Below are 121896 nucleotides of genomic sequence, written 5' to 3'. Positions count from 1 at the left end.
CTTTCAGGAAAATGTTCTTCTAAAAATATATAAACATACAAATATAGAAAATGAAAGAAAAGACCCTCTGCTTTCAAACAAACACACAAACAAAACGGGAAAAACGTTTCATCCTATCTATATTTTTTTCCGCTGCTTATAAACTCTTAAATATACCGAGCCCCTACGGTGACATTGGAGTAAAAAAAATCAAAAGTTTCATTTCATGTGCTCACAAGTTTAGTTTCGCGTGGTCATGTGAAACTTTCGCGTGCACACGTGAAAGCGATGGTTTCACGTGCGCATGCAAACTAAACTTTATTTAATTTTTGCTCCCCCATTAGGGGCTCCGTATAAATATGGGTATTTTTCTTTAAAAAAAATTAGCAAAGCTGAAATAATTGCATTTTTTTGTGACGAAATTTTGTTAAAGATCAGATTCAGAATGACTATCAAAACATAGACAGAGTTAAAAATTAGTAAATACATTTTTCGCTTCAGTTTTTTTATAAATTGGGTAAGTGCGCCTAGTGGATAATTCGGTATTACAGATTAACATAAAATCTCATCAGGAACACGTTTTTAATGCGGGAAAAGAGTTAAAGTCCCCAACACAGTCTGTAGTCCCATGTGGCAACTTGTTAGCAACCACCCTTTAAAGACACGTTAATGCTTTAAAAAGTCACGAATTAGAGTATTACTGGTGTGTTTTATGTCATAAAATAAATATATATTGGGCTTATGTTAACCCAAGATCTTAATTAAGGAGTTTAACCGAAACCTCATTCAAAAACCCATTGACTTTGGGACGATGAAACCGGAAGTGATCAAATGCTAAATCGTTTCCGCTTACAGTTTTGCCTACAAAAATACGTCATCCCTGCGGCACTCTATATGGGGTGCGTTGCATTGTCACTTAATAGCAGTGCTCAATCATGCTACGTCCAATATCATTAAACAAGTTCTTTTGGGGAGTGTTCACATTGGAATCAAATCTCTTTTAAGTTTAAATCTTTAAGTGAAATTGAATATTATATTAGGTATATTTAAAAAGTTATATACTTCACACACAGTCAGTCGAAAATAGTAGAAGTAAGCGTAGCAGACAACAGAACCGAGCACAGCGCATGTTGACTATAAATGTACTGAATTAAACCTGAGCCTTTTTGGCTATAAGGGCCATATTGTGATATTGATTTTTTTATTTCAATTAATTGTGCAGCCCTAATACTAGAGTATCTGCCTTTCACCTTTATCTGGCTCATTTCAAATGTGTCCCTCTAGCACTTCTGATTCTTCCAGCTTCTGTTCCACAGCAGCGTCTGCAAAGTAAACCCCAACCTGCCTAATCCAACCCGCACAGTTTAAATACTCGAGCGATATGCTTTAAACATACTCGTCCATCAAATCTACCACATGGACTTTCAGGCCAAAATTTTAGATTGGGGTTCAGATGGGCCGGGCTGTCTAGAAAATTAAAAATGAATTAAACATTTTAGCCGCGGTGACTCAGGTGATTTGATTTTCTTCCCTTCCAGTCGGACAACCGATCAGTGGTTGTTATAGCGGGCCAAAGGATGTGTTGGATTAAAACGGTGGGCTATATGCAGACCGCTGCCAAAAATTCCTCTTATTTGAGATGATGGTTGCAGATTCAAGCAAAATCAGATTCACTAGTGCTGATATACTCCATGCTTTGTTGTAGCGTTTGGTGCATTTAACCTTTAATGAGACTTTATAACCTTGGCTCCAACAATAGATGCTAAAAGGAGAGATATGGTGCTGGACGGGTTCCTGATATGCCTCTGTGATGCGAGGCATCGGATCGATATAAATGACATTAGTTTTGTCTAATTGTTTATATCAATAGCTTCTGCATCCTGCATGACATTTGCAAGAAAAGTAAATTGCCGTTTGCTCTCGGGTAGCGAATGAAATCTGGATTTGTGCCAATCTGCAGCCATCAGCCTCATTACGTACTTCAGAAATCTCTTTTTGCTGTTATCCTGCTCTCGTTGTTGGTGTTGTATTGTGAGTGTTTGAAAAGTAGCTGAATCCCTTCACACTTGCATGACGACCTTCACCGGGTTTAGAAACTGGTGACCTGTTACACTGCTAAATACTTACATTTCAAATTAACCCTTTTTCATTATTTAATGTGTGTCTATAAAATCTGTAACTTTTTCTGGTGTCAGCGTGTCACTGGGGGTGCAAATGTGGTTATTTTAAGCATCGTACTTGTTGTAAATCCATTTTTATGTAACCTAAGCTGAGAACACATCACACACACTGAGACGAACTACTTACAAAACCTCACTGTTCACATCTAAAAGAAAAAAGCTTGGTTAGGCGGTCCATTTGTATTGGCTCTTCGGTCACCATGCACTTCCTGAACACGCTCAGTTTATCACACGTGATTATTTATCCAAACCTGTAACCATTTCTTTCTCCCAATGTTTGTCCTGTCCTCTCTTTCCTCCTCCCCTGCCCTCCTCCTGGTCGACCCCTCAGTGGTGCGGTGCCCGGGGGCCAGAAAGGAGCGTCAGGGGGTGGATTTGGGGACGGAGGGGGGTCTTCGTGTAGTGATAGCCTGAAGAACGCGGTGACGGGGGGCGTTAAAGCTGGCAGGTGGCAGACAGTGCAGAGCCGTCTGCATTCCGGAGACTTCAAAAACGGCAAGTGAGTCAAACCCTTCGGGAAAACGAAAGATAGATAGAGAAAGCTGTGTGTGTGTGTGAGGTTTAAGAAAGTTAAAAATGCCTTTGTGTGGGTCTGTGCTTTGCTGAGATTCCAGGCCGCCCTGCAGTCTAATAATAGTCGAACCACTGCCTCACACACGTAGAAACACCGAGATATGGCAATAGCTCAATTTAGTCCATTATAAAACATAACAGGCAAAGCGGCGACTCAAAAAGCAGAATAGCTGGTGATATCATGCACCTGATTCATCCTGTAAATGCGATACATGAGAGACAATAACGTTAAAGCCAGAAGAGAACCAGAGAGGTCTTGCATCGCCCTGGAGGGGGTTATTTTTTTCAGTAATGACTGGCTGACTGTACATTATCCAGCGTATTATGCGGCTACTTACCAAATAAAAGAGACCAAATGGATATGAAATATTGATTTGAGCTCAATGTCGACATGAAATGAAAATCGGCCCTATTTACTTTAATACGTATTGCTGGTCTTTTTGCAGACGGTTCAGTTTGGATAAACCTTTTTTTATGCAAAAAAGCTCATCTTCATAATCCTTTAATTATTTTCTGTGAGGAAAAGGCAATGAAGGAAATTGGGTTCACATCAACCGATAATATTACAAGTTATTCCAGAGAGCCGTGTGATGATAACAAATGTCCCGGGTGACTTTTCAGACCGTATTTTTCACGGTTCAAGCTAATCTTATGAATTCTGAGCACCAGATTTTTGAAAAGCGTTAGCGTGCAGTAAAATTTTAATAGAAGTAATTTTAAGAACATGACTGATGGTGGAGGGACATTAAACGTGAATGACCACCAGCACAAAATATCAATACTGAATGTCCTTAAATATTTATAACAATTCAGCAAATCGTAATGTAATACCTCAGTAGTGTAAGATAGGCAGAATATCCTAATAAAGAAGCAAGTGTTAGTGTCTGGTAAATAAGTTGGGTGAGTTATAAGAAGTCCAATGTGGTACAATGACTAACTGGACATGACAGCTAGCGATGCACCGATATATCGACCATGAAGCCAACACGGAAGTGACTTAAACTGCAATTCATCAACTGGCCACTAGAGGCTGGCTTCAAAAGGGAGTCAATCCCCATAGACCCCCATGTGAAAATGCCCAACTTTACAGCAGAAATAAATATATTTTAAGTGTTTTAGGTCTATATAGCTATCATGACAACAGTAAGTGGGGTGAATTTTTTTTGTAACTCATCCGTTTAAATTATATTAAGACTTAAAGCATAATAAGGGCATGGCCACTTGAGTGACAGGTGAACTGTTGCTGCTCTCACTACTATCGAGCTAGGCATGCGTGGTTTCAGCAAACAGGCACCTCAGCTCCACCTACGTCCCCCCGCTTAGCCCATTTTCGGTTACACGCAAGTGATTCTCTGCCAAGATAGCGATGGCAGGCTCCCCAAACTTTGGGCTTCAAAGTGCTCTTCGGAAACTCACGGATGACGTCATGGACACTACATCCATGTTTTATACCGTCTACGGTATTGACAGATTAAAGCATTCTTCCCCACATATCGCATATCTGAAATGACAACAGAATTGCAGTTCTCATGCTCTGCACTAGGATTTCACGACATAATACTTTTTTTTATATCGGTATTGGCATAGACACAAACATTTTGTATCGGTGCATCCCTAGTGACATCATAATAAGTTGTTGACCTGATGCATAAAGATATAAGCTTGATTGACTGTTTGATACATCAGTGATTTGACTATAGGATGCAATTTAAAAGTATATTAAGATTTTGGTTCCAAAACACGATAAATGCCATTTAAAAAAATGAGTTAACACCAAAATCAGTATTTGGTCAGTATTAACTCTTTCACCGCCATTGACGAGATATCTCGTCAATTAAGAGAAAATGCTTCCCCGCCAATGACGAGATTTTCCGTCTTTCCGCAATACTGCTATTATCTGCTTAACTTTTTAAACCCGGAAGTATTGCCCTATGGCAAGCGGCTGCCTGTCCGTGTCTGTTTTAAAGATCGCTCTGAATGGGATCTCTATGAAAAGTCCTTCACAAAAATTGAATTATCTCTGCTTTTTGCTCAAAATGTGGTGTTTTTGCAGAAACCTACCCATATTCAAAAGCTGATTACAAAAGAACCACTGAAGGTTGGATTTTTTTGAAAGCAGAGGGTCTGTTCTTTCATTTGGTATATTGTATGTTTATATATTTAAAGAAGAAAATTTTCTGGAAGGCATTAAACTTTGGTGAAAATCATGAAAAACGCTGGCGCTGGCTGGCAACTTTTTAAAAAAATGCTGGCGGTGAAAGAGTTAAAAAACAAATTCTTAATTTTACGCAAAATCCGATATCCGGCGTGTTATTCTGTTATCTTTTCTTCCTTTTTTTCCAAACCGCGACAAACGCCAGTCCTCCTTCTCTGCAGAATGCATTAAATCCGCTCAACCAATCACAGTGCTGCATTATAAAGAAAAATGGCGGCGCATTAAATACACATGGAATCCTAGTTTTCCTCATCTACTTTGTACTTCGTGATCAACAAACAAACAAAAACAAAATAATAATTTTGATGACATTGAGAAACCTGTGGTGGTTTTCTGTGGCGGGGAAGAAACGAAAGCCATCAACGTCTAATAATTTATGTGAGAGGCACTCGGGCGAAGGAAAAATGTCAGCTGTTGCTTGTTCTCCCGACAGCATCAAGCTTCTGTCATGTTATCACATTGACCCCAGGGGATCGTATGAAAAACTTTCCATTTTGTTTTACTCAAAGTTAACGAAAATCATAAAAACATTTTACAGCTGATCGCTGTCAAAAAAGTTCAGCGACGATGTCCCAAGAATGACAGCAGCAATGACAGTGTTCTTAATATTTAGTCAACTAAATGAATATAACATGCCAAAGATGAATTCACATTTGATTCAACAGATTTATAGCATTTTGAAAAAAACTTGTGGATTTATTGCATTTTTTAGAATTTTTCCGAAATTAGTCAAAATGGATTCATTATGTTTTGGAACCAAACTCTTTACTGTATATAGTTTAGGTTTGACGTTGACAGAGAATACAAGGGATCTTTATACAGTGACTTAATGACCTAATTAACAAGTTTCACAGTCAGGAAAGGAACAAAGACATGACATCAAGAAGAAACCAAACCAAAAGCATCCGAAAACAGAAGAGAAAAGCATTACAGCCTAGTGCGTTAAACTGAATGACATTCACAAACTGCGGGTGTTGCACACACATACACACGAGGGGCTCGGTTAAAGTTTTCTTCACACCCTTAGCTAACACCTTCTTTTCTTTTACCATTTCACAAATTCTGTCTCTGTCTCACATCTCTCTTCTAACACTCCTTCCATACCACCGGTCCTCGATCTTCTCGTTTTCTCTCTCAGCACGCCCTCCGTTTTTCTCCGTCGGTAATTGGATTCTATTTTAAGGCAGCTATATGTGTCTGTCTCTTGTGTTTGTGTCTCACATCCCTTTTTTTCTGTCTCTCTCTCTCTCTGCATCCAACATTCACCCACTCTTGTTTTTCCTACAAGTTTTTGTTGCCCTTTTCCAGTTAAGCAGCACTTTAAACTCAACAAGGAATCAAATTTGACCCCATTGGTAATGGGTGATTCATCAATGCATGGTATTTCCGAAAAACAAATGTTTTTATAATCTCTCATTAAATTTAATAACGTCCTCCAGGGCCTTTGAGGGCTTGTGGTTAATTTTACTTTTACGCATTTGGCAGATGCTTTTGTCCAAAGTGACTTATAGTGCATTACTGCAGTATACACAGTTCGAACCCACTACCTTTTGGGCTGCTAATGCAATGCTCCACTACTGATCTATATGGGAGCACAATATAGTGCTTAAATTCCTGATCCCATAACCTTTCCTTTGCATTCGGCTTCCGGAGTCCCTCCAAAATGCTTCGCTATTAAATGGCTTCTTAACAATGTTTACAGACACCAGGCTGCTTAGATCAGACCAGCTGAAAAGGTGAGGAACATCAGGGACATGTTTAAGGGTGTGAAGAATGAGTCATGCTAGCAGCTCAGGTGAAAATCAAGCTTCAAGTTCCAGAAGTGAATTTGACACAGTTTTGAAATTGCGATGTGTGAAACAGGGTTAATCATGAGGGGAGCGGAAAAGAGGACAAAAGAGTGACGAATAAAGACGTCGTAGTTGGTTGGCTGTTAAGGGGACACAGGGGGCCGTGGTATTACTTAAAACCAGTGTCGCATGAAACGATGAGCGAGTTAAGACGCAACAGAGAGAAGAGAGATGTGTGTGGACTTGGGAAATAGACAAGTGTAGAATTGAGGGACCGAGATGGGAGGCTCTCAAAAGACCAAAAAACAGTCTCCTGGAAGAACGGGTGGCGGGCGACTGACACCACACACACCGCGGCAGGCACATGGGCGATCCGGACACACATCGCGATTGTGTCAGTCACGCGCAACATTAGGACGTAAACAGTCCTCGCAGATGCACATGCATGCTCACCGTTCGCCGTCCACTCAAGGGAGTCTCGTTCGAGCAACAAACGGACATACGCAGAGTCACACGCACGTAGACCAGGGCGGCTGCGGTCTCTTCTGCTACTTGTGCTACGGTGGTTACTGTCTCTGTTTGATTCTTCTGTCCTTTTTTCTTCTCGTCCTCCTTTCCCCGCCCACATCTCACCCTACGTCTCCTCCTGCTTCTCCTCCTCGTTCACCCTCTATGCCTGATGACACCTCGTTTGATGACTTCTTTTCGCTATCTTTCTCACCTCTGGCTGTTCCCTTCTGCCCCCATCCTTCTCTGAACTTCTCCTCCTCTTCCATGTCTCTCCTGTCCCCCACCAACTCCATCGGTCTCCTGCATCTGGATTCCGACCTTTCCTTCAACCTTTCATCTTCATGCCCCTCTCCATCTCCTACCTCTACTCAAACCCCATCCAAATCCACCCCCAAACGTTCTCCTTCTACCTCGCCCCGCCCTTTTGTTCTCGTCCCACCTTCTCTCCTCCTACTTCCTCCCCCCTCCATCTGTCGTTCTCGCTCGTCCTCCTCTCGCTCCTTGCCCACCTTCTTGCTCTGCCCCCACAGTTTGGCCGACCACGGCCTCTCTTCAGCCACGACCTTGGACCACATTCCCGCGGGAGCGACGCCTCGTCCCCGTACGCTGTTGCGGCAACAGAGCCTCCAGCAACCGTTGATTCAGGTTCCGGCCCCGAGTTTGGCCAGCAGGTCGCCCATTTCCCAGAGTCTGGGTCATTTGCACACCCAGCCGGGCAATGGTGCGGGTGGGGGCGCGGGACCTGGGGGAGGGGGCGAACCTGGAGGTGGGGCTCAACGAGGTGGGCCTGGCACACGAGCGGGTGGCGGAGCTTCACGCTATAGGTCGGGAGGTGCCGGGGGGCGAGCCAATCGTGGGAATCCTGGCAGCCTGGATCACATGATGGGGCAGATAAAGACTCGAGGCCTGGATGTTAAATCTTTCCTGTAAGTCACTTAATGTGTGGGGTCTGTTGTGTGATTTGTGCATGCCTGTATTTTCCTGTATTGTTTTTTTCCAAGTCAACTGTAGCATTTAGCACAGCTTAAAGGTTTTAAAAATGAAAAAGCTGTTTAAGAACAAACAAGCTCTCATCATTTATTTACCTTCTTGTTGTTTAAAACAACAGCTTTTTACAATAAATATTACGGTAAAGACGCAAGGAAAACAGAAAAAAGCTTTCACTAATATGTTTTGTCAACACTAACCCAGCTGTTTCAGTCTTAAGCTCTTACAACTGTGTAAATCTGTCAAAGTTAGGCTGAAAATGATCTTCATGCCTCTTCATGCTCTGTGCTCGTCTCTTTTCCCAGACCTCTGTCTTTTTCATCACTCGTCTCTTTCTTTCTCTCTAACCATTGTCAGACTTGTTCACTCTGTCACACTATATTGCTGCCCAGCAGCAGGATATCACCCCCCTCCCTCAGCGTTCTGCACTGATCTGCTGGTTTCTGACGTGCCGGTTTATATGGGTTTCGAATATTGCCTCTTGTGCTGCCTGTCTCAGCTGGTTTAAATGTGTCAGACTTTGGGACCTCAGGGGACCGCTGGAGATATGGTACCAGGATGTAAATTATGTGTGTGTGTCACCATATGCGTGCATGTTTGGGCATGTGTTTGGAAGGGTGTGTGTATGGTTATTAATATTTTTACAGCCCAATGGCTGTAATTTCATGCCTTTTTGACAAAACGCTAAATTAAAAATAATCCAGCATTTCTTAGAGTGTGCATTTTAGTCTGGGAATAGGCTTGAAACCGCGCCTGCATGTCCCGGTCAAATAAGTGCTGCCCAGTGTCACAAGCATCCAGTCGGACACGCGGTGTGTCATGTTTGGATATGCATACCTTTATAAGACTTCAAATTATTTAACGGTGCTTTTTGAAGCCTTGGGTCACCGTATGCTTTTTTATATGGAACACAACACCATGAACGTCCTTAAAATATCTGCTTTGTGAAAAAGCAGCGATAGTCTGGAATAGCGTGACAGCAAGTTACATTTTTGTGTGAACTATGGCTTTAATCTTTGTTTACTATGTGTGTTTCCACACTTATGTTTAGCCTTTCATTTTTAAAGGGGTCATTTATTCGGCGAAGCGGCTAAACGCATCGCCCCAGAGCTCAGTGAATAGCCGTGACTTATTGAGCGCACAGGATTGTGGACTATCAGCGGAGCGCCGCACATAACGACAGGATGACAGAGGCCACAGGTCTTCAATAGAAGCTCTGGCTGGTTTTATATAATAGCGTTTAACTCCTCTCTGTAAATCTCTCGGCTTGCTACCGCTGACCTGCAGAGGAAGGCGGCCAGGTCTCGGCTCAAATGACAAACAATTAACGCGACTGAACATCATCTAATTTCCTAAGATTATCCACGTGCGTACCCGCGGCAAATCGCGTGATTGATGGATTTCATGGCTCTCAAGTGATGTAACACGGTTGAATTTATAGGGCTGCCTCTGTTCTGCGTATGCGACATTTGACTCTGTTGTGACGTATTTAATTGAATTATAATAAATGCTTTCCTGTACGAGGTCTGCGAGAGAGAAGAGCTGTAATTTTCACATTTAAACAGCAATTTTTAGGTGTGTTCGCGTCTGACAGGTCAACAGCGAGGCGGCTGAAAATTTGACAGGATCCCATAATGGGAGTCCTGTCGGTGCCATTTAAACACATTTCTTAGGAAGTCGTTCTTCCTGCGATTTGCTTTTGATTATATTTTTATTATTTCTAGTTAAAGCAATACTTGTTATTTATAAGCCTCGTGTTGTTTCAAACCTGTGGGACTTTCTTACTTTTAAACAAAACAATAAAGTCAAGTCAAATCATAATTATTTGTATAGTGCTTGTTTACAATGACAAAGCTATTTCTTTGCTTCTAATCAGCCTACAAAGATGAAAAAGGGGGGAAATTGTTAAATATATACAATAGTATATATGTAACTCTGGACCACAAAACCAGTCATGAGTTGCACAAGTATATTTGTAGCAATAGCCAAAAATACATATACACTGTATATGTCAAAATTATGCCAAAAATTATTAGGATATTAAGTAAAGATCATCTTCCATGAAGATATTTTGTACATTATATAAAAAAATATTAATTGTTAATAATATGTGATGCTGAAGACTTCATTTGGACAACTTTAAAGGCGATTTTCGAGACTGTCCTCCAAAAAATAACGACCTCATAGGTCGTTTGTGCAAGCACCTTATTACGACGTAAAGAGACGTATTAAGGGATTAGTGTTCTTTAGCGGCAGTAGCTTATACAACCTGTTGTTACGTTTTAAGGTTTTTGCCTTATACATCAGATTAGACACATTTAATTTGATGAATTTGTAAATGTAGAATCGGTTTCATAAACATTTATGGTTTTAAAGATATTTTGGAGCATCTAACCCCACCGTCACCCTTACCCTAAACCCAACCACTTCTCAACCATATAAAACACAACACGCAAGTAAAAGCACAGTCAGGTATTTATTGCATAAAACAGAATAAAAGTATTATAAACCATTTGCATTGCAAACCTTGCGAACTGAAGCCATACGATTACTTTATATGAACTCTGTGATCAAAACGCACAGTCAGATCTCATTAAAACATAAACCAGCATGACGTAGTCGGTCAAAAGCCAATAGCGCTTCACATTTTTAGCTGACATAATGATACGACCAGTCACGAGACACACAAGAGCCAATGCCTTTTCACAATCATAGATGACGTAACATCGCTTCTTCTGGTGGCAGTTTTTGAATCAGCGTACACCGATCTGATATTTACAGCGGATTGTCATCACTTTTACATCTTTTCTTCAAATAAATCGATCGCTTGACCTCGGTACACTTGAAATATTTTAAGTTAATTTTTAAAAAGTTGTGACTGGTTTTGTACGCTGTGTTTATATTATATAATAAATAAATGGGTTATTTGCCCTAAATGCCTGTATAGTGTAATGTGTAATAAAATACAATGAATCCTGTCGGTTTAAATTAAGTACTAACCATCATAGCAAAAATTATACCCCAAAATATAATTTTATACCCTAATATATTAAGTTTCACCTGCTGACGGTAAAGGCACTAATTGAGTAAATGCATCTATTGATCGTATTTGGTGAAATGGACAAACGACTAAAGCAATCGTATGAGTTTGAGGATATGTTGGAATTTTCTCAATATTTTGATTTTTTTGCACCCTCAGGCTTTTCAAATAGTTGTGTCTCGGCCAAATATTGTCATATCCTAACAAATCATACATCAATGAAAAGCTTATTTTTCGGTTTAATGTTATGCATAAATCTGTGTGACCCTTATGACTGGTTTTGTGGTCCAGGGTCACAATAAAAAAGTTAAAACCACTTGTTTTATAAAAACAAGTTAAAAATGTTTAACTTTATTTGTTAAGTTAAAGTAACATAAAAATATATGTTGATTTGACATAAATGATGCATTTTTACAATGTATCACTAAGTGCACCATATGCCTACAAAATGTTTTAAGGCAAAATATATGTTCATGCTGTTTTTATTTGTCATACAACAAAACCATACTGTGCTCACCTCCAATACTACAAAAGAAAACACCATGAACCTTAAATTCATGCATAGATTAAAGGAAAGTCATACCCGTTTGAAACAACATGACGATGAATAAACAATCCCAGAATTTTATTTGATATAATTTTATTCATTGAATTCTTATGTTTGCGTATGTGTGTCTATTAAAGTGTGTGTTTGTGTTTTAGACAGTGTGTGTACAGTGGCAGGTGTTATGTTTAGACTTCAGCTACCCTAAAGCATTGATTACCTGTCCTCTGAATCATTACTTTCAAAATGGATTGTTACCACAGGACAGAAGAGGAGAGAGAACGAAAGAAATAAACTTGGGTTATATTTAGAATAGGATATAGCACTCGGCTTACAGCGTCCTACCTTATAATTCGTAAAACTGTGCATATGTAGTTCAGGTCACAGCAATGCATCGTGGGATACATTATCTCACACACTTTGCACATTTTGACACATGCTGTATTTTTATCCAGAAAATTAGCATATTGCAAAAACAGTACTACTGTAGGATGTTAGTATAACAATCTGAGAAGAGTAAATGCTGCTTAAAGATGTCGTTGACATACATACATGGCCTTGGGTTTGACAAAAACAGAATATGAACGTAGAAAGAGCGAGAAGAAAAAGAGGGAGGGATGTGGAATGGTGTAATTTAGGGTTGTTGGCGTGTTATTGCCGGTCAGCGACAGTCTTGAGATCATCACTGAACATTTCTCCATTCGGCTCTCACCGGAAAAGTGTCTCTTTTTATTGCTTTATTGCTTTGACAATAACAATTCCTGTTGTGCGTGCATGTGTAGTAGCAGAAGCTAGGAGCTATTTTTTGCAGCCATTAAATTTTGAAAGGTAAAAATAGCAAGAGTGTGCCAACATGGAGGAAAGCCCTAGAGAATATGAAGAAACGGATGGATTTGCAGCGAGAGAGAGAGAGAGAGAGAGAGAGTCTGGGTGGAAAAATTGAGAATGGAGTGCTGGTTGAAGAGTATTATTGCGACTTTAGAAAGAGGAAGAGTGTGAAGAAAAATAAATTAGGAGTGAGAGATTATAATACCATACCATATGATATGTGTGAAGTAGAGATTAGGATTTGAAGGAATAGTTCACCTATAAATAAAAATCTTGAATTTATTCACCCTCATGTTTTTATAAACCTACACTGTAAAAAATACTTTGCTGCCTTAAAAATTTCTGTTAAATCAACTTAGATTTACAAGTCATGTCAACAGAAATGAGTTGTCACAACTTATAAAATATAGTTGAGAAAAGTCAACTTAATTTTATCAGTTATAACAACTCACCTGTAGTTATAACAACTCATCTCTAGTCAAGATAAATAATAGTAAGTTGAAATGACTTATAAATCCAAGTTGATTCAACAAAAAATTTTAAGGCAGCAAAGTATTTTTTACAGTGTATATGCTGTTGGTTTTTTATAGGGGACAGAGAATGAAAAAACATTTTTACCTTGTCTTTGTTGAATAATGGTAGTCTACCCGCATTCACGAACATACAAAAAAGTGCTAGACATGCTAAACATCTCAGTCTCATAGAAATTCCTCTTTTAGAAATGTCAGCCAGAAAACGGCCCAATCTGAAAAACTGATGCTTATGACATCACAGGCATCTCACTGCCCCTCCACTTTAAAATTATTGGTTACATTTTTTGAGTGGCAGCAAAGTCAGCCAATCAGTAATGAGATTGCAAGATAAGCCAGTAGGGGGAGCCAAATAGGTGCAAAACCACTTGTTTAAAATCCCCCACCCTAATAGAGCTATCTGAGAGAGGTTTTTAGGAAGCTTCTAAGGCATTACAGACCCCCCCAAAAAAAATGTGTCTACATGTCACATCACAGAACAAGGATAAAATAAATAAAAGCTATTTTAGTCCACTTTCAATACATTTATACATTATTATCTAAGTCTGAGGCTCCCAAAACTAAACATCATTGGTTGTTGTGCCGTAACTGAATATGACATTTTTTATGTTTTATCCAAAGCGTCTTACAGAGGTATAGCAAGTATAAATTTGATCAGTTTGTGTGTTCCTGGGATCGAACCCAGAACCTTTTGCAGTGCTAACGCAATGCATATATGATGCAAGTAATTTAAATATACTACTGCATGTTACATACTGTACAGTATGCAATCTCTGCACTCTCCAATCAAATCAAAAGCTCTAATATTCATACTTTTCATTTATCGGTGAACTATTTCTTTAAGACGGGCACTGAGGACAACAGGAGATGTACTGTACGCTTTTAAAAGCTGTTTAAGAGGTGAGAATAGCAGGATATTAGAGGGGTGTAGGCTCAGAGATGAGGGGGATTTGTAAGGAGAAAGCGAAATGAAGAATGTAAGGAGAGGAGGCTGTGCAGTGACCCAGAAAGCAGCCGCTCTGTCCTGACACCTCACACATACTCCACTCTCAAATAGAAACAATTAGTCCAGATCTCTCCAACGGGCAACAATTAAAGGTGAAGAGAGAGAGAGAGAGAGAGAGAGAGAGAGAGAGAGAGAGAGAGAGAAGAGAGAGAGATGAAAACACCATTGAAAACATATAGGGAGTGAGGCAGGTGGCAGCAAGAGGAGTCAGACAACGTATCGATTGAAAAAGACAGTAAATCAATGTTTGTGTGTGACTGAGTTTAGTGTGTGTATATCTGTGTGTGTAAGAGAGCTTGATTTGTGATTTGTGTTTGTATATGTGAGACTGAGTTTGTGCGTGTGCGCGCATGCGTGTGCGCATCTGTGAGTTTTTGTGTGACTGAGTTTGTGTGTGTGTGCGCTTGTAAATGTGTGTGCTTGTATGTGCATTGTGTGTGACTGAGTTTTATGTGTGTTGACTGTGTGTAAGTGTGAGAACTTATGTGTGAACACCCTGCTATTTTGCAAGTTCTCCCACTTTGAAATCATGGAGGGGTCTGAAATTGTCATCTTAGGTGCATGTCCAAGTTGTCCACCAGGTTTGCACACACTGCAGGAAGGATTTTGTCCCACTCCTCCACACAGATCTTCTCTAGATCAGTCAGGTTTTGTGGCCTGTCGCTAAGAAACACAGAGGGCCCTATTTTAACGATCTAAGCGCATTGTCTAAAGCGCACAGCGCAACGTCTAAATGGGCGTGTCCGAATCCACTTTTGCTAATTTAACGACGGGAAAAATGTTTTTTGCGCCGAGCGCATGGTCGAAAAGGGTAGGTCCTATTGTAATGGGAGTATTTTGGGCGTAACGTGCAGTAAACCAATGAGAGTCACAGCTCTCATCCCCTTTAAAAGCCAGTTGCGCTGGCGTTATGTCTAATCCCTATTTAGATGACGGACTTTGTAAACTGAAAAACTAAGCGTAGGAAGAAGATCCCCAGTTTAAGATTAATGTTAAATATTTGTGTTGTTTTTCACTTGTATTGAAATTGTTATTTTTTTATTAAAACCTTTAAAACCCGTTTTCTTTTAGTCATGGAAGTAAAAAGCAGGCTTGTAATTGCTTTAAATGTATGGCTATCCAATATCATCAAAAAATAATTTACAAGTATGTAAGATAAGGTTTGTACTCTAAAAATACTTTATTTGTAACAAACAGGAGATAAAGAATTTACAAACGGCTCTCCTCACGTTTCAGCACTTTGGACAGCGGTTTTTTTAGCAAAGAGTTTTTTTAAGCATTACTTAAAAATGTTTCTCATCTCACCATATCCACAGGTACAGAGTCATCATATACAATAAATCCGTGAGGTAGCATTAAAAAAAACATTTAAAAACAGACGCATTTGTTCAAAGCAAAGCATTACCAGGCTGCAGGTGAAGCAGCTCTTTGCGCCTTCTAACATCTCATAATTAGTCCTCATTTATGTCCAAGAGACTCAATAATAATCTTTTACATTCAATCCTTTAATCGTTCATATTTAAAAGCATTTTTGTGCTGCTGCGCATTCATGTACCTTGTGATAAGCAAACCCGCGTTGTCCTCCCGTGTATAGGCGCATTTTACTAATGCGCTCTTTAAATAACATAAAACACATTGCGCCATTGACTTTAGACTTTAGACCAGGTTTTTGTTGGTCAATGGCGTAGTCTATTTTAGTTGCCTCAAAATAGCAACGCGCCAACAATGCGCCTGAACACACCTCGTTTTCAGACCAGAACGCCCATGGGCGCAAAAGGGGGCGCAAATGCATTTGCTATTTAAACAACGTGGCGCTAAACGTGAAAATTAGGGTGGAAACTAGCGAAAGACACTTGCGTCGTGCATTGCGCTGCATTGCGCCGGGTGTAAGATAGAGCCCAGAGTTTGAGCTCCCTCCAAAGATTCTTTATTGGGTTTAGGTCTGGAGACTGGCTAGGCCACGCCATGATTCTTACAGAGCCACTCCTTGGTTATCCTGGCTGTGTGCTTCGTGTCATTGTCATGTTGGAAGACCCTTCAATGCTCTAACTGAGGGAAGGAGGTTGTTCCCCAAAATCTCGCAATACATGGCCCCGGTCATCCTCACCTTAATACAGTGTAGTCGCCCTGTCCCATGTGCAGAAAAACACCCCCAAAGCATGATGCTACCACCCCCATGCTTCACAGTAGGGATGGTGTTCTTGGGATGGTACTCATCATTCTTCTTCCTCCAAACACGTTGAGTGGAATTATGACCAAAAAGTTCTATTTTTGTCTTATCTGACCACATGACTTTCTCCCATGACTCCTCTGGATCATCCAAATGGTCATTGGCAAACTTAAGACGGGCCTGGACATGTGCTGGTTTAAGAAGGGGAACCTTCCATGCCATGCATGATTTCAAACCATGACGTCTTAGCGTATTACCAACATTAACCTTGGAAACGGTGGTCCCAACTCTTTTCAGGTCATTGACCAGCTCCTCCCATGTAGTTCTGGGCTGATTTCTGACCTTTCTTAGGATCATTGAGACCCCACGAGGTGAGATCTTGCATGGAGCCCCAGTCCGAGGGAGATTGACAGTCATGTTTAGCTTCTTCCATTTTCTAATGATTGCGCCAACAGTGGACCTTTTTTCACCAAGCTGCTTGGCAATTTCCCCGTAGCCCTTTCCAGCCTTGTGGAGGTGTATAATTTTGTCTCTAGTGTCTTTGGACAGCTCTTTGGTCTTGGCCATGTTAGTAGTTGGATTCTTACTGGTTGTATGGGGTGGACAGGTGTCTTTATGCAGCTAACGACCTCAAACAGGTGCATCTAATTTAGGATAATAAATGGAGTGGAGGTGGACATTTTAAAAGCAGACTAACAGATCTTTGAGGGTCAGAATTTTAGCTGATAGACAGGTGTTCAAATACTTTTTGCAGCTGTATCATACAAATAAATAGTTAAAAAAAAATCATATATTGTTATTTCTGGATTTTTTTTAGATTATGTCTCCCACAGTGGACATGCACCTACGGTGACAATTTCAGACCCCTCCATGATTTCTAAGTGGGAGAACTTGCAAAATAGCAGGGTGTTCAAATACTTAATTTCCTCACTGTATGTTGATTTGACAAAAATGCTGCATTTTTTTCCAGTGTATGTTTATGTGTAAATTTGTGTGTGTTGTAAGTCTGATTTTTATAGTCTGTGAATCACAAGTAAATATTTGCCTCAACACTGAGCATGACATCTGAAGTCAACTTTGCATACCTGAATGCACATGAGATGTGCAGTAGAGTCTGAGGTACAGGGGTGATATTCTAACTCGACATGTGACTAATAATGTCAGCTGCCTACTAACAGTCTTATCTCTCTGTTTGTTCCCTCTTATTCTCTTATTCCCCTTCCTCTCTGCGCTTCACTGCTCTCTGTCTGACGTTTGTGTGTTTTCATGGTGAAGGGAAGGGAAAATGGTGGTTCTCTCTCTTGCGATCGGATTGGCTGAGCAGGATGACTTTGCCAGTCTGCCAGACCTACAGGAAGTTCCGCCCAATCAAGAAACTACCCCTGATAAGAGGTATCTGTCCGTAAGAGTGTTTGTGTGTATGTTTGTGTATACGTGTGGGATTAACTACTGTATGGGAGTTACGCCCAGTAGCCATGTTGTCAAGTGTGTGTTTGTTGATGGAGAGATAGATTATATGTTTGACCAACCCACAGCAAGCGACCGAGCACGACATAGCCCTCTGTACCAGCAAACACAGAATCGTGTGTAATACCCAGCCTTATGTGGATTTACCGCTGCTTTGGGGCATCTGATCCCTCTTTCAAGTCGTAATGAGAGACCTTGCTGTCTCTACTGCCATAGGCAGCCACTGTAAGACAGCGTCTTAACTCAAATAGAATCTCATATGTGAGTGATCGAGAACACTCTCCATATGCAGTAACTCTGCACGCCATCACGACACACATAATAGTGCTACTTATGAACTTGCAGGAGATACGCAACTCTCTAAGCTAACAATTTAATGCTTTAATAAGCTTTAAAATACACAGGAAATGCAAATATAGAGTAAAATAGTCATTTATGTATTGGATTTAGTAACTATTTATTCTATTGAAACTTCTTAGTACTGAATAAAATACTTTTATAATATATGCGATGCTGTGTTAGATTTTGGTAAAAACAAAGCATTGTGAAAGGCGGCTTTATTCTTCCTAACTTGAATTTTTCCTTTTTAGCACTGAATAAGTACTTAGTACTAAGGAAAATACTTTTAGAATATTCAATGTTGCATTAGATTTTGGTCAAAACAAAGCATTATAAAGGCTTCTCAATTTTTCCTAATTTGAATTTTCTCTACTTAGTACAAAATAAGTACAGCATACCGAATAAGTACCCAGCACAGATAAAGTACAGAGCACCAAATAAGCAACACATAGCCAATAAGTACACAGCAGCGAAAAAGTACTCAGCATAGAATAAGTATTGAGTACCGAATAAGTACTGCATACCGAATAAGTACCCAGCACCAAATAAGCAACACATAGCCAATAAGTACACAGCACCGAATAAGTACTCAGCGCAGAATAAGTATTGCATACCGTATAAGCGCTTAACACCGAATAAGTAATGTATACTGAAATAAGTACTGCATACCGAATAAGTACTTAGTACTGAATAAAATATCTTTCGGATATATGCATTGCTGCATTAGATTTTGTTTAAAACAAAGCATTGTAAAAGGCTTCTTAATTGTTCCCAATTTGAATAAGTATTGTGCACCGAATGAGCAATGCATAACGAATAAGTACTGCATACCGAATAAGTACCCAACACCGATTAAGTACCATTCACAGAATACGCAACACATACAGAATTAGTACTACACACCGAATAAGTACTCAGCACAGAATAAGTATCGAGTACTGAATAAGTAATGCATACCGTATAAGTACTGAGTACCGAATAAGTACTTAGTACTGAATAAAATATATTTCGGATATTATGTGTTGCTGCATTAGATTTTGTTTAAACAAAGCATTGTAAAAGGCTTCTTAATTTTTTCCTAATTTAAGTACTGAGCACCAAATAAGTACTGCATATTCAGTGCTCAGTACTGATTAAGTACCAAGCAATACATACCAAATAAGTCCTTAGCGCCAAATAAGTACTGCATACTGAACAAGCACTCAGCACCAAATAAGTACGAGCACCGATTAAGTACCGCACACTGAACAAGCGCCCAACACCGAATAAGTACTGCATACTGAATAAGTACTTTGTACCGAATATGTACTGAGTACTGAATAAGTACTTAGTACTGAATGAATTATCTTTTGGATATATGTGTTGCTGCATTAGATTTTGTTTAAACAAAGCATCATTAAAGACTTCTTAATTTATCCTCATTTGAATTTACCAAATGAGTACTGAGTACTGAATAAGTACTTCATACCAAATAAATACTTAGTACTGAATAAAATATTTATAAGATATATGCATTTCTTCATTAAATTTTGTTTAAAACAAAGCATCGTAAAAGGCTGCTAAATCTTTCCTAATTTGAATTTGAATAAGTACTGAGTGCTGAATAAGTACTTAGTACTGAATAAGTACTGAGTACCAAATAAGTACTGAGTACTAAAGAAAATATTTTTTGAATAAATGTGATTTTAATTTAGTTTTTGTAAAAAGCATCTTAAAAACTGCTAAATTCCTTATTCTATCCAAATTTTCCTAACTTTTCAAATAGCGTCATGACTTCATATTGTAAGCAATGATGTCTTAAGGTGCTCTTTAGGTGGCAGCTCCATATGGTTTGGTCAGAGCCGATCCAAGGCAAGTAAACATGCTCTACATTCGGGTGAATGTCAGTAACAGATATTGAAGTCATTAATCATGCTAATGAGATCCTCACCTGAGGCTGACTGAGTGTTGAAATGGTATTGGAGGCTTTGCGGGCCTGGGCCTTGCAGCTGAAGTGTCTTATTTTACACTGCACATACTCTGTTCGCCTTGTGCATTTCAGTTTTGGGCATTTTTATCTCTTTGTTCTTTCTTAATGGCCTGGCATTAGAATCAAATGTTTATTTCTCCTCTCCCTGAACGTGTCTTGTGCATTTACTCACTATCTCTTATGCTTAATGTCAGTCTTTATTTATCATTTGTCAAGTCGGGCCCATTGCATTGTGGGATAGTTTTTCAGCATGTGTTGCAATCCACACACTGCACACAGTATACACATTGAGTACTGCATAAAAGCCGTATTGTGTGTCATTCTGAATAAACCTTCAGTATTTAAATTTGTGTAGACAGATTCACAAGGGTTTTCACCGTTCATGACTGTCACTTACCTAAACAGTAATTTATTTAAAAAAAAATACCATTCCTCCATAGACGCCAGCACACACTCTGTCTAGATCTCAAGGGAAATCCTCTCTGGGTAAACAGCGATCATAGTAAATGTTTTTGCGCTGGATAATGGTGGTGAGTCACAAGCTGAATGAGTTTTTGATCATGTGGAGGGCCAACAAGTGGCCGGAGCTAAATTAGAGAATGCAGATGAGAGTCGTCTCTCTCGCCTTCTCACAAACAGACTCGGCGTTGCTTTAGGTTTGTGATTTACTTGAGTCTGGTGCCGTGCCAAGAGCAGCGTATTCATGTGGTTAGTGGAGGTAATTTACAGACCTCCGACTGAAGTGGTCCGACTCTCCTGAGACCGAAGCTGAGTCACGAGCAGATGACTCTTTAAACAGGCAGGGATCGCACCGATTAAGGTTAATATTAAATGTACTGATGCTGGACTGAACCTGAATGCAGTAGGATAGCAATTATGAGGCTCACTCGCCATACGTCTGTTTACATTTCTAAATTACCTGAAATACGTTTCTCCAGTACATATCGATGCATCTTTTGATGAAATGTCAACTAGAGGTGTTTGGTTTTTGTTAGTTTAATGCAGAATTGTTTAAAGTTACAAAGCAGACACAAATGTACTCTTGCGGTTGCCAGCGGCAGTGGCAGCATTTTTATGATTTTCACAGAAGTTTAATATCTTCTGGAAAATTTTCTTTTTTAAAATATATAAACACACAATATTTCAAATGAAAGAACAGTTCATTTGCTTTTAAACAACAACAAAAACAATTAATCTTATCTTCATTTGTTCTCTTTTTATCACCTCTCAAATATAGGTAGGTTTTTTGAATATAAATACCAAATTTTGAGCAAATAGCTCAGATAATTGCATTTTTGTAAAGTACTTTTGTTAGAGATCAGTTTAGAAAAATGATCAAAAGATACACAGTTATACTGTTTTTGAATAAGTAGATGCTTCAGTGTTTTTTTTTAAGTTGGGTAAGAGTGCCACCTAGTGGATAATATCAGAATTATAGATTACCGTAAAAACTTGTCAGAAAAGCGTCATTGGAAGCGTTTCTCTTAAAGCTGCCGTCGACAACTTATTTTATCATATTTTTTGATCATATTCACTGAAACCAACACTATGCTCCGATAGAACAACATCAACTAGACTGTTTAAGAAAAAAACCTGCGCTTCTAGCTCCACCTGGAGCCTGTTATTTGTTTTGCAAAAATCCACCGCTCCCGGTTCATTTGGTCCAATCAGCGCAGGCTGGTTCATTTGGTCCAATCAGCGCAGGGCTGTGTAAAATCTGCCTGTCAATCACAGTACCTGCACGCGCCACAGATCCCCATCCCCCTCGCGCGCGTTACAATATCACGTGCATCCGCCTGAATTCATAGTTGTTTTGGTTTGAATGCAGCGTGATGGCGGAGAGAACTTTCAGTAACAAACTTCCGATTTCTCGGTTAACAACTAGAGCTAGGAAAACAACCAATGAAAAGAAGGAAACAAAGATAGAAAGCGACTGTGACCGTATTAAAACTAGGATCAATATCGGACCGGCATTTGAAAGGAATCTACGAGATTTCAAGCTGGATGCAGAGCTTGCCACATTTCTTCTCGACAGGTAATTGTGCTTTATCAACCATTGATTGTATTTCGGAGTGTTATGTAAGTAATCTAAGTATTCTTGCTAAGTATGCGTTCACAATAATACTTTTGCACACGCGCTGACGAGAACGTGCTCTGAGGGAGGTTGCTCGGAGGTAGTGGGGGAGGAACATGAAATTGTAAACATTTGGAAACTGCTCAATCCTCCAGAGTTGCCGACGGCAGCTTTAATTGACGGGATAACTAGTCAATGGCGGGGAAAGAGTTAAGTAGATTTGTGCCTTTTGTTACTTATTTGTAGTCATATGCGTGCATGGCATGCCTAGCGACTTATGCTGTTCTTATCTCAATCCCTGCCAGCCATTTGTTTGAAAAGTTGCCCGCCAGCATCTTTTGTGATTTTTACAAAAATTTACGAAAATTTTCTTTTAAAAATATATAAACGTATAAATATATCAACTGAAAGAACAGACCCTCTGCTTTAAAACAAACAATAAACAAACAAACAAAACAGGGAAAAAACTTTCATCCTATATTTTTTCTCTGCTTATAAACTCTTAAATATGGGTATTTTCTTTAAAAACACAATATTTTTAGCAAAAAGCTAAGATAATTAACGATTATCAAAACATACACAGAGTTTAAAAATAGTAAATGTATTATTTACCAAAATTAGTAAATAACTTTTTTGCTTCAGTTTTTTATCTAGTGGATAATCGCGGTATTGCAGATTGATATAAAAATTAATCAGGAACACTTTTTTTATGCAAATGTTTTTTCTTAATTGACAAGATAACTCTTCAATGGCGGGTAAAGAGTTACGGTTTCATTTGAATAAAATGCAGTTGACTAAGAGCCTGTCAACACGAAGATGCGTTTAGCTGTATACGTACACATTTTTTATCGAATTAACATTTCGTCCATACGAATCCAGCATTTTGGAATCCTGAATCCTCTATTTTTTTTTAAATCGGGTGCAAGAGTTGATTAATCTGAAACTGACACCCTTGTTTCTTCGTGTGTACAGCCAATCCGTATTTGAGCCCTTTTCTTACACAGATTATTGACAATACACGGAAAGATGTGTACGTTTGCTAATTATCCGTTCTTTCTCCATGGAGAAATCCCCATTTATTTTTTGATCTGATCATGAACTTGCACATGACGTGCGCTGTTTCATTAAACTGGTGATCGATCTCAGTTTCAACACGGATAGTGAAGGAGCTCCCTGATCTCTGCATTATTCCAGTTTGCACATATTTCTTGTCATAAACGTTGAAACCTTCATATCAAAGAGCTGTACACATTTTTTGGGACGACTGAAGAAATGTTCGGATTAGGGGAAGAACTGGCTTTGTGTTCAGCTTTTCTTTAAACTCCACTTGAGTTGATTTATATTTCGTGGACGTACTGCAGTTTTAAAACACTTTTTCGTCTTTTCCCCTGGTTAATTAGAGTAAAATCCAGTGTCCACCGAATACACACACATGCAATTAACTCAGCCAGGAAAAACTACTAGACTAATAAGAAGAGGACAGTGAGAAACAGAGAGAGATTGTGTTTCAATGGGCAAGCCTTCGAGCTGTTGGCAGAATCTTCTGGCTCATTTACCGCTGCGTTCAGGGTTTGTGATTACCCACAATGGCCAGGGAATGGGAATCAAACAGGAAGTGCTCGGCTAGGGAGAACGAGTGTTACGGCGGGCAAATGCTTAAAACAGTTGGAAATATGATGTGGTAATGTTACTTTACCTCTGAGATCGAACGAGAGGATGATAATGTACGCACACACACTCACAAACACTCAAACAGAAGCTTTGAAGTCATATCTGATGGTTATATCTGTATGGAAAGCTTAGCTGGATTACAGCCAATAAAACAGAGAGCTTTAATGCATATGTAAGTAAATGGCATACAGATATGTCTAGGTCAGGATAAAACGTTTTTTTGACCGCTAAGATTATTTACATTATTTAATGACAGTTGCAGATGAAGCAAGTAACTTCTTTGGCTTTCATGGCATCAAATGAAAATGCAAAGTGAGTTTTTTTCTTATAAATCTTTTAAAAAACTTTTATCATCTTCCTATTGGTCGAAACTACAGATGTGCATATTATGCTGGAGTATTTTAACAATCTTTCTCATTATAATAAGCAAAAAATGAGTACATCAAAAACCACTATGATGAACTCTTACTACTGTTGCACTTTAAATTGCAAATTATTTTTTAGTAATAAGAATTGTCAAAATTAGTGTCACAATGCAAAAACGCCTACCTAACTTTTAAAAATAAAGGTGCTTGAAAGTTTTTTTACAAGCATGCCATAGAAAAAAATATTTCCCCATAAAGAAGCATTGAGTCAAGGGTTGAACCATTGAGTCGAAGAAGATACTTTAAAGTTTATCACAGAAGTGTCTGGAGTTTTTTATATAAATACCAAATTTTGAGAAAATTGCTCAGATAATTGCATTTTTGTAAAGTACTTTTGTTAGATATCAGTTTAGAAAAATGATCAAAAGAAACAGAGTTTTACTGTTTTTGAATAAGTAGATGCTTTACACACATGATGTTTACATTTATTGTTATAAATAAAAATAATGCAATAAACAATAAACTTATCACAAAAAATGAGATTTGTGTTACACTTTTAGTGGTTTTACCAACAACGGCCACTAGGTGTCAGTGGTTTGCTGCATACTCTTGTCACAAATTAATAAATTACTGTCACTGCATTATTATATTACCAGTGTCGGCCGGCGACTTCTTTTTTCACGGCGCTCGATGCGAAGTTCGTCACAATATGTATATAGCCCATCATGTGTGTGGTTCGTACTTTAAAAATATGTGTTCTGCGCATCGAGTGATCCTATTGGCATCACGTGTCTTGTCAAAATAAGTGCCTGCTGCAGATGCATCTAAATGGTTTATGATAAAAGAGACGCTCGTGTTTGCTCGTGATACTCACATAATCTCATGTGTAATCAGATTTTAGTGTTAAGGGAGTGTCTTGCATGTATTTTATGAACATGAGTGTCTCTTTTATCATAAACGGTTTTGATGCATGTGCAGCAGGCACTTATTTTGACAAAACACGTGATGCACAGACGCAACAAACACATATTTTGAAAACACGAGCAACACACACGACACTCCGAACACTTTTTCCGAATATGCACCCCTCGGATAAGCAGTCACAAGCCGGCACTGATTATTACTGCTAAATATTTAAATGTAAAAACTAAATTTCATTGGACCTTTCCATCCAATGATCTAAAGTTTTTTTGTGAAAGATAAAAATTTAACCGGAAAAATATTGAAGTATTAAAGTAGACAGCTCAGGTAAAGAACCATTTGTTTTCTTCCATGGCATTGTGAAGCACTTTTATTTTTAAAAGTATGGTCTTAGAAATAGACTTTCGGGATGAAATTTGAACAGATGGTCTTTACAGTTTTTCATGAAAGTATCCCATGTGCTGGTTGGGCAAGAGACGGATTCATATCATCCTGTTTGTCACATAAATACTCGTCACAGACACACAAGCAGGCACGCAAACACACAGTTTTTCTCTGCCATTTTGCTGTTGATTCAAGCGTGTGGCACCTCCATAGAGAGGCTTTGCTTTGGATTTGGGCTGAGGCTCCCACTGTGATCATGGCATTTAGAATGAATGGATGCAGGCGAGCTCACACGCGCGCACCTATATAGAGTATAAACGCCTCGCTGTAAAACTCATGACTCTGTTATGTAAGAGAGAAGATCGGTTTGATTTCAGCTAAGCCTTAAGGTCTCTCTCTCTTTCACTCACTCACTCACACTCTCTCTCTCTTTCTCTCTATGTTATTAAAAGTGAATGAAACTTATTCCAAGATTAAACTGAGATAAAAGTAGAAAAGCATCCATAAAACAAAAACTTTAAACTATTGCTCAGAATAGAAAATAACTACTGTAGGGAAACACCGATACAACATTTCTGATATTTGATTGCTTAGAATTTACTGATACCAATAGATATCGATAGGTTTGCTTTTTAACTTCTTGTTTTAAATTATTATGTCCTAAAATCCTAGAAGTGCAAGTGTACAAATTATAACTCTGTTGATCCAATTCAAAATAATCACACAGTATGAGCTCTAATGCGTTTTTACGGCCCATTCGATTGCCAGGATCTGCCCTGATCATCACCTGTTTTTAACTCTTTCCCCAACATTGACAAGTTATCTAATCAATTAAGAGAAAACATTTCCCTGACAATGACGCTTTCCTGACAAGTTTTTACTGTAATCTATAATTCCGCTATTATCCACTAGATGGCGCTCTATCCAATTTATAACAAACTAAAGCAAAAAAGTATTTAATTAATTTTAAACTCTGTTTATGCTTTCATAATCATTTTGAATCTGATCGAAATTAATTTACAAAAATGCAGTTATTTCAGCTTTTTGCTAAAAATTTGGTATTTTTGAAGAAACCCATATTTGATAAATGAAGATAGGATGAAATTTTTTTCTCGTTTGTTTGAAAGACAAAAGATTTAATTTAAATAATCACAACACTAGTGAAAATTATTTCATAAACAAAGAGAAAATGTATGAGAATTAAATGTCAAAGCAATAAAACAGACAATTAATCGCCATAATCGACGCAATTTATTAGGCAATTAACCGTAAGCCAAATTTCATAATCTGGACAGTCCTATTCTTTCATTTGATATATTTATATGTTTATATATTTTTAGAAGAACATTTTCCTGGAAGGCATTTTGTGGAATTTTTGTTTAAATCACAAAAATGCTGGACGGCAATTTAAAAAAAAGGCTGGCGGGGAATGAGTTAAACAATCATGCGAAGTCCAATAGTGGAAAAACTTGCTTTTTTCTCCCAATAATGATTATAGGGCGATATGCATTCCTAATAAAAACTAAACTGAAATGCACAGTAAATTTATATTAAAGTCTTAAAATAAAGTAAAATAACCTTGACTTTTATACCCTGCAGTAGATTTTGACAATGGCTATGTTCATATTAGAAAAACAGCCTATTACCAATGTGCTCCTGTATCTTATTACATTGTATGGTGATCGTGTGCTTTCCAGTATAATCTCATAACATTTTTAAGCATTTTTCTATCCTGTTTTGTCGTGTTTTAGGTTTGAAGTACTGTATGGATTGGACTTTAAATTGATCTCCATTAAAACCCACAAACACACACTACACAGCTTCATGTTGTTCTGGATTCTAGTATCCACAATTAATTAAAAGCTTGTTTCTTTATTGCATGTGTTTTAATGTCCACACTTAAAGAACAACACACGCAGTGGGTGGATGTGATAGGTGTTCACACAAGCCTCTGGGTGTCAGCATTATGTTGAAAGCTGGATGCTGTGGTTTGTATCTTCAAATGCACATATTGTTGCAGACATGCATTTGCATATAATTTAAATGATTACATAATGAGGATTTTTACTCAACCCTGTCTGTACCCACACATATTTGAATATAATACTTTTACTTTTCAATGAAGAATACCATACAATACAATTCGAAATCTTGTGCTTGATTATTATGTCATTCACAGACAAACAAACAAACAGGTCTTAAAGGGCACATGTCATAAATTTGCATTTTCTTAACTCTTACTCCTAAGCAGATTAAGCAGGTTCTTTTTAATACTGTATATAATATGTAAGGGATAATGTTTACATGAGGAAGCGTATTGCATGGCTATTTATATCATAAGTAAGGTAATGGACATTAAATATTGATTTAAAATATTTTATTTGCTCTGTTTTAACGAATGCTGTTTACGTTCGGTTTTAAGATAAGGCTATTTGGTTTAACTCATTCCCCAGCAGCTATTTTTTTTTAAGTTGCCCGCCAGCATTTTATGTGATTTTTACAAAAGTTTCACAAAATGCCTTCCAGGAAAATTTTCTTCTGAAAATATATAAACATACAAATACATCAAATGAAAGAACAGAAATTCTGCTTTCAAATTCTGCTATCTATATTTTTTCTCTGCTTATAAACTCTTAAATATGTTTTTCTTTAAAAATACATATTTTTAGCAAAAAGCTGAAATAATTTCATTTTTGTAAAGGAATTTTGTTAAAGATCAGATTCAGAACGATTAACATAACACGTTTAAAAGTAGTATACAGTATAACGTTTTGGCTTCAGTTTTTTTCATAAATTGGGTAAGTGTGCCATCTAGTGGATAATCACGGTATTACAGATTAACATAAAAGTGCATTAGGGACACTTTTTTAATGCAAATGTTTTCTCTTAATTGACTAAATAATTCGTCAATGGCGGGGAAAGAGTTAATCATTTGAAAATATAATGTCATATATTTTATTAAAAGACATATTTATATTTAATGTTTGTGTAATATTAAACTGTACCTGTCAAAATGATTTGCAGCAGTATGTTATTAGTTTCAGGCGGTTGTTATCTCAGAATAACATACCTTGGAAATAACATAGCATGAAAACATACTCTAGTATACTAAAGCAATAAGCCCTGCAAGGCAGTGGGTTACCAGTGCATTTTATAACAGCTAAGCGGCATTATTAGGCCTAAAACCCCTAGCCTGACGTTGCCATACTCAATTCTAGTCAGAATTTGAGTCTGATACCGCTCCATTGAGCTATAATTATGAGGCGTGTCTCAACCGAAAAATGCCTCTGCACTCAATTGGATAGACCTATGACCAATCAGAGCAACGGAGTGTGACGTATGTTGAAATTACGTCTTTGCAGCCTGACCGAACTTCTAGTTATTTCGCTACAATGACACTAACATTGTGATTATACTGAGTTAGCGAATGTACATCAACACCTATTATGTTTACAACATTTCGTTTATATCACAACATGAAGTATTTACTAAGTCAAGGAGTAAGACTATCTCTTACCATTTGTACGTTAGGTGCACTTCATCCACGACGATACCCATTACGTTGGCTTGAAAATATTAGAGCCTAGCATGTCCCTCCACTTATTCAGCAACTACGATTCCGAGCTTCTGAAAAGAAGCTGGCAACGATTGCTAATAATATCCATCTCGTCGTGCACGCTGAGTTGCATTGCCGTGATAACGTTACCCATTTCAGTTGCGACCAACTTTTGTAGAATAGGGAGGACGGCAAAAAACATCAACAAATGCCCTGCTCGCGTTTCTCTGTTCCTTTTTTAAAATCAATGCTCTGTCGATATCTTTTAGAACAGACTCAATGTCAGAATCCACACATCTGAACTCTACAGCGGCAGCCATTCAACACACGCGCTCTTTGGTGACGTGGTTCATTACGTTACTGTTGATTATCTGTCCATCATCGTATAAAGCCCGCCCTGACAATTTGATTGGTTCGAACAACATTTGGTCTAGCATAGTAGCTCCTCAACGGAAAAACGCCAGACCGATCTTCCCGTTTTCAAAATCTTGTGGGCGGGGCTAAGATCGGCTGGCACCCAGGCTATAAAACCCCCTCAGCTGTTATAAAATGCACTGTAACCCCACTGCTTTGCGGGGCTTATTGCTTTTATAAAACGGTTACTTCAAATGCATAGCAGGATTTCATAAAATAAAACACAAATAAGTTGTAATTATATTCATACAAATATTAACTTAATTCATTTTAAACTCCATGTATGTTTTGATGATCACTTTGAATCTGATCTCTAATAAAAGTCCTTTACAAAAATTGAATTATTTTAGCTTTTTGCTCAAAATTTTGTATTTTTGAAGAAAGCTACCCAGATTTAAGAGGTTACAAAAAGAAAACAAATGAAGATGGGATTAAACCTTTTTTTCCCCGTTGTATTTGTTTGTTTGAAAGCAGATGGTCTGTTCTTTCATTTTATATATTTGCATTTTCTTATATTATTATATATAGGAGAACATTTTCTGGAAGGCATTTTGTAAAAATCACAAAAAATGCTGTCAGCAACTTTTTAAAAAAAGGAGTTTATTAATTTACTAAAGTTAATACTACAAAAATAATCTAGTTAGCATAAACAAAGTGATTGTAGTAATTACAAATATTAAACGTATACTACAGTATTTTTTCATGATAGCAATTTAAGATAAACAACGCAACAGGAATTAGTTTAATTGATAGCACCTGACTAAAGACGATGCCAGAGTTAAACGCAGCATAACTTCATGCAAAGGCGCAGTGATGCTATGCATCGACTGCTAATGGGAATCTAGCCAGCGTAGCTCACGTGTGTTGCCTTTCAATGCAGTCAGATGCCGCTGTCAAGACGACACAACTACTTGTGACAAAGAATACATGTGGACCTACCATGATTCAGTGACTGTCGGTTTGAATGCCCTTGAGTCGTGAGCCGTGAGCCCCGTTGAGCCGCGGGTCCGGACTCATAAAATGAATAATGGAGCTGTCCGTGGTGCTGAAACACTGTGTTGGGTTATACGGCTTGTTTAGTCGAGTAGATAATCTCTTGTAATTAGCTGTAGATAAAAAGAAAGCACAGTGTGTGTTCAAAAACAGGTGTTAGGTGGGAAAGAAATGATGGGAAAAGAACAGGATTAGTGGTTTTGGACGTGGCAGGCTTACAGAGATGATTTGAAAGAGTACATACCGTTCTGTGCAACCCATGGTGTCTTTTTCTATTTTCTCCTGAAAATTGCAGCTGTACGGAAAACTTAAAAAAATCTGTGTGTCTTTTTGTTGTTCATTCAAATACCGATCTACGAATTGTTTAGTTTTCTAATTGTCACACATTAAGGTTTATGCTGTGTGGCGGTGCGTGTAAATGAAGGATTTTGATGGGAAACTTTGTCTAGGGGATGTCTGTCGTGCCCAGGAGCATCGGATTTTAATTGAGCTGTTCTGCTGTGCACGAGCGCAGATTAGATCTGGGATGGAGTGTGGTGTGTGTTTTAATGCATGCTTTGTGCCTGTGTCTATTCTGTTTGCACGTTCAGTGCTGTCTAAGAAATTTCAACATGCTTTTAATGAAATGAATGAGCTAACAGCAATGTTGCTGTGTGTGTGTTTGCTGTACTGGACAGGCTTTGACTTTTGTCTCAAAAGGCCTGGCGTATCTTAAACGCAGTTCAAGAAATAATGAGTAATTGGCAGAAACACACGCGAGCTCATGGCGCTTTGCAGAGTGGGTTGGTTATGTAATGATCTCTAGTACGTTCTCTGTGGTGTGGTTGGAGAGTGGATTTAAAAAATGAGTATTGGTGTCAGTGTTGGAGTGTTTGTTTGTGTGTGTGTGTGTGTGTGTGTGTGTGTGTGTGTTTGATATCTACTGCATGATTTTGTGTGCTGATGGGAATATATATGGGGAGGGTGGGGTGTATGGATCTGTGTTTGGCGTCTCTCTCCAGCCTGGACTCGTGGCGTTAACCTCGGAGAGAGAAAGAGAAAGGTGCGTGCATTGGTCCAGGTAAACGCAGGATAGTATAACAGGTCATGGTGAACCCCAAAAACGGCCCGCCTCTGACTGTGTGTGTGTGTGTGTGTGTGTTTGTAGATGTATAGATGTGTGTTAGTGAGGCGCTCACCTGTACCTGTCATATATCCTTCTTCTCGTCAGCTGTGATTGCACCGTGGTCTCCTGTTTGCTGCCCCCCAATCCCTCACACACACACACTCACACGTCCGTGCCCACCACCCCTTGGTTGCTATGCCAACAGCCCACTTTCGAGGTGAGAGCGCTTGGAAGAACAGATTCCAGATGTCGGGGGAATTTGGGCTCCTTCTGCCCCCTACTGGTGACTCCACACACCTGCAGGCTGCTGACTGCAGCTCCTCATGCGAGCCGTTTATATCTGCAGATCTATAAACGAGCCTCATTGCAGTATATACTCTAGGCCTACTTATATGATATATGTGTATATAATGCATACATCATACGCAAAAAAGGAAACATTACATTTTTGTGAGTTGTTTATATTTTTGTTTCCATAACAGTTGCCTCATATCACGTTATACATTTATCATAATTTTGTCATCCTAATCTCATTGCAGCTTTTCAACTTTGTAAACCTTAAGTACCGTAAACCGTAAATTATTTAACATGTCCTGAAGCTGCAACAGAAATATGATAAAACAAAAAATGAAGTTTGATATAAGGCTATGTGAATAATTAAGTTACATAATTAAGTTTAACCAAGTAAACAGTTTAGTTCTGATTTATGGTGGCGAGTTTAACAACGTCATTTTCCTTATGCAAAGCAGATTTGTGTCCATTTATGACGGCGAGAGAGATTACGTTCATATTTATTTTGATATGCACGATGACATCTCAGTAAAAAAGCGTTTTACTTAAGTTATCAGGCAAACTTATCAATAATCTGCATGAGTTATTCAGCTCTCAGATACGCTACTGCGCGCGCCCTTTGTCTGCCATAACGGCAAAGCCAGACAGAGAGATACAGAAAGAGAGATGATCAAGTTCTTTGTCCTTATTTCACCTGTTTGACCACTAAGGTAGCATGCACACCAAAGTTTTCAGTCGTTTCCAATGGAAGCGCCGCACTTTTCAAAAATGCCAGCAGCTGGTGGGTTTTTTTGCGTTGAGAGCAGAGAGTTGGAAAAGCTCGGCTCGTCAATGTCACTTCTCACTCTGCCGTACAATCACAATGGAGAAGGGGCGGGACAAATATCACAACAACCAACCAGTGAGTCGGACAATGACTGATAAACAAAGCAGAAGTATCATAGCAACTAATGCGCTCAGCTGAAAAAAGCTAGCAAGCGCCTACATTTGGCGTCCGCCTGCCGTTTAAAACGCTTTGGTGTGCACGCCCTCTTATAGTTCATCTCACTCTCTCCGGTACACAATTTGTGGCGCTCGAGTATAATTTTCAGTCTTTGGATGCAAACTACTCAGCAATTTTCACAGTATAGTCGATGTTGTGTAATATTTTTGTACGTAAAATATTTTCTAATAGTTATTTTCGGGACGAGGTTTGTTGAGGTTCTTCTTGCAAGCCATTGACTTGGTTGCTGCCTCGTGTGCGGTTACATAAACGTCGGCGATCTTTTTAAACAGAACTTTAGCGTTTCTGTGACTTAAACATTACTTGTAATCTCGACTAGTAAATCTATAATGAAGTTTTGTCCAGCCGTTGGTCGTTGCTATGGGTAACGCAACACCCATATATAGAGCGAAAAATATATATTCTTTAAATATTATTTTAAATATATTTCAAATATAAAAATTGGCCAAAAATATATGTGACATTACTGAAATATATTTTGAAATATTTTCGAAAATGTATTTTTCACCAATATATATTTTTGGACATTTTTTATATTTTGAAATATAAAAAGAATTATGAATAATTAAAAATAAATATATTGTAAAAATAAATATATTTTTAAGCATTTATATTTACGTCTTATTTGAATGAAAATTTTGTATGTTACAAACCTGTAAACATAACTATTAAATATTAATATTAAAATTTAATATATTTTGAAACGCAAAAATATACTTATTCTTATACATTCTTATACATTTTATATTTACATTTTATACAAACTTTTATTTTTTGGCCAGCAAACATATATTTTTAACCGTATGCTGTATTTGTTGACCCTGAAATACATTTTGAAATGTTTGTTAATATATTAAGGTTAAAACAAAATATATTTTTGAATTTGAAAATATATTCTAAATAAGCTTTACTTTCTTCAAAATGTATTTAGCATATATTTAAAACATATTTTTGGCCAAAGCAATGTATTTTTTGACGTACTGGGTGTTAATAAAGGTTACAGTGTAAACAAAAGTGATACATATCTGATTATTAACTAAAAATCTAAATATGATACCAAAAGCTGTTGGTTTTGTGCTATGGACTTGCTGTACTTGTATCTCAATAACATATTGTACCTTTGGGGTCATTCAAACGTTTGAAAAAGCTGTTTAAGTGTTTCTTGTGTGATATGTTCAAATTTTTTTAGGGTGAATTGACACCCTATTTGTTTTACATTTTCATCTCTCCACCTGTCCTTTATTTCTTCAACTTTCACTTCATCTCAGTGGCAGCTAAATGTGTGTGGGTTAAATAAAATGTAACCAGACCAAAAACAGATTTAGCCAATCAGTGATGCATTTTCCAATTAACCAATTACTGACTGACTTATTTAAACAGATGATGAATATTCATCAAGCTATTTATGTGAAGATTTTAAACCCTTCCTCTCTCCCCTCCCTTTGAAACACTCATAACTAGCTATAGTATGCGTCTATATTTGTCTATCTGTCTGTCCTGCTTTGCCTGCTTTGTTTTTTGTGTACAGTCGACAATGTCTGTGTGTCTTCAACATTGAAGCTGTGTTTCCACCATCAGTTCGGTACAATTTGAAAAAGTGGCAACATCGAGAGAATGTTTTTCCGAAACAGATGTGTTGACAGACAGACACTTTATGGTTTGTGAGTAAACCTCCCCGCCCGAGCTAGTTATGTCCTCCTGGACCACTTCCGCTCTCCTTAGACTGGTGGGGATCCATCTGTGGTTGGTTATTCATTTAAAGGCACAGTTTACCCAAAATAGACATTTGGTTATCTGTTTTTTCTGCATGTGGGCATGAAAAGGAGGGGTTTAGCAGAATATCAAAATGGATTTAATACTTTTATAGTTTTTACTATTCAATTGCAGTTGAAATTGGTATGTTTAAAGGATTAGTCCATTTTCTTAAAAAAAATCCAGATAATTTACTCACCACCATGTCATCCAAATGTTGATGTCTTTCTTTGTTCAGTCAAGAAGAAATTATGTTTTTTTGAGGAAAACATTCCAGGATTTTTCTCATTTTAATGGACCCCAACACTTAACAGTTTTAATGCAGTTTAAAATTACAGTTTCAAAGGACTCTAAACGATCTCAAACGAGGCATTAGGGTCTTAGCGAAACGATTGTCATTTTTGGCATGAAAAGTAAAAAATATGCACTTTTACCACATATATGCACCACAACTTCTCGCCTTCCTCCAGTCCTGTGTTAGGTTGGATAACGTATCAAAACTACGCTTCAGTGTTTACAATTGTGGAGAAAGAGGACTGTTCTGACGTTGTTGTATGTCGAATGATACTAATTAATGTCTTTGTGTCAGTTTATTGTTTAAAATGGTCCGCAAATGTGCGTTTCATATATGTAACACGTCACCTTTCAACGTCATTACGCAATTACGTGAGGTCACGCTGGCGTGTCACAGGACAGGACGAAGACGTGAAGTTGTGGTTTAAAAGTGCATTTTTTTTTTTCTTGACAAAAATGCAAATCTTTTCGCTAGATAAGACCCTTATGCCTCGTTTGAGATTGTTTAGAGTCCTATGAAACTGCAATTTTAAACTTCATTAAAACTTTTAAGTGTTGGGGTCCATTAAAGTCCATTTAAACATAATTTCTTCTCAACTGAACAAACAAAGACATCAACATTTTGGATTTCATGGTGGTGAGTAAATTATCTGGATTTTTTAAGACAATGTACTAATCCTTTAAGATATGGATATGAACATAATTTTACTTAAAAGTTTTACTGTTGGTAAATATAAATAAATTAATCATATTGCGATTGTACCGTATGATATAAAAACTTTTAATGGAGCACACTTTTTGTTCTCTTGGCATTGTGGTCACCATCCACTGTCATTGTATGAAAAATTGGATCTGGGATGGAGATCTAATGGGCTGGATATTTTGCCAAATAACTGCTTTTATGTTTCACAGAAGTAAATAAATTTCTATTTATTTTATTCGATCGATGAATGAAAAATGACTTGATTTTTTTGGGTAAGCTATACCTTTAATGCAAAAAAGACTTTTATTGGGATTATATTTCCCTGCCAGTCTAAAGACAGAAAGTTTGACTTTCCTCCGTGTCTCTCTTTCCCTTCCTGTTCTCTGTGTTTTACTGTTTGTGCCATTACTGTGTTCCTCTACACTATTTGTTTACTCGTTCTCTATTTTCTCTTTTTCCAGCTTTCATTTTCTCTCTCTCTTTAAAGCTTCACTTCTCTCTGGATAAACACACTTTCTCCTGGTCTGTTTGTCTTTTTTGTGTTTCCTTTCTTTGTATAACTAATCTTACTCTGTGTGTGCTTTTGTTTAACTTTCGTTTCTCTCTTTCTCTCCTATTGACCAAACTCAAGAGTTTCTTGTCTTTCCAGGCCTCTTTCTCTTTTCTCAGCTGTGCTGGTTTGGTTGACGTCTCTCATGGTTTTGTTTGACTCTCCAGTCATGCGAATAACCTTCTGCCTTTGTATCGCAGACAAACGTCTCTCCTCCGCCTTTCAGCTGTGACTGTCTCAGTTGTTGTCTGTTTTTGTCTGTCGCCTTCATCGCTTTTTTATGTTCGTACAGTGTCTCACTTTCTCTGTATGTATCTGTATATAACTGATCATCTGTTTTCTTTCAATTGTGTCTAATCACCAAGTGTCACTTAGACTGTCAGCGTCTGTCTTTCTTGTTTTCACCCTCTTTGTCTGTCTCTCTTTCTTTCTTTCCTTCTCTATACTTTTGGCCCCTTACTCTGCTCCTATTAACTAGTTCAGTAGATTAGTCAAACAATAAAGGAATGTCACAGGAAGTTCAGCATTCGTGGTATAATGTCGAAGAAAATAACTCAAATAAAACATCATGATTACAGTAATGCACTTGTTGCTTATGTAAAATCACCCACCTTTTGTAATACCGTATATTAAACAGACTGATCTCACGGAAAGTCTTGTTATAGTCATGCAAAATGTGATTAATTTACTTGTGTTAATACCACGAAATTCAGGTTTTTTTTCATGCGTTAAGCACAAATGTCTTTGTTGTGTCACTCAATTTCTGTAAATAGTTTTCTGTGTTTGTTACACGACTTACTTTTTCGTTTCATTTTATGTATTGTTTTCTTATAGTTTTTTCCTATTTTCTTTTCATTGTCGTTTGGGAATGGGGTTAGAATCACTTTCTGTTATATATTTAGACATCCTAACCCAAACCCCAATTCTAACCCCAACTCCAGGCGAGAAAAGTTTTAAAAGCGGAAGAAAAACATGTAGAAACCAATACATAAAAGTTCAATCCAACCCAAACCCCAAATCTAATCCCAACCCCAAGCGACAATGATTTAAAAATAAGAAAACAAATTGAGAAAACAATACATAAAATGACATGAAAAAGAAAGTCGTGCCACTGACACGAAAAACTTTTTATAGAAATGTGACACGACAAAGATATTATGCTCAAGGCACAAAAAGAAGCTGAATTTCGTGCCATGGACATGAATAAATTAATAAAAAAAATTGTGACTATAACACGGCATTCTATGAGATCATGTTGATATTAAACGCTATAATTTAGGGCTGTTAAAAGATTAATCGCGATACGAAATAAAAGTTTGTTTTTGCATAATATGTGTGTGTTCACTGAGTGTTATTATTTAATTATTTATAAATGCATTTATGGGTGTGGTCCTGGTCAAGCCAATCTCCTGAACTCCAAACTGAATGTTAGAATGGGAAAGAAAGGTGATTTAAGCAATTTTGAGCGTGGCATGGTTGTTGGTGCCAGACGGGTCGGTCTGAGTATTTCACAATCTGCTCAGTTACTGGGATTTTCACGCAACCATTTCTAGGGTTTATAAAGAATGGTGTGAAAAGATAAAAACATCCAGTATGTGGCAGTCCTGTGGGTGAAAATGTCTTGTTGATGCTAGAGGTCAGAGGAGAATGGGCCGACTAATTCAAGCTGATAGAAGAGCAACTTTGACTGAAATAACCACTCGTTACAACCGAGGTATGCAGCAAAGCATTTGTGAAGCCACAACACGCACAACCTTAAGGCGGATGGGCTACAACAGTAGAAGACCCCACCAGGTACCACTCATCTCCACTACAAATAAGAAAAAAAGGCTACAATTTGCACGAGGTCACAAAAATTGGACAGTTGAAGACTGGAAAATGTTGCCTGGTCTGATGAGTCTCGATTTCTGTTGAGACATTCAGATGGTAGAGTCAGAATTTGGTGTAAACAGAATGAGAACATGGATCCATCATGCCTTGTTACCACTGTGCCATCTGCTGGTGGTGGTGTAATGGTGTGGGGGATGTTTTCTTGGCACACCTCAGTCCCAATGCCACGGCCTACCTGAGCATTGTTTCTGACCATGTCCATCCTTTTATATCCACCATGTACCCCTCCTCTGAAGGCTACTTCCAGCAGGATAATGGACCATGCCACAAAAAAAAAATTTTTTTAACATGACGATGAGTTCACTGTACTAAAATTGCCCCCACAGTCACCAGATCTCAACCCAATAGAGCATCTTTGGGATGTGGTGGAACGGGAGCTTTGTGCCCTGCATGTGCATCTCACAAATCTCCATCAACTGCAAGATGCTATCCTATCAATTTGTGCCAACATTTCTTAAATACATACATGCATGTATACAAAATAATTACACACAGTGCACTCACATATATTATGCAAAAACAAACTTTTATTTTGTATCCGATTAATCGCGATTAATCTTTTGTCAGCCCTAGTATAATTCAAACTTGTATAATACAAACTCTACAATTTTAAACTCGCTGACACTACATTTATTGTAAGTGTCTTACTGTAACCTTTGGTTGAAATGATTTACTGTAGTAAAAGACATTATGCCACACTGAGTTGATTAAATACCTAGAACTACTGAACCCAGTACATTCCTTTAAATAGATTCTTTACTCCAGCAATCCCAATCTCACTTCAGACGCCGACCCTGGAAAATGAAACGGATCGGTCTATAACGTGATGGCTTGTCATGATGGCTTCATGCGTTTGCTGAGAGCTGAATATTTTTGCCAGCTTACTGTTTGACACTTCATTTGTTTGTGTTCAGTTTTTCGGGTCTGTTATGCACTGACGTAACATTTTGTCCCAAAATGTGTTTTTTTTTATGTGTAACAGGAAATGAATAAAAGCTTTAAACTGTGTTTTTGTTTTATTTTTTATTCGTTATGGCTTTTTTGTTCCAACAATCAACAGTAATAAAAGTCTTCATATCTCTGTCCATTTGTGCTGTGAATTTTCTGATCAAGTTTGTCTGAGCCGATACTCGCAGCTCGCCCGGGTCACTTGGGTTTGATTTGTTGGATTTAGTGACCAGATGCTAGATAAACGCATTGAAAGAGAGCCACATAAAACATTACAGGTGGTTAAAGTAATCTCTCTCTCTCACTTTTTCTCTCTCTCTGCTTTCTTCCCTGCAGTAGGAATATGGGGAATAAGCCAGTAAACAGTCCTAAGGGTCACCCACCAGACGCAGATGGTCATTCTTCAGTATCTGACCTTGCAAATTCCCTAACTGGAGACATGGTGATGGTAGGACAGTGTTTTTGTGTTGTATGGTCCTGGTCTGCGATTTACATTGCTGTTTATTTTTGTCATGAACCTCCTTTTTAGGCTTAGCTTTCACCTCAAATTTTGAAAAATCACTTGCAATTATTTAAACTCGATTAAACTTTTCTGAATCTATAGTGATTACAAAGCTTGATTTTAAAGTGGACATTTCACAAAACTTTTTTAAGATGTCAAATAAATCTCTGGTGTCCCCAGAGTATAGATGTGCCATATAGATGTGCCATTTTGGGGTGTGTCCTTTAAAATGCAAATGAGATGATGTCTGCACTAAATGGCAGTGCCGTGGTTGGATAGTGGAGATTAAGGGGTGGTATTATCCAGTGGGGAACCTTCAGGGCCTTCTACGCCTTCAGAGAAGGCCTAAAATAATTAATAAAAAGATTTTTTATTATAATAATTCAAATAAATAATATTCAATAAAAATATGTTTTTACATTTTTAAATTTCTATTTAATTCAATTTAATACAATACATGTAATATATTTTCTCTCATCTATGTTCTAACGTTAAGCTTACTGTCAGGTTCATGTCATGAAAACATCTAATCCAATCAGAATCGTCTGTCTCTATTAAGGCCCGGTTATCTGGCTCATTCATTGGTTAGGACTTCATGAATCCCAGGGAAGGCCAAGCTATGTGTTTTGGTGTGGAGAGTGACGGGCAAATCGACCAATCACGTTTTGATTTCAAGTGGGCGGGCAAAAAACAATACATTGTAAGCCTTCATGAAGTCCTAATCATGCAACAAACTGGATGCAAGCTGCCGTAAAACACCAAAGACAAAGATCATAGACCGTTAATATTAATACAGTCTAATGGCCCGAATCTCTGCGGTGAGAGTGGTTGAGGTAAATGGCGGAAAACGTGATTGACGTTGTGGCTAGCTTGATAGGGCTGAGGTAAAAACGAAATTACTTAAGCGCGTACTCGTGAAGAGCACAGATGGGAGAAGCGCGCGCAGAGGAGCCTGTGCATATGACGCGAACACGAGAAAAATAATGGGTTTAATTATACTTTTACTTCCTGACAGTTTCACTTGTTACGTGAGGATAGTAATGACTGACAGACGACGCCGAATTACATACAATATAATTTCCTAACTAAATCTGAGAGAATGCGAAAACATTCAAATATTTTTTACCTCGCTATACCCGATGGGCAGGGCGGAGATACATTTTGGTAGCCCGACAAGAAGCCCCGGGACCTCGGGGCTCGGGCTAGAGATTTTGCGAGCCCTGGATATATTATAACAACAGTTATAAGCCACAAGGAGGTGCACTGAGAACGCAGGGTGCTATATTTACCCTTATGAAAAAGATTAACAAGGTATCCTACAGCTAAATATATATTTCCAAAAAAATAAAAAATAAATTAAAGAACATAATTTAAGCTTGTTAAATGCAAATTTAAAGAGCCCCTGTCATTACAGAGCAGCTTAGTCTGTATTTGTGTTTATCAGTTAAAGTCATTTTAAACTTTAAAACTGCATTTAAAGGCAGACAATGCCCATTCTGTAATTTAACTTTGCGTGCTCAGAATTTTTACACGTTCACTGTATGATTTAACGAAATACGAATAGCCTAGAATTATGGATGGAGAGGCATTTGCACTTCATTGCATATTTTGAAGGCCCAGCTGAAGTACCCACGGTTCGCCACTGGTATTATCCCCTTTTGACATCACAAGGGGAGCCAAATTTCAATGAGCTATTTTTTCAAATGCTTGCAGAGAATGGTTCACCAAAACTAAGTTACCGGGTTGATCTTTTTCACATTTTCTAGGTTGATAGAAGCACTGGGGACCCAATTATAGCACTTAAATGTGGAAAGAGTCAGATTTTTGTGATATGTCCCTTTAAGTCTGTATGCCCTAATTTTAAATCTGTAAAGTATGCGTGTGAGTGTTTGGTGTCTACGATGAATAAAAGTTAGTTTTTATTATAATGTTCTCCTAAACTTTTCACAGTTGTCTCCAGGGTCAGAAGACGATGATCATGAAGGACATATTAGCGAGAAACTAGGTCGGATTCAGTTCAGTTTGGGCTACAGTTTTCAGGACACGACTCTCACAGTAAAAATCCTCAAAGGTCAGGACCTGCCTGCTAAAGACTTCTCCGGGACCTCCGATCCCTTCGTTAAAATCTACCTGCTTCCTGACAGAAAGCACAAACTCGAGACCAAAGTCAAGAGAAAGAACCTCAACCCTCACTGGAACGAAACCTTTCTATTTGAAGGTATGTAATGTGTTTATTTAATACAGTAAATAATAAATAACTGTAGATAAAATGTAAACATTATAAAACAACATAATAAAATGCTAATTTATAGTACATACTATATAAAAGATATATTCCCACATGGAAAAAAGCCACACATGTAGATGCTCCAAATATATAAAAAATTATCGGGAGATAATTGTTCTGTTTCACACCCCGCAGGGTTTCCATATGAGAAGGTGCGGGAACGAACGCTCTATCTTCAGGTGTTGGACTATGACCGGTTCAGCCGTAATGACCCAATTGGGGAGGTATCCATCCCACTGAATAAAGTAGAGCTTGGACAGCTGAAGACATTCTGGAAGGATCTGAAACCCTGCAGTGATGGCAGCGTGAGTCACTTGATGCTTCTTCTTTTCTGAATTTTCCGGAGGAGTTAATGGAGAGGAAGTGTCACTCCTACATAGAGAATAAACCTGCTATCGTTCATTTCAGAACTTCATCCACCCATTCTAAAAATCATTTATCCATCAAATCAAAATTTCCTTAGTGTCGTGACTTTCCGAATCTGCATCTTGGAACATCATTTTGCAAAATGTCTAAAATGCTCTTTTCATGTCATGATAATATAAATAGGGACTGGAAGTTAAGTTTTTGGTATTGAAGATACAATGTCCGCCCTGGTTTCACAGACAATGCTTAAGGCTAGTCCTAGACTAAAACATATGTTAAAATATGCAGCCCAGTGCCATTGATTTTTTTTTAAGATACACACCAGTACATGTATTTTTCTAAGGCATGTTTATAAAATGCTTAAACGTTTTAATTTAACTAAGGCCTAGTCGTGGCTTTAGCTAAGTCTTCTCTGTGAAACCAGGCCTATGTCACATCGTTTAACTTATGCTTTTTAGTTGTGAAAGTTAATGTATATACGCAGTTTAACTCTACAGTCAAGGGGATCTGTGAAAACATTGAAACCAAAACAAGTATGGGGTCCAGAACAGACCCTTGATGCACCCCTTATAGTTCTTGATGACAGAACACAGCATTTCTGTTCACAAATGCAGTTCATACTTATTGAGTAATTTATGGTTCGTAATGCCTGTTGTCTGTTGTCTGTGTTGTAGGGAAGTCGTGGAGATCTGCTGCTTTCTCTATGTTATAACCCCACTGCCAACACCATCACTGTTAACATAATCAAAGGACGTAATCTCAAAGCCATGGACATCGGGGGCACCTCAGGTATACAGAGACAGACAGAAACAATGAAGAAATACAAAGATGCATATAAATGCATACAGAATGAAATATCACTCTCAATGTAGTTGCCCATGTATTGAATTGTTGCATGTCATGTTTTTCTCTGATTGGCTGCAGACCCCTATGTGAAAGTGTGGCTAATGCACAAAGACAAGCGTGTAGAGAAGAAGAAGACAGTGACCATTAAACGCTGCCTGAACCCTGTTTTTAACGAATCATTTCCCTTTGACGTGCCCGCACACGTTCTCCGAGAGACCACCATCATCATCACCGTCATGGATAAGGATCGACTAAGCCGCAATGATGTAATCGGAAAAGTAAGAAAACACTTCTTATGCTCGCTCTTTTACCTGTTTCACTCTAGATAACTAAAGAAAAGCAAATATGAATTTATGTCGTTTATTTTCACAATACAGCGTGTAAAAATTATTGTATTGTCTTGAATAGATAATACGTTGTTTTTTATAAATGACTATGTCGATACAAAAGAAGATTTAAAATGCATCCCAGAGACTTTGCAAATTCACTTAAATGAATCAATGAATCTTCTTTTATTGAAATGAACTAATGAACTGTCTGAATGAACTAATGTTACTGGGAAAGATAGAGCTAAAATTGAATTAAGTTGCTTTTAGTTTGTTACTGCTGAAAACTCAACCCATTGTTTTTTTTACAAAACTCCTTTTTCAGATCTACTTGTCATGGAAGAGCGGACCAGCCGAGGTCAAACACTGGAAGGACATGTTGAGCCGGCCGCGTACTAATGTGGCACAGTGGCACGCCCTCAAAGCATAATTCGCCCCTCAACATTTCCCATTTTCCCCAACCCCATTTGACCCGAACCCCGTCCTTATGCACAAGACTAACTTGCTGCCAGACGGCACAACACGGGTACTTTTAGCCATCCGCTCTTGTAACCTTTAACCTTCTGTCTCCGGTGTTTTTCCTTTCCCGAGGTCTGCCTCATTTTTACTTCCTCATCTGGTAACATGTAGTCTAAAAGCCCGCCTATCATCCAGACATTAGTCGTCTCTGTGACACGGTAACAAATCATTTTTACTACCATAGACAAACAGTTCTTTATTTTTTTGCATTCAGGTTTGGGACCTGATTAACAAAGCTAAACAAAGCCATTTGAAAAAGCACTTGAACCGTAACTACACGTTACCAGGATGTTTTTCCTTCCTCTTTTTGTTTGTCTACCCACAATTCCCTTGCGTCCCTGATCTGTGCTCACATCTGAGTGAGACTATCCCTCATGTCATCCAGCGCAATCGACCACCTCGTCTAGACCCCGGAGCTCACGGGAGCTCATTTGCCAGCTTTTAAATTGGCCACTGCTGAACCGGATCAAGTCGCAGGAACTCTGGGAGTTGTATTTTTCCAGGTCTCAGACGTCCCGTGCGAGTGTATCGGCCTCGGAGGGCCCTTGTAATTAAAGCCATGAGGGAAATGACGGGCCCTCTTTCCATTAACAGTCTCTTGTTTTTTATTTACGTCTCCATTTATACTTGTTTTTATTAAAATCCCAGTCCTCTACGAGTTTTTTCCACATCTTTCCCACTTGACTGGATTTTCCGTTTTTTTTTTTTGTTGCATTTTCCCCACTTCACTTCAGTCTCCGCCTCTTTTGATCTCTTCCCTCGCTTTTTTCTACGTAAACGTTCCGCTTGGTTCATTTTACCCAATCCAGAGACTTACTGTACGAGACGGCGAATGGACTGCATCGTATTCTCTATTTTCCTTTTTATCTGTGGTTTCTCTTTATCTCTGGCACAATTGTAGTGAAATCCCTCTTTTTCCCGGGATCCCTCGTTGTTCGTGTGCTGTGAGTGACGTGTAGTAGATCCCACAGAAATAGAGTTAAACTTTTATCACCAGGGCGGAGAAGTGAAAAAGGATCGTTCCAGGTCTTCTGGGATTTTTGGGAAGTTCAGATGGAAGGAAAAAAATAACAGCGTTTTTTATAATGAAAGACGTTTGAAGAAACCAATCAAAAATGTTCTTCCAGACCTGCTGTGAAAATAAAGCAAAAAGTTGATTTTTCGCGCCGTGTGCACCATATAGTTCCCGCCACACTTTGCTCTAGTGATGTGTATTTGTGTGTGTATGCGCGCTGATAGCAAATATCGTCTTTGGACGAAATCCTTCAGAAACACCTGCCTTTATTCATGTGTGTGTGTGTGTGTGACTGTGTCGACAGTGCTGTGCAAGCCGAATTTCATCCCAAAATCGAAAAATATGAGATGATATTTTAAATAAAATCGTTTTTCGCATTGTTAGATTATTGTCATGTCAGTTAAGCCTCTTTATTTTAAAGTAAGTTTATCATAACGGTACAGGCAGTATACGAAATACTAAATTTCGCAAATTAAAATAATTATTACGACAATTGGGGTCAAAAAGTGCTTCTTATGATATAATATTGCAATGTTGAAAACGTATCTAAAATATAATATTTTTATTAATTCATTGATTTTGGGTGGGAATATGACACAGACGGGTGTTGCGAGATTCTTCCGTGTGTATTACGGCATTAATGTGTATCTTCATTGATGTGAAAAAAACTCCAAGTGTGTGAATATCCGGTTCAATTTTCCCATGGCCTACTTTTGTCTTATTCTGAGACTTTCATGACTTTCTCCTGTGTAAAAAGGGGATTAAAGTGATCTGCACTTTTTAATGGTGTAACACTGAGAAATATGGTAGTAATTGTTTATACAATAATAAATAGTTTTTGTATTTTAAGGGAGGAGCGTTTTAAAGAAGAAGCAGCGAATACTGGGGGCTGGACTGGTCTCTCTTTTTCTCTTTCTCTCTCTCTGTTTATATATGTAAGTGTGTATACATCTGCTCGTGGCATTATGAGATGTGTTAGCATAAGGTTTGGCATTTCCATTGAGAGTGATGTTGCCATGGGGTCACTATGGGGACGTAGTGACTTTGCATTTGGTTAGACAGTCTCAGTCTATTGAAAGCTTTTCTAGCTGTTTGCCTGTGGCGGTAGCAGGACACAAAAGCCAAATGTGTACAGTCATTTCCAACCAGAGCTGTCAAATAAACAGATTTAGGAAACTTTCCCAGAAAGCAATTTTGCATTTAAAAGATGTCTAATAGCCGTCCAATTACAGGCCAGACGTTGAGGCAAAATTTAAGCTGTCAGGGAAAATTTTATAGACGCCCAAAAATACATTCAAAAATAAAAAATAACTAAATGAAAGCAAACATCTTGTAATCACTGTTGCTTTGCTTACATGATGCAATATCATCTCGCAAGTAATTTTGGCAAAAACCATGTGTAACCAAATTAAAGTTTATTTTAGAGGTGGGTTATTCATTGCTGGATTATAGTTAACCTAGATGGGAAATTAATGGTTATTGCTTGCTATGGTTGTATCTGGAGTCTTCGTGTGATCCATAAGCGCTTGTTCAGAAGTTTAGTTGGTTTTTATTAGACGCTACACTTCAGAATTAAATGAGTTGCTTCAGTTGCTTTGTAAAAAAGTGTTTTGACTGCTAAACTCACAATGAATACAAAGACATTAAAAACAGTTCAGTAATGACTCGGACTGGGACGCCGCGCTTTTGTTAGACAGTATTTAAGGCTTCGCAGTACTTCTGCTTTGAGCCGAAAGCCATCTCAGATCACTGGAGCGTTTAATAAAGCACTTTCAGACGCTCAATGTTATCAGATAATAATACAGTTTAAATTTTGTGTTTGTGTTCTCCATAGCTTAGCCTTTAGCCAACACGAATAGTGTGTATGACGCAACATCTGCCGAGTTTGTGTGCATGTGCGTATGTTTCTGCACGTGTGTGTGTGTTTGTGCAAGTACGTGTAATAAGGCTCTATTGAGGTCACCTTGCTCTTATTCTGTTGCTGTATGTTTGTGTTCACTGCAAAAAATTACTTTCTTAGTATTTTTGTCTTGTTTTCAGTACAAATATTAAAAAAATTCTTAAATTAAGATGCATTTTTTTGATGAGCAAAATGACCTAAGAAAATAAGTCTAGTTTTTAAACAAAAAAAAGGTCAAATTTAAGTGAATTGTGCTTAAAAAAAAAAAAAAAAAGCTGCCAATGGGGTAAGCAAAAAATCGTGAACTTTTTTCTTAAACACTTAATGTTCTTACCCTATTGGCAGATTTTTTTGCTTGTTTTAAGTTTTTTGTCTAAAGTTTTAAATAAGGAAAAATATCGAAATATTTTTTAGCGCGATGCTAATGGTCTAATCAGATTTAATGGATTGTGCTAAGCTATGCTAAAAGTATTAGTGCCAGACCCGGAGATCGGCTGAATGGATTCCAAAATTAATTATTTGTACTTTTAAAATTAATTGTACTTTTAAATTGATAAAAAATGTTTTTTTAAGAAACATCATACTTTTACATTTTTTAAGTGGGCTTAAAGGGAGACTCCACTTTTTTGAAAATATACTCATTTTCCAGCTACCCCAAAAGTTAAATATTTGAGTTAAAATATTAAAAGTTTAAATATTTTTACCGTTTTGGAATACATTCAGCCGATCTCCGGGTCTGGCTCTAATACTTTTAGCATAGCTTAGCACAATCCATTGATTCTGATTAGACCGTGCTAAAAAATAACCAAAGAGTTTCGATATTTTTCCTATTTAAAACTTGACTCTTCTGTAGTTACATTGTGTACTAAGAAAGTTGTGATTTTCCAGGCAGATATGGCTAGGAACTACACTGCAAAAAAGGACTTTCAAGAAAAAAATTCTTAGTATTTTTCTTGATGATCAAAAAGACCCAAGAAAATAAGTCTAGTTTTAACACAAAAATATTAAATTTAAGTCATTTTGTGCATAAAACAAGCAAAAAAATCTGACAATGGGGTACGCAATTTTTTTTATTTTCTTGAATTTAGTGTTTAAGAAAAATGTTCAAGAATTTTTTGCTTACCCACATTTTCAAAACAAGTGGAGTGTCAAGTGAATTGGTTACCATTCACAACATGTAATATTCTAGTTATTTCCATTTTTATTTTTAATTAAAAACAAAATGAGTGAAATGCATTGTATCTAGAATAAATCAGGTTAACGTATCTGGACAGTTTTGTTGAGTTGGCACTACTAAGCTTGCCGAGTATTTTTTCATAGAAAAGTCCAGTCAGCAATAGATCTGAAGTGCGTGTGTGTGTGTGTGGGTGTGTGTGTGTGTGTGTGTGTGTGTGTGTGTGTGTGTGTGTGTGTGTGTGTGTGTGTGTGTGTGTGTGTGTGTGTGTGCGTGTTATGACCACTGACTTCTTAGCTGACCAGTATCTTTTGCTTCATTCACTTTGTGTGTTTGCACGTGTGTGTGTGCGCGTGTGTGTGTGTGTGTGTGTGTGTGTATTTTATAGATATGAGTGTTGTGCCTGTTACCGTCACTCCCGATTATTTTCTGCATGATCCTTTTGGGTCATTTTGTATAGAAAACACAAGCTAAATTTACACACAGCGGTCCAAAACAACACTAACCTTTTGACAGATGCACTCCAGTTGGTTTTGGCGAGACAATAAAATGGAGTTTTAATCCCCAGATGGCCAGTATTAGGAAATGTAATAACACACGGTTGCAGTTGAGTTGATAAAGAAATAATGTATTTTCTAACAATCTGTCACAACTCACGTGTCTTTTAAGAAAGGGCACCTCAGTGGAACATTAAGCATCATTATCTATGACGCCTAAAGTTTTATCTAAAATAAAAATGTTTATTTCTCGCATTGAGGCACCACAACAAATGTCTGAATGTTTTGTACGGTTTGAAAGTGTGACGCAAAGCATCTCATCTTGATATTTGTTTATCATAAATATGCAGGGAAAACAATTAATAATGTCATTGCCTTAGGGACAGAATGATACAAAACAGTTTCGTGGCCAGGAAGGAATATTTATGGCCTGAAAGTTCTTACTTTTCCCATCATCGGCAGGTGTGGCAAAAAATTAATTTTTCACCCTGCAGACAAAGATACAAATACACACAGCGAGTACTCGTACAGAGGATCGCTCAATCACATGCATTAGTTTAACAGCTCATTAAACAGCAACAATCATTTAACATTTTTACGACCAAATTATTGTTTTAAGAAAGCAATTTTTCCCCGTCCATGAATATGTCATGGATCTCCCACACTCATTGCCATATGCACACCTACACACACACACACACACACACACTGAAAAAAGCATCACTGCCGTCCAATTATCTGTTCTTCAGAGAAGAGAGAACGAGAGAGACTGAGAGAGAGAGAGAGAGAGGCGGTTAAGCGGAGTTTCTCTAGATGTTTTGCAGTTGGTTGCATCATGCAGGCATTGGTTAGAGTCACGGGTGTTTGTTTCAACAGCTGTTATAATGTTGCAGACGTTTTTCTCCCATAGCTTAAGAGACCTTGTTTTTCTGTTTAGTTCAACTTAAGGTACCTGGTTGCCTTAAAAATTTGAGGTAATTCAACTTAAAAATATTAGTTAACTCAAAAAACTTGTGTAAAAATTGTTGTCAACTAATATTTATAGGTTGAATTAATTACAAAATTTAAGGCAACCACACTGTAAAAAATGCAGCATGAAGTGGTTTTGCAAGTCTATTATTTTAAGTTCTTACTTAAAAAAGTTGACATAACTTATAAAAACAAGTTGAAATTGTTTAAATTAATTTGTTAAACCGTCACTCCACTTATTTAAAAAATATGCAATTTTCCAGCTCCCCTTGAGTTAAACATTTGAGTTTTACCGTTTTGGAATCCATTCAGCTGATCTCCGGTCTGGCGGTAGCACTTTAAGCATAGCTTAGCATAATCCATTGAATCTGATTAGACCAGGGGTGTCAAACATGAATACAGCCCGCAAAGGTGTCCAATCCGGCCCGCATGATGATTTATACAGTTTTATTAAATATTAAATACATATTTAAAAAACCCTTTTAGGCGGGTGTCTAGTTCGTTTTTAATATGAGAGACTTGCGGAAAGCAGCAAAACGCGGAACATAGAGTAAACACGGTGCCCAAAAATCTTGCTGTTTTATTGTTACCGCTCCGCTAAAGATCTTTGAGAAGTTCGTTGCATTAACAGGTAGATTCATTACATTATATCAGCTGTTAAACCGCAGAATTAGTAATTTGTAAGTATGTTTATGTATTTCTTCCGGTAATGATTTGTTGTCAGTGTTCTAAAAGTGCTAACAACTTAGCAAGCAAACAACAACAACAAAATACACATTCTTATTAACGTTACAATGCTTGTCTAATCGATTTAATCTTCCCGATCAGATCTAAGTTAATATAAACACTAAATTTGCTGTTGTTGGCACACTTTGTAGACAAAAAATACAAAAAACACCAATGCCTTCACAAAATAACGACAGAGAACGGAAAGAGAGGCTTTTAGCAGCAGTTCAACATTGCAAACATGGATTCAAAGCTCCATCAAGCCAGCAGGTAAATCAAATTGAATATTTAGCATTTAATTCTTATTATATTTCCCATTATAATCACTTGTCTAAGTTAATGCTAGTAATATAACACATAATATTTATAATACTTTATTAAAACCATAATAATAGTACCACCCCCCATAGTGCCATTTTTGGTTTGGGCCACTGCCCCATCTAGCAGAAAAGTGAATGGTTTATAAATAATTTTGGCATTAAGGCAAATGGAGTTAAATTAAAGCTTTTCAACCTATAAGGCCAGTGGGTTTTGTTCAGATGTAAATTTGTGTGTATAATATACAGTATGAGTGTGACCTTATGAAATCTAGTTTTCACAGAGCTGTGTGTTTCTCTGGTTTTCTTGCTAAACAAACTAATTAATTGGTTTGTATAGTTAATTTTAACACAATTATCAGCACACTAAGGTTTAAAAAAATTATCCGGCCCGCACTTCATGGCGTTATTTACCATCCGGCCCTCAGCCTAAAATGAGTTTGACACCCCTGGATTAGACCATTAGCATCGCGCTCAAAAAAGGGTTTCAATATTTTTCCTATTCAAAACTTGACTCTATTGTAGTAGCATTGTGCAATAAGGTAGACGAAAAATGTAAAGTTGCGATTTTTTTTTAGGACGATATGGCTAGGAACTATACTCTTATTCCAGCGTAATAATCAATGACTTTGCTGCCGTACCATTGGTGCAGCAAGCGCAATGATATTGCACAGCTCCTGAAAATAGTCCCACAGAAATGTGCTGTTCAGACACGCAGTGACGTTCTGTCTTTTTACCAGTAAGACATCATTCACACATCAGTATCAAAATACCGGTAAACTCGGAGAGAAAGCGTAAGTTACCTGTTGTTTGCGGCGAGCTCAGTGTTGTATTTGTAAACAATGTTGGGTTATGACTTCATATCCACTGTCTGTATTTTGTAGTTTTTACATCTGTGGCAAACGCGGGCACTCGCAAAGTTGCTCGTGACCAAACAATATAGCATTAGGCGACGTCAAACGAAACCTGCGTCTTAAACAACAGCGCTGTTTGCAAATCAGGCTTCACGGAGGATGTGCGAAGCACGTCAGCAATTCGGCAAATAGATGGTAAGCTGTTTTAAACAACTTTGGTAAAGAAATGTGCTCGACTTTTAAGCAGCGTGTGTGGAAACATCTGTAAACAGAGCGGGGGTACATGCGTCATCTGTATCAAAACGTTATGATTGGGCCAAAGCTGTCAGCGCAGTCTGACGTTGTCCGTTCTAAATGCCGGTAATCTTTATTTTTTGTTCACACATAGCCGGTAAATTACTAGTAATCTTACAACCTCTCTTACTGGTAAATTGACACCACTGATTTACCAGGAAGGTTTTGTTCACACATGACCTGTTAACTGCAATTTACCAGTAAAGACCCATGTAAAGGACCCATGTAAGTTACCGAGCTGGGGACTTTTTTCGAGCACTGCGTAATATCAATGCGCCTGCTGCACCCATGGTACGTCAGCAAAGTCCTTGATTATTACGCCGGAATGAGAGTATAGTTCCTAGAAAATCACAATTTAGATGTGAAACTCAGATGTTTAACTGTAGGAAAGCTGGAAAATTAGCCAAAAAGTGGAGTGTGCCTTTAAGTTAAAGTAACATAAAAACATATGTTAATTTAACAAAAATGCTGCATTGTTTTTTTACAGTGTAGGTAACTTAAAAATGTAAGTTAAGTTTAATTTGAAATCCAAAGATATCAAGGTTGTATTTTCACAGAATGGTCTTTACAGATAACACTAAGGCTATGTTTACACAGAAATGATCTGAAGAAAGTGTCGTTGCGTTATCACTTTTTATTCCGCGATTTTTTTTACAAGCTTTTTGGGGGGAAATCTGTGTGCATATGGTGACGCAAAAGTGTGTGATATTCGATGTAGTATGCACTCCAGGCGGCTAGGTGGTAATGTGAAGCACTGACACACAACAACACCAAGTCCACGTGCCTATGTACAACCTTCTTCCTTGTTTTTCCCAGGTCTCATCCAAAGCCGTCTGGTTTGCCTTAGACGAATTGGCGCAATTAGACAATTTGATTTGGTAATTAATGCACTTTCTCTTATCAGTAATACTAGCTGTGAATATTTCCTACAACTGCTGGGAAGACCTTGTTTGTTGTTATTTTCCTGAACTGGCGCATGCCTGTGACGTAAAAGCGTACGCGACGAGAGCCACCGACTTTTGCTTTTTTACCCTTTAGACGGGAACGTGACGGTAGAGCATTTTTAAGATTTCCACTCTGGAGGGTGGTTTCACTTTTTTGCGTTTTTAAGCCCCAAACATGCAGTCGCCATGTAAACGAAAGGCACATCCGATAAAATATTTGTACGTTTTTACCCTTGAGCGTTCTTGTGTAAACAGGGCCTAAGTCACAAAAAATTACCTTAGCTGGGTTTTCACATATATTTGCCCTTAATCTCTTTATGTATTGGTCCGTTACTGTAACGTGTTGAAACCGTGTACCTGTGTGAATCCAACAAACATTTTTTGCCTTTCCTAGTGTCTGGTCAGAGATTTGAGATGGTTTGAATTCAGGGAGGTGGCTAAAAATGACTCAACCTTAATAATTTAAATAATGAGGATGTTCATGCTATATGTCATATCAGATGTTATCATATATTTGGTGCTTTCTCTCTTAAATCACAGTTGGCCTCTTCATTGAATGTAGTGGTTGTGTAAAGTCCTCAGCTTGGATTTATTTGTCCTGTTGTCAGTCAGGTAAACAATCTAATGGGGGACATATAGTCAATACTACACAAACCTTTCTCTTATTGATGGATGACAGATGTAGTTTGCTCTCTCTCTCTCTCTCTCTATCTTCTTTCTCTCTCAGAGTTTAGTTCTGTTGTACCAGCTCCAGCTTCCTGTCCGCGCTTCTCTTTATCGGTTTAAAGAGCTGTCCGTCAGGCTGGCTTGACTCCTCCCTGTCAGGGTTTTAGTGTATTTACTCTGAATGAAGGTAAACAACGCTACAAAGTAATAATTCTTCTGTTAATGTTCGACTCTGTGTGCGTCCGTATGTGCGTGCTTGGTGTTTTCTTTATCATAAATGTGATAAATGGGAGACGTCTCCCGATTTCATGTTTTGAACAACTTATTTTGTAAATAACCGAGCAAAAATGAAAGAAAATATTGTACATGTTTTCGTTTGTCACTTGTAAGCAGATGCTCTTGACTAACAGTGTGTTGATGACGATTTTGATCATAATATCCGCCCTTCTTGAACGAGGGATTTTGATGTCTGTTGTATTTCCGCAGAGGGGGGAATGAGGTCGAAGGGGAACGAGCAAGAAAATTAAACGAGAAACTGCCAATCGTCTGTGACATCACACTGCCGAACCCATCTCATTAATTACCCACAATTCCAGAAGATGCCCCCTAGACCGTGTCCTAACCAGATGTAACACCACCGAGATCCAAGTCATTTTTTTCATACTTACTGACAAAATAGTCGTAACAGCTGTGGGAAGCATCAATTTCATCCAGATTTCACGGTGTGCACAAAACAACAGAAAATAGAAAGCGAGAAATGATCTAAAAAATAATTCAGCTCCTGTATAGCTCAATATTGCATGAGCAGCGCAAAAGGTCATAGGATCCAATCCAAGGAACACACATGCTGATAAAAATCACTTTTGATAAAAGCGTCTGCCTTGTAGGATCAAACATGTCAGCCGTAAGAGAAGGATAATACGGCTCTGTTTTTGTTTGCTTAAGTTGTATTTAACCCCAAACATTCGAACGGACGAGAAAAGATTTATCACTAGATCTCATTGCACCTGGTCGGGACACGGTGTCCAGACGCTGATGCATATCGCCCCAGACAAACACGCACGGGTACAAGAACGCCTTTAAATAGATCAGGCACAGGCACACATATACAATAGGTGTCGAGCTGGCGTAATGAGAGCAAGTTTCTGCTTTGATACAGGTTACAGCTGTTTTGGGATATTAGCACAGCCATCGCTCCAAACATCCCGACTGCAGCCAGATGACACAGATGCACACTTGCTTTAGTCCAGCGTGTGGAGAACACAAACCCTGTCTGCGATCCATATGCCGCTGCCTGCTGTGCTTGGCGGGGTTTATCGAAATCTTCCCCCCTCTGGCTCTCTTTCTCTTTCCAGAAAATTACAGCCAAAGCCCCAATAACCGAACCCTACAGGCTTTAGATCCAGATAGGGTTCATACTCGGGTGTTGGCTTTTCATACCGGTGCTTTCTAAAGCAAGCAACACTTTTATTGTTGCTTACCATGGGTTCACACCAGCCTAGATTGAGGCGTCAAATTCGCGTCTAGTTTGCCGCTTGCACATTTTGAGTTTACTTGCTTCATTCGCACGTGAAATTCTAGTCATCGAGACATTCACACGGAAATCCGCGTCATGGGAGGGGCTTCTGCGACTCTGCTCACTTCCTGTAATCACGTCACTATTAGAGCAAGCTCCTGATTGGTTAACGCGGTGCGTTTTTCCGCCCAAGTTCAAATTTTTCAACTCGCGCGTTTACCGGGGCAACGCTCAATTCGCACCATTTGCGCAAACTACACACGCGAATGATGCGGAATCGCGCCTGCCGCGCTAAACACCTTATTCGCGTCGCGAGACCTCCAACATGTCTTTACATTGACTTAACATTAAAATCACTCGCACTTGACGCCTCTACCGTGGCTGGTCTGAACGCAGCATTAGACAGATCGATTGTTGAGAACACATTGCAAAGCAATTATCATGAATAGTATTTAATCATGTAAAAATATTTTGGCAGCTTGCTTATTTCGGCAACTTTGGGCAGTGTGCAGTGGCCTTGTGTTATAATTTCGTAAACTTGTAAAGTCATTGAAATAAAGTGTTGACTTTTTAATGAGAAAGCACCATTCACCAATTTTTTTTGGAAATCTAGTTAGACTATAATTTATGGACAATAATATCTGTTTTACTTCAGCCAGCACTTTTGAGTTTAACATGCATCATCGCCCTTGAAGCCACTTATGAAATACAAACAGATTTTAAATTTACATTTATGCATTTGGCAGATGCTTTTATCCAAAGCGACTTACTGTGCATTACAAGGTATTCATTTTTATTTATATGTGTGTGTTCCCTGGGTTCGAACCTATCACCTTTTGCATTGCTAAAGTAATGCTCTGGCACTGGGTTATACAGAAACGGATTGAGATGGAAAATGGATATGTTTTAACATTTGTTTTAAATAGAATATGAATAATGAAATCATGACCTCATCGTTTGGGGGCGTGTCAAATTTCGTTTTTTTTACTTGCTCTTTCTCGTTCTCGTTCTCCTTGATCCTCATCTCTGCGTCTCGACACACGCTTGATGTGTACAATCTGACTAAATGTATTTATTCATGTATTTTTTTGCCAACTTTGTACAGTGTAAAAAAAATATAAATCTATGAAAAATAACAGTACTGTATAGATTTAGCTGCCTGTGAAAGATTCACAGAATAGTGTTGATAGAGGTTAACAGCATAGACGCGAGCTGAAGCAAGTTAAACATGCTTTCCGTAAAACCCGAAGGATGCCACGTTTTTATATTCTCGCTTTCTTTACTGGTTGTCGTTTTGTTTTTCTTTAAACGTTTTTGTAGTGGCATCGTGCAATGTGTGTTGTTCTTGTTTGTTTGTCTGTTGTTGAACACAGCGAGGTTCAGGCGCCCGGGAGAGCGCTTGGGAACGCAGATCGGAAATGGCGAAAGATTTGCATGCGTCTTTACCGTGATCCTGTTCGTGTGCCGTAACTTCGGCACTTACCGTAATGTCAATATGTGCTTCCCGTGTTGTACGTCTGGATGTAGTGTAAGACAAAATACTTTCCAGAGTTTCGTTATTTTTCCGTTTTGCTTCTTGTTTCTCATCAGGAAGCACAGGTGGAGATGCCATCAGTTGGTGGATCACTATTCATACACTAGATGTCATCTAAACAGAGGCAATGCTAACGAAATTTGATTAGCAGATGGCGAGCAATCTGTCCTGTTTGTTTTTAAAAGTATAAAGATATTCTTAGAGAGCCCTCATGGCCTCAGGCTGTCAAAGTTTATTTATAATGCAATGTTTTGCAGAAAAGTGCTGTACACACATGAAGAATAAAATTATCAATGATACAAACAATCAACACCACGAAAAAATACCAAGACACAAAAAAACAATAGAAGAAAACAGCTCTCGCATGTAGCGTCAAATGCCAGGCTAAAAATAAGTTTATAGTAAATAAGTTTAGGTTGTGCACATATCGGTTTATTTATAAGTGTATGTTTTTCCTTGAAATAATGTGTATGTGATAAAGTGTTGAAGTTGGGTGAGCGATCCAGACGCCTCGCTCTTCCCGAAATTCCCCCGATTTCTCATACTTCTCAAAAAAACTTCAAACATTCCATGAACGCTAGGATGAAAAGCCAACGTTAGTGTCTTGCGTAAAATGTTTTTTTAATGTACAATAGCAATGAATAGATAAACATTGATGTTTTGTGTCCGTAACAGGGTATAAAATAAATTTTTTCTCATCATGAACTATGTGGTGTTTTCCAGCTACTAATCGGAGTTGGTGAATGTTTGGGATTTTGTTTCTCTAGGGGGCAGTAGAGAGTTTATTGTTTTTGGGGGGGTGCGGCTCGAGTTGAAGGCGTCTGAGATCGTTGCCCGGCCGCAGGACGGTAAAGCGTTCCCAGTTTTTAAGCCTCTCCTGTTTTTTTGGCCGAGCGGACTGTGATCTTACTGTTTGATTTTTCTTTGTTTGTTTGTTTGTTTGTTTCGTTTTCCAGCCCACACCCTTCCATATGATTGGATGTGAGGGTGGACGGACCTAAGGAGCACAGTTCTTACTATGTTCCATAATAAAATAGACTTATTTGTAAAAATGCTGGTGTGGAGACTTTTATTCACTATAGTATTGTATGTATACATATTTACAAGTGAAGAGCTCAGATGCAAAACCCTCTAATGGCGCTTTTCCATTGCATAGTACCTCATGGGTCAGGTTGGGTCAGCTCACCTTTGGTTCGGTTAGCTTTTCCATTAAGTTTAGTAACACTTCAGAGTGGGAGGGATTATAGGCGTGTCGTTATATTTGCCCTGCCTACAGCTGTGACATCATACTGGGACTGGGAGCCTCATTGGAATGCAGTGTTTCCCATACATTCATTTATTTACCAGTCTGCCATAAAATCAAAATTTACCACCACAAACAGATGTTTGCACATTGTGATGTCACTATACCTCTGTCTCACATGACAGTTTCAGTACAAACACACGCGGCGTCAGTCGATGCGCTCTGCTAAGTTGCAAAAATGCTGTGCATACATGCGGACGTACGCTTCGCGGATGTACCGCCCCAAACTGCAAGGAAAACACTGGTATGGTGTTCCTGATTCTTAGCCTCTGGATGTTTTTCACCACTAAAAGGGATTTTGGGAACTTACAACAAAGCACGTTTGTTCGAGACAGCGCAAGCACAAAGGTAAAGCTAATAGACGCTGGTAGTGACGATTCTCTCAGACCAATCAGTGATCTACACTGTTTTTATGTCACGTTTTAGTATCAGCTCTTGGAACCCCAACCAAGGTGGTACTAAAAAAAGGTATTGGGTACTACGTACTGTACCCAGTGTAAAAGCCCCTAAATGTAAGCTGACGTGACCCAACCCATGGGGTACTATCCAATGGAAAGTCATAAGTGCGCCTGACATGTTTTCTTGTAAACCTTTTTTTATCTCTTATGTTTAGGTTCAGTAATTTCAATTTAATGGTAATGAAAAGGTTATTAGTTAGTAATTTAAATGTCTTATTTTCATAAATGTCACTTTAGTCATTTCATTGATAATAAACAAATTTGACTCTGTCTTTTGCTGCAAAACCCTCTAAGTGCACAAAAAATCTCCACTTCAAAAAAAAGTCTCCAGTCACTCTTCAGTGTCCTTTCTGAATAAAGGTAAAAAGCACAGAAATGCTCAAAATCCTAATATATATTCAGTAAAACTTGCAGCTCCAGAATTAAAATCTTGACGTCATTCATCCAATTTTTCTTCCATGTATTTAGAGGACTTTGCTAAAAAAGCGTTTCTGCCAACAAAGCAGTATTTCTGAATGGCCATAGGCAAGGATTAAGCAGATTTGAAGCAAAAGTATTTGATGAATGTATAACACATGCCAAAATCGTTCAGTTCATCTAGTTTTTGAAGGTGGTGGCGTTTAGCTGCTTTTGCATCTGAGCTTTTCAAGTATTTGATGTGGTTCTGTAATCGTAATGGTATAATTGTCAATGTGAAATGCACCAATGAATTACTTGAAATAATAATGAATTTATTACCATGCAAGGTAATCCACTTGAAATTGCTTGCATGCTCAAGTAATATTAAGATTGATTGTGTTATTAATTTTAACGTTGCATATTCATTTGCCATGGTTTGCCAGTGACTGTGTGTTAGAGAGACTCAAATAAACAAATACCTTTAAAGCATTTTATCCTAAGATTGGGAATTTTAAGGAATTTTAAAGTTCTGATTCTAGTTAAATGTAACTATCCTGCCTCTGGAGTCTACCCAATCTCAAGGTGGTCTAGTCACAAAATATTTTATTTATTTATTTGTTTTTATGGACACGATTTTACCCTTTTAACGTGTCAATGAGCAGAAGTTTCTATTCTTCTGTGTGTAATTTTATGTATTGGTTTATCTTTTTTTCTAGTCGCTGGGGTTGGGGTTAGAATAACTTTGTTACATTTCAGACATCCCAACCCAAATCCCAAATTTAACCCCAAGCAGCAACAGTTTAAAAATTAGAAAAAAATGAGAAACCAATAAAATACCATCTAAACTCCAAATCTAACCCCAAGGGACAATGGTTTAAAAATAGAAAAAATTGCATCAAATGACACGAAAAAGAAAGTTGTGGTTGGGGACACGAAAAAAAAAAGGAATTTTGTCTGAGTGACACGAAAAAGACATTTGTGTTCATTGACATTAAAAAATGTTTGTGACTAAACCAGGAAATGACTTGAGATAGTGTTGCTGTAGTACTTTTGAGGAAGGGAAATGTACAATGTTTGGTAAACAAAATGTTTTTAAACAAAATTCAGCTATGATAATTGTTGCTTAATACGAATGCCTTTTTATAACGTATATTTTATTACACCGTTGTGTGCACATCAAAAAATGAATGCAGGAACCGTTAATGGAACCAAATATAAAAATAGAAACTAAATCCCAACCATGTTGGCCACCATCAATAGGAGGGTGAATGTGTTTGTCACGCGATGGACAGCATGCCGGTGGGTTGTGACATTTTCAAGCTGAGATGTGTCCAAATGGCTGAATGACATGCTGCATAGAAAAAGGATGAGTAAAGAGGAGGATGCAAAATTGTGGAGAATTGTGCAGAAGTAAATAAAACGAAAAAGAAGGCATCATGCAGTGAATAAGGCACATTGTGTTCCAGGTTCCTGCAGACTAGATGCCAAGTTCTCACCCCCTTCTGAATCATAGCGCACGTCCAAATCCAGCCGGCACGGCAGGAGCTACGCTGTGACATCACTGAGGACTAATATTAGACGCACTTCATCCACACCTTCATCCACACCTCGCTCTCTCCGTCTGTCTCTCCCGTTCCCTTTGCTTTCTGCCAACTGTTTTTCATTGACTGCATTTTTGATTGCAGCAAAATACAAAGTCAGTTCTTTTTGGAGTGCTAAATGTGTTCATATGTAAACCATACATTTTTAAAAACAAAGGTGGTAGATGTTCCTGTAGTGATGCCATAGAAAAACTGTTGTTGGTTCAGAAACATTAATCTAGTGTAGCACAAGCTAAAAAAGCTATTAAAAAAAGTTATACAGTGTTTGCACAATGTCAAGAGAGACCTACAACTGAATTTACTTTGGTTCCGCTCACATTAACTGTTTTCAATTCACTTCTCTCTGCTGAAGTGTGCACAGGGCACATTCGGATTCATTGACGTGTAACCTCGGCCTCTCCATGCCTATGCTTGAAAACTTTCTTTCTGTGGCACCTGAATAGAAACGTGTAAGCCAAAGTCTTTTCTCTTTCTGGCCTTTCTGTTTTCTCTGTCTCACTCTCCACATTTACACTTTATGTTAGGAAAGAGACAAGCATTATCTGTTTTGACAAGACATTTTTTGATAACGTGTCCAGACACCGCAGCAGCCACCAGGACAGATGGAGAGAGGAATAAAGAGACAGGCTGAGAAAGTAAGACAGGATGGGAAATGAGTGTGAAAATGCAAACGTGCAGAGAAGAGAAGAGCTGCTGAAATCATTGTACACACCCAGAGATGATGAAAGATATTAAAGAGGAACGAAATAAATGATAGATTTGAGTCATTGATAAATAAATGTGTATGTTTATATGTTATAGTGAATTTTAGGGTTCCTTTTTGTGTTTTGTTTAAAATTATGGATTAGCTAACATGAACAAACAATGAAAAATATACTTCTACAGCATTAGTTGTTCGTACCCATACAGCAGAAGACTCCGGGCCGGAACCGCACCTAAGCTGCTAACTTAGGCGCCGATTCGGCCCGGAGTCGTCTGCCCTCTGTGTAGCTATATTAAAAAGCAACTATGGTCTGATTCACGATTTTGCATTTCCTTTGATGTGTAAGTGTGTATTAGTAAATGTTAACGATATGCAAAAGGTACAAACCCCAAAGTAAATGATGACGCGAGTTATCGTCTCCAATGTAAATCTCTTTTCTTGGACTACAACAAACACACGAATTGTAAGCAACAGTTTACTTCCTGGGCCGGTTGACGTGGAAAGACCGACATTATCATAATTCCTCCCGCTTTGGACTCACAGCCTGTAAGTTAACTCCTGTTAGCATTGCATTGTGAGCGAATCTTTCAAACATGGTAAGGAGCGTCACATTTCCTGCTGACGTCAACGGTATTCAGATCAATCACAACGTATAAATCACAGACCAATGACACAGCACTTTTCAAATCGATGAATTTTGTACAAAATCGGATATCTGAAGCTACAAAAATGTACTGTATGTGGAAAATAATGTGTTTTTTGAACCATAAACTACGCAAACACAAAATAAAGATTTTAGCAATGAAAATGCTTTAACAAAACTTATTGTAACATTTTATAAAATGTGTTTAATAAGTTTTCTCGGTCACACTTTATTTTACGGCATTGTTACAGTGTAATTAATCATTAACAACATGTACTTACTTCAGGGTTGGGGTTAGGATTAGGGTTTGGTTTAGGGTTAGTTGCATGTAATTATGCATAATTAACTGTTATTATATAATAATTACATGTAGCATGTGTAACAAAGACACCGTAAAATAAAGTGTTACCGTTTTCTCTATAGTTTTCCTGAAGTTCACCCAAAAATTTACATGCTTAAATATGTACTGTAGATGTTACTGCTTGACATTTCATACCAGCAAGCTAAATGGTGCCAATGTGATAAGAAATGTATAAGAAGAAAATGGAGGCGGTTTGAAAGGAGAGAAAGAAACTGTTTCTGTCAAAGCCCCAAGCAAAACAAACACACAAGAATGATTGATCTACCAGAACAGAGCTGAGTTTAAACTGGAGATTACAATCACACACAACACAACACACTAAGAAGTTTAAAAATATCAAAGCACATTTATTCCAAAGGTTATGGAAAATATTGTTTTTAGGCCATCATCTTTTATTACATCGTTTATTTTTTCTATATCTCATGGTTTTGCCTGCAACATACAAAGTCTCTGCTTTAGTTTCTCAAACATGTTTACAGTATATGGTAGTGTTGCAGTCAAGACCACCTAAACCGAGAACAAGTCATGACCAAGACCAAGACAGGCCGAGACCGAGAAAAGACCAAGACCAGTGCAAGTCACTGTATTAAAACACTTATGATAAAATGTGGAATATGATTAGGCACCTCTTACAAAAAAATACAAGGTATTTTTGCATCTGATTGAGAAAATACTAAGATTCACGCGTTAACATGCATACTTTTCTCCTGATGATCGAATCACAGATCGGACTACACCACCCCTTTAAATACGATCAAAATTTGCATCCGATCGACCTCAATCGTTAATTAAGTTGTTTCCATAAAAGCTTTCAATCTGATTAAGCCATCAATACAGTTACAAACGGATTATTTTGTTGGACACCAAATGTACTTGCAATTATCTAATCACTCATTTATGTCTAGAATAAGCATTTTTCTTCTGCTACAGATGCTCCAGTTCATCCTGCTTATATTGCATTTCTTTGTGCACGTAGCTGAAGCGAAATGTAGTTCCTTTAGACGTTTCTATGATGACTGGTGTCAATTTCAGCTTTTTTCAAAAGACAGTTTCATTACAGAGATGCATCTTCTGACTCAACTGTCATATCTGATCATGACAGCAAAGCACAGCGTGTCATTTGTGGTTGAAGTTGGAAAATAAAAAAGAGATTTTGGCACTCTGTCAGGCTTTGGGATGGAAAATATAATCATAGCCCTTCCGAGGCCTTCGCTTCATACACTAAAAGTCATTTTTGCTATTAGTTGAAGAAGGCAGATATAAATGGTTGCCGTTGTCATTTGTGGCAGTTGTCAATCACTGGTGACGGTCTTTACTAAAGAGATCAGCCATGCCAAAATAAAACTAAATGGCTTCTGGGTGAGTGATTGGAACACAGTGTTCCCGTCCCGAGTGTGACTGTCTGTCTGCAGTCGAGATGTTATCAAATATGACTGACAGACGAATGCATGAGGTAGCATCGCTGGCCCTTATTACTGAATGCAGTGTAGTTGACATTGTAGCTCAATTCAGGGTTCCCACACTTTAGTTAACTTCAAATTCAAGAACTTTCCAGGACTTTCCAGGTCCAATACCCTCGAATTCAAGGACTAAATGTGGGGACACATTTCAAGTGAGAGCAAGGTTACATCGTGTTACCTATTAAGATACATTTTTACAGTTCTCTTTCGAGGGAACTTGCGCTGCGTCACTGCAGTGACACTTTGGGGACGCCTCCAGGGGTAAGTGCATCTGAATGTGTGTATCAAATTCAACCAATGGTGAGGCTTAACGACAAAGACAGGGTGACGCGGGAGTCAGGAAGTATATCGCTATCTGAAATATTGCCAAAGACGGCGTTACAGGGATGCAGGAAGAATGGCAAGGGAGACGCAGCGTCTCGTTCCCTTCTCAGAGAACAACTGTTTCATACGATTACTTGGTGACTTTAAAAACATGCATTTATTTAAGTAAGTGTTGCAACCCGAGACGTTTTCATGTGTCAAACACAACTATGCAAAAAAGCATTTTGGTATGAATCAACATTCGCATACAGAAGAAATAAGACATCATTTATATGATATTATCCTAAACTACACGGTCAGGGAATAATATGGATATTTTTCCAGAAAACTTCTTGCATTAAATAGATTCAAGCACTTTCAATGATCTGTATCTATGTATGTATATTTTCAAAAACTGCCCAGGGCCTTGCATTTTTTTCCTCAGATTCACAAACTTTTTTAAGGACCCGTGGGCTTCATAGGTTTCATTCCCAGGAATAAGCGTCTGCCAAATGCATAAATGTAATTTTTCAGGTTAACACATGAGCCTTGACAACAAGCAATGATTATTTTGGAAGCTGGGTTTTTTGGGCAGGTAAAGGGACAAGGTAAAGATCACAAAAACAACAATAATTTGCGATTCTCACTCTTAAAATGTAATTTCTACTAGGACTCCCCAGCCACAAAGCTTAATCTGATTCATCATTGTCTGGAAGAGAGAGCTTTGAGGTCATGGACACATCACTGAGGCGTTTGGGTGAATGCACCGGCGGTGTCGTTATTCGCCAGGTCAGCCATGCTTACACGCGCCGCTCAATAAGTTACAGACGGCAGTGACAGGTCGCCCTACAGCAGGGATGTTTCACATTTATTCAATGGGATGTAGGAGAGCAAACGCCCTGTCAGTGAAGGTGATCGAGAAATAATGGGAAAGTGAGGTGAACCGGGGGGTTCGGTGATGGCCGTTGTTATGATGGATTTGACTTTATCTTTTCAAGCCTGAAAATGATGCTAGCATCATAATGCATTATTGCTTCTCTCGTGGCAGGGGTCATGGAGATTTCGAACAGTGTGTGGAGTTTATTAAATGTGCCTGGGATCTAATAGTGTTGCACATACAGATTTTCACAGGATCATCATGGGACACAGAACATCATGTTGATGTGACAGTGCAAGTAGTATAAAGGGTTTAACAGATCAACAGCGCCACCCTGTGGTCGAATGCATGCGTGTCACCTGATAGAGCTGCCGAATTCTCCGTGTACATGACGTCAGAGGATAACACATGATGACGTCCAACATCTCCGATAAATTCCTAAAAGCCAGAAAAAAGATTAATGAAGTTATGAAATAAAGCGAGAGCAGATGGAGTATATTAAAACACACAGGCTTATAAGATTTTTACCGTATTATGTTTTTATTAAAACACAGATGAGATTATTAGCTTTAATTCTTGTGTTTTGTGAGCTATCCATCCAAAATGTAGGCCTATTCAAGCATATATCACATGCAATTTGCTAAATCAATACGTTTTTGTCATTCATCTATAACACATCTGTCTGTTTGTCGTGTTGTTTTATCATCCATAATTCATCTATTTATCTGTCTGTCTATACAGCTAGCCAGCTAGCTAGCTAAGCTAATTTCCATCATTATTATGAAAATCACATTTACATCTTGTACATCTTGTGAGAAAGTCGTCACCTCACTCCTCGTGTCACACGATACTTTTCACAATGTCACATGATGACCCCCCTCTGCGGTTGTTGTCATGGTAAATGGTGCGTTCCAGGCAGGTTTTTAAACCCGTGAGTTACGACTTCAAAACCACGACTCACGACCTTATGCGTTCCAGGCAGCCCGTAACTCGTGTTTTTACAACCTTCTACCGGTGAAAGTGCACTGGAACGGCAGTCAAACCCGTGACTTCCCACCCGTGAACTCGTACTAGATCGATGTACTCCCAGTTCAGAGTCGTGAGGCGTGGTTTTGAACTCGTGAGTTACGGGTTACGGGTTGCCTGGAACGCAGCAAAAGACCGACAGAAGAAAGCGCGGGGGTGTGGTTTGGCACGGGCACGCGCGGAGGGACGAGAGCCAGGTAACAGGTTTTATTTAAAACTCTTCCCATCAATTTTTTTTAATGAGACGTCATTGAACGGTACAATATTAAACTGCAAGACTAAATAAATAATAGCCTACATAATATTAAAAAGTTTGGTTTGTTGTTGAACGGAACTTCAGGTGCGCATTTAAGTGACGTAATATTGAGGTAAAAGTAAGGAGATTTTTTGTATTGACATTGTTCATTTTTTTGAGTGGGTTTTAATGTGACAGATCACATACAGTATAGCAATGGTCTGTAGTTAAACATCCTTTATGTGTATTTTTGTGTTTGTTATGGGTATTATTTAGTGCTTGTCAGAGATGGTTGGATTTTTGGGAACAGGCAGACCAGCAGGCCGCTTGACCAACATCGGTCTTGACCATTACTGTACCTCATACAGACACTCATATGGTGAGATTACACACATGGACACATACAGTACTGTTTATTATGTAAACCTAAAATATAGACAAGGGGTCTTCAATACTCTTCTTCGACGGCCAGATTGAAAAATTGTAAATATGATGCCTGCAAAACTTTTACCCATTTTTACCTTGTGTATATATTTTTTACTTTTAGCTATTATATATTATTGTTATTATATATGTTATAACTTTTGTTGCATTTGTTACTTGTTGTTATAGGATATATATTAAATAACATGCATTTTCAAAAAAGATGCACACTTCTTGTATCAGGTATTTTGCCTTTTAATTACTGAAAACTTTCTGACAATTTTCTTTTTTAATATTTTAAAAACAATTGCAGTTTAACATTGCAAGAGCCAAATGTTAATTGCGCAAAAAAGTGCAATTGTAAATAATCAACACGTATTTTTAATGCAGAGCTCTTAAACTTCTTTTGTTTATAATTGTTTAACTTTTATAAATTGTTACATTTCAAATATTCATAACATATAGCCAGTCTTCTCCTACACTGCAAAAAATGATTTTCAAGAAAAAAATATTTAGTATTTTTGTCTTGTTTTCAGTAAAAATATCTAAAAATTCTTAAATTAAGATGCTTTTTCTTGATGAGCAAAATGACCAATGAAAATAAGTCTAATTCTTAGACCAAAAATATCAAATGCAAGTGATTTTGTGCATAAAACAAGCAAAAAAATCTGCCAATGGGATAAGCAATTTTATCTTGAATTTAGTGTTTAAGAAAAATGTTCAAGATTTTTTTGCTTACCCCATTGGCAGATTTTTTTTTTTTTTTTTTTTTGCTTGTTTTATGCTCAAAATCACTTAAATTTGATATTTTTGGTCTAAAAACTATAATTTTTTGATTTTTTTTTTAATGAAAACAAGACAAAAATACTAAGAATTTTTTTTCTTGATAATCATTTTTTGCAGTGTAATGACTGAAATTGCACTTCATGTTTTCTTTTTTTATATTTTAAAGATATATAGGCTAAACCGCCTTTCCATTGTACACTGTAAAAAATAAAATGACCATTTGTTCAGAAAACAGTTTTTTTTTAGTTACAGATAATTGGAATTGTGAATATTGTGAGTCTATGTAAAAATCCATGTTAGTCCAACAATATGTAGCAAAATGTTGTAGCAACGTCCTTAACCAAGTTATATGAACATACATTTTATAATTGAGTTGCGCGCGCATGCATCTACGGGGTTTCCTTTCTCATTATCAGCCTCGCCACGTTTTCTGGCTGCCATTTTGGACTTGGAGCAGGGAGAAACAGTTTCAGGTGAGTAATTAACGTTAATTAATTTTAAGCACTTGAAATGAAAAGCTTTTTCTTTTTACAAACAATGTATTTCATTAGTGATGCAAATATGTTTGCGCAGTGGAAGCATAGTTTTCATAAAGACTTATTGTGGCAGGTAATTATCATTTTCACTTAAAAGTTGTAATGTTGACATACTTATATTTATCTTTGAAATTTAAAATTAGATGTAAGGTTAAATATTGAAATTGAATATGAACTAGTGATTCGGAATCAATAACGCAATCCAATCAGGACCTCGAAGCAAATTATATATTAACTTTACGCGGTTATATTAGCGTACTTAATGAAAATATGGTTTAAGCAAAAAATGTCCAGAGTTAATATTGATGGCTTTTTGTTAGGCTATTGATAATGTGGTGCTATTGTAATGTTTAAGAGGAAGTGGTTGTACTCCGTATTAACGAATTTAAATATATTTTTCATAGTGTTAAACCGGATTTTTGATGTGTTTGACTTTTACTACGCTGTACGGCAATACTGATTCTAGAACAGTCTGCTGTGTATGCTCTCGCTGTACTTTGACGTCATACGCCGTTCAGTCTGCGCAGCGCTCTATGCATATTATGTATTTTCAATCTATCCGTCGTACCTGTGCCTTGTCGACATCACACGAAACCCACGTCGTAATCAACCTCTTTCCAAAGTCTGGAAAAAGCAGTTTACATTAACAACTTCGAGATGAATGCGACTATCGCACTATCACGTGGGTTTGTTGTGTGTGTGACCGAAGCGCCATTTGGAAGGCATCGTAAATTCACTGACTACGCAATAAATAAGACTACTCGCGAAAAGAAGTCGGATTTGTTCCTTCAGCTTCGTACTTAAACTTGTAAGCTCTTGTTTATGGTATGTACATGAACAATTACCAAAACTATAAATCTGCTGAATTCTGTAAACATTTCACCAATGACTGGGTATAGGATTTATTTACATTTTCACCAAACGGTAATTTTCTGTACATGTTTTTCTCTGAAGCATGCTGTGTTCCACGGTGAACACACTACAGTGCTATTTGCTATACTTGCTTAATTATCAGTATATAAAATTACTGACAATATATTTTGTCTCTGTGTATCAATGCACACTATAGTTAGCACTTTTGTAATTAGTTGTCACCAAATGACTACTTTGCCTTAAGCAGTAAACCTTAACCCATTTGGTTTCCTTGGTGAATGTAAGACAATAAAGTATAAATAAATTGGAACTAGATTATTATCATGTGAACATGATTTTAAACAGTTTGAAATTAGTTAAAAATGCTGAAGAATATTACCATATTGAGTGCAATATATTGTCAAATTAGTTTTTTTTCATGTGTTTTCAAATACGTTTGTAACTCATGCATTTTTTTCTATTTTCCAGGATTATGAAAATACTTGCCTGATGGTATGTGTAAAGGTGTTTTTTTTTAAATTGGGGAAAAATCATTGTAATTTTTAGTTAAAGAACTTTCTCTGTCTACCTCTCACTTTACAGGCTTTACTACTGTGAGTTGTCATTTCTTTAACCGATGCCCGACTTCAGCTTTTTGAAGTGCCACAGTCTGTCGAGTCCCTTATTAGTATTCTGAAGGATAAACTGCAGTTACAAGGACAGTTCATCTTGCAATTTCAGGACCCTGATTTTGGGAATGCCCTTTGCAGCCTGACTGACATCTCGGAACAGCCCAATGAAAAAGCAGTCTTGCATATTCCCGGAACATCCATGCAACCACACAGATGCTTCACTTGAAGAACAAAAACTTTTATTGATTGATGAAACAAAAAAGGCAAGAAGCAACATGGTGATCATACGTGAAAAAATGGAATTAACTTTTTCCCTGAGGAGAAAAGAAGTGGTAGAAGATCAACCAATGGTTGTAGACTTGCAGCAGAGGTGGCCTGCACTTTTTCTCCAGGAACAGGTAATGTTTTTCTTTGTTAAAAAGGCTAATTTGAATGATTTTGATTTATTATCCTAAATTTGTTAGAAACGTGTAAAATGTTTTTATTACTTAAAGGGTTAGTTCACCCCAAAATGATAATTTTATCAAAAATCACTTACACTTCTGATTGTCTCCAGATCACATTTTTAGATATTTTTAATTAACACTGTGAGGCTTCTGTCTGTCCGATTGACTTCAAATTGTTGAATAAAACTGCTCATTTTGTTTTTTGTGCACACAAGTGTTGTCGTTGCTTCATAATATTATTATTGAACTACTGATGGCACATGGACCTTTTTTGGCGATGCCTTTTCTTTTTTTGTGGGGTAGTAGGGAAATTGTGAAACAAACTGAAGTCAATCGGACAGACCAAAGCCTCCTGGTTATCATCAGAACACATTTTTTAGATATTTTTGAAGACAATCGGATCACTTTGTGTTTTAGAACGACAAGTGATTTAGTGATTTATTAAAAAAAATAGCATTTTGGAGTGAACTAACCCTTTAAGGCACCACATGTAATACACATTTTAACTATCTGTAAATGCCATTTCTGGTGTATTAAAGGACATTGACATTAGATTCACGCTGATTTTGCTACAAGAAGTAGTGTTTCTGCATGAATAGTATTTCAAGTTAAGACGCATGTTTTTTTTATCCGGTTTATGCTTTAAGTTTTGTTACCGTTACTACAATATGTATTTGTTATAAACAGATTGCTGAGGAATTCTTCAGAATCCCGGATAAAGACCTTCTTGATGTCTTCAGGGCAGCAATGGACCGATTTACAACAAAGCTCTTGAAAGTATACAGAGCTCGAAAAGCTGCATTTGGAGAGGATATGGAACAGCTCCTAGAAAGACTTGATGAAAGGGCAAGTTTAGTTTCATAACTTAACTGTTGTGAAGGTTTATTCACATTAGGTTGTCTGATATGAACCGTTTTCTTACTTTGGCTAATTGTTTGTTACCTTTGTATGTTTTTAAGATGACCGATATTGTTAATCACAGAAGGACTACTGCTTTGAAAGGCCTGCCTTTGTTTCTTTGAGAGGACCCAAACAAGCTGTTCAAGACATGCAAAGTAAGTAGTAAAGGCTTAAAGTTTTGAGATTTGATTATTTTTGTTCATTAGGTTTGTTTAAAAAAAGTGAATATTTACTTGTTCTAGTCTTATATTTGTGAGTCTGCAAATGTTGACTGTTTAATGACTATTAGGTCTGTGACAGTGGCAGTTTTTTTACCACTGCGGTGGTAATGCACAAATTCACCAAGGTGGTTAGGTTAGGTTAAAGGGCAAACTTTATTTTTCCCCGAAGGGAAATTTGTCTTGGGCAAAGGTGCTACAGTGTTGTTCTGAACAGACAATAAAAAAACCCAAACATTAATAATAATAATAAACAAAAATACATCCATTAATAAATCTAAAATGTTAAGTGTGTATACACGATGTTCTAATATGTTGTGTGGACATTATTTTTTGGTAGAGTTCAGCATTTTTATCGAGGCAGGAACAAATGAAAGCTTCAATCTGTTAGTTTTGCATATTGGCATTCTTGGTGCGGTGGTTATAGATTGTGTTTGTGAAATTCTTTCTCTGCTGGTGGGTGCTCGTCACAGGGTCAGGCAATGCTTAGGTTACTTAGCAACGAAAGGCGTTTTGAAGAGGGGGAAAGCGGCGCGATCATGTTTTCCGTGTGGTTTTAGACGCGACGTGAAGTAAATGTTAAGCAACTGTGCGTATGTACTTGGCCATTTCGTCGGCTGCTCGAGCCGAGCCCCAGAGGACCCAGGGGATCGCCGCATATCTGCGTGTTTATTGTAGCACTTACACTCATGAAACAACAAGTGAGAAACCTTTTTTGGGTTATAATGTTTCCGGAGGCGCTGAAAACGCGTTCTGATGGTATACTGGTAGCGCAGATTGATACTTTTTCGCAACTTTAAGTGACCAAGCCAGAACAGCCGTTTCTCAATCCAAAGGCTGCAGCCTTCGGTGGTCGCATATGCAGGCTGCATGTCATCAAGCCTGGTTTATTATTTTCAGACATTTGCAAGTCATAAGCATATTAGAACATTTGCAAGTCATAAGCATATTACAACAATGTATGATTATCAAAGAATAATAGTCAACTTTATAATTGTTAATGTTATGAAATAAGACATCTTGATGACGCATGCAGCTTGCAAATGCGACCTCCGGAGGCTACAGTCTTCGAATTGAGAAACGGCCAATATCTTGCCTCATTGTTCTGCTCCCAAGTCAGCGGGTCATCACTTATATCAGTTGTCTTTCCTTGCAAATAGAGCATTAACTCTGGGTCTGCGGGCTGTTTGCGTTAACACTAACCTTAAGACATCTCACTGGGCAAGATTATACTTTTATATTTTTTATAATTTGTGACATGCACACTTCCCGACCGTGGGTTGCACTCCACCACCGCGGTGGTTCTGTGGTAATTACAACCATCCCAGCCCTAATGACTATGACTTTTATGGTCTATTATGGATAGAATGCAACTACAAAATATCTGTTCTAATAGATTATTGTTTGTGTAACAGGACAACGAAGATGGGGCAAAAGGAGTGTCTATTGCCATTCTGTGTTTTGGAAGATGAGACCCAGGGACCATCACCAGAGGTTGTAAACATTGCTGTTGTGTTGGAGCAGGTCGTCGTTTTGAAAGATCTCCCAGATATTTCTACTGCTCTTGCATACCTTTTTGGCCTTCTGTATGCATTAAACATGTCCTATCCTCAAGCTCTTAAGTACACTTTTGACACCATTCAGAATGTTTTCATGGAGCTGGGATCTGGATGCACCAAACGTGTACTTTCTCTGAAGAACAAACTGTTGTAAAGAAAATCAGAACCGTGTTTTTGGATTCTTTTTGATGTTCATTTGTTTTAAGACCTAAAGTTCGCTTGGATACAAGGTCTGGGGATTCTTAGTTGGCATCTCTATTTCTTGTTACAGATGTCAAACTGTTCCAAATGCACCAAACGTGTGCTTTCTCTGAAGAACAAACTGTTGTAAAGAAAATCAGAACAGTGTTTTGGGATCCTTTTTGGGATTCATTTGTTAATAGACCTAAAGTGCAGCTTGGATACAACGTGATTCTTTAAGGTGACATCTATTTTGCTTGTCATAAGATGCATAAGACTGTTCTTAAAGAGTAACTAAACCCTAAACCAACTTTTTTTAGTTAATGATCTGTAAGAATGATGCTTTATTAGTGCTGCTCATTGATTTTAGTAAGTTTTTTGACATTTGGATATAAAGTGTTTCAATACTGCAATATATAGTGTAAAAACATCTGAGTGCTGCCCTCTTCAGGTTGAACGGTGGCTACTGCAGTTAAATTTTCCTATTGGATGTTGGGTTCAAAAAATTACTCGTGACGTAAACAGATTCAAGCTCACCACGCCCTTGTTACGATCTCAACACACACTTGGTACGAGCTTTAGTTCGTCATCTCTATCTCCGTTGGGATCTGCCCACTTTTCTTGCATTTTTCAAATATTGCCAGTGGGTGGAGTCACGCTCTGACCAGGGGTTTAGTTACCCTTTAAAGTGTATATAATTGTAATTTTGTATTACATCATACCATACCAGGTTAGTGGTTTCAGTAAGCATGTCTGCTCTTATAACTGGTTGTTTAAAATTGAAATTGTTAAAGGGATAGTTTATCCAAAAATGAAAACTGTCACATTTTGTCACTCTTATTTTTTTACAAATGTCTTCATTTTGAGGAACAGGAAGAAAGATGCTTTGAGGAATGTTTGTAAACAAACCGTTCATGAGCCTCATTCATTTTCATAGTAGGAAAAAATAATACTTTAGAAATGAATGGGGCTCATGATCTGTTTTTAGGGCTCATGATCTGTTTGGTTACAAACATTCCTCAAAATATCTTATGTTCATCAAATCAAATACATTTATACAGGTTTGTAACAACATGGGAGTAAGAAAATGACACAATTTTCATTTTTGGGTGAACTATCCTTTTAAATAAAACTGTACAAGTGTTTTAAATGTTGGTTTAAATGGGGTAATTTGAAAAGGTTTAGATTACAGAACATGTCAAGGCATTAAAAACACTATTGTTGGATAAAAAAAAAATCCTAAATTGATACAAGTTTTATGCTGTTACAGTTAAGTGATTGTCTGTATGCTTCGTGTATGCAAAATTTAAGTTCCTACTGAAGACGGAATCTAGACTTTTTAAAGTGCAGCTGCTGTGTCACAACTTTAAAAAAAAAGTTAAATGTTGTGAAGAGTTTGGGGTTGTGTAGCATCTTATTTCTAATTGAAATAAATTATGCTAAAAAGAATTGTTTTTGACCTGTCTTTATTTTGCCAATTGAACATTTCTCATCCACAAAACATAAAAAAGCTAATTAACTGAACAACAGCAATTGCGGTGACATAAATATCATTATTAGGAAAATTTAAAAATCAAAATTGCATAAACAAGCAAGTGTTAGTTGGCAAACATGCATAATAATTTTGCTAATTGAAAATTCTTCATCCACAGAACATAAAAAAGCTAATTAACTGAACAACAGTAATTGGTGTAAAACAAAAATCTTAATTAGGAAAATAAGAAAATCAGAATTGCAAAAACAAGCAAGTGTTAGTTGGCTGAACATCTTATTATTACTATGTGTAATTATTTAAAATACATTGAGACAACGCAAAAGTCTTAATGCATCAGGTTGACTCACTTTTTTACGTTTTCGCAGCAATTTTTTTTTTACAGTGTACACAACATTCAGATGCGACTGTTGGAGTTCGCCCCCTTGTGGCAGTCGTAATGAAATTTCACTTCAATTGTAATCTGTGTCAATATGGGCGAGAAGCTCATTCCAGCGCAAGAGCCTTTAATCTACAAATATATTTATAGTTAATATCATTTACTTATCAGTAATTAATCGTTTTTAAAGGACTCAAGTGTTACTGATAAAGTTCAACAAAAAAGGATCAATAATTTTCAACTTGCACACATTGTTTTGATTGGGACACACTGAAATACATCACTTCCACTCGGTGTGTCACATGCAGTGTATTCGCAAAAGTTTACTTTTTTAATGCATCCAAACAAAGCTCAAATTGGATCCGATAATTACGCACCCGCAGATGGTTGGAACCCCACGCAACCTCTTCCCGACTCTTCTTCCGGTTTATCGTCCATCATTTGTCATGTACAGTGGAAAGGTAAAAGTAACCACGCTGTTTTTAAAGTAGACAAATTTGACTGGCCAGATGAAGATGATTGGAGGGCCGCATTTGGCCTGCGGGCAGCCAGTTGACTAGCCCTGATATAGACTTAAGTTATATACTGTAAAAGACGTTATAAAAATAATTTATATGAATAATAAATGTGGTACATTAATTAAGGTTATTATAACATATTATATTTTTTATTTTGGCTCTGGGGTTGTCTGAGAGTCTATAGTTGTAAACAATTATAATACAATAGAAAATATTGGCCATCAAACATAAAAAGAATAATTTAAATTATGTTAATTATTAAACATTATTACTAATTATAATAATAACTAAAATACTTATTTATTATGAACATCTCTCACTCACTTAAAAATACTTATGTATTTGTGAATAACACATCACACTTATTTGACGATTAAACACAACTATTGTATATCGTGAGATTTTTTGTGCTGTAGGACATAAGATGGTCATTCATCTTATGTTATTCATTGTTGTCCAGGTAAGGAGTTTTTCCAGCCGTGTCTGGGTCATCATTCTGGGACGGGTTATTGTGCAAACCACCGGCCCGTCCTTTACTACAGTTCCAGCCTGGACCGCTATGACAATCCACAGTTTGGGTATGTTGGATGACGTTTCTACTGTAAATCACACATGCACTTTAAACCTTCATTTCAGATCCACATTTTTATTTTCTCTTAGCCTCTCTCTGTCAGACAGCTTTGAGTCTCAATCTAAGCGTCATTACCGGCGTATGGTTCTTCCCGTTGGGACGGAGGCTCTGTCTTGCTCCGGGACCAAACTCAGAGAGAGTGGATATTTACAGCTTGACACTCAGCCAAGAGCGGTGCGAGCCAACATACATTTATAAATTAACACAGCCAATCTCCAGAGTACTGTACTGTTAAAACCACACACTTACGCTGCAAAAAATGATTTTCAAGAAAAAATGTTCTTAGTATTTTTGTCTTGTTTTCAGTAAACATATCAAAAAATTCTTAACTTAAGATGCTTTTTCTTGATGGGCTAAACGACCCAAGAAAATAAGTCTAGTTTTTAGACCAAAAATGTCAAGTTTAAAGGCACACAAGGCAAGTCTGAGTATTATTTCTCTACTAGCTCCCCCTAGTGTCTGGGAGTAAATGCGTTCTATATCTAAGACTATACGAGACTGAAGGACACCGGGTCGGATACAGCGAACTTGCAAGTGGGGTATTCTTCCTACAGACGGTAGGGGCGGGCGAGAGAGTCTTCATTCGTCATGTAATGAGTCATTTAACCATATACCGACTTACGAAGATGATTTATTAACATAAAAATGCTGCCTTGTGTCCCTTTAAGTGATTTTGTGCATAAAACAAGCAAAAAAATCTGGCAGTGGGGTAAGCAAAAAAATCTTGAACATTTTTCTTAAACACTAAAATTCAAGAAAAACTTGCTTACCCCATCTCCGATTTTTTTTGCTTATTTTATGCACAAAATCACTTAAATTTGATATTTTTGATCTAAAAACTAGACTTATTTTCTTGGGTAAAAAGCATCTTAATTTAAAGGTGTAGCGGAGGATTTTCTCAAATTAAAAAAAAAGAACCGCCTTCTCCACTTTAAAAAAAAAATGCAATTGCGCAACACTCCTGATTGACAACTAGGAGGACCAATAGTCTTAATGATCCACCCGGAAAAAGAAAATCATCCGCAATACCTTTAAGAATTTTTAGTTATTTTTACTGAAAACAAGACAAAAATACTAAGAAAATGTTTTCTTGAAAATTATTTTTTGCAGTGTGCACACTTACACTGCTAAAAATGGCTTTCTTACTTAGTATTTTTGTCCTGTTTTCAGTACAAATATTAAACATTTTCTAAATCAAGATGTATTGATAAGCAAAATGGCCTAAGAAAACAAGTGTAGTTTTTAGACAAAAAATAAACAATTTAAAAGGATAGTTCACTTTAAAATGAAAATTCTGTCATCATTTACTCATCCTCATGTTGTTCCTGTATGAATTTCTTTTTTCTGATGAGCACAAAAGAAGATATATTGAGAAATGATGGTAAACATACAGCAGTAAGTGACCATAGACTTCCATAGTAGGAAAACAATATTTTGGAAGTATTATGATAAATTACTAAGAAAATGTTTTGATAAATGATGGTAAGCACACAGGTGACGGTACCCATTAAATTCCATCATATTTTTTTATTCCTACTATGGAAGTCTATGGTCACTTACTGCTGTGTGTTTACCATCATTTCTCAAAATATCTTCTTTTGTGTTCATCAGAAAAAAGAAATTCATACAGGATTAGAACAACATGAGGATGAGTAAATGATGACAGAATTTTCATTTTAAAGTGAACTATCCCTTTAAAGCAACACCAAAGAGTTTTTTTTACCTTAAAATAACGCTTCCAAAACAGTTTCAGTCGTTCATCCACTCTAAACAGGGTGAACAGCACTTTCACATTCACTTTGCAGCCCTCTATCGGCCAAAACCGCACTAAAGAAGTTTCCAAACGTTGGGTAGTGGTCCTGTAGTCCGAGTGAATACTACAAAAACTTGCTTTACGGCAGACCTACAATCCAATCAGAACCAGCTATGCCTCAGTATTTATGACAGTGGGTAATGGACAATTACGCTTCTAACCTGTAGGGGGAGCAAAGAGCCAAAACTCTTTGGTGTTGCTTTAAGCGAAGTTGTGCTTAAAACAAGCAAAAAAAAACCTGCTTATTTCAAGATTTTTTCTTAGGTCATTTTGCTCATGAAGAAAATAAGAATTTTTTAGATATTTTTAAATACTAAATAAAAAAGAAATTTTTTTTGCTGTGTATTCTGTCTCCTCAGAGAAATGTGTCCTGGAAGTCAGAAAATAAAAAATCTTACAATCCTCACCATCTCAGAGTTTTGGGTAAGTAAAAAATAAGAATTACAAAGAAAGTTTATTTTGAATGATATTTTAAATGGTGGTTTGTGTATTAGTTGGACGCAGAGAAGAAAGTGGCTACACCGAGGGAATCAATCTACAGCCAAACACTTTCCTACCTTATCACATGAAGATGGTGAGGAAAGTCACCTTTATGTATATACAGCTTTATACAATACAGATGCAAAAATGATGCAAACTTCATCAAAGTAAATGAGATTTGGTTGAGTTATTCATTTTCACTAAGGATACACAAAATAGCAAAACATTTTTAAATATACTTCACTGTAAAATTCAACATGGCATAAGCAAAATCCTTTTTCTGGTGTCATGCCATCTAATTGGGCGTTAATGGTTATTAGGACGACGCTCGCAGGATTCAGGAAAGTGTGACAAGGAGTGACTTTCTGCCCAAAGTTTTCCCACAGGTGCTCTTGTCTGTTTCTCTTGGCCTCTGCTGATGTCTGTCCATCAACAAAACTTTTTCATTTTTTGTGATTATTAAAATGTGTGTCATTTGGATGAGATCTATAGTTTCTATGGCTTACGTGTGTGTGTGTGTGTGTGTGTGTGTGTGTGTGTGTCAGGGCAGGGAAGCTTTACCAAAACTTTCTTCCCGTGCACTTCGAGACACTGGATTCACAAGAGACAAACAGAAACCTCTGACCACTTCAGTAAGTGTCTCTCTGTCTCTCTCTCTCTGTAGATCAAAGTAGTGTTTTAACCCATGATTATAATTCTCTGACCCGGGATCAGTATTTCTAGTATTTTTATCTCCACAGGTGTCTGTACAGTGTAACTCCAGTGAGTCTAATAGGCACAAGACCAAATCTCCTTCAGTAAGATGGTCTATTGGACCAATGGTAAAACAAATTCTATCTCATATATATTGCTACTATCTACTCTTTATCTATTGTTTATCTGTGATTGTTTACATGCATTTCAACTTAAAATATCTAGAATGTGTTTTTATCGAAGTGTTAAGATGTTTTTTTTTAGTCTTTAGAGGGGACATATCATGAAAATGTGACTTTTTCATGTTTAAGTGCTATAATTGGGTCCCCAGTGCTTCTATCAACCTAGAAAATGTGAAAAAGATCAACCCAGTAACTTTATTTTGCTAAACCATTCTCTGCAAGCACATGAATAGGTAATTGAAATTCAGCTCCCCTTGTGATGTCAGAAGGGGATAATACCGCCCCTTGATCTGCACTATCCAACCAAGGCACTGCAATTTAGTGCAGAGAGAAAGAGAGAATATAATTGACAGCACAATTGAGTTTCAATTTCAACAAACCACCATTATGGCGATCAGTGTTTGCATTTCATCAGCTCATTTGCATTTTAAAGGACACACCCCAAAAACGGCACATTTTTGCTCACATCTACAAAGTGGCAATTTATAATAAATTATCTGCGGGGTATTTTGGGCTAAAACTTCACATACACACTCTGGGGACACCAAAGACTTATTTTACATCTTAAAAATGTCTCATAATATGTCCCCTTTAAAGTTTATAGGTTATTTCGGTTTCTAGGTACTTGGCTATAATATCTATATCACAAAAACACAAGATAAAATGTCTCACATCAGCATCATCCAGTTATCCACTCAGAAGATGATTCAGAATGTTTTATATTCATGTTTTTTTGTATGTGTTAACTCTTAGAACGAATGTGTTAAAAACAACACATTAGTGTTGATTTTGGGACAACATACTAAATGCGTTGTCCCAGAATCCACCCATCTCTGTGTTATTTTTGAAACAACACATTTTGTATTACTTTTGTTATATATTTACACAAAATTAACACAAAATGACACATTTGTGTGAGTGTTGGTCCTGTAAGAAGGATTTCTGAGATGAGAATGCTGTTCTGTGTTCTTCAGTCCTCATCCGGATTCATCCTGAACGCTCCCAACATCACAAGTCTTTCACACACATTGGTCGACCCTCAACACTTTCTCACACATTACCAAAGCAAGTGAGTCACATCTGTGTCCGTGTGTGGCACCCAAAGTATTTATTTCAGTGGATAATCAAACAAAAATATTATTATGTTATCATGCATTTGGTAAAACTTGATTATAATCAATAAAATAATTTTATGGGGAAACGGCTATTTTATGATTTTGGTCATGCTGCTCAACACTAGTGTTTTCTGATTGGTTGAAGCCTGGAGCTGTGTGTGTGTTCTCATTGGTTAAAATAAAGGTTTCATCTTTATATAAATCAGGTTTTGTGACAGATCATCAGTAGAGCATCAAAGAGGAGAATGGATGAAAGGAGGTGTACAGATGCACAGAGAGAGCGGTTACAGCGGACGAGACCGCAACAGGTACACAGATAAACATAAATCTGTGCATTTCTTATTTACATACACCTCAACATGTGTTAATAAAGTCATATTTTTGTTTCTCTTACAGGTTTGATCACATCCTAGATTCTCAATAAACCTGAAATATAGATATAAATCTGGTGTTTCTGTCTAATCTATTTCAAGCTTAAGAATGCAAACGCAGAGATAATTCAGATACATCTCATTTCATTTACATTAAACCGGATAAGCAGATTGTGTGTGTTATGTGCATACACAAATTCAAAGATAAACAAACATATGCAAACACAATTTATGTATTTATACAGAGAGAGGAGTGGCACCAACAGAAAGCTCAGGTTGTTGGCATATGGGCACGGTAATGGTGCCTATGTTTGTGTGTGCATGAGTTACTTTCCCATGCACAGACAAATGCATATCATATTCCCTCTGTTCCATCTATAATAAAAATATAAATTTTCTCCATTCCTCACACAAAGATATTACATGGCCTGAAAAGACTTTGAATATAGCGCACCAGCATGTGAACTTCTTTAATGATCATTTCATGATTTTTTTGTCATTTTGACAGGCCCAGTCTCTATTCACTTTCGGGGTGATTTGCGTTCCTCACCACGGGGCTTCTCAGGTGCTGCCAGCAAATCACTCTGCCCATGTAGCAGTGCTTCGTCTTCTGAGAATATAGTTCCCAGTATGTATGATTAAAAGATGGATGTGTCTCATATGACCTTGTTATTTGTACACGCTGTGACTATACAAATCACAACATATAAATAGGAAAATGTTGGCATTATTTTGTCACTTATTGGGAGCAGTATGCTAGCTGGAGCCATTTAATTCCAGTCTTTGTGCTAAGCTAGGCTAGCTCTGGGTGCGTTAGACAAGAGAGTTAAGGGACACATGGAGATGAAAACGGTATATGTGGACCTATCTAACTCTGTGGGATACGGCGAATAAGCTAAAATCCCAATATGTCGGCGGGTTCATTTAAATGAGGGTCCTGCGATTATTTTGTGAACGTGAGCGTCTCTTTTATATTAAAAAAGAATTTTTTTAAATTTGAAAAAGTTTGGGTTTGGGTTTACTGTTAAATGTTCGTAATTTTAACGAAATTTTTTTAAAATGCGATGGTAAAATTCCGTAAATTGGTTACACTCTAAAAAGCTTGACATATGCAGTTAAAAACTAATAGATGAAACACAACATTATCTTACCGTAAAATTAAATGTAAAGTCAAATGTTCGGTTTCTAAAATTCTTATATTACATGTTGAGGTTTTTGTAAGTTCAAAATTAGGGATGCATAACAATTAATCGCGATTAATCTATAGCAGAATAAAAGTTTTAGTTTTTTACATCATTTATGTGTGTGTGAACTGTGTATAATAATTATGTATATATAAATATGCACACATGCATGTAGCATTTTAAGAAGAAGAAATATATATATATTTAAGTGTTAAGTATTTATATATATAATAATTAATACATTAATATATACAAATGTATATACATGTAAACATTTCTACATTTCTACATGCATGTGTGTGCATTTATCTACACAACGTTGTTATACAAAGTTCACACACACATATATGATGTAAAACTTTTATTCTGCTATAGATTAATCGTGATTAATTGTTATGCATCTCTATTAAAAATACAAGTCACTGTATGATTTATGGAGAAAAACAATATGTTCCTTGCAACCTTCCAATATTGTATTTGTTACCAGTTGCATACATAATTGTGTTTTATGTAGGGCTGTCAAAAGATTAATCGTGATTAATTGCATACAAAATAAAAGTTTGCATTTGCATAATATATTTGTGTGTGTATTGTATGTAATTATTATGTATTTATAAATACACACATACATGTATTAGATTAAAAATATAAGTTTTTATTTATTTATAATATAAAATATATCAAAATATAAATATATACATGTTAATGTTTCTTAAATACATACATGCATGTGTGTGTATTTATATACAAAATAATTACACACATTACACAAACTTTTATTATGTATGCGATTAATCACAATTAATCTTTTGACAGCCCTATTTTTATGTTACATCTTGTGTTGTTTTACTAATGTTTATAGCATTATTTATGCCACGTATTACCAGACCTGGCGGGTTTTTTTTACTGCAAAAACAACAGGTTTTTGAACAGTGTAAAAATTTGCATTCTCAAATCATGGTTAATTTTGCATGGGCAAGCACTTCTCACATTTTCCTAAGGAAATGTAAATATCTAAGGTTTCACACTGCAGTCTGGCCTTTTGATGACGCTTTTAATGGCTTGCAGTGTAAAAGCGACCAACTGGAATATAAAACGTGCAAACATGGCCTACTTATCAAGAGAAAAATCACAAGCGTTGGACCATGATAGGCCGTCCCTCACTCGTATTACAGACAACAGATGACTTCTGCTGAGATCTGGCAGTGAGATATCAAGCAGATCCACAGCTCTTGTTCATAGCTTGGTGTTACATTGCCGTGCTGCTGACCTTGAGTCTAAATGAAGCTACTGTAGCATAAACTACTGTAGCAGTAAGACTACGAAATGTTTATACCAAGCGACTTCATTCACCTCGACAGATCTGGACAATATCACAGCATTCAGATACTCGGCGCCTAAGGATCTGGGAGTGGCGGCTGTGCCAAAAATTTGCCAGTGGACTTACTCGTAGCTTTAAAGGTATCATTAATTGAGAAATTCAATATTTCTATAGTCAATATGTAAACACATTTGTACCTAAATGGTAGATATTAGAGCTTTTAAACTACCATCAAGTGACAGCTAGAGACCACAGGCATTTATTGCCGCCTGGCAGATCCTGTATCACACATCACTGCGAAAGCTTTTCCCAGTTATACTTAACTATGACAACAGAATATCTCACATAATGTGTGAATGAAGGAATGTGTTTTTGCGAATAAAAACGTGGCCGGTTTGATGATACCTGAGCAGTGTGCATTCGTGTATAGGCATTCGCTTCTGATGGCCCGTGTTGACTCTGGCAAGCAAAAAGGGGCGGGGACAAAATTCTCTCCACTTCCTGTCACGAGATGTGCCAAAGCGCTCGTTTAAGATTCTCACAGCAGCGATGACAGACTCGTAACATTGCCTAAATATTTTAACAGATGGGATCTCTTCTTTCTGCAAGTGATGAGAAGTGACAGGAGACTGAGAAAAAAACGTTTAAAAGCTCTTTGATGGATGAAGGAGGGCGGAAAGTTTAGTGAAATACTTAAGTAAAACAGCTGCCAGGTGTGACTGGAAAATCTGTAAATATAAAATGATTGGGAACGAATGAATAAATATGAAAACTGAAATTGACACATTTTCTATTTAAACTCTATACTGAAACATTTGAGGCGCTCAGATGCAAAAGCCACTAAACGGGTCATGGACCAAAACGGTTTGGCGAAATGAGAAATTCAAAAATCTTTAAAAAAACCTTGTTTTAAAAGCATGCATCAAGTATATTTCAATGCACATATTGTATTTATGTTGATATTATGCAATTAAAAAATTACATTTGCACCATTTTATGAAAGTTAAGACTGAATGGACCTGAAAATGTCAAATGGTGTAACCACCAATTGCGCCAAAAAAAAGAGAAATATTAAATATTTTATCCACCTTGATGGCATGTAAGGATAATCATCAAAAAATATATAATAATAATAATAAAATATCACACGAAAATACATTTTATTAGTTATTTCTAAATGTAAATTTTAATGTGTTTTTGAAATATTTGTCTGGACATATGCTGAAAACAGCTGTTTTCTGAAAAATCTTTGACAAATGATGTAAAAATGTATGTAAAAAAAAAATCATATTACACTAAACTAGATGACTATATTTTCCCCCCCACAATTTTATGAATACATTTTTATTGTCATTTAAAAAATACTAGTTACACCAATTGAAAAAGACCGGTTACACCACATTGACATTTTTGCAATTATCCCCCAAACATTTTTCAAAATTAAATAAAACCAGAAATTTCAGACTTGATCATCAAAAAAATCATGTATGCAAGTAATCTGCAAATTTATTTCGAAATTTTAACCCTTAACATTTAATTGAACCATTCGGACACAAAATAATTAACGTTACGTCATTGACCCAAAAACCAAATTTGTGAAAAGTGAGATAATGATATTAACCAAATACTCAAATATGTCAAATACTTTTGCTTCAAATACGCTTAATCCTTGCCATTCAGAAATGTTGGTTTGTTGGTAGAATCAATAAAAAGTTTAATAAATATTTTCTTATTTTCGAGAAAACATGTCAGACGCACTTAAGAGGGTTTTGCATTTAAGCTCTTCATTATTTCTTTGAACTGTGGTTTTCTTTCAAGTGCTAAAATGTATCAGAAAATTTAAATTCATTGTAAAACATTTGCTGTTATTATGCAGCTGTTTGCCAGTAACTTACTGTATATATAAATCTACTGTATTTTATTTACTGGCAATAGTTTGTAAATGAACATTAAACATTAACAAGTCTTTATATTTACAGAATAGAACTATAAAATAACATCCTCATGCAAAGCATTCTGGGAACCAGAAATCCTCATTAACCTTTTTCAGATTTTTTCCTTCAGATTTTGGTTCCCAGAATGCTTTGCATGAGGCTGTTATTTTATAGTTTTATCCTGTAAAGATAAAGACTCGTTAATGTTTAATTTTCATTTACAAACGGTTGCCAGTAAATAAAATACAGTAATCTACAGTAAATTACTGGCAACCACCTGGCAGTAATACTGTAATTTCTACAGAAAATTTTTACAGTATACCTTTCCTAACTCATTCCTTCGTTTATGTTTGTAGAACAAAAAAAGTACAAATTTACCACTAAAATACTGTATTAACACATTGTGAAGCACCTGTCAAAACAAATCAGCATAGACCAATTTCAGTGTCTAGTTTTGTGCAATGGTTTAAAAACCTCCCAAACGTCACAGCCTTATTTCAAGACTGTATAATCCCTCAATGTGTCCCTAAATAAATCTCAGGCCCCCATTGAGCAGAAGACAGGAGAGAGAGAGAGAGAGAAAGAAAGAGAGAGATGGTTTGCTTAGTTAGTGCTATGTTTGGCTCATTCTTCCCATCTGTCTCCCATCATAACAGAAGTCTCTCACCAGCAGAATTCAAAATGGAAACTTAAAACTCTCATAGTTGATTTGGAGTTTAAAACCGTACTGAGTGTGGTCTGTGCCAAGCGATGTATTGAAAATTTGCATGTGACATTTTCAATAAAGTCAGAAACATTGTGGGAAACACTAAGGACTGAATCTTAGACCATTTGGTTGACACGCACCAATATAAGATAGTCTGAAATGTGCTACAGTATAATGGCCGGTATCAGATCTTCACAAGACATGAATCATTGAAACATGTTTAGAAAACTTCATGGTTATTTAATAAGACAATATTTGGTTTCACCAACACACATCGCTGCAATCGCACTATCAAGTTTCTTATAAACAGAACACCGGAGTCTGAGCAGAGCTGTACACTTACAAACCAAACTGAGTCTGCACGAAAATGATAAACACACACCACACATTAACATAGTTTTGATGCATAAAACTTGTGCAGTTTCACAGGTTCTTCACAGTTGAGTTTTTAAACCCAAAAGATTGCAGCAATGGACCGGCCTGCAAAGTACTTTTAATAATAGCAACACTTTCATAACTTATGCATTAGAAAAGTGGTCATTCAAATGCACAATAGCCAAATTTATAAGCAAAACATGTCATGTTATGAATTAAGTGCTTACAACTAAACGCTTCCTTCATATTCTCTCACTAATATTATCCAGCAGATGCTGTTTATTAGAAAAACATCACGCTGCTTTCATCTCCTCAAGACGTAGCTTGAGGTAAGATGTTAAGTGCCATCATCACATCTCGTGGGATTGAACCTGCAACCCTTGTGTGCACAAAAATATTTTTAACTCTTTCCCCGCCAGCGTTTAAAAAAAATTGTCAGCCAGTGCCTGCATTTTTTGATTTTCACAAAAGTTTAATGGCTTTCAGAAAATGTTCTTCTATAAATATATAAACATACAGTATATCAAATAAACGGGAAAAACTCTGGTTAGAGATCAGATTCAGAAAGATAATCAAAACATACACAGAGTTTTTACTGTTTTTGGATCAGTGGATGCTTTAAGTTTGGTAAGACTGCCACCTTGTGGATAATAGCGGAAATAAGGTTTGCCATAATAACTTGTCAGGAAAGCGTTTTCTCTAAATTGACGAGATAACTTGTCAATGGCGGGGAAAGAGTTAAAAGTTTCAAACAATTCTCAGGTCTGCCATTGTTCAACAAACAGGTATTTCGACCCCAAGCTCGCAAATAGTAAAGATTGCAATTTTTTATTCTGCTAGAGGCACAGAAATGTCATTACTTTGAAACCCATGCAAGAGGTGCAAATATCAAGCTACAACCTCTTGCACATATTCTTCTTGCTCCTCCCCTTCATATTCATAGTTAATTTCTGCTCGTTCATACTCTAACCACCCCCCTTCGTACTCATCAAACCCCTCCCCTTCACATATTAGCTCCTCCCTTTCATACTCCAGTCCCTCCTCCTCCTCCTCATACTCAATCTCATCTTCTCTCTCAAGCTCGCCCTCTTCATCGTTACATTGCAGTCCATCCTCATCCACAGTCCCACTAGTTTCTTTCTCCTTAGCTGCTGCCAAATTAAGGGCGGAGTTCATTCTAAGTTTCTTGAGTATTCCGTGAATGACCGGATTGGCCGCCGCTGCAGCCGCGGCCGCCGCTTCCTCAGCCTCCTTTTCTGCTCGTTCCTTCGCATCTCTCCTTCTCTCTCTGGCTTGAAGGACCTCCTCGGCCCCCTCCCCGACAATTAACACCTCCTTCCCTACACGTGGCGGCTCCTTCACCGGGTTGTGGTCGTAGGAGAAGAGTCGCAGTGCGGGGAGGTGGTGCAAGTTCGGGAACTCCGATATCTTATTACGGTCCATGTCCAAAATCTCCAGCTGTTCCATCTTGAGGAGCACACGTGGAAACTCCTGAAAGCGGTTTCCATACAGCCAGAGACGCCTCAGGGACTCCATGCGCCACAGGTCAGAGGGCAGCGTGCGAAGGCGGTTGTCCCCAATCTGTAAGGAGCGCAGGTGGGGCAGGTCATACAACTGCTTGGGAAAGCACTGGAAGTAGTTGCTCTCCACCCAGAGACAGCGCAAGCCTCGTAGGTTCCTCATTTCTGGAGGCAGGCTCATCAACCTGTTGCTGCCCAGGTAGAGACACGTGAGGTTGGCCAGCTGGCACACCGACAAAGGAACGTCAGGAATCTTATTGAAGTCGAGTGCTAGTGTGCGCAAGCCCTGCAGCCGCGCGATGCCCTTGGGAACGTCTCGGAGACGATTTCCACAGACGTAGAGTTTTTCCAGGTACTGCAGTTCCAGAACTCTTCGAGGAAGGCGGCGAAACTTGTAGTAGCTCAGGTCCAGCACCGGGTCTCCGCTCGCCAAAAGCTCGTCGACCCCGAGAGGCAGCTCATCATCCTCAACGATTTCCTCTTCTTCCTCCTCTGCTTCTTCCTCGGCTTCTTCCTCTCCATCTCCCTTTTCTTTTTCCATCTTTTCCTCTTCTCCTTCATCCTGTTTTCGAGAGGAGTTGCCCATACCTTTGGCCGGCTGGCCCGGCGTCTGTCTGTGTGTGTCCTGAGTGTGTTTTTCAGGACGGGGTAAGAGGGTGAGGCGGTTTGTGGGGCTCGCCCCCCCTTCCCGTGTCAGTTTCACTCAGTAAGATTGACCCAGCAGTGACAGTGCCAGTAAAGCGACGCATGGTGCTGCAACCACAGGCGACTTCCTTACGGTTCCGATGCGGCAATGTCCAATGTCAGCAAACACAGCAATGACACCAGCAAAGAGCCATTGTGAAGCTATGTGTAGCTTTATCCAGTTAAGAAACACTTTTTCTTTATGAATAAAAAATTATAAACTGTGGAACAGGTAGTAATAATAATAGTAATAGTAGTAATAGTAGTAGTAGTAATAGTAGTAGTAGTTGTACAAATAGTTTGAACTGTAACAGAAATAATTCTTAATTTTGTCACTGTAGTGTAAACACAGTGTATATTTTTGTAAAGTTTACTTATAACAGTTCACAAATGACTCATTAAATAAAATGTTAAATGTTCGCTCGTTTCTAAGCCACTTAAAAATATAAAAATGTACAGTAAATGGTTGTCAAAGCAGCTGCTAAATATGTCCTCTCGTCGTAGTTTCCTATTTGTTGAAAAATATAATATTATTGGTTAAAATGTAGACTTTATGGACTTACAGTAAAGTCATAAACTTTTCAGTAACAGTCTGCAGTTGCAGATGCAGATGTGTGAACGCTGCTGCTGCCGTTGAGCCGTGTTCTCGCGTGCACGCGGCTTTCGTCCCGGCAGCTGATCCCGGGCTCGTGCTCTCGTGGTGACCTGGCCGGCGGCAATGTGAACCGAACCGATGATGCCGAACTGTGATAACTTCCGTCTGTGTGAAACGCGCAGATCCAAATCCCACACAAAACCCTTAGAGATGTGATCGTAAAGTTTCCAGCAGTGCTCGATTCATTCTGTCTGTTTCTCTCTTTTCTCTCTCTCTCTCTTTCTATCTGAGATCAAACCCGTCTCGCGTTACTCGCTCTCTCTCTCGGTTAGGAGCGTAAAGCGTTGCCACGGACCGTCTCTCTTCCATAGCAACCGAAACAGGGACATGAGAGTCACGTGGTCTGAGAGCGAGCGAGCGAGTGAGAGAGAGAGAAAGAGAGGCGGTCAAATTCCATTATCCCAATTTCTTGTTACGCAATAAGTTTATTCGTTTATTTATCAATTTATTTAGGTTAATGTAAATTTGCAAAACGATTTAACTTAGCATAATGATATTGGGAGGTTTTTATATTGGATTTATTGAAGGAATCCCTCCACAAAAAAATATGATGACATTTCTGTCAAAATTAACTTGTTCCAAACCACAAATGTCTCTGTTCTGCTGAACAATTTGTAATCTAGTAAGCACGAGCACCATTGACATCCATAGTATGAAAACATTGTATGAAAGTCAGTAGTGAAACAAAGCAAACATCAGCAAAACAAATAAATTATTCTTTTTTTTACCAACTTAAGAGTGAGTAAATGACATAATTTTCTTTTTTTAGGTGATTAACGAATGCATAAAAAATAAATCGATAAATATTTAAATAATGTGCCTTTTGAAATTAAAAAGAATAAAAAATATGAAAAGCAATGAAATAAAGGCTAAAAAAAAAGGAGTACGATTGTTGTTTTCAACCAACCAATTCACTGTAATACTATTTTATTATGTTGCTCGTGACGTAAGAAATGCATTAAAATGTAAAATAAATAAGTGTATTTTAAGAATTGCAAGTGAGAAATGAAGAAACTGAGTCTCAATATACAGTCTATGCAACATAGGCCTACTGTACCTAGTTACCCAGTAACACTACAATAACTGTCGTTAATATGTCATTATTATTATCTAACCTGTTATCCAGAGTGTATTTTAATTTAATCAGATTTAATGTACCAGAATGATTTATCTGTTAAGCCATATTTAATGTTTGTTAATAAAGTATGTATAAATATTACTATAAATGTATTGTAATTGTGAGCACTGATAAGTGTAAATGTGTAGACTCAGGTGATGCGTCAAAGTTCAGATCGGCTCTTCCACGGTGTCACTGCAGCACGCCCCCTCTAGCGGTCAGATGACGTCACAGACCCTATGGACCTGACCATGATGTGCTGATACAGGTATATCTTTGCTGAAGACTAAAAGCTTTAGTAGTATTTCTTTTGAGGTCAATATGACATTTAAGTGCCACACACAAATACATGCACATGCATGTACAACTTTATACTGACTTTGCAGTTTTGTGAGAAATGGCATGTGTTGTTGTCCCAATAAATTATTTAAACACTTTACTGTTAAACTATTTTTAACGTTGAACTATGGCTTTATTGTAGCAAACTGAAATAAAAAGTGTTCATCTATGATTTTAGATGATCATTCGTAAGTATGCATCAATTTTATAATATCATATTATGAGCTTTATCACTGAATTTAATGCCTGATCGTGAGAGATGTTATACAAACTAGTGTGACAGTGGTCAGCAAAACTGTAAATAAACACTAAGTCTGTGATGTTTTCTTTAGAAAAAAGTCCAAAGGTTACCTTTCATCTAAAATGTATGTTTAACAGTCACATCATTGCATTAAAACAGTCTGCACCTTTAAATCCTCTATCTAAAGAAAACAAGAAATGCATGTGTTTTGCCTGTTTTTGCTAGATACCAAGAATTCAGAGCTGATTGGTGCTATATTATGGCATTTTGGTGCTATATTATGTGTATTATTTCCTGATATAAAACAAACATGGAAAATTATGAATTATTATGGATATGTTTTTCCATTCACTTACCTTTATTCATTTATCATCATTTATTTTTCTTCATTTACCATAATTAATAATTTTACATTGTGTAATGTTACTCAAACGAAACACCATTAGGGTTAAATAAAATATTGCGCGCAACATTAAACAAAAACAGTTTATTTTATTACATTTTTATTGATTGATTTATTACCATTTTTTAGATTCGTATAGCATTTGAAGTACAAATCAAAATTTTCACTGTATGTAATAATAACTTACAGTTAACGGTTCATGTGTTTTTAACACTAGTCACATTGTTTTACAGTTTCCGCACTTTACAGTTTCTCAGCAGCACCGACTGACGGACTCGAACTGAAGTAAACTTCTCTTTATCTCCGTCCATGCCCCTCCCACCCAGAGATCGTTCTCTATTCCTATTGGCTGATCTTTCATGAGTCTGGCTCGCAGCTGTCGCTGATTGGACGATGGCACTCGAATGATCTCTTCGGAATTCAGCAGCAGTACAGAAGTGATGCAGATTGACTGTATAAGACCGCACGAGCCCTTCCTCAGCCTCCTTTACCCATCACACATAACCTGCATGAGTACTGTGTGATAATCGCGCCTGTGGAGACGGTGAGTCAATTATTTATTGATTATACTTTACGCATTTATACATTTGCATAGGTATGTATTATTAAGTGTCATCGTAATATTAAAAATTTGATTATTCGTTTTAAAACGCGTGTAAGATCTAGTTTATAATGTATCGAGCCGTTTTTCTTTGTGCACATAGTCCGGATTATTTTGCATGTGATTTTGCATTGTAAGGAACGTGTGTTTAAGCACGACCCCTTGTGCATAATGAATGAGATTATGTGAGCTTTCATTGTGTCGCTCCTAACAAAAGGCAAGGGTTGCATTTCACTTTGAAAAATGAAAATGGGCTGTCTGTTACATTATTAGTTATTTCTACCTTGCCTTAGCCTAAAAATTATGTTTGGTGATGCAACCTAATGTATTCAGATTGATTCGATGATAATAAATGATAGTTTTCATCTGTAAAGTGGCTACAACATGATGTCATTCATACAGTGTAACAGGTTTGTGCAGATGTAAGCCAACCACACTGCAAAAAATGACTTTCTTACTTAGCATTTTTATCTTGTTTTCAGTTCAAATATCTAAACATTCTTAAATTAAGATGCATTTTCTTGATGACCAAAATGACCCAAGAAAATAAGTTTAGTTTTTAGACCAAAAATATCAAATGTAAGTCATTTTGTGCATAAAACAAGAAAAAAAATCTGCCAATTGGGTAAGCAAAAAAATCTTGAACATTTTTCTTAAACACTAAATTCAAGAAAAATTGGCTTACCCCATTGGCAGATTTTTTTTTGCTTGTTTTATGCACAAAATCACTTAAATTTAATATTTTTGGTCTAAAAACTAGACTTATTTTCTTGGGTCGTTTTGCTCATCAAGAAAAAGCATCTTAATTTAAGAATTTTTAGATATTTTTACTGAAAACAAGACAAAAATTAAAAAAAACTTTTTTTCTTGAAAATAATTTTTTGCAGTACAGTTTTCAGGATTTAGGTTTAGTGACAGACCGATATATTGCAATGCAGATGCCGATATATCGACCGATATGTGGATTATTATTTTTTTGTCATTGACTGATACATTTTTTCAATCAACCAATGCATTTCTCTATTACTTAAATTTGTTGTTTGTAATGAAAAGACACAGTTTGACTCCATGTAAAGCCAAAATCTGACAGACAGTAAAATGGCCAATCATTATTGACTTTTTAAAGGTGCAGTGTATAAATTTTTGCAGCATCTAGTGGTGAGGTTACGCATTGCAACCAACGGCTCAGTCCACTCCTCACCCCTCGCTTTTGAAACCCATAGAAAATCTAAGTTAGCCGCCACCAGACAAACATGTCATCATCGAAGAAAACTTAGTGAAAAGTTTGTCCGTTAAGAGCTTCTGTAGAAACTTGGCGGCACAAAATGGTGACTTCCACATAAGGGGACCCTCGGTGTATGTAGATAAAAACATCTCATTCTAAGGTAATAAAAACATAACGGTTCATTATGAAAGGTCTTTATACACCCCTGATCATGTAGTTTTGTATAATATTTTGCATTTATGTCAAGAGATCCTTCTAAAAATTACACACTGCATCTTTAACATGACGTTATGTTGTCTCACACACAACACCACACTAGATCAACACACATTTATTCAAACAGTACCGTTAAATGTCAGATCCACATTAATTATGTCTCCTAAATATGTTTTAAATACTTTAAAAGGGTACATTAAGAAATTTTATGCATAACAAATGTTTATTTAGTTTCAACAATGTTGTGTTTGTCTCTTATTTACCGTAATTACATTTGCGTTATCGGCCTCATATTTGCCAATTGGCCATACAGCTTTCTTAATATCAATGTTGGCATCGGCCATTAACTCTTTTCCCGTCAATTAAGAGAAAACGCTTCCCTGACAATTTTTTTACGGTAATCTATAATTCCTCTATTATCCACTAGATGGCGCGCTTTATAAAAATTGAAGCATTAAGTAATTCAACAACAGCGTAAACTCTGTGTATGTTTTGATCAACATTCTGAATCTGATCTCTAACTAAATTTGCGATTATTTCATCTTCTTGCTCAAAATTGTGTATTTTTGAAGACACCTACCCATATTGGAGAGGTGATAAAACGAGATCAAATGAAGATAAGATTAAACTTTTTACCGTTTTGTTTGTTTAAAAGCAGAGGGTCTGTTCTTTCATTTGATATATTGTATGTTTATATATTTAAAGATCAAAAAATTCCTGGAAAGCATTTTGTGAAACTTTTGTGAAAATCACAAAAATGCTGGCGGACAACTTTAAATAAAAGCTGGCGGGGAATTTTGGATTGTTATGCATTAATATGCATTTCCTTTAAATGCAGTGAAGAAGAAAATCTTGGAGTTTTGAGTGATGGGCGGTGGAGGTCAGCAGACGGACCGGGCCTCCGGTACCGAGCACAGGTTCGGCACTTACACCTGGGAAGAAGTTCAGAAACACACGAAGCGCGGAGATCAATGGATCGTGGTGGATAGGAAGGTTTATAATGTGAGTCAATGGGTGAAGAGACATCCTGGAGGACTGAGGATTATTGGACATTATGCTGGAGAAGATGCGACGGTAAAACACTTAATAGATTTGCAATAAATAACATATTATGTTCTTTAAAACTAGTGAACTGCTTACCTACAATTGATAATATTTTTAAGCATTCTTTGTGCATCATGCAAACAAAAAATAAAATATACATTTAAAGTCATATGACTTTTATAAATTATAATTGTATACAGAATAGAAATCGATTTCTGGACATTCTTTGTGCACAGTGCAAAAACTTCTGAGATCATATAATATTATTAATTTGTAATTTTATGCAGACTAGATAGATGAAAAAAAAAGGCTGTGTCTTCAAACCTAGAAAGCTGCCTAGTAGCTATGATTCTGTATAGAACAAAAATTAACATTAAAGTTTATATTAAATTAAATATTAAACATATGCAAAATATAAAATGCATCAAAGTACATAAATATTATACAGAATACTGAAAAGCAATGGCTGTGACTTTAAACCCTGTTTAAAGCTGTAGACAGCATTTGTGGGAATCATATTTTAGTTGTGCCATGTAATGATGTCTAGGTAGGCAGCTAACTTCTGAGACACCATTAACAAAATTCGTGAATTGGTTTTCGTGATTCAAGAATCTGTTTGTTTCAATGTTGATGTAAATGTTTCAGGATATGATAATATCGAGATAATCTGTGTTTTATCTCGTGGGATAGGAGGCATTTACAGCGTTTCACCCAGACCTCAAAATGGTGAGGAAATATATGAAACCGCTGTTAATCGGCGAGCTGGAGGCGTCTGAACCCAGTCAAGATGGACAGAAGAACGTAAGTATAACCAGTTAAACCAGTACCTTAATCCTGATCCTACACAGAACCATAACACCTGATTATTACTGTTATACATCAATTTAATGCCTGTACAATATACAGTAACAATATTCATGATATAAAAATAGAGAAAGTTTAATCCTTATATTTAAGTAATAGTCTCATTGTTATATTCTGCTGACTATAAGTAACACAGCGCACAGACGCAAAGCGGCGTTACACTGGACTCAATTATTTTGTTTATACCAGGGTTACCACAGACATTGCTCTCGTGGTTATTTTTAGGCATTTAGACAGGTCAGGTGTGCTTTTATTGAAAAAAAAATGCATATGTTTCTCAACCAATCAGAATAAAGCGTTCAACAGCCCTGTGGTATAAGTATAAGTATAGGCTACTTTGAATTTAGTGTTTAAGAAAAATGTTCAAGTTTTTTTTCCTTTATGCACAAAATCACTTACATTTGATATTTTTGGTCTAAAAACTAGACTTTTTTTCTTGGGTCGTTTTGCTCATCAAGAAAAAGCATCTAAATTTAAGAATTTTCTTGGATTTTTTTACAAGACAAAAACACTAAGAATTTTTTTTCTTGAAAATAATTTTTTGTAATGTAAACACTAAATAAATAAAAAAAATCAAGAAAAATTTGCTTACCCCATTTGGCAGATTTTTTCTTGTTTTATGCACAAAATCATTTAAATTGTATATTTTTGGTCTAAAAACTAAACTTATTTTCTTGGGTCGTTTTGCTCATCAAGAAAAAGCATCTTAATTTAAGAATTTTTAGATTTTTTTTAAACAAGACAAAAACACTAAAAAATTTTTTCTTGAAAATCATTTTTTGCAGTTTAAACAATTAGCTTACCCGACTAGCAGATTTTTTTCTTGTTTTATGCACAAAATCACTTAAATTCGATATTTTTGATCTAAAAACTAGACTTATTTTCTTGGTTCATTTTGCTCATCAAGAAAAAGCATCTTAATTTAAGAATTTTTAGATATTTTTTTTTTTTTAAAACAAGACAAAAATACTAAGATTTCTTTTCTTGAAAATCATTTTTTGCAGTGTAGGTGTAGAGTTAAGGTTAGTAAAACAAGTCAATATGAATTTGCAAAATTACTTATAGTCTGTTAAGTGATCATCACAATAAAAATGAAGCAGATATTATTCAAACGTCACTAATATGCTTTTTTTTAGAGTTTGTTGCTATGTAAGAGCAATGTTTTCTATAGTCAACAGAAAGTCAAAGTGGCCTTTCATGATAGCGTGATACTGAAGCATTTGTTTATGACTCAGTTTCTGGTTAGATTCACATGAACTTGTGAGTCACCTAGTTTGGTTCTAGGAGTTCCACCAAGACGTTATGCCAAAAAGGAACACCTGGTGGACATTTTTGACCCTGACTGTGAAAACTCAGCTACTGTTTTCTACAAAATAAATCATCCTACATGTAAAGAACATTGTGTGAAAATATAACCTTGATATCTTTAGTATTGAGTATGAGTAAGATCATGTCAATGAGTGAAATGAAACGCTGATGCTTTAAATCTCTTCATTAGATTATGACACTTTAACCTGGATTCACAATTTTTTGGGGTCATTCATGTAGTTTATGTGACCTGCAGACCAACACATTTTCTACTGTCCACTTGACCTGGCTGTAAATCTGCCCCACAGACACCCAAATAACAGCTTATTGATTTTACTTTGACATTGAACTCATGTCCACATCATCATGTTACAGGCTGACCTGTTCCATCAAATATTGTTAAAAAAAAACTAAAGTCAATTATATGATATGGTTTTTTTTAAGAACTTTAAGCAGTGAAAGAAAACAACAAATAATTGACACTTTTACCAAAGAAAATTCACAGTTGTGACCCTGGATCACAAAACAGTCATAAGGGTCAATTTTATGAAATTGAGATTTATACATCATTGAATAAATGTGACACGTGCTGGCTAAATTTGTCAGAATGAGCAAATTTTCAAAAATGAGTTATTTTTATTTTGACATTCTCTATTAAAACACTTTAAAAATATATATGATTTGTTGGAATCTGACAAAAAAATGACATATCTACACGTGTTTAAAGTTGATAGAGTCAGCAAAGTCAAGTTTAAGAAAAATCCAGTTAAAGATTTTTGAAGGGTCAAATTTAGCACCAGAAAAAATTCAAAAACTATATCAATACACTGCAAAAAATGATTTTCTTAGTATTTTTGTCTTGTTTTCAGTAGAAATATCTAAAAATTCTTAAATCAAGATGTATTTTCTTGATGAACAAAATTACCTAAGAAAATAATACTAGTTTTTAGATAAAAAATATACATTTTAAGTGAATTTGTGCTTAAAACAAGGAAAATATCTGTCAATGGGGTGAAATCTTATTTCACAATTTTTTTCTCACCCCATTGGCAGATAATTTTGCTTGTTTTCAGAACAATTTCACTTAAATTTGATATTTTTGGTCTACAAACTAGACTTATTTTCTTGGGTTGTTTTTCTCATCAAGAAAAAGCATCTTAATTTAAGAATTTTTAGATATTTTTACTGAAAACAAGACAAAAATACTAAGAACATTTTTTGCCGCGCTTTTTTATATATTTGTGGTAAGAAATTTACCAAATTTCTTTATTGAACTATCTTTACTTATCAAAAATTTGGCACATACAATACCGTATTTCAGAGGTCTTCAACCTTCTTCAGGCCAAGGACCCCTTAATCGATAAAGAGGCGAAGCAGGGACCCCCAGTGCATGTATCAAATTAAGACTGGGTTTACATCTTTTGTTATGATGGTTACATTACATAAATATTAAAATAATCATTTTGATATACACAGTCTCATACTGTTAACATAATACATAACATTTGACATTTACTGAATAGATATTAATGTGGAAACCTTCATTTTTATCAAATCTGAATTAGTTGATTAATGCATTTTGTTGGATGCCTAATTCATTTTTTTATTGAAACATTATTTGGAGGACCCCTGATAATACCACCAGGGACCCCCAAAGGGCCCTGGACCCCATTGTTGAAGACCCTGCTGTATATTGTTGGCTATTGCTATAAATATACCCGTGCAAACGAGGACTATTCAAGAGTATCTGTTCTGTTCACACTGAGTCCATGACCAGGAACTGAATTCACTCTTACACATTTCCTAAACCCATGAATCACAAAGGATTTTTCCCCCCAGGCTGCTCTTGTTGAAGATTTTCGGGCCTTGCGTGAGCGTTTGGAAGCTGAGGGTTGCTTTAAAACTCAGCCGCTGTTCTTCATCTTACATCTGGGTCACATTCTGCTTTTGGAGGCCATTGCTCTGCTTATGTTGTGGTACTTCGGGACCGGCTGGATCAACACGGCATTGATTGCTGTCTTACTGAGTACAGCACAGGTATGATGGACTATTATAAATCTGAAAAGAGAAACTGCTGGGGTCACCATCAGACCAACAGTGAAAATCTTGCTGGTTTATTCTTGCAATAGCAGGAAAGACATCAACTTGCAATAGTGTATGTTGTTGTTGTTTTACTGTTTGTTGGTAAGTTGATGTTGTTTGTCTTTATAGTCTCAGGCTGGTTGGCTGCAGCATGACTTTGGTCATCTGTCCGTGTTTAAAAAATCAAAATGGGATCACTTATTGCACAAGTTTATCATCGGACAGTTGAAGGTATGAAAACATGAGAGATCCACAAATGTTATTTTACCAAAATATTTAGTTTCCTGTTGTCATTGGCATTGATTCTTGTGTGTGTGTACACAGGGCGCGTCTGCCTGCTGGTGGAATCATCGTCACTTCCAGCATCACGCTAAACCAAACATATTCAAGAAAGATCCAGACGTTAACATGCTGAACGCATTTGTGGTGGGAAATGTTCAGCCTGTGGAGGTATTGACGCACCATCATTCATATACTGTATGAAGAAAACATATTCACATATCTCACCGGACACTTACTCTCTTTCTCTTTGACAGTACGGGATTAAAAAGATCAAACATCTGCCCTACAATTATCAGCACAAGTATTTCTTCTTCAGTAAGTCAAAGATGTTGTCAATCATTTCTAAAGGAACAGGGATTCTTTTATTATAAATATTAGAAATGTATTGCTGAAGCACGCCACAAAGACTGTAAACTATGTAGTACTGAATTGCAGAGTTAGATCATTAACTCTTTCCCCACCATTGATGAGTTATCTCGTCAATTAAGAGAAAATATTTGCATAAAAAATGTGTTTCTGAAGATTTTTTTTATGTTAATCTTCAATACCGCGATTATCCACTAGATTACCCAATTTATGAATAAACTTAAGCTAAAATGTTATTTACAAATTTTATACTCTGTGTATGTTTTGATAATCGTTTTGAATCTGATCTCTAACAAAATTCCTTCACAAAAATGCAATTATTTCAGCTTTTTGTTAAAAAATTTGTTTTTTTAAAGAAAATACCTATATTTAAGAGTTTATAAGCAAAGAAAAAATATAGATACCCTGTAGCATGAAACATGTTTTTCCTGTTGTGTTTTTTTGTTTGAAAGCAGAGGGTCTGGTCTTTTATTTGATATATTTGTATGTTTATATATTTTTAGAAGAAAATTTTTCTGGAAGAGCATTTTGTGAAACTTTTGAGAAAATCACAAATAAATGTTGGCGGGCAACTGTTCAAAAAATTGCTGGCGGGGAATGAGTTAAGCAGTTTTTCACCATTTCTGAGTTCAGGATTATTTGGGAGGGGCTAAAAAGGTGGCTAGATGACACACTGGAGTCACTGAGCATGGCTCCGCCCCTTACACAACGGGACTATCCATCAGGTTTTAGCAGTATTTGAAAGTTAAGAGAGATGGCAGATTTCAGTGCCGACAGTGGACACTGAAGATAATCCTGCCAATTTTTCCAATATTTTGATAACTTATTTTATCTATTCAGCCTTTTTCGTCATTCAAATTTGGTTTGGTGGTTAATATCACATTTTTCTGTGGTGTGGCAAACTGTGAGCACTTTTAATATCAGACATTACATGGAGTTTAAAACATGTCAGCATTTGCCCTAATTTAAAATAGGGTCATGTAGAGATGAAAATGTCACTAAAATTAATAAAATGCACCAAAAAAATCAATAGATTATCAAGCCATACATTGACCCTGTATGTTGTTCTTAATTTTATAACATGATAGAGTAATATTACACTAGCAAGGGCACTAGACACAACAGCGGCAGCATTTTTTATGATTTAAAAAAAAGTTTAATTCCTTCCAGAAAATGTTTCATCCTAGATTTATTTGTTTCTTCAAAAATACCAAATTTTGAGCAAAAAGCTGAGATAATTGCATTTTTGTAAAGGACTTTTATTAGAGATCCGATTTAGAGTGATGATCAAAACATACACAGAGTCTTTACTATTTGCCCTAAGGGGATACTTCCGGATTGGGTAAGAGCACCACCTGGTGGATAGTAGCGGAAATATGGATTGCCGGAAAAACTTGTAATTGACAATGGAAGCGTTTTCTCTTAATTGAGTTAAAACATTAATCTTATAACATTATTTATACATTTGTAATTTGTAAATGCATTCATGCCCATCTGAGCTGCATGTTTCCATCACCGTAATCTTATGCGCATTTTGAAGTATCGCATTAAAAACAATTGATGAAAATGGCAAATTTTGAATAAAAATCCCTTAAAGGTGAAGTGCACGATTTCTGAAAAAGCTTTGGAAAAGGGAGTTGGGCCAACTACCAAAACACACTTGTAGCATCGTTGCCTGGGTTGCGTATGTGTGGGGCAGGTCTATCAAAAGAAAGTTCAGATTTCATTGGGCTAGGGGCGTGCTTGTTTAGGTAATTTCAAATGTCAACATTGACGTTCAGAGATCATTGACCCTGACTTTAATTCGCAAAAAAGTTTTGACACTCGCTTGAGGTGGTTTTTGATTTATGCAAAAAAGAGTAAATGAAAACAATGGAAGATGGAAATGCATTTGTCGAATAAATTCTTACGTAGCGAACATTAAACCCATGTGACTGATCGTCTAGCTGTATAAGCTGACGTTGTCTTTCCCATATGCAGTATGAGGCTCGACGTCATCGCAATGCCCTTGCTGCAAAAATGCTGCATTTCTTCTTTTGTGCAAGCATTTGGCAATTACAAGATGCACTGCTAATAAATTAATTACTTACCGAATCGTGACTATGCAGTCATGTTTACATTTTCCAAGCGTTCCTTGTTTTGTTTACGTTACCAAACCCATGTCATTCGCTCGAACAACTTGATGGAAACGCACCTAATTCACATTTGTTTGTTTTCCTTTTTTTTGCGAATTTCGAAAATATTTGCTTTACATTTGGATTGAAACCCAGCTAGTGATACAGATACAGTCTTCTTCCTAAATGATTGATGTGTTTCTGATGTTGAATTTCTGTTCTCTTCTCAGTTGGACCGCCTCTGCTCATCCCAGTGTATTTTCAGTTCCAGATTATTCACAACATGATCTCGCATGGTCTTTGGGTGGTAGGTTGCCATGACAACTATTTTTATTTCAAGGCTGAACGAGTAGTGCTGCTATTAAAATAAGATGAGAAGGAGCGAGTCTTCTTTCCTAATCTTATCTGTTTTTCTGCTCTTATCTGCTTTAGGACCTTCTTTGGTGTATAAGTTACTACATTCGATACCTCTTGTGTTACTCACAGTTCTACGGTCTGTTTGGAGCCGTGTTGCTGTTTAATGTCGTGAGGTACGACAGACCATTGAGTCTTTACATGTTTATTCAAGTCTTCATTTCAGAGAGTTGCAGTATATAAATTATTTACTTGCACAATGCTGTTACTATGTTTTTTTTGTGTATGATGCTACGGCAATGTCATGGATTTTTAGACCACTGAATGTGTCTTTGTATTGGGCTTCAGGATCATAGAGAGTCATTGGTTTGTCTGGGTGACCCAGATGAGTCACATCCCTATGGACATCGACTATGAGAAAAATCACGACTGGTTCAACATGCAGGTATATCTTCAATCTACAGTACATGTCAGTGCATGAGGCGTTCAGCTAAGTGTGATGGATTATGATGATTTATTTGTTTCGTTTAGCTGGATGCAACCTGTAACATTGAGCCGTCCTTCTTCAATGATTGGTTCAGTGGACACCTCAACTTTCAGATCGAGCACCAGTAAGTATCTGGACCTTTATGTGCATATATATATCAGACATGGGGACTTGTGACTTGGTGACTTGGACTCGAGTCGACTCGAGTCGCTATTTTTGTGACTTGTGACTTGACTTGACAAAAAATAAAATACTTGAGACTTGACTCGGACTTGGAAGTTAAAGGCTCGGTACTTGACTTGACTTTAGACACGATGACTTGAATGACTTGAGTGTTAATCACATCATGTTTTCAGTTTAAATATAAAATATATAAATTATTTAAAAAAATAAAGTCGACCCAGCTGGAGCGCAGGCTGAGAATGATGTTGTCATGACTGAATCACGACACTATCATTCGCCATGCCCTCTCGTACCTTACGCACACCACGCCCACTTAGATCAGATATTAACATGTCAGCCGGAGGGGTACGGAGGGTCATCGCTTTTAGCTTCAACAAGATGGCAAAAGACGAACATTGCATTGCAAGACATGCAACATTAAAATCACAGGCAGCCAAATATATATATATTTATAGTCTATTTGGGTAAGCAAAAAGATTTTACTTTTTTCTTAAACACTTAATTCAAAAAAATTTTTTTTAGCCCATTGGCAGATATTTTGCTTGTTTCAAGCACAAATTTACCGAGCCCCTAAGGTGACATTGGAGTAAAAAAAATCAAAAGTTTAGTTTCATGTGCTCACGTGAAATGTGCAGAATTTTTTTTTAAAGTTTAGTTTCGCGTGCTCTTGTGAAACTATCGCGCGCTCACGTGAAACTATTGCGCGGTCACGTAAAACTATCGCGCACGCACGTGAAACTTTCAATTTCACGTGCACGCGCGATAGTTTCACTTGAGCACGCAATAGTTTCACGTAAGTAGCGAAACTAAACTTAAAAAAATTAATCTGCACATGAAGGTTTTGCGTGAGCACATGAAAGTTTCACGTGAGCACATGAAACTAAACTTTATTTAATTTTTGCTCCATAGAGGCTCTGTACAAATTCACTTAAATGTTTTTTTTGTCTGAAAACTAAACTTTTTTTCTTAGGTAATTTTGCTTATCAAGAAAAAAATTTTGATTGAAATTTTTATATATATATATATATATATATATACTAAACATATAGTGATTTTGTGCATAAAACAAGCAAAAAAAAAAAATCTGCCAATGGGGTAAGCAAAAAAAATCTTGAACATTTTTCTTAAACACTAAATTCAAGAAAAATTTGCTTACTCCATTGGCAAATTTTTTATTTTATTTTTTGCTTGTTTTATGCACAAAATCACTATATGTTTACTATAAATATCTAATTTAGTGTTTAAGAAAAATGTTCAAGATCGTTTTGCTTACCCCATTGACAGATTTTTTCGCTTGTTTTAAGCCTGAAAAAGCATCTTAATTTAAGAATTTTTTTACAAGACAAAAAACAAGACAAAAATACTAAGAATTTTTTTTCTTGAAAATAATTTTTTTGCAGTGAAAGCTAATGGTTTTTTTTTCTTAAACACTTAATTCAAGAAAATGTTTTTTAGCACATTGGCAGATTTTTTTGCTTGTTTTATGCACAAAATCACTTAAATTTGATATTTTTGGTCTAAAAACTAGACTATTTTCTTGGGAAGTTTTACTGATCAAGAAAAAGCATTTTTTTTAAGAATGTTTAGTATTTTTGTCTTGTTTTCAGTAAAAATATCTAAGAATATTTTTTTCTTGAAAATAATTTTTTGCAGTGCACATCTTGCAAAATGGTCTATAGTAAGAATTTGTGCCATGATATCTGGTTTGTTCTTTTTCAGTCTTTTCCCCACAATGCCCAGACACAACTACTGGCGTGCCGCCCCTCACGTCCGGGCTTTATGTGACAAATACGGAGTAACGTACATCGAGAAGAGCTTGTCCAGGGCCCTTGCAGATGTTGTGAAGTATGATTCAAACTTTGAAGTTTTTCTGAAGAAAAATTTATAGATGTTCCCCTAAGAGGATTAAATGTTTAATTGTTTGCCACCAGCTGTAACAACAAATGCTAAAAAATTGGCCAAATTATAACTATGACTGACGAACAGAGAAAGTTGTGGTGCCAAAAGAATGCATACCAAATAGATCAAAATCATATAATAATCAATAAATAAAAAAGTGCAGTGGTTTAGCCAAGCCAGCCCAAGTCAGCAGCTCCGGTGTGGATCCGGCCCGGAGCCGTCTGCTGTCCGGGAGAATGCACTTTTGTGCTTTTTGTGTATTTTTGGCCTTTTCATAAAAATTTTGGATGTGTGCAGATTTAATTTTTCTTTAAGTTAAATCCGCAGAGACTTTTTGCAAAGAAACAATCACAAATTCTTTAATTCTTCTGCTTTCAGGTCTTTGGAAAAATCTGGAGAACTTTGGCTGGACGCTTACCTCAACAAATAACTCAAGATTTACATCATAAACATTTCCTTTTCATTTAAACTTTATCAAACAATCAGAACGAGCGATTTAGATCCATTTGAATGGACTGACTGAAAAAAGTCTTACTAAACATTTAGTCAATCAAGTTCCCTTGAATGATGTTAAGCACTTTCCTTTTTGATATTGTGTTTTGTGGGATTGCTATGTAATTTTGGCACTTTGAATGTGAATAAAGGTGGTCTTGAAAGTCCATGTACGTGCAGGTAAATGTGATCGGTGGTTTATGCGAGAGACACAGAATTTTGTGAGGCACAATCTTTAGCGCTAATATTTTTATTTCTCAAATTTACAATACAATGATTTATTTTTTATAAATAACATTTGGACAAAAACTACTGTAGCAGAGGGTAATACTAAGAGGCTTAATGTGACTACTAATTTGCATTGGAAAAGAATTGACTTAACTGATTAAACCTAACCTGTGCATTCACACTAAACATGACTGCTTGCTTATTTTTTGTTAACTAGCTCTGTTTTGATTGCACTTCCCACTAAACGTCCTTCGTAAGATGCATTGAAAACATGTTGGCAGACTATAAACTATAGAAAGGCAGATAAATGTACTGTTCATGCTTCATTCATACATGATAATGATCAGCATCAGAACATGCATGTTGAGATTAGATGAAGCAGGTTATTTACATACGCAGCAATGATGTATTTCTCCTCGATACAGACTTATCGGATACGTCATATAGTACATACAATACAACTTAAAACATTCACTCTGTTTATAGACACAACTTCTGTCACTCAATCTCCACCTGTCAATATTGTAATGTTTTCATAGTGATGGGAAACAAAGCTTTGAATCAATTGAATCGAAAAAAGATTCACTGTTTCGAATCAACCAAATAACACCTAAATATGGCGCCACATGCTGGGGAAAATGTTGTAAAAGCAACAAGATCTCAATCCAAACATTTTACACTTTTTACACAATAATTGCAAAATATGTTTTCAGGAAAAATAAATTATTAACTTAAAGTTGTATTTTGTGTTTTTAGTTTTATTTAGGCAAACAGATCACTTTAACCCCCATTTTAATTATGCACATGCTTGTCATTAAATCTGTCTAGAAACAAAAAGTAGACAAAATGGTGGCTTTATCAGTCAAAAGGATGTTTTATGAACTGACCAGAGTTCACCTAAACCATATTGTGATCAACTCCCCCTAGTGGTGAAATGTTTCGAAACCGTTATGACGTGATGAACCGCTGATTCGAAACAAAAGATTCGTAAATGTTTCGAGGCTTCATGAAGCAGTGCTTCGAAATCACCCATCACTATGTTTTCATGCAGTAGGCCGTGTGTCCACCAAAGTGTATTTTTCAATTGTTTGCTATGGGAGTGACGCATTTTTTAAAGATGCTGGCAATGTGCTGAGCGTTTATTCCAGGTTGACCCGATTTTTACTGGTCGTTGGAGTTTAAAAATGTTCAAATTTGAAAAAAGCGCTAGGCTCATCTGTACCACTTTTCACTTAGCCATCCAATCACGGTAGAGGAGGGGCGGGACAACAACTACACCGACAACTGGCGCATCGTACAACGGCTAATAAACAAAACAAGCAGTGTCCCAAATGAGACTATAAACTATATAATCTCACCCGTCTAGTGTATGAATTTTCGAAGAGTAGTATCGTCCCAAATTGAACACTTAACTGTGAGTTCAATGATTTGCGCGAGTAGATTACATACAAAGTCAATGTAAAGACGCGATCAGACGCGTCCTCGCATGGGGTGATGCGAATGTAGGGTGGCCATTCGTGCCAGTTCCGCCGGACACGTCCCGAACATGTTTTCGGGTTCGTTCTCCGGAAGTTCGCGTTGCTCGACCGCATACGTCATCGAGGTTCTCACATTTCAGTTAAAATACATTAGAAAATTAAGATTTATTTCTTTTAAGACATACAATCATTGTAGTTTCATTCTTACCTTGAAATGTAACGGTTGCTTTTCTGAAATTAAACCTGAAATATTAAACCTTGATGACGTATGCGGTTGACCAACGCGACTTCCGGAGAACGAACCCGAAAACATGTTCAGGACGTGTCCGGCGGAACTGGCACGAATGGCCACCCTATGCGAATGATGCAATATGGGCGGCGCGTTTGCCGCGAAAACACGCGCTATTCGCCTAAATATAAAAATGTTCAACTCGAGCTAAAAAAACGCATGACACAAACTTAAATCCCCGCGAGCAATTTAGAGCGAGTAACATGTTGCCCCGTGTTTGGTGTGTACGTAGCATTAACGTTTTTCAATAACTGGAAGTATAAAATGTTTTTTCTGATGAGGGCAAATGACGATAAACATAAAAAAAAACGTATAAATCTGTTAATGTCATTGTTTTTCGTTTTTTTTACATGACTTAGTTAAGCATCAGACTGAGGTGTAACATGTAAAGCATGTAAACTTTGCCCTTATGGTATCTGATTGCCCCGCCTCTCTTTAATTACTTAACCCTTTGCGCAAAGCCGCGACCATTGAGTGCACAAAGTGTCAAATTTTCAATTGTTAATGAAGAATAGTGCACACGTGTGCGATTTGGGACGCACCATTTGAATGCTTCGGTGGACACATGGCCTAAGAGTTTATTTCATCAACATGGATAAGAAGATTTGGATGCCTTTGAATGTAGATAAATTACAATAAGGTCCGTACATACACTAAAAATACAAAGCACCAACAATAAATATACAATTAAAAAATATAATGGATTAGACGTTTGGTCGACAGCATGGCAGAATCTACACGTCATCTAAGTTCATTAAAGGGTGTTGTCGAGGACTTTGCAGCTAATCTTGCCAGGTGACGTTTGATTGACAGTCCCGTGAGCGTGCTCAGTCGGCGGAAGATTCGATTTTCTCTTGCCGTTTCTTCATAATTTCCTGGAGTTCAGATTCTCCTCGACTTTTCTGATAGAAAAAAGCAAATAATTGCTATTAGTAAATAAATGTACTGTTCACCATTAATATATATCGTATAATAGTGTTAAAATACTGTAATACAAGAAAGTCACCCTGTTTGTGAAGTCTCAATCTAATTATGAAGTTTGAGGTCTTACTCAGTCAATATTAAAGATATTTTCACACAACGTTCTTTACATTATAAAGGATGATTTAATGTAAATCCCCAAAACTGACTTTAGCTGGGTTGTCATATAAATAAGCTCAGCTGATTAATAGACTGAATTATTCCAGAAAGTTGTATAATAAATCTAAGCGCATTACCTCCAGCTGTGCTTTCTGGACAGTGATCTGACTGTAAACCCTTGACCCCTCATCACCACACACAGACTTCAGGTGCTCTTTATTGAGAGAGAACAGCTGTGCACCTGTCAGGATGCCCAAACGCTCCACCGTACTGAAACAGATTCAGAGAAACAGGACACAGTATGATGAACAAGACTCAATCTGTTTTTATATCATTGCAACATTTACTCAGTTTTTTACTTAACCCTTACTAGTTTATTAAAATATGTGACACTGGACCACAAAACCAGTCATAAGTCACAATAGCAAATAGGAAGAGTTTCTAAATCCAAAACGCAATAAATCCATTTTGATTAATTTCTGTAAAACCGCTTTTTTCTATACCAAGAAAGTGACAAGATGTAAACCACTTTTTTCTGTTAAAATAATATAAAAATCTTGAACATTTTTCTTAAACACTAAATTAAAGAAAAATTTATTGGCAGATTTTTTTTTGCTTGTTTTATGCACAAAATCGCTTAAATTTGAGAAATGTTGAGATTTAAGAATTTTTAGATATTTTTACTAAAATACGGATAATTTTTTTTCTTGAAAATTATTTTTTGCAGTGTAATAACATAAAAAATTCCAATCCATAATTTGATTTTCAAAGATTTATTATAAAAACTGATTCTTTTTTCCACAAAATGCAATAAATCCATGACAAGTTTTTTTTCAAAATGCTATAAATCTATTGAATCAGTATATAAATGTGCATTCATCTTTGTCATGTTGTATTCATTTAGTTGACTAGTGGTATACACAGATTAAAAAAATAAACATTAATGGCATTAATCAAAACACTTACTTTGTCAAATTAAAAACACTGTCATTGCTGCTGTCATCGGCCGTAAAAATATGAATTTAGTTTTTAATACTGACCAGATACAATTTTGATTTTGGCGGTAACTTATATAAAAAAAGCATTTATCACGTTTTCAAACCAAACTCTTTATATATCAACAATGTATTTATTATTAGTAATATTAGTTGCTAATGAATTAATTTGGTCAACTTTAAAGGCAATTTGCACCAAATATTATCCTATCACAAATCATACATCAATGGAAAGATTATTTATTGAGCTTTCAGATTATGTATAAATCTCAATAAAAAGACCCTTATGGTTTTGTGGTTTACATATGTTAAATCTAGTGCTGTGTTCAAAATATCGATACGACGATACATCGTCATGGACGCCTGACGATGCGCACATCGATACAGCACCTTCCGTATCGATTCGGATGTACTTTTGAAAGTAACGTGATGAATTGCTGTTGATCCGTGATCCATATGGAAAGGACGCATGTGTCCCGCAGAGTACGTAGAGTTAAATGTGGCGGGGTATACTTTCACTTTGCGTGTCTGTCTCGCTGGCACACGTGTCTGCATAGTGAGCCGCGTACTCGCTCTCTCTCTCTCTCGCACGCATTAAAGTCAGTGAGTTCAGTATGAAAGCGCAGATATCTTAGCCTATACTACTGCAAAGGGCTTTATTAGCCATGCTCTTATAAAACAGTACTGACGCATTTGAGAAGAAACACGACAAAGATTTGCATGTGAAAAGTGTTTGTCTAGAGAAGAGATACAGAGCTACTTCAAACTATAACTGTCACATTAATAATCTGATTTCTATTAAATAGTATTAAGTCTGACTGCATGTTTATAGATATATTCATAGATGTAGAATAATGAGAGACAAGAGTAAGGCACCATCTTTGTAAAACTGCTTTTAAAAAACATAAGTTAAGTACTAACTCTGGGATTTTAAATATTTCTAATAGCTAATAAATGAATGGCAGAAACACAACTGTTACAACAATGCTTATTCAATGTACAATAAACAAATAATAATAAAAATAATAATAATAATAATGTTACTAAATTCTGAACAAAAATGTAATTCAAAATAGTCTTGTATCATGATGCGCATCGTATCGGGACCCTTGTATCGGGATACGTATCGTATCGGGGAATTGTTGGCGATACACAGCCCTAGTTAAATCCCTACAGACTAGTTTATTATAGCGCTGTTTAGATTCAAATCTAATAACTTTTAAGTCGTTATGTGAGTTACACCAAACACAAAAACAATAAAAGCTATTTGCAATACAAAAAAGACTGACAAGCCCTTTGATATATCTAAGCTCAACCTCATGTCTCAATATTTTTACATGAATGCATTTGGCAGACATTTTTATCTAAAGCAACTCAATATATACATTTTTTTGTATCGGTATGTATGTAGGAGCTCAAAATAAAGTACAATATGACAGGAAGGCTTTGTTAAAATATTTAATGTTTACATTTAACACTAAACCTGATTTTTTATTTAATGATAAATATTGTGTTGTAGCATCTATAATAATATTTAATGCAGATTATTTAACACTGCATTTAAATAATTTTAATTTCTTTTTTATTTCATTTATTTTAAAACAGCATTTAACATGAATAAAAAGGAGCAAAAAGAGGTAAAAAAAACGTATAATGTCTGCCCCCATCAACACAAAATCATTTACAGTTCCAATTTACTTAAGCTGTCTTATGCAGCCGTCTCTTATAATGAGTCAAACTTATTTTGTATACAAAAACATACAAAATTGGTTGTACAATTTCATACGAATTTAATACGAATTACAACAATATCAAGACTTACGGTTTGCTGAAGCCTTTAGCATTGAGCCAAGAGGTCACCTGCGAAGGGGTGGAGTCAAACGCCAGCGGCATGGAGGAGCTGGATGAACGCTCCACCTTAAAGTTTCTTGCGGGTGGATTTATTTTACTGCTGGTGAGCAACATCAGCAGCTCATCGTTCACTTTATCCATCTGATGGTTGTGACCTGACACAAGATGAGATTCTTTGTGTTATATCCTCACACAGCAAAACACAACTAACTGACAGCTTAACCGAGTAATCATATAAGTCTGTTGTTTTTATTTGGTGTCATGCAGATATGATTTCATTATAAACAACTTACTGTCTTTGTCACTTCCCACCGAGCTTGCAGGAGACTGACCTCGATACGACTGCAAGATAAAAAAAGATCATTAATGCAAATGTAAGGTTTTGATTTATTGTTTTTGTGCATTCGTGCGTGCAGATGTTACCGGACTGTAGGGTTGATCGCTCATGCCGTACGGTTCCTCTAGTTTCACAACGTCCAGTATATTATACGGCACGTATCCCGCCTGCCCACTTCTGTTCCTCAACTTCCACCACTGCTTATCGTCCTCCAACACCTTAACACATACAGGCGTTAACACATGTCACTGTGGGTCAAACTATCATACAGTATACATCACATCTTCATACCTCAAGAACTTCATCCTGTAGGACAGAGAGCTCGTTGGCATTACGAGCGACGAAGTGATATCGGATCTTTGCGTACTTGCGGGGAGCAGGCGACGTCGGGTAAATCCTGGAAGAGTATGAGGAGAAGATCACAGTGTGAGTATCATAGGATATCGAGGGGAAATAAACTCTTGACGTAAAATTATAGTTTTGTGAGAAATGTCTGAATGCTACTACTTTTCATTTCATGAAAATACAATAAAACACAAATATGAAATAAAGCAAAAGAAAAACACTGCAAAAAAGTGCAAACATGTGCATCACAAAAAAGTAATCCAAACGGCTCGAGGAGGATAAACAAAGGCCTTCTAAGGATAATCCATGCGTTGTTGTCATAGAAATATCCATATTTAAAACTTTATAAATGAAAATAACTATTCCATTTTGTAAACTGAAAGATCTACGACATTTTCTAAAATAACTGAAAATGTGTCTGTCTGAAAAATGATGGACATATGCATCTCGGACGGCTTGATGGTAAGTAAATTATTGGTTTAATATCCTATTTGGCCCAACTATTCCTTCGCTGCAAAAATGATTTTCAAGAAAAAAATTCTTTGTATTTATGTCCTGTTTTTAGTACAAATATCTAAAATATCTTAAACCAAGATGAATTAAGAAAATATGTATTAAGTTTAAGGGAATTTTTGGACAAAACAAGCAAAAAAATCTGCCAATGGAGTAAGCAATTTTTTCTTGAATTAAGTGTTTAAGAAAAAAGTTCAAGATTTTTTGCTTAACCCATGGGCAGATTTTTTTGCTTAAATTTGATATTTTTTGTCTTAAAACTAGACCTATTTTCTAATGTTATTTTGTTCATCAAGAAAATACATCTTGACTTGAGAATTTTTAGATATTTGTGCTTAAAACAAGACAAAAATACTAAGTAAGAAAATCATTTTTTTTGCAGTGTAAATCAAGATGGATACACTGCAAAACATGACTTTCTTTCTTAGTATTGTTGTCTTGTTTTCAGTAGAAATATCTTAAAATTCTTAAATTAAGATGCTTTTTATTGATGAGCAAAACGACCCAAGAAAATAAGGCTAGTTTTTAGACCAAAAATATCAAATTTAAGTGATTTTGTGCATAAAACAAGCAAAAAAAATCTGTCAATGGGGTAAGCAGGAAAAATTCAAGCAAGCAAAATTCAAGAAAAATTTGCTCACCCCATTGGCAGATTTTTTTTGCTTGTTTTATGCACAAAATCACTTAAATTTGATATTTTTGGTCTAAAAACTAGAATTATTTTCTTGTGTTGTTTTGCTCATCAAGAGAAAGCTTCTTAATGTAAGAATTTTTAGATATTTTTAATGAAAACAAGACAAAAATACTAAGAAAATGTTTTCTTCAAAATAATTTTTTGCAGTGTATTTTTTTGGTGAGCAAAATGACCTAAGAAAACAAATCAAGTTTTTAGACAAAAAATATATAATTTAAATAAATTTGTGCTTAAAACACCCAAAAATCTTGAATTTTCTTGAATTAAGTGTTTGAGAAAAAATATTTTTTTCTTATCCCATTGGCAGATTTTTTTTGCTTGTTTTAAGCACAAATTCACTCAAATTGTATATTTTTGTTCTAAAAACTAGACTTATTTTCTTAGGTCATTTTGCTCATCACGAAAATACATCTTAATTTAATAATTTTTAGATATTTGTACTGAAAACAAGACAAAAATACTAAGTAAGAATGTCATTTTTGCATATAGTGTATTGAGTAGATTTTATATATGAACCTGATCTCACAGAAATTTGTATGCATTTTATGAGTTTATGAGTAAAATATGGGCATCTCATCTGTTAAAGGTCATGATGACAAAACAATAAACACAAAATATTGCATTGGTTGATGGTTAATAAATATGAACAAATATGCTACAAACTTCAATAAAATGTAGTGTTATCAACGCGTCACATGCAAAATTGCTTAATAAAAATGTGTGTGGTATAGTCCAAGGGTAGTAACGTCAAAATTTCATTATTTTAAGGTGTAGCACCTTTATTTTTAAGTGTATATTAGACTCACCCGTTTGAAACCGGTGGCTGAGATCCGAAGAACTAACAGAGAAAAAAAAACGTGATGTCCGTTAACACACACATCTTCACACATAAATGTCACAAATCAGTCCAGATGTCCGTCGCTCACCTCGTCTTTCCTGTAATCAGGCTGCACTGGAGATTTCGGCATGGCCGGACTCTTCAGTACCTCCGCGGTTTCCGTCTCCCACAGTGCCGTGCGGAACAACTCCACCGGCGGCTCCCAGCCATTCCGAAACTTCGGGACATAGAGAGGAGCGTACTGATCTTTCGGCCAATCGGCTCTAAGATACAGAAGGACACACCCTGAATTATACTGTATGACACATACACTACCCAATCAGTTTGTAAATCCACAGTACCTGGGCCGAGTCCAGCCGTCACCCAGCAGCTCATAGATGGTCATCTCTTTAGGAGTCAGGTGACCTCTGAGGAAGTTTACGGTGTCCCGGGACAAGTGAGGAGAAATGACCACGCGTGGAAGATCGGGACTGCCGCAACTCTGCAATATCTGAGATAAGACACAACACAAGCGTGAAAACATGATGCTGCACGAGACACGCTGTGACTACATATTTATATAAATATTTTGTACATTTCCTACCGTAAATATATCATAAATGTATTTATCAATAGAAATATATGTTGGTAAGGACTTCATTTGGACAACTTTAAAGGTGATTTTCTCAATATTTAGATTTTTTGCATCCTCAGATTTCAGATATTGAAATAGTTAAATCTCAGCCAAATATTGTCCTATCCTAACAAACCATACATCAACAGAAAGTGTATATATTCAACTTTTGGTTGATAAATCCTCATTTTAAAATTGCTTTTGTGGTCCAGGGTCACATATATTATTGCATTAAATGATGTATATTACTGCCAAAAAAATAATTATTGTGTTATTTATGTATATTTATAGGTTTATGTCTAATGTCAAGTCCTTACCAGTTCAAGAGGTCCAAACAGAAAATGCACGAGCTCAGAAGCACTGGGGTTCTGGATGTGTTTCTGAAGTTTGGCCTGTAGAGGGCGCACAAAAACAATCAACAGACACCAATGAATGGTTATTTTACTGTACATTTGAGGTTTAAGGGTGACGTCAGTGTCCAAATGCTTTCTGAAGTTTAATTCAGTAAAAAGGGTCCTATCTGTCAATGAGGTGCTACCTTTTTAAAAAGTAGACCTTTGCTTTAAAGACTTCATATTAGTACCTCAAAGGTACAAATTGGTACCAAATGTATACATATGGGATCCTAAATGGTACATATAATGAACTTTTATAGGGGACTGCCCCGGTGACAGCCAGCGACCATTTTTGACCATTTTCTTTGACAGTGCAGGTATCATATTAATCATTAAAAGTATTAAAATGTAAGGAGTCATTAAATGTGATTGTTTAAAGGGATAGTTCATTTTCTTATCCTCATGTTATTCTAAATTTGTATGAATTTCTTTTTTTTATGAAACCAAAAGAAGATATTATGGAAGTATTGTGTTAAATGATGAAGATATTTTGATAAATGATGGTACAAAGTTGATGGTGGCCTTTGAATTCCATCATATTATTTTTCCTACTATGGAAGTCAATGCATGGAAAAAAAATATTTTCAAGAAAAAACTTCTTTGTCTTGTTTTCAGTAAAAATATCAAAAAAATGTTAAATTAAGATGCTTTTTCTTGATGAGCAAAATGACTCAAGAAAATAAATCTAGATTTTAGACAAAAAATATCAAATTTAAATGATTTTGTCCATAAAACAAGCAAAAAAAAATCTGCCAATGGGGTAAGCGTATTTTTCTTGAATTTAGTGTTTAAGAAAAATGTTCAAGATTTTTTGCTTACCCCATTGGCAGAAATTTTTGCTTGTTTTATGCACAAAATCACTTAAATTTGATATTTTTGGTCTAAAAACTAGACTTATTTTCTTGGGTCGTTTTGCTAATCAAGAAAAAGCATCTTAATTTAACAATTTTTAGATATTTTTACTGAAAACCAGACAAAAATACTAAGAATTTTTTTTCTTGAAAATAATTTTTTGCAGTGCTTACCATCATTTATCAAAATATCTTCTTTTGTGTTCATTGGAAAAAATTAATTCATACAGGTTTAGAACAACATGAGAATGAAAAAATGATGAAAACATTTTCATTTTTGGGTGAACTATCCCTTTAAGGGGGTTTGTAAGTTTAGGGACATGCTTTTAAGTGATATTATAAACCCACCAGCAGGTTGAAAGAAAGTTTTAGCTTCTGTAGACAGTCGATGAACTCTGCTTCTGATGGCGGTTTAGCTCTCAGTGTTAACATCCCCTCTAAAACACACATGTGAGATTCATTTATGTACAGGATCCATGAATGAATCAGAAACTGAATACATGAATCATATAATTTTTTCATTTGGCTGTAATATTTATATCACCTGCTGGTCCTTTCTTCTTATTTTTCTTGCTCCGGTTACGCTGGTTGAGCTGAGCGAAAGCTTCTGCGGCTTTGTGAAGTCGCGCCACGAAGATCTCGATGTCGTCCAGGGTGCAGTTCAGGATTTGCTGGAAGCCACACAAACACGCGTCACACCGTTAATCTGATACGCTCAATGCTTGAGGGAGTTTTAGATATCTAGTGTGATATCTGATGTTACGGCGTGACGCCAGCACTCACCACGTCCTTCTCAATGACCTGGGCCAGTTTCATATTGGACTCAGGGTCCTGTGGCGACAAATCACCTGAAATGCACATCGAATATAATGAGTATGAATAGTTCAATTGTTTGTATCAATATGCACTGTATAACCGCATCACCTTTCACGTCTGTGGCTGCGACTCGACCTTTGACTCCAGGGGCGGGGCCTTTAGGTTCAGACTGTGGGATGATGGTTTCTCGATGGCGTTTCATCTTTTCTTGGTTAAGCCTGATGCAGGAGAGAAATATTATTAAACTCAGTTTTTTGGTCATTATTACTTAATTTATTAATTCAGTGAAGCATCACTTTAGTACTCATTTTAACACTACGACTTGTGACATGATACGAATACTGTTTAGGACAGATAGCATGCAAATTGGGACTTCTTGTGACCCTGCAAAATCGGATCGGTTCGAAATCACTACGGGTAATCAGAACCAGTAGTGATACAGTAACGTACCTAAATACTGACAACTATTACATACAATTTTAAAGCGACATGATGGCCTTTACGTTTTTCTGATATTGTAATAGTTACCAATATAAATAGTTATTAGATTTTACATCATTTACTTACCCTTATGTCATCTTATGATGTGCATTTTAAGAGGTGCTTAATGTGCCACTTTATGTGGTGGTTTACCGGACAGGTTTAAGATTAAGCCAGGATTAGTTCTTAGTTATATTAGGACACTTAATTCGTTTTAAAAAACAATACAATTGTGCATCTTGAGACAAAACAATGTCTAATATATGCTATGATTAAGTGCAAGCTGTTTTTAGCTCAAACATGCGCTTTATATACAGTACCTTAAAATTCATGCATATACAGTATCTTATATGTATGCATATTTGTGTACAGTATACATTCTAGTATATATATACTGTACGCTTACATGCCTACACTGTACAAACACACGTATATATGCACACACTGCACATTTGCAATCAAGTAATTTAGTATGTGTACTTGGTTTGTGATATTGGTTCATCATTTTCATATTTTAGGCTGCTGGAGGGTTCACAGAGTAAGATTTTCATTGTATATTATTTCAGTGTTTTCTGTACATGACAATAAACTATTGAATCTTATATCTGTGACTCACTTTAGCGTCTGTGGCCGCATCTTCTTGCCGCGTGTGTTGTCCCCGAGAGCGCTGTCGATGTCCGCATGCACCATCTCTGCCTAAAACACACACCCATGTTTACTTTGTTATCTAAACGGGGATATTACATACATTTCTATTGATTTTATACACATCTAGATTTTAATACTATAAACAAACACATGCTTATTCAGATACAAAAAATATTTTTATAGCATTTTTACAAACAGATATTTCCCCAAAAATAGGTTTTCTGAGGCATCACTGACATCCATAGTATTATTTCTTCCTACCATGGAAGTCAATAGTGCCCCAGATCTGTTTGGTTAAAAAACATTCCTCAAATGATCTTCATTTGTGTTTAACAGAAAAAAGAAATGTATACAGGTTTGGAACAACTTGAGGGTGAGTAAATAATGACAGAATATTCGTTTTTGGGTGAACTTTTCCTTTAAGTAATACACATACTAGTAGCTCAGTATAAAACAATGAAAGGCAATGTCTCCAGCATTGTGTGTGTGTGTGTGTGTGTGTGTGTGTGTGTGTGTGTGTGTGTGCGTGCGTGCGTGCGTGCGTGCGTGCGTGCGTGCGTGCGTGTGTGTTGTTTATCTGACCTCTACTTCATCACAGTAGAAGAAATGAATGTCGGGTTTGTGCTGTTCGTTGTCCTGACAGACGAGCAGAAGGACTGAGGGGTATCGTGTCTGATTCAGCAGCGTCTGACAGTGCTGGACTGTGGACAGAGGAAAGTTCTCTAGGTCCTCCTAAGAAAGAAATTAAGACAGAAATGAATAAAGAAAAAAAAGAAAGAAGGAAAGAGAGAAAGAAAGAAAGAAAATAAATGAAGAATGAAAGAAGGAAAGAAAGAAAGAAATTAAGACAGAAATTAAGACAGAAATAAAGAAATGAATGAATGAATAATTAAACAAATAAAAAAATAAATGAAGAAATGAAGAATGAAAGAAAGACAAAAGAATAAAAGAAAGAAAATAAAAAAGAAAGAAATGAAGAAATGAAGAATGAAAGAAAAAATAAAGAGAAAGAAAAGAAAGAAAAGTAAAATAAAAATAAATAAAAGAAAGAAATGAATGATGTAAGAAAGACAGAAAGAATAAAATAAAGAAAAAAAGAAAAAAATGAAAGAAAAAAATGAAGAATGAAAAAAGGGAAAAAAGAAAGAAAAGTAAAAGAAAAAAAATTAAGAAATTAATAATGTAAGAAAGACAGACAGAAAGAATAAAAGAAAGAAAAAAATAAATAAAAGAAAGAAATGAAGAAATGAAGAATGAAAGAAAAACAATTAAAAGAAAGAAAAGAAAGAGAAGTAAAAGAAAAAGAAAAAAATAAAAAAAATAAAAGAAAAATAGAAAGAAAGAGAGAAAGACAGAAAGAAAAAAATGAAGAAAGAAAAAAAATTTAGAGAGAAAGAAAAAATAAAGAAAAGAAAGAAAGAAAGAAAGAAAGAAAGAAATGAGGAATGAAAAAAGAAAGAAAAGTAAAAGAAAGAAATTAAGAAATTAATAATGTAAGAAAGACAGACAGAAAGATTAAAAGAAAGAATAAATAAATAAAAGAAAGAAATTAAGAAATGAAGAATGAAAGAAAAATGTAAAAGAAAGAAAAGAAAGAAAAGTAAAAGAAAAAAGAAAAGAAAGACAGAAAGAAAAAATGAAGAAAGAAAGAAAAAATGAAGAGAGAAAGAAAGATAGAAAGAATGAAAAAAAATGAAGAATAAAAGAAAGACAGAAAGAATAAAAGAAAGAAAGAAAGAAAGAAAGAAAGAAAGAATGACAGAAAGAAAAAAAATGAAGAAAGAAAAAAATTAAGAGAGAAAGAAAAAAGAAAGAAAGAAAAGAAATAAAGAATAAAAGAAAGAAAAAAATAAAAGAAAGAAAGACAGAAAGAAAAAATGACGAAAGAAAGAAAGAAAGAAAATAGGAAAGAAAAGAAGAATGAAAGAAAGACAGAAAGAATAAAAGAATAAAAGAAAGAAAGAAAAATAAAAGAAAGAAAGAAAGAAAGACAGAAAGAAAGAAAAAAATGAAGAAAGAAAGAATGAATGAAAGAAAGAAAGAAAGAAAGAGAAAGAAACAAAGATAGAAATGAAGATAGAAAAAAGAAAGAGAAATAGAAAAAAGAAAGAAATTAAGAAAAAATGAAAAAAGAAAGAAAGAAAAAAAAGAAAAAATGAAGAAAGAAAGAAAAAAAGGGAAAAAAAGATCAGAAAGAATGAATAAGATTAATAAGGTCAAAGGTCTGATATGAAGTACACCTTTATACCTAAAGAGTGGATATTAGTACCTATATTAGTACCTCAAAGGTACATAATGGTACCAATTATACACAACTATACTGTAATGGTACATATTAAGAATTTTTTAAGGGTATTGCCCAGTGACAAAAACCAAGCAGGCAATGTGATGTTAACTTCTAAAACCAAAGGGTTTCCCTCTAATAATGACATCACAATCATTTCACATAACTAACCAGGATGAAACACTCCCAAAATATCCTGTTATTCCAGAGGATCAAATTACATGACAGTCATCGGTCGGGTGTGGAACATGGTTGATGTCTATAACTTGTGTTCATTTTTATAATCTGTGTTATTCTGTATGTGTACCTTAGTCTCACAGTCCAGGAGTTTGATGGATTTCTCCGTCACCTGCAGCAGCATCTCCTGTGTCCAGATTTTGTCTTTGGAGTCCAGCAGTTTTAGCTTCTTAATGGCATCGTCCACCGTGGCGATAGACTCGCTCTTATCCATGATGAAGGTGGACAGATGCTGCACAAACACACAGATTTAAGCTTTAGTTCACATGAAATCAGCATAACGTCATAACACAGATAGTAATAATTTAAGAGCACAATATTTATACTTTTCTATATAAACAGAATTGCACAAAAGTTCACACCCAAATGCACCTGCATGCATGTTTAATTGTTCACATAAACATCTGAGAAGCAGGAAACTCAAAGATCAACACAATCTCATGTTTGTGTGAAATATAAAGATCATATTTGAACGTAGGACACAAAATCCGGTTTCTGATAGTATAGCACGTATATATTCTCATGGCCAGAACACACCTTCACATTGTCTTTATTGTTTGTATGTATATACAGTAAAAAAAGAAGGGTGTTGCGAAACGTTGTTTTAACATCTTTAAACATTTTTTCCATTGTAATCGAATGACTAATCCATGCACACACCTACCTATTATATTTTTATATCCACTTTACTAACCACACCTGCATGTGTATGTTATTGGGTGTGCGGGACGGTGTCAGAACTCACAAAACTATGTGACAAACAATGATCCCGTTCCATGAAATAGAGCAAATTATTCGAAGATGATTCATCCGCAGATTAATTTGTGTTACTGGTTATGTCATTGCAGTGTGATTGTTGTGGATTACAAGGATTATCAAAGTTTATTGACACATCTGATCAGGTTCAACCCAAACTGAGGAGGAAGTAGGAGGTAGTTTAACCAAAATTTATATGCACAATGAAAAGTTAGTAGAGCAATTCCAGTGTTATGATCATGACATTCTCAGTCAAAACTTGAAATATAAATTCTCAGAGAAAGTATTTATTACTACTATATTGACTATGCATGCTATGGGACACATGCTTTTAGGAGACAACACACTTCGTGGCTTCACTATGAAGAACATTTAAGGCACCTTTATTTTTAAGAGATTTAAAGGAACTTAAAAATGTATTTTATTTTAATTTTGGTGTGTGCACTTATGAAAAACAATTTTTAGGACTTGACCATTTTAAAATCTCAACTTTACACTGGAAAATAAACCTTGCATTGGTGTTTAAACCATAAAAAATTGATATCAGTATGCTAATGTTTATTTTGTTTATGGTATTTTTTATTGATCAGTATTGCGATCCTGTTATCTATTGAAAACGTTGTTTAAAAAAAGAAAATCTGTTCATGGGTCAATGACGTGATGTTAATTATTTTGTTTCCGTAATTCAATGTAAAAGGGTTAAAATTTTAAATAAATTTGCAGATTACTTGCATTCATTCTCTTTTTTGAGGACCAAGTCTAAAATTTCATTTTTAAAGAATATTTGGGGGATAATTGCAAAAATGTCAATGTGTTTTTTTTAATGAAAATATAAATATATTATAGTGCTGGGCAAAGATTAATCGGTATTAATCGCATACAAAATAAAACAGATTTTTGGCATATATACAGTATATGTGTAATTATTGTGTATATTTAACCACACACACATACATATATTCATTTTAAATTTGTTTTATTTATGTATATATATATATATATATATATATATATATATATATATATATATATATATATATATATATATATATATATATATATATATATAATAAAATCTCAAAAATCACTTTTATTTTTTGAAAAAAAGTCACTTTTATTTTGTATGCAATTAATCGCGATTAATCTTTGCCTAGCACTAACTCATAAATAAATGTCGAATAAAATATAATCATCTAGTTTAGTGTAAGATTTTTTTACATACATTTTTACATCATTTGTCAAAGATTGTTTAAAAACAGAGCTGTTTTCAGCATATGTCAGGACAAATATTACAAAAACGCATTTACATTTAGAAATAACTCATAAAATAATATTTTTAAAATGATTTTTTATGCTTACATGCCATCAAGGCGAATAAAATATTTAATATTTCTCATTCTTTGGTGCAATTTGCGCTTACACCATTTGACATTTTCAGGTCCATTCAGTCTTAAAGGAACAGTATGTAGGATTGTGGCCAAAACTGGTATTGCAATCACAAAACTTGTGGCTAAAACTGGTACTACAATCACACAACTGGTGGCCAATACACAAAATGACAACATAAACATCAGTTGAGGGCTGCAACTTCACAGCTATCCCAGCACCCATTGGGCAATTAGGGTAATTAACCTGAATCAGTAAAAAAAACTTGACAATGACCCAAAACACTCTAGCAAGCAAATAAAATCCCCCTGGCAGCCAACAGATCATTTTGTCAGTCATTTAGTAATGTACAAGAGCATCACTACACTAAAGGCGGTCAAACACCGGACGAGAAGTGCCGCGCAGCACCATGAATCTAAAAACAGAACACATTATTTTTTGTATGAATGTACGCACACGGGCAGCGCTTGACGGCGGCGTCCGCTGTGACACTGGACGCTGCTCAAATCCCAATCGCGCCACAGAGCCCCACTCACATAGTTTAACATTAAATAACATCATATTTGTCCCAAATCGTTAGCGAATAACATTGGCTGCTAACGTATATTTTGTATTTGGAAGTAGACGCTATCTGCCTAAACTCTCGCTATTTAATGTGCACGTCCGATGTATGATACCTCCAAGTTGTCCTAGACACAACGCTATGCAGCGCGGCACTTCTCGTCCGGTGTGCGACCCCCTTAAGACCTTGTCCAATATCCGATTGAAATCCAATCATATTTAGCACGTGTGAATGGCAAAAAAGACCACATGAACACAAATTTTTACAAATCCATTTCAAGCTACATTCATATGTATTCAAATCCTATTTAAATCACATTTCTATCAATCCAAAATTTTAGTTTTGAACGCTCTGAT

General features: G+C 36.5%; 5 protein-coding genes and 1 long non-coding RNA gene across 14 annotated transcripts in view; 4 read left to right on the top strand and 2 right to left on the bottom strand.

Moving 5' to 3' along the window:
• The first annotated feature begins 2454 nt into the window (after positions 1–2454).
• LOC135768255 (synaptotagmin-7-like) lies at positions 2455–57343 on the top strand. 3 transcript variants are annotated; one of them, XM_065277488.2, is made up of 9 exons: positions 2455–2658; positions 7778–8173; positions 17628–17744; positions 39378–39489; positions 41494–41761; positions 41966–42135; positions 42871–42985; positions 43121–43320; positions 43694–57343. In XM_065277488.2, the coding sequence occupies exons 2-9, from the start codon at positions 8127–8129 to the stop codon at positions 43796–43798; spliced, it is 1134 nt and encodes a 377-aa protein (XP_065133560.1). In that variant the 5' UTR covers positions 2455–2658; positions 7778–8126; the 3' UTR covers positions 43799–57343. The 3 variants fall into 3 exon arrangements, with proteins under 3 accessions (XP_065133560.1, XP_065133558.1, XP_065133559.1); XM_065277486.1 differs by lacking the exon at positions 2455–2658 and having other exon boundaries at positions 5002–8173; XM_065277487.1 differs by lacking the exons at positions 2455–2658; positions 17628–17744 and having other exon boundaries at positions 5002–8173.
• A 7949-nt stretch (positions 57344–65292) lies between these two features.
• saxo4 (stabilizer of axonemal microtubules 4) lies at positions 65293–80483 on the top strand. Its single transcript, XM_065277283.1, has 12 exons — positions 65293–65624; positions 65939–66041; positions 75044–75161; positions 75244–75388; positions 77387–77450; positions 77522–77601; positions 77828–77893; positions 78053–78139; positions 78248–78328; positions 79357–79451; positions 79704–79805; positions 80377–80483. Exons 2-12 carry the CDS (start codon positions 65951–65953, stop codon positions 80402–80404), a joined length of 957 nt encoding a protein of 318 aa, XP_065133355.1. The 5' UTR covers positions 65293–65624; positions 65939–65950; the 3' UTR covers positions 80405–80483.
• LOC135768253 (uncharacterized) lies at positions 67071–74071 on the top strand. Of its 5 annotated transcripts, none has more exons than XR_010542112.2 (6): positions 67071–67344; positions 68749–68772; positions 68863–69289; positions 70025–70183; positions 70297–70392; positions 71871–74071. It is a non-coding gene; the product is annotated as an uncharacterized lncRNA (long non-coding RNA). The 5 variants fall into 5 exon arrangements; XR_010542113.2 differs by having other exon boundaries at positions 67071–68232; positions 69001–69289; XR_010542110.2 differs by having other exon boundaries at positions 67071–68232.
• A 4154-nt stretch (positions 80484–84637) lies between the features above and the next one.
• On the bottom strand, positions 84638–88572 carry LOC135768252 (uncharacterized). The gene has a single exon (XM_065277485.1). The coding sequence runs from the start codon at positions 87492–87494 to the stop codon at positions 86277–86279; it is 1218 nt and encodes a 405-aa protein (XP_065133557.1). The 5' UTR covers positions 87495–88572; the 3' UTR covers positions 84638–86276.
• Positions 88573–90732: 2160 nt separating this feature from the next.
• fads2 (fatty acid desaturase 2) lies at positions 90733–104278 on the top strand. Its single transcript, XM_065277484.2, has 13 exons — positions 90733–90891; positions 93228–93463; positions 94124–94234; positions 97445–97642; positions 97817–97918; positions 98012–98137; positions 98224–98284; positions 100680–100756; positions 100882–100979; positions 101152–101248; positions 101335–101414; positions 103193–103318; positions 103751–104278. The coding sequence occupies exons 2-13, from the start codon at positions 93257–93259 to the stop codon at positions 103800–103802; spliced, it is 1335 nt and encodes a 444-aa protein (XP_065133556.1). The 5' UTR covers positions 90733–90891; positions 93228–93256; the 3' UTR covers positions 103803–104278.
• The window catches only part of eps8l2 (EPS8 signaling adaptor L2), a 44440-nt gene continuing 26650 nt past the window's right edge, over positions 104107–121896 (bottom strand). For all 3 annotated transcript variants that reach the window (XM_065277481.2, XM_065277482.2, XM_065277483.2), the window contains 17 exons: positions 118907–119068; positions 116898–117047; positions 116284–116363; positions 115296–115405; positions 115155–115219; positions 114916–115042; positions 114720–114808; positions 113443–113517; positions 112854–113002; positions 112601–112775; positions 112481–112512; positions 110414–110519; positions 110209–110340; positions 110079–110127; positions 109757–109940; positions 107077–107209; positions 104107–106761 (listed from right to left, as the gene is read on the bottom strand). In XM_065277481.2, coding sequence (XP_065133553.1) covers positions 106687–106761; positions 107077–107209; positions 109757–109940; positions 110079–110127; positions 110209–110340; positions 110414–110519; positions 112481–112512; positions 112601–112775; positions 112854–113002; positions 113443–113517; positions 114720–114808; positions 114916–115042; positions 115155–115219; positions 115296–115405; positions 116284–116363; positions 116898–117047; positions 118907–119068 — 1893 coding nt within the window. In that variant the 3' untranslated portion in view covers positions 104107–106686. The remainder of the gene's footprint in view (positions 106762–107076; positions 107210–109756; positions 109941–110078; positions 110128–110208; positions 110341–110413; positions 110520–112480; positions 112513–112600; positions 112776–112853; positions 113003–113442; positions 113518–114719; positions 114809–114915; positions 115043–115154; positions 115220–115295; positions 115406–116283; positions 116364–116897; positions 117048–118906; positions 119069–121896) is intronic.

This window comes from Paramisgurnus dabryanus, chromosome 23 (assembly GCF_030506205.2).
Source record: "Paramisgurnus dabryanus chromosome 23, PD_genome_1.1, whole genome shotgun sequence".
Classification (NCBI taxonomy): domain Eukaryota; kingdom Metazoa; phylum Chordata; class Actinopteri; order Cypriniformes; family Cobitidae; genus Paramisgurnus; species Paramisgurnus dabryanus.
Note: the sequence above shows the minus strand (reverse complement) of the source record. Positions and strands in the feature narration are given on the sequence as shown.

Bases quoted from the DNA above. Each gene is read 5' to 3' on its own strand.
- LOC135768252 (XM_065277485.1), bottom strand. From the start codon at position 87,494: ATGGGCAACTCCTCTCGAAAACAGGATGAAGGAGAAGAGGAAAAGATG.
- fads2 (XM_065277484.2), top strand. From the start codon at position 93,257: ATGGGCGGTGGAGGTCAGCAGACGGACCGGGCCTCCGGTACCGAGCAC. The intron at 93,464-94,123 runs GTAAAACACTTA...CTCGTGGGATAG, and splicing joins ATGCTGGAGAAGATGCGACG to GAGGCATTTACAGCGTTTCA. The intron at 94,235-97,444 runs GTAAGTATAACC...TTTTCCCCCCAG, and splicing joins GTCAAGATGGACAGAAGAAC to GCTGCTCTTGTTGAAGATTT.
- saxo4 (XM_065277283.1), top strand. From the start codon at position 65,951: ATGGTTGGATTTTTGGGAACAGGCAGACCAGCAGGCCGCTTGACCAAC. The intron at 66,042-75,043 runs GTGAGATTACAC...ATTGTTGTCCAG, and splicing joins CTCATACAGACACTCATATG to GTAAGGAGTTTTTCCAGCCG. The intron at 77,894-78,052 runs GTGCTCTTGTCT...TGTGTGTGTCAG, and splicing joins TGCCCAAAGTTTTCCCACAG to GGCAGGGAAGCTTTACCAAA.
- LOC135768255 (XM_065277486.1), top strand. From the start codon at position 7,017: ATGGGAGGCTCTCAAAAGACCAAAAAACAGTCTCCTGGAAGAACGGGT. The intron at 17,745-39,377 runs GTATCTGTCCGT...TCTTCCCTGCAG, and splicing joins GAAACTACCCCTGATAAGAG to TAGGAATATGGGGAATAAGC. The intron at 43,321-43,693 runs GTAAGAAAACAC...CTCCTTTTTCAG, and splicing joins GCAATGATGTAATCGGAAAA to ATCTACTTGTCATGGAAGAG.